This window comes from Bufo gargarizans, chromosome 2 (genome assembly GCF_014858855.1).
Source record: "Bufo gargarizans isolate SCDJY-AF-19 chromosome 2, ASM1485885v1, whole genome shotgun sequence".
NCBI classification, from domain to species: Eukaryota; Metazoa; Chordata; class Amphibia; order Anura; family Bufonidae; genus Bufo; species Bufo gargarizans.
In genome coordinates, this window is record NC_058081.1 from 130,315,265 (window position 1) to 130,459,443 (window position 144,179).

A 144,179-nucleotide genomic window follows, 5' to 3' on the forward strand; every position below is an offset into this window, starting at 1 on the left:
CTGTGATAACCCCCCTCCAGTCGCGCTAAACACACGTTCAGACAATACACTGGCTACAGGGCAGGCCAGCACCTCCAAGGCGTAAAGGGCAAGATCAGGCCATGTGCCCAATTTGGAGACCCAGAAGTTGAAGGGGGCAGACCCATCAGTCAGTACATGTAGGCGTGTGCACACATACTGCCCCACGTGTCGCACGTCCCCGTGATGTTCACAATCCAATTGGATATCTTCTCTATCAACTCTCAATGTTCTTTTCTGCGCCTGCCATGTTAATCACGGTTAGTGGCGAATCAGGGTTCCACGCCAGAGAGAGAGCGTGAGAAAGGAATACCACATCCAAGGGAGGTCAATGGATGAAATTAAATGTGATCGAGCGGAAATGAGGGAGAAGTTATTAAAACTGAAGAATCGAAGGAAGGAGGGGGCGAGCGGCAATTACCCACTCTCGACTCGGGGAGGTAGTGACGATAAATAACAATACAGGACTCTTAAGATGCCCTGTTATTGGAATGATTAATAAAAAAATTATAGGAAATGTCACTGGGGTATTTTGAATTTTGAAACGTTAGCCAGGAGAGGCCCTGCTGCCGCTTTGCTGACTCTAGATAACTTCTGCCTGATCACACGTCCCCATGATGTCCACGATCCATTTGGATATCTTCTCTATCAACTTTCAATGTTCTTTTCTGAGCCTACCACGGTTATCGGCGGGTTCCACGCCGGAGAAGGAGCGTGAGAAAGCGATACCACATCCGAGGGAGGTAAGTGGATGAAATTAAAAGTTGATTGAGTGGAAAAGTGGGACAAATTATTGAAGCCAAAGCTTACAAGGAGGTGGCACACGTCAATTAAAGAAGAATTTTTGCTATTTAATTCCCTGTCACCTATGCAGAGCAGGGGTTTGTATACAGCAAAATTGGTAAAATATCACTTGACAATGTAACATATGATTTTTAGAAATTTATGTCCCTGTCACCTATGCAGAGCAGGGGTTTAATCACGGCAAAAACGGTCAAATGTCACCCAAGAATGTAACTAACAAATTAGTGAAATGTTTTTACCTGTCTACTAGGTATAGCAGGGGTATATCACATCCAAAAATTGGTGAATTTCACCCGAAAATGTAACAGACACATTAGTGAATTTTTTTTACCTGTCTAGTAGGTATAACAGTGGTATTGTTACGGGGCGCCAAAGGTGCACTTGGTCTCCCATCAGCCGCAGACCTGCTGCTTAGCTTCGGGAGCGAGGATCTGTGTTTGGCCTCGTTCCCAGGGTGGCTTTGCTAGCTGGGAGACTCCCTGCTCCTAGGTCTGCCTTGAGCGCCGATCTGATCACTCGGTGCTCGACTTGTCTGTCTGCCGGTCCTGTGCTGCTGGCCACGTCACATGACCCTCACTCCCCACTATAAATACAGGCAGCCTGCTGGCCACAAGTTGTCTGTTAATTTTTAGGTTCCTGGTGTTTGTTGGATACCTGTATACTTACCTGATCCTGTTCCCTGACGATCCTTTGCCTGCTCCTCCTGTACTGCGCATTCCTCCTGGTATTTTGACCTCGGCTTCCACCTGACTATTCTTTGCGGACTCCTTTGGTACTTCTTAACTCTCCTGGTATTTATGACCCCAGCTTCTCCTGACCATTCTTTGCTTATCCCTCTGTACTGCGTTGTCCTCTTGGTTTTGACCCGGTCCGTTCACTATTCATTATTTGTCTTGTCTGTCCTTCCCGTACGTATCCTAAGTTGTCCCCTGTCATCAGGACTCGTGAGGCAAGTAGGAAGGGCCAGGGGTGAGGGTGGAGTGCAGTGGTCACTATCCTCCCTCCTGTGTGTGTATGTGACCGTTACAGATTAACAGGCCCAATAACCACTGTATAATGAATCCTCTGGTGACCCTGACTGACCATGTCTCTAATCTGACGCAGATGGTACAGGAGCTAGGGGAGAAACTCAGTTATTTTGAGGTAGGACAAGGTTCTTCCAATCCTCAGGCCTCCAGTCTGTATTTTGAGCCCCAGATTAAGCTCCCAGAACCCTTTTCTGGAGACCGGAAGAAGTTTCTCTCTTTTAAGGAGAGTTGCAGACTTTACTATCGTTTGCGCCCCGTATCCTCTGGCCCTGAGAGTCAACGTGTCGGCATGATCATTTCCCGACTACAGGGTGATCCCCAGGACTGGGCGTTCTCTTTACCTGCTGGCGCCAGTTGTTTAACTTCTGTGGAGGGGTTCTTTCAGGCCCTGAGTATCCTCTATTATGAACCAGACAGGGCTTGGTAGCCGAGACGGCTCTAAAGGCACTGGTTCAGGGCAATCTACCTGTGGAGGATTATTGCACCCAATTGAGAAGCTGGTGTGTCCCCTCAGGATGGAACAAACCAGCCCTGAAAAGTCAGTTCAGGTCCGGTCTGTCTGATGATTTTAAAGGATCTTCTGGTCAGTTATCAACTTCCAGAGACCTTAGAGGAGATGATGATCCTTGTTGTCCGACTTGACCGACGGGTTAGAGAGAGACGACAGGAATGACTGTTCTCTTCCCAGATAGTGGTCCAACCAGAGGCCTATCCCAGAGACAATGCTGAGGTCTCCACTGAGGAACCCATGCAGGTTGGCATGACCCGAGGGACTCTTCGCCGCAGACGTGGAGAGTGCTTTTACTGTGGAGATCCTGACCATTGGATCAACCAGTGTCCTAAGAAGGTCCTCTCTGTCAAGTGTCCTAAGGCAAGGCAACCTAAAGACCAGGTACACCCTGATTTTTCTAAATGTAAGCTTTTGGTACCTATTACGATTTCTCTGGGAGTAGATAAATGGCCGGGTAAGGCCTTTATTGATTCTGGCTCAGCGGCCAGCTTTATTAACTGAGTATGCTGTAAGATTGGGTATTCCTATGTTTGCTTTACCAACTCCTATCCATGTCATGGCTATTGATGCTACTCATCTTATTGGTGGTACGGTGAGCTCATGTACCTCAGAGATTTCTCTAACCATGGGTGTGTGCCACTCAGAGAGATGTTCCCTTTTAGTCCTGGAGAACCTACCGTATGAGGTGGTACTAGGGTTGCCTTCGCTCCGACTACATAACCCCACTATAGATTAGTCCAAGGGGGAGTTGGTGAGATGGGGGCCTAAGTGTGATTTGTGCTTGTCCGTGGTACAGGCTGGGGTCTAAGTAAAGTCTTATACTTTACCCACTGTTGTTAGGGAATATTCTGATGTATTCTCATCACCAACCCCGGAGGTTCTACTCCCCCATAGACCTTATGATTGTACTATAGAACTAGTAGAGGGGGCCGAGTTTCCTAAGGGGCGAATTTATAATCTTTCTCAGCCCGAACGTAAGGCCATGGAAGATTATATTAAGGAGAGCCTTGGTAAAGGGCATATTAGACTTTCTGTCTCTCCTATGGGAGCGGGGTTTTTCTTTGATAAGAAAAAAGATGGTGGTCTTAGGCCAATTATCGATTACCGGAGATTAAATAAAATCACTGTCCAGAATAGATACTCAATCCCATTGATTCCGGATTTATTTAACCAGGTTCTAGGGGCAACCTGGTTTTCCAAGATTGACCTGAAAGGGGCATACATTCTAATCCGAATCAAGGAGGGAGACGAATGGAAGACGGCATTCAATACCCCGGCATGACACTTTGAATATCAGGTGATGCCTTTTGGACTCAGCAATGCCCCAGCTGTGTTCCAAAACTTTATGAATGACATTCTTAGGGAGTTCTTAGGTAAATTTGTTATTGTCTATCTTGACGACATTTTGATCTTCTCTCCTGACTTCGAATCCCATGTGTCTCATGTTAAACAAGTATTAGAGGTGTTGAGGGAAAATCAGCTATTCGCTAAGCAAGAGAAATGTGTCTTTGGTGTACAGGAGATTCTGTTTCTAGGGTATGTTCTGACTACTCACGCCTTCAAGATGGATACTGGTAAGGTACTAGCAATTAAGGAATGGGTAAGACCTTCAACCTTAAAGGCCTGACAACGGTTCTTAGGTTTGGCCAATTACTATCGTAAATTTATTTCTTCATTTGAAAAATTAAGAGGCATTAGGTAGCGCTCCCATTCTGATCCAGCCTGATCAGGAGAGACCTTTTATTGTGGAGGTGGATGCGTCCGAGGATGGCGCAGGATCAGTCCTTTCACAATGTCCGGCTAGCCTCATTAACCTGAGACCGTGTGCCTTCTTCTCCAGGAAATTCTCTCCCACGGAGAGAAACTGCGACATAGGGAATAGGGAGCTGCTGGCCATTAAATGGGAATTTGAGGAGTGGAGGCATTTTCTGGAGGGGGGCAAGGCATTGTGTAAGGCACTGCTTTCACTGACCATAAAAGCCTTATGTTTCTCAAGTCTGCTAAGAGGTTGAATCCCCGTCAAGCCAGATGGGCTCTGTTTTTTACTTGTTTTGGATTTTCCATTACGTTCAGGCCGGAAGCAAAAATATGAAGGCGGACGCATTATTGCGGAGCTTCCATGCTTTTCAACCTAATGAGGTGCCGCCTGAATCCATCCTACCAGCTCAAATCTTCATAGCAGCTCTAACCCAGGATATATCGCCTCGCATTAGGTCTTAACAACATCTGGCATGGTATCCACCCCAACAGATAAGTTGTTTGTTCCCGTACAATTTAGTCTCCAGCTGTTGGGTGAGTGTCACGATTCTGCCTTTTGTGGACATCCGGGTGTTGAGGGCACTAAGGATCTGGTTTATAGATCTTATTGGTGGCCCACTCTAACTAGGGATGTCAAGTCCTGCATGTCAGTCTGTGAGGTTTGTGCCAGGTCCAAGACACCTAGGACTCGCCCTGCTGGTAACCTACAACCCCTACCCATTCCAAGTAGACCCTGGTCCCATATCTCGATGGACTTTATAACTGACCTACCGCCTGTGGAGGGTAAGACTGTGGTTTGGGTAGTGGTCGATAGGTTTAGCAAGATGGTCCATTTCATTCCCCTGTCTAAACTCCTGAATGCCAAAACCCTGGCGTCTATTTTTGTGAAAGAAATTGTTCGATTGCATGGTATCCCAGAAAATATTGTTTCTGACAGGGGTGTGCAGTTTGTGTCCAATTTCTGGAGGGCCTTCTGTCAAAAATGTCTTTTTGGGCAATTATGGGTTAAATTTCTTCCATTGGCTGAATTTGCTTTGAATAACCGTGTCAATTCTTCTGCTGGGTTTCACCTTTCTTTTGTAACCATGGTTTTCATCCCCGTTTTCACTCTGGGTCACTCTGGGTCACTCCTGGTATTTATGACCCCAGCTTCTCCTGACCATTCTTTGCTTATCCCTCTGTACTGCGTTGTCCTCTTGGTTTTGACCCGGTCCGTTCACTATTCATTATTTGTCTTGTCTGTCCTTACCGCATGTATCCTAAGTTAGGGATTGCCGTCCAGTTGTCCCGTGTCACCAGGACTCGTGAGGAAAGTAAGGCAGGGCCAGGGGGGGAAGGTGGAGCGCAGTGGTTACTATCCTCCCCCTGTGTGTGTACGTGACCGTTGCAGGTATATTACAGCTAAAAATTGGTGAATTTCACCTGAGAATGTAACAGACAAATTATTGAAATGTTTTTGTCTATTGGGTAGAGCAGTGGTATATCACACCCAAAAATTGGTTCATTTCACCCAAAATATTTAACAGAAAAATTAATGTTTTTTTTTTTTTTTACCTGTCTACTAGGTATAGCAGTGGTATATCACAGCCAAAAACTGGTGAATTTCACCCGAAAATGTAACAGACAAATGAGTGAAATGACATACAGCCAGGTACATAAATATTGGGACATCGACACAATTTTAATATTTTTGGTTCTATACACCACCACAATGGATTTGAAATGAAACGAACAAGATGTGCTTTAACTGCAGACTGTCAGCTTTAATTTGAGGGTATTTACATCCAAATCAGGTGAACGGTGTAGGAATTACAACAGTTTGCATATGTGCCTCCCACTTGTTAAGGGACCAAAAGTAATGGGACAGAATAATAATCATAAATCAAACTTAAACTTTTTAATACTTGGTTGCAAATCCTTTGCAGTCAATTACAGCCTGAAGTCTGGAATGCATAGACATCACCAGACGCTGGGTTTCATCCCTGGTGATGCTCTGCCAGGCCTATACTGCAACTGTCTTCAGTTCCTGCTTGTTCTTGGGGCATTTTCCCTTCAGTTTTGTCTTCAGAAAGTCAAATACATGTTAAATGGGATTCAGGTCAGGTGATTGACTTGGCCTTTGCATAACATTCCACTTCTTTCCCTTAAAAACTCTTTGTTTGCTTTTGCAGTATGTTTTGGGTTATTGTCCATCTGCACTGTGAAGCACCGTCCAATGAGTTCTGAAGCATTTGGCTGAATATGAGCAGATAATATTGCCCGAAACACTTCACTAGACCACAGAGCTTCCTGGACAGTTTCTGCTACTTTTTTGAACCACCTCCTTGACCTGAATGTTCCTGCTTTTGGTTTGACCAATCAGATCTGTGTACGCCCTATTTAAGGAAGACCATGTCACTTCCTCCCTTGCCAGATTATTGAGCCATCTCAGCCGTAGTCTTGCTTCAGCCTATCAGTATTTGTCTGCTAACCTGCTCGTGTACCAAACTCTGCCTCCATCGACTACTCTGCTGCCTCATCCTGAATCCTTGTACCTTCCATCCCGTGTACCGGCCCAGGACTGCCTAACTACTCTGTTCCTGCATATCGGGTTCATTCATCCATTCCGTTTCCGTGCTCCTCTGTTCCTGTGTTGCTGCCATTGAACTCCTTCCCCTCTTCGAGTAACCTCTACAAGCAATTGTGCAGGTAACCTTAACAGAATAATCTGGCCTCAAAAATGGAGTCCACGGTGACGCTCCTGAAACAACAAGTTATAGAGCTACAAGAATTCGGAACCACTTATCAGGAAATGTTTTCCCAGTTGCAAAGTGTGGTACAAGATCAACAAGGGGAAATAATTGCCCTACAGAGACAACTCCTGGAGGGGCAGACGCCAGCTGGAGATACTCACATGCTGCTCCCAGCAAGGTTTAATGGAGATCGACGCCAATTCCGAGGTTTTTTGAACCAATGTCGAATCTATTTTGAAATGAATCCAGCTCGGTTCACTACTGGAAAGATGAAGGTATTGTTCATCATCAATCTTTTGTCTGATGAGGCTCTCGGATGGGCATCTCCTTACGTGGAGACCGACAGCAGCCTTCTGCGGGATCTGGAGACCTTCATCTCTGCCATAAGTCAGGTGTTTGATGATCCTAATCGTTGTGCTACGGCGGAACTAAAACTACATAATCTACGCCAAGGAAACCGTTCAGTGGCCGTTTACACAGCCGAATTCCGCCGCTGGGTGACCGACACCACCTGGAATCATGCTGCCCAAAAGAGTCAGTTCCGGCGGGGGTTGCCTGAACAAATGAAAGATGAACTTGCTAGGACAGATATTCCAGAAGACTTTGAAGCTTTCATTCAACTTTGTATCAGAGTCGATCAGAGACTTACTGAAAGGAGAAGGGAGAAAGCATGGGCGCAGGAAAACCGACCCACCTATTTTTTCAGACCATCGGCTCCCTGTAATCCTGAACCTGCACCGGAACCTATGTAAATCGATGCATTGCGGAGATCCATAACTGTAGCGGAAAAGGAAAGACGCATCTCAGAAGATCTTTGTCTCTACTGCGGAAAACCGGGACATTATGCTATCGACTGCCCTAGAAGGGTCCGTAGAATAAACGTGGTCAGAGAGATAGATGAACAATTGGAATCAGAAATTCCATACTCCATACACTCTGAAATAAACTCTATTTCCCCTATTGCTTGGAAGAAAGACCAAACTACTATCCCCGAGTCTAATTTCATGGTACCCATTAAGATCTTCACCTCTGAACTCGAAATCTCCTGCTCTGCTATGCTGGACTCTGGGGCCAGGGGCAATTTTATGGACTTAACATTTGCACAAAAAATCCATATCCCACTATTAAAGAGAACAACACCATTGGATATGGAGACTGTGGACGGCTCACCTCTTTCCTCAGGTCCAGTTACGCAAGAAACGGTAAAGCTTCAAATTCGCGTCAACAAGGATCACCTTGAGGACATCCATTTTTCTTTGATCTCTTCACCCAAATTTCCCATAATCTTGGGGATCCCATGGTTGGCGATTCATAATCCATCCATTGACTGGGAAAATCATGTACTACACTTTCCGTCGGAATTCTGTCAGTGTAATTGCCTGCAAGACCCTCAGTCTTCGGCTCCAGCGATCCCTCTGGTTCCGGAACAGTCTACAAGTGAGTTATTACCTCTGCCGTACAAGAATTTTCAGGATGTTGGCGACAAGAAAAATGCAGATAAGCTTCCTCCTCACCGTTCTTACGACTGTCCGATTGAACTATTACCGGGAGCGGAAATACAGTTTGGCTGCATTTATCCGCTTTCTGATCCTGAATTGAAGGCTTTGAAAAAATATCTAGATGAAGATCTAAAAAAGGGGTTTATACGACCTTCTACCTCTCCAGCTGGTGCTCCTTTTTTCTTTGTAGAAAAGAAAGATTCCTCTTTACGCCCCTGTATAGACTACCGGAAACTGAATAGTATCACTGAAAAAAATCGGTATCCCCTTCTTTTAATATCTGAACTTCTCGAAAGACTGCGCACTGCCAGAATATTTACGAAACTTGATCTCAGAGGAGCATATAACCTGGTCCGTATTCGTCCAGGTGACGAATGGAAGACTACTTTCCGAACTAGGTATGGACATTTCGAATACCTCGTTATGCCTTTTGGACTGTGTAATGCGCCAGCTACATTTCAACACTTTGTTAACGATGTGTTCCGGGACATGTTGGATCAGTTTGTAATAATATACTTGGACGACATTCTAATTTTTTTCTGAAAGTCTGGAGCAACATGGTATGGAAGTCTGCAAGGTTCTCCAGAGACTTTGAGAATACCAACTCTACATTAAACTCGAGAAATGCGAATTTGAAAAAACAACTGTTCAGTTTTTGGGATACATCATTTCTCCAAAGGGTCTAGAGATGAACCCCAGCAAAATTAGAAATGTAATGGAGTGGCCTACTCCCAGAAATGTAAAAGACATACAAAGATTCATCGGTTTTGCCAATTTCTACAGGATATTCATCCGTAATTTCTCCAGGGTCATCAAACCAATCGCACAACTCACAAAGAAAACCGTACGCTTTACCTGGACTCCCGAGGCACAAGACGCATTTAGTCAACTAAAGACTCTGTTCACAGGCGCACCAATACTAATCCATCCAGATCCAGAACTACCATTCACGGTAGAAGTGGATGCATCTGATTCAGCAATAGGGGCGGTTTTGTCACAACGTGCAGGAGATAAAGAGTTGCTACATCCTTGTGCCTATTTTTCTCGCCAAATGTCCCCAGCCGAAAAAAATTACGACATTGGGAATAAGGAACTACTTGCAATAAAGGAAGCTTTCTCGGAGTGGAGACACCTTTTGGAGGGGGCCACCATTCCCGTAACCATCTTGACTGATCACAAGAACCTTGAGTTTCTGCATAACTCCAAAAGATTATCCTCCAGACAGGCCAGATGGAGCCTGTTCTTTTCTCATTTAAACTTTATCATTACCTACCGTCCAGGTTCTAAGAACGGCAAAGCAGACGCGCTGTCCAGAATGTTCTCTGACTCCTCCCAAGAAAATAAGAATCAAATCACGATCCTGCCTGAAAGAAACTTCTTGGGGGCCACCCATTTGGGGGATTTATGGAAACTAATTAAAGACGGATATTAGAGTGACTCTTTTCTTAGCCACCCCACTAGTGAGGTTAACCTTCACTTCAAGGATGGTTATTGGATAAAACTGAATCATCAACTATATGTTCCCGAAATAGCTCGACTTGAAGTCCTTAAACTGGCTCATGATTCCAAGTTGGTCGGTCACTTGGGCATAAAAAAAACCTCAAGAACTGTTATCTCATTCCTTCTGGTGGCCCAATTGTAAAGGGGATGTGAGGAGGTATGTTTCTTCATGTTTGACCTGTGCGCACTACAAGAAGCCACGTTCTTCGCCGCTGGGATTATTACAACCACTTCTGGTTCCATCTCGCCCTTGGGGCTCAGTCTCTATGGACTTCGTGGTCGATTTACCTCCTTCTCAAGGAATGACTACTATCCTTGTCGTCATAGACAGTCTTACCAAGATGGCACACTTCATCCCTTTCAAAGGAATACCATCTGCAAAACAGACAGCAGAACTCATGATCCGTGAAGTGTTCCGGCTACACGGGATTCCAGACAACGTGGTCTCTGATCGTGGGGTACAGTTCACGTCCAAATTCTGGAAAAACTTCTGTTCTGCCCTTGGAATCAAAGTAAATTTGTCATCAGCTTTTCATCCACAACTAATGGTTAGACTGAAAGAACTAATCAAACCCTCGAACAGTATCTACGCTGTTTTTATTACCCATTTACAAGATGACTGGATGGAACATCTCTCCACTGCAGAATTTGCGTACAATAACTCGGAACACAGTTCGACTTCTTTCAGCCCGTTCTACGCAAACACAGGCATCCATCCAGTCTTCATTCCCCATCTGCCAATCACCACGGCCCTCCCAGCAGTAACCGAACGGTTAACTAATCTGCAAGAGGTACGGGGGAAAATCATGGAGAATTTACATGAGGCCCAAAGACGCTCCAAACAAGCTGCGGACAAACACCGTAGACCAGCACCAGTTTTTCATATTGGGGACAAAGTGTGGCTGTCTACAAAAAATATTAAGCTGAGAGTCCCTTCTCAAAAACTGGGTCAAAGATACATTGGACCATATCAGATTTCGGCTCAAATTAATGATGTCACATTTAAACTCAAACTCCTGGATTCACTCAAGATACATCCGGTGTTCCATTGTTCACTCTTCAAACCATTTGTCGAGAATACTTTCCCTGATCGCTTTTTGCTGCCACCCCTGCCAGTCAGGGTGCATGGAGAAGAGGAGTTTGTTGTAGAAAAGATCCTGGACTCTAGAATTTAATCGAAGAAAACTGCAGTATTTGATCCGTTGGAAGGGTTATGGTCCTAATGAGGACTCGTGGGAACCCAAGAAAAATGTACACGCTCCTAGACTGGTCAGTGAGTTTCATCGGCAATACCCTGACAGGCCTATCTTGGAGATGTCTGGAGGTCATCGTGGAGGAAGGGGAGCACTGTCAGGGATCGAACCAGGAGACTCCGGCATCCTAGGCTGTAACCTCTACAAGCAATTGTGCAGGTAACCTTAACCCCTTAGGGACCCATGACGTACCTGTACGGCATGGATCCCGAGTCCTTAAGGACCCATGACGGTCCCTGACCGCTGCGATCAGAAACTTCAGTGTGGCTAAAATATATAATTATCACCCCCCCCCCCCCTGCACCTCTGAATGATTTTAGCCCGGTGGGAGGTGCGGGGGGGGGGGGGTGTTGCGGGAGGTGTCGGCGATCCCGCCTGCCGCACCGCCCGCCTCCCGCCGAATAATCGTTGGTGTACAGTGGTATACCAGGGTGTCAGCACATTGCTGACACCCTGGTATAAACGGCTGACATCTGTGAATGGATGTCAGCCGTTTAACCCTTTCCATACAGCGGTCCATACGGACCGCTGTATGGAAAGAGTTAACAGAAAGATGCGGCTCCCTCCCTCTCCCATCGGGGGGGGCTGCTGTGCCTTTGCAGCCCCCCATCAGGATGGGGTGACAGAGGGAGGGAGCCCCAGTCCTTACCACAACTTCGCAGACGGGGAAGGTTCCCATGGCAACAAGACGCCTTCTTAGGCGTCCTGCTGTCCATGGTGCTGAACAGATCTGTGCTAAAGGCATAGATCTGTTCAGTGTAAGTAAAATACAGTACAGTATAATATATATTGTACTGTACTGTATTATACAGACATCAGACCCACTGGATCTTCAAGAACCAGGTGGGTCTGGTTAAAAAAAAAAGTGAATAAAAAGTAAAAATCTAAAATCACATTTATCACTGATTAAAAATGAAAAAAATAAAATTCCCTACACATGTTTGGTATTGCCGCATCCATAATGACCTGATCTATAAAACGGTCATGTTACTTTCCCCGCACGGTGAACGCCTTAAAAATAAAAAACTATGAGAAAATTTAAATTTTGCCCACCTTACTTCCCAAAAAGGTAATAAAAGTGATCAAAAAAGTTGCATGTACGCCAAAATAGTGCCAATCAAACCGTCATCTCATCCCACAAAAAATGAGACCCTACCCAAAATAATCGCTTAAAAACTGAAAAAACTATGGAAACACTAAAACATGATTTTTTTTTGTTTAAAAAATGAAATCATTGTGTAAAACTTACATAACTAAAAACAATATATACATATTAGGTATCGCCGTGTCCGTATCGACCAGCTCTATAAAAATATCACATGACCTAACCCCTCAGGTGACGACCGTAAAAAAATAAAAATAAAAACGGTTTAAAAAAAAAGCAATTTTTTGTCATCTTACGTCATAAAAAGTGCAATAGCAAGCGATCAAAAAGTCATATGCACCCCAAAATAGTGCCAATAAAACAGCCATCTCATCCCGCAAAAAATGAGACCCTACTTAAGATAATCGCCCAAAAACTGAAAAAACTATGGCTCTTAGGCTATGGAGATACTAAAACTTTTTTAGTTTTAAAAATGAAATCATTGTGTAAAACTTACATAAATAAAAATTGCCGCGTCCATGACAACCTGCTCTATAAAATTACCACATGATCTAACCATTCAGATGAATGTTGTAAATAACAAAAAAAAAACGGTGCCAAAAAAGCTATTTCTTGAAACCTTGCCGCACAAAAAGTGTAATGTAGAGCAACCAAAAATCATATGTACCCTAAACTAGTACCAACAAAACTGCCACCCTATCCCGTAGTTTCTAAAATGCAGTCACTTTTTTGGAGTTTCTACTCTAGGGGTGCATCAGGTGGGCTTCAAATGGGACATGGTGTCAAAAAAACCAGTCCAGCAAAATCTGCCTTCCAAAAACCGTATGACATTCCTTTCCTTCTGCGCCCTGCCGTGTGCCCGTACAGCGGTTTACAACCACATATGAGGTGTTTATGTAAACTACAGAATCAGGGCCATAAATATTGAGTTTTGTTTGGCTGTTAACCCTTGCTTTGTTACTTGAAAAAAAATATTAAAATGGAAAATCTGCCCAAAAAGTGAAATTTTGAAATTGTATCTCTATTTTCCATTAAATCTTGTGCAATACCTAAAGGGTTAACAAAGTTTGTAAAAATCAGTTTTGAATACCTTGAGGGGTGTAGTTTCTTAGATGGGGTCACTTTTAGGGAGTTTCTACTCTAGGGGTGCATCAGGGGGGCTTCAAATGGGATATGGTGTAAATAAACCAGTCCAGCAAAATCTGCCTTCAAAAAACCAAACGGCGCACCTTTCACTCTACGCCCCGCTGTGTGGCCGTTTAGTAGTTTACGACCACATATGGGGTGTTTCTGTAAACGGCAGAGTCAGGGCAATAAAGATACAGTCTTGTTTGGCTGTTAACCCTTGCTTTGTTAGTGGAAAAAATAGGTTAAAATGGAAATTCGCAAATTTCATCCCCATTTGCCAATAACTCTTGTGCAACACCTAAAGGGTTAACGAAGTTTGTAAAATCAGTTTTGAATACCTTGAGGGGTGTAGTTTATAGAATGGGGTCATTTTTGGGTGGTTTCTATTTTGTAAGACTCTCAAAGTGACTTCAGAGCTGTAGTGGTCCCTAAAAATTGTTTTTTTGTAAATTTCTGAAAAATTTCAATATTTGCTTCTACAGTTCTAAGCCTTGTAACATCCTCAAAAAATAAAATATCATTCCCAAAATAATTCAAACATGAAGTAGACATATGGGGAATGTAAAGTCATCACAATTTTTGGGGGTATTACTATGTATTACAGAAGTAGAGAAACTGAAACTTTGAAATTTGCAAATTTTTAAATTTTTTGGGTAAATTTGGTATTTTTTTATGCAAAAAAAATGATTTTTTTTACCTCATTTTACCAGTGTCATGAAGTACAATATGTGACGAAAAAACAATCTCAGAATGGCCTGGATAAGTCAAAGCGTTTTAAAGTTATCACCACTTAAAGTGACACTGGTCAGTATTGCAAAAAATGGCCAAGTCCTTAAGGTGAAATAGGGCTGAGTCCTTAAGCGGTTAACAACCATGCTTCACTGATGACGAGGTGATATGCTTAAGATCATGAGCAGTTCCTTTCCTTCTCCATACTCTTCTCTTCCCATCACTCTGGTACAAGTTGATCTCGGTCTCATCTGTCCATAGGATGTTGTTCCAGAACTGTGAAGGCTTTTTTAGATGTTGTTTGGCAAACTCTAATCTGGCCTTCCTGTTTTTAGAGCTCACCAATGGTTTACATCTTGTGGTTAATACGCTGTATTCACTGTGGTGAAGTCTTCTCTTGATTGTTCACTTTGACACACATACACCTATCTCCTGGAGAGTGTTCTTGATCTGGCCAACTGTTCTGAAGGGTGTTTTTCTTCACCAGGGAAATAATTATTCGGTCATCCACCACAGTTGTTTTCCGTGGTCCTCCGGGTCTTTTGATGTTTCTGAGCTCACTGGTGCGTTCTTTCTTTTTAAGAATGTTCCAAACAGTTGTTTTGGCCACGCCTAATGTTTTTGTTATCTCTCTGATGGGTTTAGTTTTTTTTGTTTTTTTTTCCAGCCTAATGATGGCTTGCTTCACTAATAGTGACAGCCCTTTGGATCTCATCTTGAGAGTTGACAGCAACAGATTCCAAATAGCACACTTGAAATTAACTCTGGACCTTTTATCTGTTCATTGTAATTGGGATAATGAGAGAAAAACACACACCTGGCCATGGAACAGCTGCGAAGCCAGTTGTCCCATTACTTTTGGCCCCTTAACAAGTGGAAGGCACATATGCAAACTGTTGTAATACCTACACTGTTCACCTGATTTGGATGTAAATACCATTAAATTAAAGCTGACAGTCTGCAGTTAAAGCACATCTTGTTAGTTTAATTTCAAATCCATTGTGGTGGTGTATAGAGCCCAAAAATTTAGAATTGTGTCGATGTCCCAATATTTATAGACCTGACTGTAAAATAAAATACGTATAAATAAAAAATAAAAAATCTTGATTTATGAGGTGGAGGTCCATATGGAGTAGGAGTTTTAGGAGGCTGTGGATGTAGCAGTGTAGGTGGAAGCAGCAGTGGAGGAGGACGAGGTAGCCAATAGTTAGTGAGCAGTAAAGTGTTCGGGTGTTCGGTCCGAACACATTGCGATATTTGTTTGCTCGGCCGAGCACCCGAGTATAATGGAGGTCAATGGGAGGCGACCAGGCACCCGATGCTTGGATGAGGGGATGGTGCCTGGTTCATATGAAAAGGTCTGAAATTAATGGAAACACCTCTGAAATCTATCAGGAGCAGCAGGGGGACCATGTCTGCAAGCACCAATGTCGCTGTTGGGAACCATGTTGTCCAAGTTGTAAGCCACTTTTACAGACTGACAAAAAAACGCCCAAAACCCCCACAAAATAATCCTTTTTAGAGGAAAAAGAGATACAGCCTCTATATCACATAAAGGAGGGCCTCATTCACATGGTGCTACAATTTTTCAGTTAGTGGGACTCCTACACTCATACAGCCTATGCACTAAGTAAAAGGCCTGCCAAAATCTACCAGGAACAAGCACACCAATGCACCTTTTATTACACATAAAGGAGGGCATCATACACAGCCTTTAAAAAATATTAATAATAGCCTGCTGCTGATTCTCAAAAAAACATTAGTAGCAAGGGCCTGCTGGTTACCATCTAAAACATTACGGGTGAGGGCCTGCTGCTCAGCTGACTCTCTTAAACATTATGGTTGAGGGCCTACTGGTGAGCTGACCCTGGAAAACATTGGAGGTGAGAGCCTGAAGGTGAGCGAACCCCATAAAACATTGTAGTGAGGGCCTACAGGTGAGCAAACCCCATGAAACTTTGTAGTGAGGGCCTTATGTGAGCAAACCCCATAAAACATTGCAGTGAGGGCCTACAGTTGAGCAGACCGTATGAAACATTGGAGGTGAGGGCCTACAGGTGAACAGACCGTATGAAAAATTGTACTGAGGGCATATATACTGTATGGAACAGGAGGAGGAGGAGGAGTAAACAAGATTCAAACATATACCCTTTTTTGGAGGTGAAAAGGGTGCATCTGAATCTTGTGGATTGAGTACATTGTAAAGCATACATTTGTATTGTGTGTTTGTTCCTCATTAGATCAGCGTTCCTCTGGTGGAGTGGAATAGTCAGGGGCAATCCAGGCCTTATTCATTTTTATCTGAGTCAACCTGTCAGCATTGCCAGTGGACAAGCGGATACGCTTATCTGTTATGATGCCACCAGCAGCACTAAATACACGCTCATACAAAACGTTGGCAGCAGGACAGGCTAACACCTCCAAGGCGTAGAGCGCAAGTTCCTGCTATGTGTCCAGCTTGGACACCCAGTAGTTGTAATCCACTGAGGGATCATTTAGGATGTTGACATGGTCTGCTATGTATTCCTTCACCATTTTCCAAAACTTTTCCCTCCTTATACCACTAGGCCGTGCTTCAGGGTGAGGTTGCTGGAGGGGTGTCATGAAATTGTCCTATGCCTTGGAGGGTGTTGCCCTGCCTTTGTTGGAACTGCTGTGTGTTCCCATTGTCTCCCTTCCCCCTGTTGCCTAAGGAAGTGCGGACTGTCGCCAGCGTTGTGATATGAAAATTCTGGAGCAATCTCTCAACAAGTACCTTCTGGTATTGTACAATTTTACTCGTCCTCTTCACCACAGAAATGAGAGATGAGAAGTTTTCTTTGTAGTGGGGGTCGAGAAAGGTGAACACTCAGTAATCCGTGTTATCTAAAATGCGTATAACACGAGGGTCGTGGGTAAGGAAGCCTTAAATGAATTCAGCCATGTGTGCCAGCGTTCCAACAGGCAAGATGTCGACATCAGGATGACTCTCCATCTCCTCTTCCTCCTACTTCTCTTTGGCCCATCCATGCTGAACAGATGGAATTAAAGTTCCATGGGTACTAGCCTCAGTAGCAGAGGCAACAGTCTCCTTCTCCTCTTCCTCCTCCTCCTCTTCATGGTCCAATTCGTGCTGAGAAGACGAACTGTGCGTGGTCTGAGCATCACCCTCTGAGATATCCTCCCCCAGTTCCTCGTCTGCCACATTCAGAGCATCGTCCTTAATTGTGAGCAGCCATCGTTTGAGTAGACACAGCAGTGGGATGGTTACACTGATAAAAGTGTTATCATCACTAACCATCTATGTGTATTCTACAAAGTTTTTTAAAACCTCACATAGGTCTGACATTAATGCCCACTCCTCACTTGTGAATAGTGGCAGTTGACTTGAAAGGTGACGACCATGTTGCAGCTGGTATTCCACAACTGCCCTCTGCTGCTCACAAAGCCTAGCCAACATATAGAACATAGAGATCCAGCGCGTGCGCACGTCTTACAACAGTCGGTGAGCTGGAAGCCGCATGCGCTGCTGCAGCGTTGACAGGCCGGCTGAAGCTGTGGATGACTTGCGGAAATGGACACACATGCGGCGTGCCTTCACTAGTAGCTCTGGCAAATTGGGGTATGTTTTGATAAACCTCTGAACCACTAAGTTTAAGACTTGGGCTAGGCATGGGATGTGTGTCAGGTTGCTGAGCTCCAAAGCCGCCACCAAGTTACGGCCATTGTCAGACACAACCATGCCTGGTTGTAGGTTGAGTGGAGAGAGCCACAACTCGGTCTGGTCTTATACCCTGCCAAAGCTCTGCGGCAGTGTGCTTTTTCCCCTAGGAAGATCAGCTTCAGCATGGCCTGTTGACATTTCCACACAGCAATGCTGCACTGCTTCCAGCTAGCGACTGATGGCTGACTGCTGCTGGAGGTGGAAGTGAAGGAGGATGAGGCAGAAGAGGAGGAGAAGTGGGTGTTGGAGCCAGTAACATAGCTGCTTGCAGACACCATGATGGATATAGGACCCGCAATCCTGGGCGTGGGTAGCACCTCTGCCATCCCAGGGTACGACTCACTACCGGCCTCCACCACATTCACCCAGTGTGCAGTCAGGGAAATATAGCATCCCTGGCCACCAGCACTTGTTCATGTGTCCGTGGTTAAGTGGACCTTCCCAGTAACTGTGTTGGCCAGGGCACGGGTGATGTTCTGGGACATATGCTGGTGTAAGGCGGGCACGGCACACCGTGAAAAATCGCGGCCGCTTGGGAATGCGTACCGAGGGACCATGACCGACATCAGGCTGCGGAAGGCCTCAGTGTCCACAAACCTATATGGCAACATTTCAAAGGCCAGTTATTTTGAAAGTTGGCAATTAAGTGCTATGGCCTGTGGGTGGGTGGGTATTTGCGCTTGCGTTCAAATGACTGTGGTATGGACATTTAGACCCTGCACTGGGACAGGGAAGTGGATATTGTAGCTGCTGGTTCATTCGAAGGTCCAGGTGCAGGGCGAGAAGCACCTGGGCCTGCGTCTTGGACAGGGGATTGGACAGCACGTAATACAGGGGAAGAGGAGGCAGTGGTGTTACCCGCAGACCCAGATTGTGGACCCAGGCATTTGATCGACTTAGTAGGGTTCTTTGATGCCATGTGGCGGATCATGCTGGTGGTGGTGAGGTTGCTAGTGTTCATGCCTGGTACCGCACAGGTAGAAAACTACCACTTTTTTGTCCTCTGCACTTTCCTCAAAAAAGCGCCAAACTTCGGAACACCTACCCCTTGCTAAGGTTGATTTAAGCATAGGGGTGATCAGTGTAACGGTTGCAGGCCTGTTTGGTGTGGGCGGACTTCTCCTTTTGCAACCCCACTGCCTCTTCTAGCCTGTTGCAGTGCTGTGTATCCCTCCCCCTCTGTACTGCTGTCCTTGCTCGGCTTTTTACCTTCCCATGTTGGGTCAATGACCTCATCATCCAACACCTCCTCTTCCACTTCCTCACTCTGATCATCCTCCTGTCTTGACCTAACCACAACCTCAGTGATTGACAACTGTGTCTTATCGTCATCCACCTTGTGAACTAATGATTGACATTCACCGACTGGAAGCATTATCGCCAGCAAGCCAACCGAACAACTGTTCGCACTGGTCTGACTTGGACAGTGTTGTCGTGCGCCACATAGCTAAGTTGGACATGAAGCTGGGTACAGTTTTATAGCTTTTTTTTTTTTTTTTGCTGCACTGGCAGCAGGCACAGTTTCATTGCGCCCAGTGCCATGACCTCTGCCTGAACCATCAGCATAACGCCCACTTCCCCGTCCCTTAGTGCTGGCTTTCTTCATATTTATGGATTTTTTGCTGATTGTGACGTTTTTTTTGTTTTTTTTACTGTTCACAAAAGACAGTTTTAAGATACAGGGCAGTATATGACACAACAGCACAGATTTTGGACAGAAATGCAATGCACTGCGATTAACGTTTTAAACCGCAGACAAGAAAACTGGGTGCTGATCTATTGAAATATATATGTATATATGCTGATTTTCAATTTCTCCAAATATATGGGCCTGAAGCAATCACAGGGTATAGAAATGCAATGCGCTGTGATAAACGGTTTCTGCCGCAGACAAAAAAAACTGTGTGCAGATTCAGTGAAATTTGTTTATATATTGATTTTCACTTTTTCCAAATATATGGGATTGAAGCACTCAGACAGTATAGAAATGCAATGAGCTGCAATAAACAGTTTCTACCACAGACAAAAAAACTGTGTGCAGATTCATTGAAATTTGTATATATATTGATTTTCTATTTTTCCCAATATATGGGACACCTTCTATTAAGATAGTAGCCAATGAAGTTATTTTTTTTTTTGTAAATTGAAAAAAGAAAAGTGCAGATCTGCACTTTCAATTTAAATTGCTGACAACACACACAGTAGTCCTTTAAAAGGATTTTGGGTATTTGAAACGTCTTTAAAATAAGTAATTTGCGATGAAATTCTCTCTACACTCTCCTTTCCTGACAGCAGCTCTCCCTGACTCGCAATGAGCCAAACCTGCATGACCGGGTGCTATATACACACCCGATGACGTGTTCATGCCAGCAAACCACTGTAAAGCCAGTAGAAAACATGGCTAATGGCATGACAGTGATGGCAATACTTAACAGCATGTTTATTGGTTGCTTAGAAGGCGCCAAACATGTGGGGAGGAGACTCGAGCATGGCGATAGAGCACATGTGGTACTCGGCAAGCGCTCGGATCTGCCGACCATAGCTATGCTTGACCCGAACCGGTACTCAGCTCTCTCATCACTAGTAGCCAACAATGGTTTTTGGTTTGAATTTTTTTTTTATTAATTTCTTTTTTATTAGGGTACACTCCAAAAGAGTGGTAAATATCCAAAAATACAACAATGAGCAATTGCACTGTAGCATAATAATGGCTGGGTAAGGCCGGTATACATGTCTATTCTGCACAAGGTATGGACAAGTCCTGTGGGATCCATGCCTGGTTCATTTTAATGAACATGAGCTTGTCCACAATGGCTGTGGACAGGCGGCTGCGCTTGTCTGTGATAATGCCCCCTGCCGTACTAAACACACTTTCAGACAATACACTGGATGCAGGGCAGGCTGGCACCTCCAAGATGTAAAGGGCAAGCTCAGGCCATGTGCCCAATTTGGAGACCCAGAAGTTGAAGGGAGCAGACCCGTCATTTAGTACATGTAGGCGTGTGCACACATACTGCTCCACCATATTGCTGAAATGCTGCCTCCTGCTAAGACGTTCCATATCAGATGGTGGTGCTGGTTGTTGTGGCGTGCTGACAAAGCTTTTCCACATTTTGGCCCTGCTGATCCTGCCTTTTAAGTTGCTGGAGGTGCCCCAGCTGCATTGGCGACCTCTTCCTCCTCCTCTGCCTTCGACTTGCGCTTCTACTGTGCCCCTTGCTGTCAGGTGGGAATGCCACCAGCAGCGCTTCTACCAGTGTGCACTTGCACTCGCGCATCTTACGATCATGCTCCAGTGACGGAAGTAAGGATGGTACATTGTCCTTGTAACGGGGATCCAGCAGCATGGCCACCCAGTAATCAGCACAAGTTATAATGTGGGAAGCTCAATGGTTGCTGCGGAGACGCTGCAGCTTGTAAATCACTCATGTCTGCCAGGCTGCCCAGAGGCAATGACAAGCTGTCCTCTGTGGGAGGTGTATCGTCTGTGTCCTCTGTATCCCCCCAGTCACGCACCAGTGATGGCCATGAGCTGGTTTGGGTGCAAACCTGTAGTGAGCACTGTTCCTCCTCCTCATTCTCCACCTCATCATCCTCCATAACTGTGCCCTGCCTGGACAATTGTGTACCTGGTGTTTGTGGGTGCAGGAACCCACCCTCGGAGCCACTTGTGAATGACTGGCCGGAAACCCTATGAAATGATTCCTCTTCCTCCTCCTCCTGTGCCACATCCTCTTCCATCATCGCTAGAAGCATTTTTTTTTTTCAAGGAGGCATAGAAGTGGGATAGTAATGCTGAAAACTGTCATCGGCACTGGCCATGTTGGTGGAGTAATCGAAACAGCGCAACAAGGAACACAGGTCTCGTATGGAGGCCCAGTCATTGGTGGTGAAGTGGTGCCGTTCCGCAGAGTGACTCACCCTTGCGTGCTGCAGCTGAAACTCCACTATCGCCTGCTGCTGCTCGCACATTCTGGCCAGCATGTGCAAGTTGGAGTTCCACCTTGTGGGCATATCGCCTATGAGGCGTGAGAAGGAAGGCCGAAGTTACGCTGCAGCTCTGACAGGCGGAGCAATATTCAGGATAGACTTCATCTGTCTCCCCTGATTGACCAATTTATCTGCACGTTTTGACTCTATAGGGGTATGGTAGGATTTTTGACCACGGGTCTAGACAGTAACATTTGGATGACCAAGGCCAATGTTGTTTTCTCGGAGCAGTCATTTGTCCAGAAAAAATATGCCCCTACTCTTAACGGGGCTTTTTCTGAGCTCACCAGAATATATAAAGATCATATCCGCTCCTGGTCGGAGGTGCAGGGGCTCGAACACTATTTTAGACAAGGCATAGTGCCTCGATGCCTCCGCATCACCCTTACTCCAGCTAACCGGATTAGAAATCCCGATCTCCTTAAAAGGTGGGAAAGAGAGGCTACATCCAGCTCGCTGCGATTTATGCAGTTACTCTTAGATTAAGAAAGGGTTGTTCTAGAGCGGGCAGAACACAGCTTAGCAGAACAAATTGAGACCACTAAAACATTCCACTTAGAACCTGAATTCTCTAATAAAGAGACGCAACTACAAAATACTATTGAACTCTACTAATATCATTTAAAAGACTGCAAGCATAAGCAATTTAATCTGGGTTTTTAAGATAAGGCATATTTGTTCCTAACAAACCCTATCACGACCCAGAATACTGATCTTTTATCTACAGACACTGAGGCCTCAGACACGGAGAGGGACAGACACCATAAAACAAGAGGTCGCGGACGCGGAGCCTTTAGATCAAGGGGACATGGAGGTCGCCTTAGAAGTAACCCTCAAAATCCCCCTCAACCACTTTTCCCTCAACTTCCCCTTTTTTAGATCATGGAACACATTACCCACTGAGGAGCTGGAATACTCAGCAGTCAACAACACATCTATAACTACCTCTGATAAACTGGTCATTAGCTTATCCTCTTGCCCTTTGACATAATCTGAAATTAAGTTACTCAAACAAGTACTTTCCTTTGTCCCAACCAATAGGTTTGACCTGATTCGCTGGACGCGCAATCTCCATCTCTTTGCCCGTAAGCTTAGGTGGCACACGTTTTATAAACTAAGGGATAAGAAAGAAAGCCGAGTATTAGGCATTCCGGTAGAGATCTTAAGCGACGTCCATTTGCTGTATAACCTGGACAGTATACCTACCAATACGGAAAGGGTGGATCGATTCACCTCTTTGAAAAACAAGAGCTCTAAAATGCCCCTTGTAGGAGACGTCTCATGCGTCAATGTTTTTTTGCAAAACACCATTTCCGAACTCTCCACCCTCTGTCCCGTTCCTTCTAGGTATAACTGCAGCAAGGAAGAAAGGTTTGTCATTAAAACACTTGAGACAGACAAAAATATCACAATTAAACCCTCAGACAAGGGAGGTAATATAGTCATTATGGACACACCAGTGTACAAGGAAATGTGTCTGACTATTAAGTATAAAATGGGCTATGAAATTCCTGTGCGCCGTCATATGCAAATTTGCTCCTGGGCTGGTGGTAAGAATCCGTTGTATTTGGGGACCTCCACGGTGGTATACCAATTACATCGCTCTCTGGTCCCACTACATCAATGATATTTTTCTACTGTGGAGCGGGCCAGAGAGTGGATTCAATAGATTTGTCTCTGAGCTGAATAAGAACCATTTTAATCTTAGGTTCATTTCAGTTATTGTTAGGGATTGCCTCCCCTTTCTGGATGTCCTTATTTCCAGAGATGGCAAGGGTGGCCTACGAACATCCATTTACCGCAAGCCAACAGCGAAAAATTCCCTCCTCGGATGGGACAGTTGTGTTGCCACCCTGTCCCTCTTAAGAGGGAATTGCTCAGAAAAGGCTGATTTTTAAACGCCAGGCAAGGGTCCTAAGAAATGGGTTCCAGGAAAGGGGGTGCCCTGACAAGACTTTAAGGCCAGCTTACCAACGGACACGGGGACTTCCACGCACTGAACTGCTCCATCCTATGACACGCGTAGCACAAAGATCACAAGATACTATACGAGTTATAGGGATATATGATGTAGCTGCATCTCAGGTTAAAAGTATCCTAGAAAGCACCTTGGATACCCTACTAATTGACCCGGATTTGGTGAAGGGCCTCGGGTATCGGTGACCTTTAGGAGAGGCAGCAATCTGAGGGACAAACTGGTACACAGTCACTTTAGTCCCCCAGAGAGATCCCGCCCATGGCTGGACACACCACTGACGGGTTGCTACAGATGCATCCATTGCAGTTTTTGTGACTTCCTTACACAAGGCAAATCTTTTAGAAGTGAACCTAATGACACGGTTTATTATATATGAGACTTCATCAACTGCCGTACAACTGGCGTAATCTATCTCCTCACTTGTGTATGTGGTTTGCGCTATGTTGGCAAGACATATAAGGAACTGCACAAGCATATGTGTGAACACATCAGCGACATACGCAGCAATAGGGACACTCCCATAGAGTGACATGTACAGGCTTTCCATAATTGCCAAACCTCATTGGTTCGATTCATGGCCATTGAGCATATCAGAAAACCACAATGGGGTGGAGATTGGGACAAATATAGCCTCCAAATAGAATGCTGGTGGATATTCACACTCAATACTCCCACCCCCCATGGCCTAAATGAGCAACTAAACTTTGGCAGTTTTTTTATGATTGCCCTTCAAGCACCGTGGCTCTGCGTGTATGCCTCTGGCCATATCTTAGTTCTGGTGGGGCTCCCCTAAGTATTCCTGTTTATTCCTTGGTTCCTTATCCTGTCATTTAATACCTCTTTCTATGGTCTGCTTGGAGGGTCAGTGTATTTTCCCTCAGCACATTTGAATCCGAAGGCCTTGAGTTGTAGCCTGCCTCTTAACCAATTGTTTGAGGCGCTCCTCCTCCCCTTCTATTTTTTACCATAAGGTTAAAGTCCTCCTTTTTGGCCACATACACCGTTGGTGACCACCAGGGGGTGCCCTTCACATCATGTGCCATATTGTACATCTATTAGTTTCAATAATGGCATGTCTGTTTGGCGATTACCATAGCCTCCCTACACATCACTATCTGTGATGTTTTTGAGGCTATGTCTAAGTCTGGTTTAGATATCAGCCTTATGGAACTGCGGTCTCTGAATCATGTGACCGCTAGACGCTTGATCATGTGACTATGGATGCGCCGGCGCATCTTCTGATGTCAACGGCCGGCGTCTGGTCACGTGACGACGGCAACCGCTGGACACATGCGTTCCACTAGGTCCCCCCTTACATATTGTGGCTGTGTGGCCTCAGACGCTGCCGGACTATTTACTAAAAGGGGACACCATCACCTTGGTGACCACCTCACCTGGTTTTCAGCCATATGCTGGCCGCGGTCATCAAACAGTAAGTGCCACCTCCTCTATCATCCTCTTTGTAGATGACAGAGGGTTCTTTGGTCAATATCCTCATGTGGCTCTTCTCTGTTATGTATTTTATTTGAGGTTACACCCCATTGTCAAGCCATACGCCTGCTTCGAGTATTATCCACATGCCCGTGTCCCCTGAAGAATCTAGGGCAGGGATCTCAAACTGCGGCCCTCCAGCTGTTGTAAAACTACAACTCCCACAATGCCCTGCTGTAGGCTGATACCTGTAGGCTGTCCGGGCACGCTGGGAGTTGTAGTTTTGCAACAGCTGGAGGGCCGCAGTTTGAGATGCCTGATCTAGGGGCTTGTATTGAGGAAACGCGCCGAGACACTTTCTTATTCATATGCATAGCTATACAAGTCCTTTTTTTGCATAGCTTTACTAGCCTTTTTGCCCACGGATTTGGCATATTGTTCGGATTGTTTCTGTACAGGGCCTCAATAGGGCCTCCAGCCGGGGCCACTATTTGCAGGGTTTTTTGGACCCCGCTCCTAGAATCACTTTGCAGTGGGAACCAGGCCAAGTAGGGATTTACAGGGTTAGTTTACAACTAAACCCCCCTTCCCTCTCGGCCTTAATCACCCGTTAGTCCTTCTTAGGTGCCTGCGTGATATCTGCTTCCATTTAAGGCGGACAATAGTTTCTTGTCTTCCCTGGTCCAGTAAATGGTGTGGGAACCCACTCAGTCATCTTGATGGCCATATCTGGCGCTCCTGACAGTCTTATATCCAGGACCAGTTGAGCTCCTAGACCAGTGGTGGGCAAACTTTTTAGTCAACTGAGCCAAATATAAACCAAAATGCGATTGAAATTTATTTTAAGAGCCAAATTTTTAAAACATAAAATATATAGGAAGGTACATTGTTTTTAGTTTCAATAAGTTTTTATTGGGAATATTCTGCATGTAAATATACATCGGAGGATTCAAATAACACAACTAATAAAACAAAGACTTTATAACAATATTATTTATCGATAAAGTTAAATACCTTTAAAATTTGCCTTGCAATGTACAGAAAATTAAATCTTGACAATGACTTACTAATGTGAACAATGGCCTTGCATTTCTTTGGAAAGTTTGAGTAAGTCAGGTTTGTATGTTGTTGTTTTTAATTTTAGGCACAATTCCAGGTTCTCATCGATAAGACGATTTCTCAATTTACTCTTGATAAGGTACATGCTTGAAAATGATTGTTCACATAAATATGTAGACCCGAATAAGGAAAGAACAGCAAATGCTAGTTTTTTCAGTTGATTATATGAGTCAGGAATTCTATTCCAGGTGTTAAAAATCAACATATCTTCCTTCTCCAGGTCTTTTCAGACCACTTGTGCTGTGAACTAAGTTCACATTAGTTTTTCTCCAATATTTCTAAATCAGCACAAAGACGTTCAAATTTCGAGCGCCACAGTTCTTTTTTCTTTTTTTTTTTTTTTAATCCAGCAATTGCATTTCAAAGTTGCCAATGTTAATATTAAAGGGAGAACATTTCAAATCTGTTACAGTAGCATTCAGAGGTTTTTTAACAAAGGCTAACGTCGCTTTGCTGTTTCTGAATTCCTGAAACCTGTTGAGAAAAGCTTCCCTCATGGTTAAAAGTGCTGTTTTAAAATAGCAAATGTCAATATCAGAATTATTTTCTCGCCGATCCTTCAACAGGCTTGAAAAGTGAATCAAAGTTTCTCTTTCAAAATCTTAAGCAAAAACAGATAATTTGTTTTCAAATGAAATAACTTTTTCTAACATAGAAAAAATTGTGTTTCCTTACGATTAAGCTGATTTAGATGGGACGTAACATTTACCATGAAATGCAGTTTTTTGGATCCACTGATCGTTTGTTAATTCTGGATAGTGAACACCCTTCTCAAAGAAAAATGCTTTAATTTCTGTTAATAGGGAAGCAAAACGTTTCAAAACGGTTCCTCTTGATAACCAACGTACCTTGTTATGCAGCAGAAGATCTGCATACTCACTCTTCATTTCAACAAAAAATTCTTTAAATTGCCAATGATTAAGAGCTTTAGCTATAATGGACTTGATCTTCTTAATCACCAATTCCATAACTTTGCACATTTCTTCTGGTAATGTCTGCGCACAAAGTGCTTCTTGATGTATGATGCAATGGTATGTAAGTATCTTGTGACTAATTTTTTTCTTTCATAATAGCAACAAAACCTTTTCTTATGCCGGTCATACTTTTTGCCCGGTCTGTTACAATTGAGACAATTTTATCAAGTGGAATATGATGTTTTTCAATGCAATTAATTACAGCATTTGCTATATCCTCTCCACATTTGTTGACTTTTCAGTGGCAATAATCCAATAAGTTATTTAGGACCTGTAGTTGACATAAATCTTACAAAAAGTGAAACTTGTGCTGTATCATTTATGTCACAAGACTCGTCAACTGCTATTGATAAAGCTGAAAACACTTTAAGATCTTCAATTTGTTGGTTGGTAATTTTGGAAGACATTTTAACTGTTCTATCTTTCACTGTTTTAGCAGACAATGGCAACTCTTTATTTTTTATTTTTTAGATTATCTTCTTTGTTCTGAAAAATCCCTAAATAACTCTTCCGATGCATTTATAAAACAAGGTTTTATGTATTCACCATCTGTATATGGTTTTCCTCTCTTAGCAATCTCTTGACTAACCACAAAACTCGCAAAATTAACATAGTTGGAAGATTGCACCCAGTGATTAAACACAGAACTTGATTTTTCATGACTCTTCTGAAGTTCCTCAACTGCTTTCTTCCTTGCATCACCGACAGGATATTTATTACTAAATGACACATGTTTAGTTGTAAAGTGTTTCTCCAAATTTGATTTCTTGTAGTGCGCCAATTTTTCCTTGCAAATTAGACAGGTCGAAAGGCCATTTGAGTTTTGAATAAACGCGAAAGTCTTGGTCCATTTAACTTTAAACTCACGGTTTTCATCTTCCGTTTATCTTTGTTTTTTCTTTGTAACCATGTCAAACAGGGCACCTATAAAAATGTTTCATTTTAAAATAAAGCCACCAACACCAAATCATGAAAACTCCTCTATCTACAATTGATTGTACAAAAGTACCTGTAGATCCTACAGTGTAGGTCAGGATTTTCAGCTTCACAGCACATTCATAAGATTCACCCGTGCAGGATTTGCAGAAGTGACTGTTGCTCATGAGACTGCAGACTGTCAGGAGGCAGCATTATCGCACACCACCAGGCCGGGCTTGAGGATCACTGGCACCAACCACTCATCAAGGCCCGTCCACAGCTCCTGCACGGTGTGGGGTTTGTCCCCGAAACAGATAAGTTTTAAAACTTCCTGCTGTCGTTTACCCCTGGCTGTGCTGAATTTGATGGTAAAGGTGTTACGCTGACCGGATGAGGAGACGGTAGAGGATGAGGAAGCAGAGTAGGAGGAGGAAGCAACAGGAGGCAAACTGAAACGCCCTTCAATCCTTGGTGGTGGAAGGACATGCGCTAAATTGCTATCCGCCTCAGGCCCAGCCACCACTGCATTTACCCAGTGTGCTGTTAGGGAAATATAACGTCCCTGACCGTGCTTACTGGTCCATGGCTTGACAAAGGCTCCATGGAGTGAGCTAAAACGTTGCTGCTATCACATGGGTTAATAAATTACCCACTTTTTTAAACGAATACCTGTGTGCTGCCTTGGTTTTTCTTTTTTGTATATGCAATAAGACCTTTGTCCTTGGTTTTTTTCAAGGTATTGCACCACCTGTTTGTTTATGTGCTGCTCTTCAACTCTTTTTTAGTATACTGGTCCACGTATCCGTAGTTTGGTAGACCTTGCCACAGATGGCGTTGCGCAGTGAACACCTGATTTTTTCCCCCACTTGGTTGTGCAGGAAAGGGATGGCTCGCCTGGAAAAGTAGTGGCGCCATAAGGCTTATAAGGCTTCTAAAGCTCTCAGTCTCCACCAGACAGAATTATAGCATTTCAAAGGCCAGGAATTTTGAAATGCTGGCATTCAGGGCCAGGGATAGCGGGTGGGTAGGGGGGTACTTCCTCTTCTGCTCCAGTGTTTGAGAGATGGAGAACTGAACGCTTCCTTGGGACATTGTGGAGATGCTTGGTGACCCAGGTGGTAGTGTTGCTGGCAGATTCTCTGTTTGCGGGGTGGCAGGTGCCACTGTCACTCCAGAGGTGGATGAAGAAGCAGAGACTGCAGCGGAAGAGGAAGCAGGAGGAGTCAGAGACCTTTCTAGGTTTTGAGGTGTCTACACTGCAGCTCGTGCTTTGCAGTTAGATGCCTGGTCATGCAGGTTGTGCTCAGGTTTAGAACGTTTATGCCTTGCTTCAGGCACTGATTGCACAGCGTGCAAACCACTCGTGTCTTGTCAGCACATTGTCTGAAGAACTGCCAAGCCAGGGAGCTTCTTGTATCTGGCTTTGGTGTGCTCAGTCCCTTGCTGCGGTGGGCAGTAGCAGGCGTACTGTCTAGGGGACGGCTGCTCTGTTTTTGCACCCTGCTCCCTCTTCTGCTGTGCTGGTGGCTCTATGCGACCACTGCCTCTTCCTCCGAACTACACAGGTCACTCACATGACCTTGATTCCATGTGGGGTTGATGACCTCATCGTCCTCCACATCATCTTCCACCCAGTCTTCACCCCTGCCCTCCTTGTCGGTCTGCACACTTTTGAAAGCCACAGCAGTTGGCACCTGTGTTTCGTCATCATCCGAGACGTGCTGCGGTGGTCCTTCCATGTACTCATCTTGAAACATAAGTGGTTGGCCCTCTTCCACTTCTGGGGCAGGGCTAGGTGGATGGCCTTGGGAAACCCTGCTAGCAGATTTATCAAAAAGCAGAAGAGACTGCGGCATGACTGGGGCTCAGACTGCTTGGCTGATTTGCAAGGGGTGAGGTGAAAGACTGATTGACATCGGCTGCAAGTGCCAACTCTGATCTTTCAACAGGAAACTTGGTGGGAGACAATGTAAATGAACTGGAGGCACTTTCACCAACCCAATCTACTATTGCCTGTAGTTTTTTTAAATAACAGAATATAACAGCAGTATCTAACGCGTGTATCTCACACTGACAGATGCAGCAAAGGCTGCAAATTTCATTTTTTGACCAAAATTAGTGTTTTTTTAAACCCAGAATATTATTGTAGTATTTCAAGCTTGTATCTCACACTAAATAAATGCAGCATAGACCCCAGATGTAATGTATTGCCCAAAATGTTTTTTTATTTTTATTTTTTTATTATAACAGAATAGAACATTAGTATCTAACGCGTGTATGTCACACTAACAAATGCAGCATAGGCCCCATATTTAGGGTATTGCCAAAAATTGGTGTTTTTTTTAAACCCAGAATATTATTGTAGTATTTCAAGCTTGTATCTCACACTGACAGATGCAGCAAGGGCTGCAAATTTCATTTTTTGACCAAAATGGGTATTTTCTTTAAACCCAGAATATTATTGCAGTATTTCTAGCTTGTATTTCACACTGACAGATGCAACAAAGGCTGCAAATTTATTTTCTTGCCCAAAATGGGTGTTTTTTTAAACCTCGAATATTATTGCAGCATTTCTAGCTTGTACAGTACAGACCAAAAGTTTGGACACACCTCATTCAAAGAGTTTTCTTTATTTTTATGACTATGAAAATTGTAGATTCACACTGAAGGCATCACAACTATGAATTAACACATGTGGTATTATATACATAACAAAAAAGTGTGAAACAACTGAAAATATGTCATATTCTAGGTTCTTCAAAGTAGCCACCTTTTGCTTTGATTACCGCTTTGCACATTCTTGGCATTCTATTGATGAGCTTCAAGAGGTAGTCACCTGAAATGGTCTTCCAACAGTCTTGAAGGAGTTCCAGAGATGCTTAGCACTTGTTGGCCCTTTTGCCTTCACTCTGCGGTCCAGCTCACCGCAAACCATCTCGATTGGGTTCAGGTCCAGTGACTGTGGAGGCCAGGTCATCTGGCGCAGCACCCCATCACTCTCCTTCATGGTCAAATAGCCCTTACACAGCCTGGAGGTGTGATTGGGGTCATTGTCCTGTTGAAAAATAAATTATGGTCCAACTAAACGCAAACCGGATGGAATAGCATGCCGCTGCAAGATGCTGTGGTAGCCATGCTGGTTCAGTAGGCCTTCAATTTTGAATAAATCCCCAACAGTGTCACCAGCAAAGCACCCCCACACCATCACACCTCCTCCTCCATGCTTCACGGTGGGAACCAGGCATGTAGAGTCCATCCGTTCACCTTTTCTGCGTCGCACAAAGACACGATGGTTGGAACCACAGATGTCAAATTTGGACTCATCAGACCAAAGCACATATTTCCACTGGTCTAATGTCCATTCCTTGCGTTCTTTAGCCCAAACAAGTCTCTTCTGCTTGTTGCCTGTCCTTAGCAGTGGTTTCCTAGCAGATATTCTACCATGAAGGCCTGATTCACACAGTCTCCTCTTAACAGTTGTTCTAGAGATGTGTCTGCTGCTAGAACTCTGTGTGGCATTGACCTGGTCTCTAATCTGAGCTGCTGTTAACCTGCGATTTCTGAGGCTGGTGACTCCGATCAACTTATCCTCCGCAGCAGAAGTGACTCTTGGTCTTCCTTTCCTGGGGCGGTCCGCACGTGAGCCAGTTTCTTTGTAGCGCTTGATGGTTTTTGTGACTGCACTTGGGGACACTTTCAAAGTTGTCCCAATTTTTCGGACTGACTGACCTTCATTTCTTAAATTAATGATGGCCACTCGTTTTTCTTTACTTAGCTGCTTTTTTCTTGCCATAATACAAATTCTAACAGTCTTCTCCACAACGCAACTGATGGTCCCAACCCTATTTATAAGGCAAGAAATCCCACTTATTAAACCTGACAGGGCACACCTGTGAAGTGAAAACCATTTCAGGTGACTACCTCTTGAAGCTCATAAAGAGAATGCCAAGAGTGTGCAAAGCAGTAATCAAAGCAAAAGGTGGCTACTTTGAAGAACCTAGAATATGACATATTTTCAGTTGTTTCATACTTTTTTGCTATGTATATAATTCCATATGTGTTAATTCATAGTTTTGATGCCTTCAGTGTGAATCTACAATTTTCATAGTCATGAAAATAAAGAAAACTCTTTGAATGAGAAGGTGTGTCCAAACTTTTGGTCTGTACTGTATGTCACACTAACAAATGCAGCATAGGCCCCATATTTAAGGTATTGCCAAAAATTGGTGTTTTTTTAAACCCTGAAAATTATTGAAGTATTGCAAGCTTGTATTTTACACTGACAAATGCTGCAAGGGCACTAGATGTAGGATATTGCCAAAAATTAGTGTTTTTTTTTTAAACCCAGATTATTATTGCAGTATTTCAATCTTGGATTTGAATGTCACAAATGCACATATGCTGTGCTGGTGCACTGAGCTTGCCTAAAATGGCCGCCGCCGCCCACCTAACAGGCAGATAAAAGTTATTTTTCTGTGTCACTGGGCTCAGGGCAGGGTAAAAAGATTGTGCACTGCACCCACAAAGCTAAATCTATGTAGATCGCTGACTTAACAAGCACTTCTGATTAACCGCTACAGGACTGCCGTACGCAGGATTGCGTCCTGCCGGTGGCCCTGCTCTTCTGGGTGGACGCATATACGCGTCCTCCCGTGATAGCCGAGATTTCCTGTGAACGCGCGCACACAGGCGCGCGCGCTCCCAGGAACGGAAGGTGAGCGAGTGGATCTCCAGACTGCCAGCGATCGCTCGCTGGCAGGCTGGAGATGTGATTTTTTTAACCCCTAACAGGTATATTAGATGCTGTTTTGATAACAGCGTCTAATATACCTGCTACCTGGTCCTCTGGTGGTCCCTTTTTTTTGGATCGACCACCAGAGGACACAGGTAGCTGTGCAAAGTAGCACCAAACACAACTACACTACACCACACCCCCCCCTGTCACTTATTAACCCCTTTTGAACCACTGATCACCCCTGATCACCCCATACAGACTCCCTGATCACCCCCCTGTCATTGATCACCCCCCTGTCATTGATCACCCCCCTGTAAGGCTCCATTCAGACGTCCGTATGTGTTTTGCGGATCCGATCCATGTATCCATGGGTCCGTAAAAATCATACGGACGTCTGAATGGAGCCTTATAGGGGGGTGATCAATGACAGGGGGGTGATCAATGACAGGGGGTGATCAGCGAGTGTATATGAGGTGATCACCCCCCTGTCATTGATCACCCCCCTGGAAGGCTCCATTCAGACGTCCGTATGTGTTTTGCGGATCTGATCCATGTATCCATGGATCCGCAAAAAAACACATACGGCCGTCTGAATGGAGCCTTACAGGGGGGTGATCAATGACAGGGGGGTGATCAGGGAGTCTATATGGGTGATCACCCCCCTGTCATTGATCACCCCCTGTAAGGCTCCATTCAGTCATTTTTTTGGCCCAAGTTAGCGGAAATATATATATATTTTTGTTAGTTTTTTCTTACAAAGTCTCATATTCCACTAACTTGTGTCAAAAAAAAAATCTCACATGAACTCACCATACCCCTCACGGAATCCAAATGCGTAAAATTTTTTAGACATTTAGATTCCAGACTTCTTCTCACGCTTTAGGGCCCCTAAAATGCCAGGGCAGTATAAATACCCCACATGTGACCCCATTCCGGAAAGAAGACACCCCAAGGTATTCGCTGAGGGGCATATTGAGTCCATGAAAGATTGAAATTTTTGTCCCAAGTTAGCGGAAAGTGAGACTTTGTGACAAAAAAAAATAAAAAAATAAATTTCCGCTAACTTATGCAAAAAAATAAAAAATTATATGAACTCGCCATGCCCCTCATTGAATACCTTGGGGTGTCTTCTTTCCAAAGTGGGGTCACATGTGGGGTATTTATACTGCCCTGGCTTTTTAGGGGCCCTAAAGCGTGAGAAGAAGTCTGGGATCCAAATGTCTAAAAATGCCCTCCTAAAAGGAATTTGGGCTGCTTTGTGTATCTAGTCTTCAAAAAAGTGTCACACATGTGGTATCGCCGTACTCAGGAGAAGTTGGGGAATGTGTTTTGGGGTGTCATTTTACATATACCCATGCTGGGTGAGATAAATATCTTGGTCAAATGCCAACTTTGTATAAAAAAATGGGAAAAGTTGTCTTTTGCCAAGATATTTATCTCACCCAGCATGGGTATATGTAAAATGACACCCCAAAACACATTCCCCAACTTCTCCCGAGTACGGCGATACCAGATGTGTGACACTTTTTTGCAGCCTAGGTGGGCAAAGGGGCACACATTCCAAAGTGCACCTTTCGGATTTCACTAGAATGCCAGGGCAGTATAACTACCCCACAAGTGACCCCATTTTGGAAAGAATACACCCCAAGGTATTTTGTGATGGGCATAGTGAGTTCATGGAAGTTTTAATTTTTTGTCACAATTTAGTGGAATATGAGACTTTGTAAGAAAAAAAAAAACATAATTTTCCGCTAACTTGTGACAAAAAATAAAAAGTTCTATGAACTCACTATGCCCATCAGTGAATACCTTAGGGTGTCTACTTTCCGAAATGGGGTCATTTGTGGGGTGTTTGTACTGTCTGGGCATTGTAGAACCTCAGGAAACATGACAGGTGCTCAGAAAGTCAGAGCTGCTTCAAAAAGCGGAAATTCACATTTTTGTACCATAGTTTGTAAATGCTATAACTTTTACCCAAACCATTTTTTTTGACCGAAACATTTTTTTTTATCAAAGACATGTAGAACAATACATTTAGCAAAAAATTTATTTTTGGATGTTGTTTTTTTGCAAAATTTTACAACTGAAAGTAAAAAATGTCATTTTTTTGCAAAAAAATCATTAAATTTCGATTAATAACTAAAAAAGTAAAAATGTCAGCAGCAATGAAATACTACCAAATGAAAGCTCTATTAGTGAGAAGAAAAGGAGGTAAAATTCATTTGGGTGGTAAGTTGCATGACCGAGCGATAAACGGTGAAAATAGTGTAGTGCCGAAGTGTAAAAAGTGGCCTTGTCATTAAGGGGGTTTCAGCTAGCGGGGTTGAAGTGGTTAAAGATGATTTCCTATTCTCTCCCTCACAGCAGCTGCATCCTATCCTTACAATAATCAGAGCAGAGTGACGTGCAGCACTACGTGACTCCAGCTTATAGAGAGGCTGGGTCACATGCTGCAGTTGCCAATCACAGCCATGCCCTTAATAGGCATAGCTGTGTTGGCTTTTAAGGGCACACGAGTTAAACGCTTGTTTGGCTGCTCTGCAGCCTTTCAAAAAGCGTCATTAACTCACCGAACCCGAACATTTACTGAAAAGTTTGGGTCCGGGGTCCCAAAATCCTAAAGTTCAGTACGAACTCAAACTTTACAGTTTGGGTTCGCTCAACCGTACTCTGAATTATCTTTTTATGAAATTACCTTATTGTGTGCAATGTTAAAGGCTATGTACGCTACACCTTTGGGGGACAATTTTTTTTTTATTACTGCATTATCTTACTGATAAAAATGTGGCTTGAATAAGTGTTTATGACCTTTTAGTAGTTTAGAGAAGATGGTTATTAGATGATGGCATAAAATGAAAGTGAAAATACCAGTCACACAGTTAGAAAAACTATTAACCCTTTGTGACAGAATGGCTCGATATTTTTTTTAATAACCGCCAATTGAAAATATTTTTTTAGCCAAATTTTTTTAAAATTAAATCATAAACATAAATTGTCGCCAAAGGTGTACATAGAATTTAAGTCTTTGTAGCTACTGAGCAGGGTAGTTAGAGACCAGGGCCATAACTGAGGTGAGTGGAGCAGGTATCCCCTAATATTTTCTATGTGTTGAGCCAGGATCTGGAATTGGAAAGCCACAGTGGCAGTGAATGAGGGATTGGAGAGCTTGAGTAATGTGCTAGTATAACTTTTTATTACTCAATTATTTGTCTTTATTAGCATAATATCATTAATTTAATTTTTATGGAATCTGATCACTACTTTTTAGACTTGAAAAAGGAGTGGTTTTCAACTCTGAAACATGTTGCCATCCATATTTAAATAAAAAAGAATTGTCTCCAACCACTCAAGGTCATGTTATTGAGCCAGGAAGTATCAACAACGGTGGACCCCATTTACTCCACACTCCCTTATTGTCTCTCATCACTCCTCTAGAGGACAGGCAACTCCACAAGTGAGGAGCGAACAATACCGGCAGCACCGACCACTATCTAAATACACGCCTACACTAGTGTTGTGTCTATGCTTGCACAACACTAAAAGGTGAGCACAATTTATTATTTTTTCTTTAACCAATTGACCAAAAAACAATTGCCCTATGAGCACCTCTCCCTTTTTTGCCACATAAGTCAATCTGAGCAACATATTAGAACATTATAATTATTATAAAGAATATTCCTAAGGGTCTAGTGGAGTGAAGGGGTTTATGTAATAGTAAAAGTCCTTGGTAGTCTAGTGAAATAAAAATACAAAATGTAAGATTCCTCGGGTAGGTCAGTGTAAGGGTTTGCTGTATAACTTACCTTACCTCCAGTGTTGTCCGGGTTATAAGGGTACTATAGATGAACACTAATCATTCAGCTTCCTGTCTTCTCCCTGCACTGATCACAGCGATGAGTGTAGGATGGAGATAGAGAGGACTGTGCAGCAAATCACCAAACTGCCAAATCAACTCTGCCAATGTATGTCAATGCCATGCTAATCTTAATTTGCAGATTGATATCAAAATCAAAGGATTGATTTGTTCATTTCTTCACATATTGCCTTGAAGTGGAACCTCTCAACTACATTCACATCACTGCTTCAGAATCAAACTGTACAAGTGAAACTAATTTAAAAAGTGTAAAATCACTTTTTTACAAACTTCGGGAAGTGTAAAGCTTTTTTATCCTTACACGATTCAGTAACAAGCACTCTGTCTAGGGTAACTGTGCAAATCATAATATATTATTTAGCCTTTCAAGGACATAAATACATTTTTCCTCGGTGTTGCTTGTTCTAGCACTTGAACTGACAAAATAGTTTAGCTGTTCTGTATTATTTTCATTCTGTGGCTGTGTGCATGCAACAAAGTCCAGAAACAAGCCTCAGGCCAAATGACACAGAGACATGTCTTGATTTCTGTTTATTTAGAAACCTGAGTGTAATAATTCTCCTACTTTTCATCTTGAGAATATCTACTATTGAGTATTGAGTATTCTCCTACTTTTCATCTTGAGAATATCTACTATTGAGTAATGTGAGAGCAACAATAGAATTAATTTCTTAAAAATAATTGCAAACATAGCTTTGCACAGCTGTGCCTTTGGGGTTCACTATTGCACCAGATCTACACAAATGATATTTCCTATAAACTCATGAATAGCTTAGTTTGGTCAGGGCTTTTGACTATAAAATGGAACATGTTATAATTTTATTGTAATAGCGTGATGAAATTCAAGAGAAAAATTCCTAGCTTGCGTGTATAAAATACCGGAGGCACACAGTGGTCCAGTATACACTCAAATTAGACTATCAACATTATATTATTTATCCGTGGCCCTGACATGAGATTTAAAGGGGTTTTCCAGAATGTTGATTGGCCACAGCGGTCACGTAGATGTATGGCACAACAAAGAGTGGTAGGGGCCCCCAGATTGTCAGCACTGTAATGTTGTCGATTTGACAGCTATGTAAAGGTTATTTTCTATCTTATGATTAGAGATGAGCAAATCGAAGTTGACGAACTGGAATTCAATCCGAATTTCAGGAAAAAAGTTAATTTGCACCGAAACCGAATTTCCTCACGCTTCATGGTAACAAATTGCATTTTTTCCTAAAATGGTTGCTGCACGTGTTAGGGCATGGAGCAAAGACCTATGGGAATGAGGGATCACCCACAATGCCATGCATGCAGCTTGTCAGCAGCCAGACAGCCCCTGTGATGTCACAGCCCTATAAATAGCTTCAGCCATCTTGGATTCAACCATTTTCCCATGCAGGGAGAGACGTCAGCAGGTGCTAGGGACAGTGCTAGGAAAGACTATATTGTGCTGAAAAATGTATTTAGGAGTTCAGAGAAAGATTATTCAAGGTGTAGGAAAAGTATAGGGAGGCATTATCTACATTATAAAAGGAGAACAGGAGAGTGTACAGCTTGGGTAATTGGAGAGATTCTATTACACCTTGCTGCACTAATTGGGGATCCAAATTGCAGTTATACTGCTGCTTTTTGGTTACTTGCACTATATGACACATAAGTAATTCCAGCAAACCTTGCTTATTATTGGGGTGCAAGTTCTGTGTGATACAGCCATTTATGGGGTGTATTAATAGGAAATATACATACGTCCTATTAGCCGTTCTGCGTTGATTTTTCATTGTTTTACTTTTTTGGGGGGTATATTAATAGGAAGAAAAAAAAGGAAAAAAATATATGTAATTGGCATTCAGTGGAGAAGTTACATTGTACTACAGCCATTTATGGGGTGTATTAGGAAAGATACCTACATCCTTTTAACCGTTCTGCTGTGAATTTTGCTAGTTGTACTTTTTTGGGGTTGTTTATTAATAGTAAAAAAGGTGTTAATTGCAGTTCTGCGGTGAAGGTACATTGTACTAAAGTTATTTATGGGGTGTATTAATAGGAAAGATACATACATACATCCTATTAGCCATTCTGCTGTGAATTGCTATTGTTATATTTTTTTAGGGAGAGGTTTATTAATCGGAAAAAAATATGTCTTGCTGTTTTGCTGTGAAGTTGCATTGTACTACAGCCATTTACATTAAAAGGAAATACGTACGTCCTATTAGCCGTTCTGTGGTGAATTGTGATTATATATATTTTTTTTTTAGGTGTATTAATAGGAAAAAGAATACATCTTAATTGCCGTTCTGCAAGTTGCATTCTACTACAGCCTTTTTTTAGGTGTATTATTTTAATTTAATTATTTTATCATACATTATGTCAGACAGACAGGTGACAGGCCCTTCAAAGGGAAATTTTAGTGGCCAAAATGTTTCTGTCACAGCCAGAGAGTTGCTGTCACAGGGGGAGTTGCTAGCAGGAGTCAAAGCAAGATGCCTGAGCTCCCAGTGTCATCTAGTGGTTGTGTCTTGACCAGCAACCCAGCGGTGCTTGAACTGTTGACTCGGTCTTCGACTTTGTCGGAAGTGACATCAGACACCCCCAGCCAAGAGTCAGTGTGTTCCTCTGACACGGCGCTTAGTTGGCATGGCCCGGGAGCAGGCTCTGTGCCCTTAAGTGTCCTCAACATGTCTGTCATTTTATGTTCCCTCAGCACAAGAAGCATTATATGCCATAGGCTTGGCTTCACTTTTCAGCAAGGACGAGCTACTAGAGGACAGTCAGCAGCTACTGCCCAGCCAAGTTCTGGAGGAGACCTGGCAAGTAGTGATGATGAGAGTCACGTGGGTGCATTTGTTGTGAGCAGTCAGACTCCTGGCCCTGAGACCATTGAGGGGGACATCAGTGATATGCAGACAATAACAGATGATGATGATGTAGCCAATTGCACTTGGGTGCCAGGTGAAAAATGGGCTTCATCATCATCGGGAGAAGTGGGTCGCAGCTTGTGTGTGTGAGGCAGTGGCTGAGCCAGCAGCTAGCGTGGCTGTGAGTCAGCATGGTGACAGCAGTGGGAGGTCGGAGGCCAAACGTGCCCGGGGTAGACCCCCTGCTAAGCAGTAGCCTACCTGCCCGGAAAGTGGCGGTGCAGGGGTTCACAGAGGCAGCGGCAGCAGGCCGTCAGTATGGAGTGTTGGGGGGAAATATTCCATACTCAGTGGTGTGGCAAATTTTTGTTAGGCCACCTTGGGAGGTGAACATGGCCATTTGCCAAATTTGTGTGCAGAAGGAGAAGCGTGGCCAGTGTGCCAATGTTGGCACCATGGCCATGCATCAACACATGCAGCGTCACCATAATGTGGCCCGGGAGAACCGTGGCTCCGATGTGGTGGTCCAGCCTGAAACAGCCGCTGCATCACCCAGTGGCACGCATCCAATTTCATGTAGTCAAGGCTCCACCACCTCAGCTGAAGGGAGCTGTCTGTCCTTTCCATCATCTGATGGTCCTGTTGCTCCTGCTCCTCATCAGTCATTCCATCATCAATCGATCACCAAAGCGATTGCCAAGTGACAACAGTATGCATTGACTAATCCAACAGCGCAGAAGCTGAAGTTGCTGGTGCTGCCGTCCCTCCCTTTCCAAGTGGTGGACTCTGCACCTTTCAGAGAACTGATGGCTTGTGCCGAGCCAAGGTGGTGAGTCCCAAGCCATCATTTATTTGCCAAAAAGGCAGTACCAGTCCTGCATACATTTGTAGAACAGAAGTTGGGCCACTCTTTGAGCCTGTCGGTGTCTGCCAAAGTGCACAGCAGCACCGACGTGTGGAGCTGTAACTACGGTCAAGGACAATATATGTCCTTTACGGCCCACTGGGTAAATGTGGTTCCTGCCCAGCCACAATAGCAACTTGGCCAGGTGATGCTGCTTCTGCCTCCACGTTCTCATGCCGTTAGTCCTGTGATAATGTCTGCATCTGTCTCTTCATCCTCCACTGTGTCCTCAGCCTCCACTGTAGGGACAATTCACAGTGCTCCTCCAGCATACCACTTGTGCAGGGCACGGCGGTATCCCGCTGTTCTGCAAATAGTTTGCCTGGCCGAACAGAGTCACACAGGGGAGGAACTGCTCAAAGTCCTTTATCAAGAAATAAAGTCTTGGCTTTTTCCTCAAAAACTCAAAATCAGAACCATTGTGACCGACAACAGGAAGAACATGGTTTCGGAGCTGCATCAAAGAGAGCTGAGCCCTGCGCCCTGCATGGCGCATGTGTTCAATCTGGTTCTAAAGCAGTTCCTGAAGTCTTCACCCCATCTGCAAGACATCCTGCATGCACTTCAGCCACTTGTACACCACAAAGCACACCCTTCTTGAGCTGCAGCGGCAGAATGGCGTACCCCAGCATAGGCTGATATTCAACGTTTCCACCCATTGGAATTCCACCCTCCATATGTTGGACCGATTATATGAACAGAGAAAGGCCAGAAACGATTTCATGATGATACGGACATAGGTACTCCCCTATGTAACTTTGATGTTAGCCAGGTGCAGCTCATACGTGACACCTGCCGTTTGCTCTGGCTCTTTGAGGAGGCCACTTTATTTGTCAGTTGCCAGGACTATGGGATAAGCAATGCCATTCCACTGATTCATGTCATGGACCAGATGCTGATAAATCTGGCTGGCCAGGAGAAAGGAGATGTGGTGACTACATCTCATAGCCACATTAGCCCTGTGGGGGATGAACTAGAGGAGGAGGACATTCAAGCACAAGCAATGCATAGGGAAATTGCTGGTTATTTAACACAATTGGCAGGAGAGGAGAAGCAGGAGCAGCTGGAGGAGCTACAGGGCGATGAGGAAGATGAGGCAGATGACCCAGACAAACCTTGACAGTATGCAGTGGAGATGGAAAAAGGGAGTCACTTGCGCAAATAGCCCAATGCATGCTCGCTTGCGTAGTGAAAGCCGAATCATTTGACAGAGGGATGACTACTGCTCTCCACTATGTTAGACCATTGCTATCGGTTCAAAATGGGTGCTTTTTTTACACCCGCTGAGAGGGAGGTCAAGCTGAACTACTATTGAGTAGAGTTGAGCGAACCCGAACTGTAAACAAAAAAATTTAAAAAAAGAGTGCAATACAATACATCAGGGTTTATATTGGTGGTTAATTATTTTTAACATACTTAACCACTTTTTACTTTGCTTTGTGAACGCTAACTATGAGGCAAACATCTAATAAGGGACGCGGTCATGGTGGTGGTGTTGGTGGAGCCTCTGGTGCAGGGAGAGGACTTGGCCGTTCTGCCACAGCTACACGTCCTACTGAACCTACAACCTCAGGTCCCAGTAGCCGCCAGAATCTACAGCGATATTTGGTCGGGCCTAATGCCATTCTAAGGATGGTAAGGCCTGAGCAAGTACAGGCGCTAGTCAAGTGTATCCAGCACGTTCACATTATCTCCCACACAGTCTTCTGCAGAAAGTACACAGGTGGCGCCTGAAACCCATGCCCATCAGTCTGTCACATCACCCCCGTGCATATCGGGGAACCTGTCTGAGCCTCAAGTCATGCAGCAGTCTATTATGCTGTTTGAAGACTCTGCTGGCAGGGTTTCCCAAGGGCATCCACCTAGCCCTTCCCCAGGGGTGGAAGACATAGAATGCACTGACGCACAACCACTTATGTTTCCTGATGAGGACATAGGAATACCACCTCAGCACATTTCTGATGATGACGAAACACAGGTGCCAACTGCTGTGTCTTTCTGCAGTGTGCAGACCGAAAAGGAGGTCAGGGAGGAAGACTGGGTGGAAGATGATGCAGGGGACGATGAGGTCCTAGACCCCACATGGAATGAAGGTCGTGCCACTGACTTTCAGAGTTTGGAGGAAGAGGCAGTGGTCAGACCGAGCCAACAGCGTAGCAAAAGCGGGAGCAGGGTGCAAAAGCAGAGCAGCCATCGCCAAAACAGTTTGCCTGCTACTGGAAACCGCCAACAGGGACCGAGCACACCAAAGGCAGCTTCAAGGAGTTCCCTGGCATGGCACTACTTAACACAATGTGCTGACGACAAGACCCGAGTGGTTTGCAAGCTGTGCCATCAGAGCCTGAAGCGAGGCATTAATGTTCTGAACCTTAGCACAACCTGCATGACCAGGCATCTACATGCGAGACACTGACTGCAGTGGAGTAAGCACCTTCAAAACCAAGAAAGGGTTCAGGTCCCTCCTGCTCCCTCTTCTGCTGCTGCCTCGGCCTCTTCCTTCGCCTCTGGAGGAACGTTGGCACCTGCTGGCCAGCAAACAGAGGATGTGGCACCAACAACACCACCTCTGTCACCAAGCATCTCCACCATGTCACACGGAAGCTTTCAGCTCTCCATCTCACAAACCTTTGAGAGAAAGCGTAAATTCCCACCTAGCCACCCTCGATCACTGGCCCTGAATGCCAGCATTTCTAAATCTCATCCGGTCAGCGACAGACCTTCACCACCAACTTCACCACAGCCAGGGGTAAACGTCAGCAGGCCATTCTGAGTCTGATGTGTTTGGGGGACAGGCCCCACACTGCGCAGGAGTTGTGGCAGGGTATAAAACAACAGACCAACGAGTGGTTGCTGCCAGTGGCCCTCAAGCCCAGCCTGGTGGTGTGCGATAATGGCCGAAATCTCGTTGCAGCTCTTGGACTAGCCGGTTTGACGCACATCCCTTGCCTGGCGCATGTGCTGAATTTGGTGGTGCAGAAATTCATTCACTACTATTCCGACATGTCTGAGCTGCTGCATAAAGTGTGGGCCGTCTGTGCGCGCTTTTGGCGTTCTCACCCTGCTGCTGCTCGCCGGTCAGCGCTGCAGCGCAACTTCGGCCTTCCCGCCCACCAAATCATATGCGACGTGCCCACCAGGTGGAACTCCACCTTGCACATCCTCGAGAGACTGTGCGAGCAGCAGCAGGCCATAGTAGAGGTTCAGCTGCAGCACGCACGGTTGAGTCACACTGCGGAACTGCACCACTTCACCACCAATGACTGGGCCTCCATGCGAGCCCTGTGTGCCCTGTTGCGCTGTTTCGAGTACTTCACCAACATGACCAGTGGCGATGAAGCCGTTATCAGCGTTACAATACCACTTCTATGTCTCCTTGAGAAAACACTTAGGGCGTTGACGGAAGAGGATGTGTCCCAGGACGAGGAGGAGGAAGATGGGTCATCTCTAACACTTTTAGGCCAGTCTTTTAGAAGTGGCTCAGAAAGGGGATTTTTTGCAACAGCAGAGGCCAGGTACAAATTTGTCCAGCCAGAGCCCACTACTGGAGGAGGATGAGGAGGATGAGGAGGAGGAGAAGGAGGAAGATGGGGATGAAGCATGTTCACAGCAAGGTGGCATCCAACGCAGCTCGGGCCCATCACTGGTGCGTGGCTGGGGGATTACGGAGGACGCAGACGAGATGATACGCCTCCCACAGAGGACAGCTTGTCCTTACCTCTGGGCAGCCTGGCACACATGAGCGACTACATGCTGCAGTGCCTGCGCAACGACTGCAGAGTTGCCCACATTTTAACGTGTGCTGACTACTGGGTGGCCACCCTGCTGGATCCCCGTTACAAAGACAATGTGCTGTCCTTAATTCCCCCACTGTAACGTTATCGGAAGATGAGCGACTACAGGCGCACACTGGTAGATGAGCTCCTGAGAGCATTCCCGACTGTCGCCGGGGGACAAGTGGAAGCACAAGGTGAAGGCAGGGGAGGAGGAAAAGGTCACCAACGCAGTTGTGTCAGCGTCAGCACCTCAGAAGGCAGGGTTAGCATGGCTGACACGTGGAAAAGCTTTGCACCTCTTGTCATGCTGCTGTCACCTCACTCCTATGTCACTGTGCCACTCTGTGGTCTGCTCATGCTGCTGCCACCCCACCACTATGTCTCTGGGCCACTCTTTGTCTCCTTATGCTGCTGCCACCTCACCATTATGTCCCTGGGTCACTCTGTGGTCCCCTCATGCTGCTGCCACCTCAACACTCTGTCATTGGCCACTCTGTGGGCTTTTCCTGCTGTTCCCACCCTCCTAACTCCATGACTGGGCCACTATTTTTCCTTTTTAGGCTAATTGACATCATCATTTATTTGAACCTTATTCTAATCTGTCGGAAGAAAGGAAAAATGAGATGCACAACGGATCTTGTATATGTAGCAACTATAAGGCCTGTATGACTTGATCCCTATTTTGCATCAGAATTGGCTCATGATTTGGTAGCCAAAAGCAGGGGTGGGTACAAAACACAGAAGACATGCAAATATTCCATTCACGTGTCATCTCTGTTTTGGATCGACTCCTGTTTATTTTTGGCTTCAGCAATACTGATGGATTACTGACCAAATGCTGGCCAAGTAAAGGCGTATGCTCAACAGACAGGATCTGTTTTTTGGGGGTTATTGTTCTGACGGATCAGAGGAAGGGAAAAATAATCAGTGACGTCAACAAAAACTTACTGCTGACAACTTCTCCACTCTGTCAGGGGGGCTCTACTTGTATAAGTGTTTAATAGAACACGTTCTGTAGAAATCTATGTGGAATCAGCTGATGATGGTATAAAATAAGTGTGCTCACTCTCGCTATAGTAGGATCTTGGCCTCTATATGGTTCTTTATACCTGGCGCTAACATTGACCTGTAAGGCTGAATACACACACTAGTTATTTGGTCAGTTTTGGCTCCATAACTGCCAAATAAATGAAGTGTGCAGTGATTCTAAGAGCGATGCCTGTCATCTGTGTGTCATACTGACTCACAGTATTGTTTCATTACCACAGCAGGCTCCCTATGTGTGTTTCTGCAAGGCACAGTGTTCTACACCACTATACAGCCAGGAAATAGCTATTTTTAACTCAATTCGCCGCAAATAAATTAGGATTGAATCAAATCCGTTTGGAAAATTTGCCGAACCAACCGAATCAAATTTTTGAGAAATTCGCTCATCTCTACTTATGATATTTCCTTCTGTTATGCTCATTTTTATATATCCCATAGCACCCAAGTTTTTTTACATTTTGAAAGAGTGCTTTGACCAATCACTTGTACAGTGTCTCATCAGAGAGAAAGTTATCAATCAGTGTGAGGGGAGTAGGCAGAGCTAGCAGCCCATGAATATTAACAGGAACTCAATAGCACATGCATTACATCTAAATAACACAACTGCTCAACTGTAATTTTATGAAAATGACTTCACAGTAAGTGACCCAGTGTTGGAATCAAGGTCTTTGTCACTGGTTTACGCTGACCTAGAAAGTTGCTGTCCACTATAAAAGAAACAAATATAATCATGATCTCTTCTCTCTGGTTCATAGAGTATGAGCCTGAGTAAATGGTTTGGGAATTGAATGCAGTTTTTACTCTTAGCTTTTTTGTTTTTTAATTTTCCCAGCAATCAGAAAAAGGTCCAAAATGAAGTAATGCACAAAGCTGACAGTACACATTAGATAGCTGTAGATCAAAAAAATTTTGGTCACCAGTCATCTCTAGTGACTCCATCCTGACTCCTCAATACACATACATGCTTGATTTGGCCGAATGTGTATGTGATCTCAATGGGGAGAGAGAAGAAAGATAGACACTTCTGGCAGTGACATCTCCCAGGAGAAGAAAAAGATCTGGAGAAAATATTCAGTTCACAAGATCTTTCTCTAGCCCGACATCATCTGTCATTAGAGTTCCCCTTACACATTACACTGTCAGCTGAACCCACTATTCTCAGCAGGTTTGACCAACAATACACTAATGTGTATAGGGACCCTAAAGCTTTTCCTCTTGTACTTAAACTTTGCTGTTGCCAGTTATTATTGGCCTTTGAGTTACAGGATCTGTGTATCCATACCTCCCACACACTTTAATGTATGTAAACCAGGGTCAGTGGGGGACCCAGAAGTTGTACCCCCACTGATCAAAAATATTTATGACATATCAAATTAAGGGTAGAATCTGGTTCCCATTGTTGGCCTTAAAGTGTACCTTAGTTTTCAAACAAAATGTATGCATAATGGCTGGGCTTCATTGTAGAATTATAACTATGAAGGAACATGTCTTTTATATGCTTCCCTAATATCTTCCTCAGCCATATTATTCCCTGCTTCACTCGCACAGCTAGATACATATCTCTCACAGCCACACAACATCTCCCTTCTTCAGAATCTGCCAGTTCTGTGTGCAGTGACCTCACTTGCATTGCTTCACACTATTTTTGTTTTATCTAGAAACCACAAAAAGCTGATAAGAAGAAGTGATAGCAGACTCACAGACACACAGGAGCTTCTCTGCTCTTCAGAAGCAGTGTTGAAGCAGTTCTATCAGACTTTGGAGCTCAACTAGCTCTGACACGCCCCCATTTCCTGTGAGCCATCTTCTGTGTATCTTCTAAGGATGGATCTTGTCTGACAACAGACAGTGATCTGCAAATAAGGCGGAAATTAGATTCCACCTTACTTTACAGCTTTTTTTCAGGTGGGTGTATGCAGACTTTTTAAATTAAGAGATTTAGAAATTTACATTATTCTCTATTAAATTAAGTTGTGTGAAAGTTCAGCGACTATTCAACTTCATATAGTGCAACCATTTTTGAGCTGCTTCTCCACTTGAACAGGTTGTTGCTATGTTCTCCACCTGTAATTCATGTGTTTTCTTTTTTTTTTTTTCAGATAAAAGGCTATTGGACAGCTCCAGATGCTTTCAGTAAGAGGGCTCTAGTGTTAGAGCGTAATAAAACTAACGCCATAAAGTGATCTAATTATTCTAATGTTTAAACACACTACTTGTAAATCGACAATTTCAGGCCAAAACCAAAAGGAGCTGAAATCTGTAGAAAACAATTGTGTATCAATACAATGGATGCTTACTTCATATCACCTCCACAACATTATAAATATTCCTTCGGAGCCTGTATCATCAGCATTGTTATAATTGAGTAAGTATCTAGCGATGTGCAGCTCTACCCAAGATGCTTTGTAATTGGCTTTTTAAAAGTCCCCAGGCCCAATCCTTTGCCACAAAGAGGAATGTTTTCTACCAGCTAAAAGAGATAACAGCTCCTCTCACATATCTCTGAAAAACCACAGGTCCATCCGCAGCATTTAAAACTAATAAAGGCTCAGACTTTGTTTTAACAGCAGCGAGGTTAATGCATTGCAAAAAAGCATTGTGGTAAATCCAAATAGGACAATTTATGGTGTCATTGTTTTAACTATTTGAAGACCAAGAAGAAGATCAACATATACATTAAAAAAGGCTTACAGAAAAATGACACATGGCTTGTAGAAAAAATGTATTTATGTAGTGTGTGTGTGTGTGTGTATACATATATATATATATATATATATATATATATATATATATAATACCCAAGTATCTCACAAAAGTGAGTACTCCCCTTACATTTTCACCAGAGCTTATTTGCCGTGAGGTGCCATGTTGAACTTCTAGTGGCCAGTGTGAGAGAGCATGAGAGTGAGATCACAAAATTTAACACACTTGCTCCCCATTCACACCTGAGACTTTGTAACACTTACGAGTCACATGACACCGGGGAGGGAAAATGGCTAATTGGGCACAATTTTGCCATTTTCACTTAGGGGTGTACTCACTTTTGTTGCCAGCGGTTTAGACGTTAATGGCTGCGTATTGAGTTATTTTGAGGTCACACCAAATTTACACTGTTATACAAGCTGTACACTGACTACTTTACATTGTATCAAAGTGCCCGATCTTCAATGTTGTCCCATGAAAAGATATTTGCAGAAATGTGAGGGGTGTACTCACTTTTATGAGATACTGTATAAATAAACACTGTGTATACTACATTTTATATACTTAGGGGGTCATTTATTACACTAAAATAAGCCTATATTAGGAGTATTTCAGGCACAGATAGTGGCGCAACGGTTAGTGATGTCAACGGTTGTTTGTACCTAATGGTATATTTTCGCTGACATGGGCAGTTTAGGATATTATAGGTGCTAGCTGCATATGATAGATTTATTCAGGCATCATTATTAATGCTGTGATGTCATTGTATTTTCTCACCTGTAACTACATCCTGTCTTGTTACTGTTTTTATGAATGGGACATGCTAACAATGACATTTACAAAAATGACTCGAGGGTTGGTCTACAATATGAATTATTACAGTGGACTCTCTTCTATCTCCTGAACACAACTAGGAATTACAAATGACCCTTACAGAACATTTTGTTTTCTCTTTGTTCAGTGCATTTCTAAAGCCTCGGCACAATGTATGCATAAAGCAACTTGAAGCAGACGGTATTTTAGCTTTTCATGTCACTGATGAATCTCCATAATGGGCTGTCAGGCTGAGTGACAGCCATCATTATGTGAACTAAACCATTAGCACATTACACCTTGCTCCATAAATTTAGCTATGTATCGTGCATTGTTAAACTGATTACAGCTAATTGCAAACTGGAAAATGGAAAGCAATAAGGATAAGTAAAATCTATATCTTCTCTTGTCTATATGGGCATTTTCTATGTAATTATGCATAAAACGGATTTCTGTCTATATAGATTTAGGCTACTTTCGCACTCGCGTTTTGTGCGGATCCATCATGGATGGATCTATTCAGATAATACAGCCATCTGCATCCGTTCAGAACGGATCAGTTTGTATTATCTTTAACATAGCCAAGACGGATCCATCTTGAACACTATTGAAAGTCAATGAAGGACGGATCCATTTTCTATTGTACCAGATTGTATCAGTGAAAACTGATCCGTCCCCATTGACTTACATTGTGTGCCAGGACATGGTTTGGTGACCGTCTCCAAAGAGGAATGGAGACTGAACTGATGCAAACTGATGCATTCTGAGCAGATCCTTTTCCATTCAGAATGCATTAGAATGAACGGATCTCACAAACGGAAAGCCAAAACGTGAGTGTTAAAGTAGACGTATCCATATATATATATATATATATATATATATATATATATAATTTATTTTATTTTTTTAGTAAAGTATATTAAAGAGATGTCTAAAAGTGGAGCTTATTAACTTCCAACTAAAAAAAAGACAGTATGACTACATTATCGTATGTAAATTATTAGAGATGAACAAATAACTTGTTATTTTTTATTTATTTGGCTGAACTGGTGAACCAATTCAGACCCATATTGAGTCTACCTGAATAAAAACTGCTCCGATTGGCTGGAAAATTTGTGTATGAAACTCTGAGATCTTCTTAGTAGTGATGAGCGGCAGGGGCAATATTTGAATTTCCAGTGAAAATCTATGAAACAGATCATAGTCAAATAATAATAAATACTTAAACAGGGTAACCAACCATTGATATGGTTATGGAGGTTGGTGTACACAGGGCAGTACTGGGGAGTATTGGAGTGTCTATCCTATCCCTGCACTCACCCTTTATAAAGCCTCAGCCCAGGGACGTCCCCTAATGGTGGAGACTCCCTGTCCTCGAACCTGGACTGGCTGCCCTACGTACACCCTCCTCTCAGTGACAAATACCCCGGTACCCTGTAAAGAAGACGGGTATAACCTGTGTCACAGGTAGATTCTCACCTGTATTGACAACAGCCCATGTAGATGAAAAGACAGAAAAAACATATGGTGGAAGGTGTAGGTCTCACCTATAGCACCATACACAAAGCCCCTCTAGGGGCGTCAAGATGTCAATACGCTCCCAGGCTTATTAGCACAGAACCCCAACGCGTTTCCCCTATTTTTAGGTTCATCAGGGGGTAAATAAACAGTCATGGGTAAACCGTCATAATAAAGTCAAGATAATCATAATAATCGCGTGTACAGATTTTTTCTGTGGCGTCCCACACCTCCACCACGCTCCAGCAGTGTCAGTTTCGATTTGCAGCGTCTCTCGGGATCTCGTCCCAATTTTCGTGAGACTTGGTCCGTCTGTTGATTTCGTAAGTGAAGCGATACTGTATTCCTTGACGGTATGATTTAATACATGGCCATGTATATTTTGCAATTAATTGACGCACAGGTATTCGGCCCAGACGCAAAATCTCTACACGGGAAAAGATTTTGACCAGCGCAACTTATCGTGAATACTATACACCAAATGTGAACACTGTATTCCCCACATACGGGTGAATTTGACTGACTTTGATAGTTGGAACTACGTAGAAACTGTGTCCTCTACACACAAGACTACAAGTCCTACATATATGGACTGACTACACTGTACCTGACATCGGGACTTCTGCTTATGCAAGCATACCTCTATTCACATAGGAGCGTTAAAGATCGAAACCAAAGTAGTATTTTACTCATACAGTGAGATCAATCGATGATGTGACCCATGTATGGACTGAACTAATATAAGAAATAACGCATTGCATGGGATTTGATGATTCACTATTGAATCATCAGCTACACCATACATTGGGGTATATGTCTATCCAGCTGGATACCCCGCTCCATTACATCCACTGAGACCTATTGGTGCCATCAGACACAACCATTGGATGTAGTGGATTATGGGCATGATATAAAATTGCAATTTTGCCATCCTCTATATTTCACTATTTTTACATATATTTTTTATTTTTATTTTTTTTATGTATTGTATCTAGGTATATGACGTTTTTAACAAAATAAATTTATACGTTTCTACAGTCGTGGCCAAAAGTTTTGAGAATGACACAAATATTAGTTTTCACAAGGTTTGCTGCTAAACTGCTTTTAGATCTTTGTTTCAGTTGTTTCTGCAATGTAGTGAAATATAATTACACGCTTTTCATACATTTCAAAGGCTTTTATCGACAATTACATGACATTTATGCAAAGAGTCAGTATTTGCAGTGTTGGCTCTTCTCTTTCAGGACCTCTGCAATTCGAATGGGCATGTGCCCAATCAACTTCTGGGCCAATTCCTGACTGATAGCAACCCATTCTTTCATAATCACTTCTTGGAGTTTGTCAGAATTATTGGGTTTTTGTTTGTCCACCCGCCTCTTGAGGATTGGCCACAAGTTCTCAATGGGATTAAGATCTGGGGAGTTTCTAGGCCATGGACCCAAAATGTCAACGTTTTGGTCCTCGAGCCACTTAGTTCTCACTTTTGCCTTATGGCACGGTGCTCCATTGTGCTGAGAAATGCATTGTTCTTCACCAAACTGTTGTTGGATATTTGGAAGAAGTTGCTGTTGGAGGGTGTTTTGGTACCATTCATTATTCATGGCTGTGTTTTAGGGCAAAATTGTGAGTGAGCCCACTCCCATGGATGAGAAGCAACCCCACACATGAATGGTCTCAGGATGCTTTACTGTTGGCATGACACAGGACTGATGGTAGCGCACACCTTTTCTTCTCCGGACAAGCCTTTTTCCTGATGCCCCAAACAATCGGAAAGAGGCTTCATCGGAGAATATGACTTTGGCCCAGCCCTCAGCAGTCCATTTACCATATTTTCTGCAGAAGATCAATCTGTCCCTGATGTTTTTTGGAGAGAAGTGGCTTCTTTGCTGCCCTTCTTGACACCAGGCCATCTTCCAAAAGTCTTCGCCTCACTGTGCGTGCAGATGTGCTCACACCTGCCTGCTGCCATTTCTGAGTAAGCTCTGCACTGGTGTCACTCCGATCCCGCAGCTAAATCCTCTTTAGGAGACGATCCTGGCACTTGCTGGACTTTGTCGGACGCCCTGAAGCCTTCTGAACAAGAATTGAACCTCTTTCCTTGAAGTTCTTGATGATCCTATAAATTGAGGTGCAGTCTTAGTAGCCACAATATCCTTGCCTGTGAAGCCATTTTTATGCAACGCAATGATGGCTGCACGCGTTTCTTTGCAGGTCACCATGGTTAACAATGGAAGAACAATGTTTTCAAACATCACCCTCCTTTTAACAGGTCAAGTCTGCCATTTTAACCCAATCAGCCTGACATAATGATCCAGCCTTGTGCTCGTCAACATTCTCACCTGAGTTAACAAGACGATTACTGAAATGATCTCAGCAGGTCCTTTAATGACAGCAATGAAATGCAGTGGAAAGGTTCTTTTGGGATTAAGTTAATTTTCATGGCAAAGAAGGACTATGCAATTCATCTGATTACTCTTCATAACATTCTGGAGTATATGCAAATTGCTATTATAAAAACTTAAGCAGCAACTTTTCCCATTTCCAATATTTATGTAATTCTCAAAACTTTTGGCCACGACTGTACATATTCTCGAAGTGTCCTGAGTGCCCTTTCTACCTTTTAACCATTTATAGACTCAAGAACCTGAGCACCAGTTGCGGTTATCCATAGTGGGCCATCTGTCTATTTTATATAGTATTTTTATATTTGTGTTATTGAACACCTAGATGAAAAACTGTTTGCCACAAACATTGTATGGTTCACTCTGGATGCATCAAGGACCAGAATGTGTTTGTCATAAGTATTTTACTGCAATAATTTCATTGTTGAACAAGTGACATTACGTGCCTAATTAAAAGACAATTCACCACAAACACTACATTGTTATATTTGTGTTAACAGATGCATTCGGCATCAGACTGTTGCCTGTTTTTATAGACAATTTAGTAAGAAAGTTTTATTGATGATTTTAGTAATATTAAACTCATTTATTAATTTGTAACTGATATAGTATAATATATTCAATACAATGAATATTTCATACAATATTGAATAGTAGATGGCATTATTTTTTTCTCTCACTGTGTGATAACAACTCCACATATTAACAATTGCAGTTCACTTAGCTTTAGTCCAACATTATAAATCTGTTAACAATTCACACACACAGATGGGCCAAAATCAATCCAATGCTGATGACAGAATCTGTCCACAGTAGATATCAGTGGATGTTAATAAATTAGAACTAATCGTACCCACCATTCATAATGTCATTCTACTCTCAATCTACTTATGCAAATATATTTCCAATTGACAAATGCAAATCAACTAATAACTTCCAAATAGCGTTATGTCCACAATAAATACTGATAATTCAGGCCTAATTATAGCCACAATATCTTACATCAATCCTATCAAGGGGTTAATATTTAATGGTTAGACACACTGTTGTGATTTCTTATTCTCTTGGACTCCTCCCAGTCTCTGCCGTTAAAAACTGTAGTGACTTTAACTTTTTTGCTCCCGGTCAAGGAGCATCTCTCACCCACTCCTGGCTGTTGGGATTCACAAGGTCTTTATTGCTGTTGGCTGGTTCTTGCATGCTGTGGAGTGGGTTATATTGAAGTGCTCTCAGGCTCCCATTGGTTTCTTGGACATGCGTAGCATCAAATGGCAGATGCCAGTACACGTGGATCGTTCACCAATGCGGAATTACGCTCTTTATTATAGAAATTTGACTTCAGTTATGAAAGTTGCTTAAAAGGGTCTTGTGAACATATACTAATGACCTATCTCCTGGATAGGTCATCAGTATCTGATTGGTGGGTGGGTCTAACATCAGGGATCCCTGTTGATCAGCTATTTTAAAAGGCCACAATCTTCACCCTGCCGCCAATCACAATTTTGTACATTGTATAGAGGCTGTGCTTGGTATCACACCTCAGCTCCATTCACTCCATTCAGCTGCACATAGTCCATGTGACCTATGAACATGATGTCAGTTGACCTTTACATTGTTAAATTCATGTTAGTGGACACATTACTGCATCAGACCATGTGTTTCATAGGCATAATAATGTAATTGTTTAACCAGTGTGATATTAAACGCATCGTTGAAATACTTTTCACTGCAAACACTGCACAAGTAAATTATCAATACCAGTGTGCAGTGTGTTTTAGAAAGAGAAGGTAATTTAATTGTGCTATTCTCTATGAATTGCAGAACACACACTTGCAATTTTGCTAGTACCAATATAATAATCTGTGTGTACCAAACCCGTGACTTTTCATTTGTAGGCTTCATATTATAATGTCGGAAAAATGAACAATGCAAAACAAAAGACCTATGCCTCATCCTTTTAAAATCATAATGTGGGCAGTAGCAGCACCAGCCATAAGGCCAGTAGTAGTATTAGTAATAGTAGCCCACAATTCTCCCTGGCTTCCAAAAGGCACAACGTTATTATTAAGGAGAAATAGGATAATATTGTGGATTGGATCGCTCACTCCTCCTCTCAGTCACACCAGGATGATGTGAAGGTCACTTCTGAGTCTAACACCATATAATGGAGCCAGGGTCATCGGATTCCTTCTGCTCCTCCTTGCAGCTGAAACCCATACCGTGTTCTCTGACCCCATGGACTTCTGGGCAGGAATTTTGAAACCATGACCGTACTGAACCACTATGCTCGCTCTGTTCTGTCTTGTCTAGTCTCTAATTTAATCTTAGAGAGGGTTCTCGGTGCAGAAGGCATCATGACATTCAAATGGACAAAGTCATCCTTTTTTGTATAAAATATCACATTTACATCATACATTTTTGTCACCTAACATCACAAAAAGTGTAATACCAAGTAATCAAAAATATATATGTACCCCAAAATAGTACCAATCAAACCATCGCCTCATCTCTCAAAAAATGAGCCCCTAAATAAGACAGTCCCCCAAAAAATACAAAATGATGGCTTTCAGAAAATGGAGACACTAAAACATGATTTTTTTTCAAAAATGCTTTTGTGTTAAACTGATATAAATGTAAAAAGTAGACATATTAGGTATCGACATATCCATAACCACCTGATCTTTAAAAATATCTCTTGATATACCCCCGAAAGTGAATGTTATACAAAAAAATCTAAAACCTGTGCCAAAACATCCAATTTTTGTTGTCACTTTGCACCATAAAGTGTGATATTAAATGATCAAAAATTCATTATGTACCCAAAAATGGTACCAATAAAAACTTCAACTGTTCCCGCAAAAAAATGAGCCCCCACACAAGACGATAGACAGAAAATAAATAAATATATGGGTTTCAGAAAATGAAGACATAAAAACATAATTTTAGTTTTCAAAAATGCTATAATATGTAAAACTGAAACAAAACAAAAATATACACATATTTGGTATTGTTTTGTCTGTATCAACCTGGTCTGTAAAAACAACATATTATCTATCCTGTCAGAATAACACCATAAAAAACTAAAAATAAAAAGGGTGCCTCACAATAAGTGTAATATCGAGAGATCAAAAATCATATGTACCCCAAAATAGTACCAATACCTTATCCCATAGTTTATAAAATAGGGTCAGTTTTTGGGAGTCTCTACTATAGGGGTGCATCAGGAGGGCGTCAAATGTGACATGGTGTCATGGAACCATGAACCAGACGTACAACAAGAGATAAGTGGAAAATAAGAAGGTTTTATTGAAGAGCAAGCCGTAAGCAAAGTCCGAACGGATGGCTAAACCGAAGCAGGGTCTTGCGGAGACAGAGGTCAGGAACCAGAAGGGTAGTCAGACGAAGCCAGGAACAGGAACCAACGGGGTAGTCAGACGAAGCCGGAATCAGGAACCAACGGGGTAGTCAGACGAAGCCGGAATCAGGAACCAACGGGGTAGTCAGACGAAGCCGGAATCAGGAACCAACGGGGTAGTCAGACGAGGCCAGGATCAGGAACCAGAAGCAGCAGCAGTCTTGGAGGCATGTGAACACAGGAGGACCAAGCAAGGAACTGAAGCCACAGACCTCCTATATATATGAGCTGGGCATCCAGCTCCTCCCAGTGGGAAGGAGGAGCCGCAGGGTGGGAGGCTACAAGAAAACCCAGAAACCAAGATGGCCGCCAGCACATGTCAAACGAAGGGAACAGCAAGGAGGTAAGACCATGACAGTACCTCCCCCTCAAGGGCCCCTCCTCCGCGGAGTAAGGAACGGTTTCTGAGGGAAGCGTGCGTGGAAGGCTCGGAGCAAAGCAGGAGCATGGACATCTGCGGAGGGAACCCAGGAACGCTCCTCTGGACCATAACCACGCCAATGGACCAAAAACTGCACCCGGCCGCGGACCAGGCGTGAGTCCAGGATATTGCTCACCTCATACTCCTCACGATTGCCCACTTGGACCGGACGAGGCCGAGGAATCGAGGAAGTGAAACGATTACACACCAGTGGCTTCAACAGGGAGACATGAAACACGTTGGAGATCCGCATGCCAGGAGGAAGCGCAAGGGCATAGGCTACCGGGTTTACCCTGCGAAGCACTCGGAAGGGACCAACAAAGCGAGGCGCCAGCTTGGGAGTGGGCACTCGAAGGTTGAGGTTGCGGGTGGACAACCATACGCGGTCTCCGACCTGGTAGGAAGGAGCGGGCGCTCGTCTGCGATCAGCCTGGAGTTTCTGGCGCTGCGCAGAGACCTCAAGGGACCTCTGGATCTGTACCCAAGAAGCACGTAGGACGGAAAGGTGATCCTCCACAGCCGGAATATCCTGGGGAGAGAATACCTCCGGTAACACGGCAGGTTGGAACCCATAATTGGCCATGAAGGGAGACGTCCCAGAGGAAGAGTTCACCGCCGTGTTCCTGGCAAACTCAGCCCAAGGCAGGAGGTCAACCCAATTGTCTTGGTGATCGGAGACATAGCAACGAAGGAATTGCTCCAAGGCCTGATTGGATCGTTCTGCGGCCCCATTGGACTGAGGGTGGTAGGCCGAGGAGAAAGAGAGATGAATCCCCAACTGGGAGCAAAAGGCGCGCCAGAACCTGGACACAAACTGACTCCCCCGATCCGACACAATCTCCTTGGGCAAACCGTGCAACCGGAAGACCTCCCTGGCAAAAATCGAGGCCAACTCTTGTGCAGAGGGTAACTTCTTGAGAGGAACACAGTGGCACATTTTGGAAAACCGATCCACAATCATGAGAATGACCGTATGGCCTCGGGATGCAGGGAGGTCCACAATGAAATCCATCCCCAGGTGTGACCATGGACGCTCCCCGGTGGCTATGGGTTGCAAAAGGCCCAACGGAAGGTGCCGAGGGGACTTACTCTGGGCACAAACGGAGCATGCCGCTACATATGCGGCGATGTCGGAACGTAGAGAAGGCCACCAGAACAGACGTGAAACCGCCCAGGACAGCTGATTCTTTCCAGGGTGCCCCGCGGCCTTGGAGTTATGGTAGGTTCGCAACAACCGAGTGCGCAACTCCTCAGGCACAAAACATCTGCCGTTGGGTCTCCCAGAGGGAGCACCAGATTGAGCCGCCAAAATCTGCTCACCCAGAGGAGAAGTCAGGCTGGTGCGAATAGCGGCCAGGATCTGATTCGGGGGTATGACCGTAGTCGGAATCGACTCCTCCCCGGACAGCTCGGAGTACTGCCGTGATAAGGCATCCGCTCTGATGTTCTTGGAGCCGGGTAGGTAGGAGACCACGTAATTAAAACGTGACAAGAACAGAGCCCATCTGGCCTGACGTGGTGTCAATCTCTTGGCCTCAGAGAGGTAGGTCAGATTCTTGTGGTCCGTCAGGATGAGAACCGGAACCACCGAGCCCTCGAGCAAGTGCCTCCATTCTTTAAGGGCCTGCACGATGGCCAATAACTCCCTGTCACCAATCTGATAGTTGCACTCCGCGGAAGACAGTTTCCGGGAGTAAAACCCACAAGGAAGCAGAGGACCCTCTGGTGTTCTACGCTGAGACAGGAGGGCGCCTACTCCCGTCTCAGACGCGTCCACCTCGAGGACAAAAGGCAACCCAGGGTTGGGATGCGACAGAATCGGAGCCGACACAAAGGCGGACTTTAGAGCCTCAAAAGCTCGGATGGCCTCGAGCGGCCAGACCTGAGGATTACTGCCCTTCCTGGTCAGATCCGTGAGAGGCTTGGCTAGCATGGAAAAGTCCCTGATGAACTTCCGATAATAATTGGCGAAGCCCAAAAAGCGCTGCAGGGCACGAAGCCCACTGGGCTGGGGCCACTGTAAGACAGCCGAAACCTTCTCAGGATCCATGGAGAACCCCTCAGCGGAAATGATGTAACCTAAGAAGGTTACCTGGGATCGGTGAAATTCGCATTTCTCAAGCTTACCGAACAGCTTGTTCTCTCGTAAGCGTTGCAACACTCGTCTGACATCCAGAATGTGGGCCTCCATGGATGCAGAATATACCAAGATGTCATCCAAATAGACCACCACACACTGCTGCAACAGGTCACGGAAAACATCGTTGATGAATTCCTGGAAGACTGCGGGCGCATTGCACAACCCAAAGGGCATAACCAAGGATTCATAATGACCGGTCCTGGTGTTAAACGCGGTCTTCCACTCATCGCCCGCCTTGATCCTTACCAGGTTATATGCCGCCCTCAGGTCGAGTTTGGTAAAGACCGTGGCCCCTTTGAGGCGATCGAACAGCTCGGAAATCAAGGGTATCGGGTAAGCGTTCTTGATCGTGATGCGATTGAGACCCCTGTAATCGATGCAAGGCCTCAACTCGCCGCCCTTCTTTTTCACAAAGAAAAATCCAGCCCCTGCCGGGGACGAGGATTTGCGAATGTGTCCGCGTGAAAGCGCCTCCCTCACGTACTCCTCCATGGCCTCATTCTCCGCTACCGACAGTGGATAGACTTTGCCACGAGGAGGAACGGCACCGGATTGTAACTCTATGGCACAATCGTATGGGCGGTGCGGAGGTAGGGCAACCGCGCGCACCTTATCGAATACATCCCGGTACTCTTCGTATTCAGGAGGCAACAGAGAGTCCGAGGAAGTACACAGCAACTTGACAGGCCCATGGATGCAACTAGCCCCACACTGCGGTGACCATGAGAGGATCTCGACCGATCTCCAATCGAAAGTCGGATTATGCTTCTGGAGCCAGGGGTACCCCAAGACCACCGAGTAGTGTGGAGACGAAATAACCTGGAGACAGACCGACTCTCTGTGAACGGCACCAATGGCTATCCCCACTGGAAGGGTCTCATGAGTCACGTGTGGCGGCAGAAGGGGTCTGCCGTCTATCGCCTCAAGAGCCAGTGGGGAACCTCGAGGCTGCAGAGGAATGGAATTGGCGGCAACGAACACTCTATCAATGAACAAACCACCAGCACCAGAGTCCACCAACGCCTGGGTCGTCACCGAGCCCCCGACCCAGGAGAGGACAACCGTGATCAGTGGTTTGTCAACACGGGAAACCGGGGACGAGGAGACTCCACCCAAGATCTGCCCCCGACAGGACCTCAGGTGCGAGCGTTCTCCCGGACGGTTCGGACATGCCAACCGAAAATGCCCACCGAGACCACAGTACATGCATCGGCCCTCGCGTCTCCGGAGTACCCTCTCCCCCTCAGACAGGCGAGCAAACCCCCGCTGCATGGGTTCACCCCCAGACAAGTCATCCCCAGGAGGCGTGGGAGGAGAGGGAGGCACGGGTGGGACAGCAAACGTAGGCGCCAATCTGTTATGAGACCTCCGCAGGCTCTCCTTAAAGGAAGGTCTCTCCCTGAGTCTGGTGTCAATCAAAATCAGGAAAGAAATAAGAGACTCGAGCTCCACTGGTAGGTCCTTAGCTGCAACCTCATCCTTCAAGGCATCCGAGAGACCATGAGAGAAAGCAGCGACCAGAGCCTCATTATTCCAGCCCACCTCTGCTGCCAGGGTACGAAACTCAATGGCGTATTCAGCTACGGATCGTGAACCCTGTCTGATGGACATAAGGAGCTTCGCAGCAGAGGCAGCACGAGCCGGCACATCGAATACCTTCCGAAGAGAAGCAACAAAACCGGAAAACTCGGCAACCACCGGATTGTTGTTCTCCCATAAAGGGCTGGCCCAGGCCAAGGCCTTGTCCGAGAGCAGCGAGATCAAGAAGCCCACCCTTGATCTCTCAGTAGGAAAGGCATGTGGCAGCAACTCGAAGTAAATGCCCACCTGGTTAAGGAAACCTCGGCACTGAGTTGGCTCTCCCCCAAAGCGCTGTGGAAGGGGGGCAGAACCGGTCATACCCTGAAACACCACAGGCGCAGCAACAGGTGTCAGGGTAGACTCTGGCGCAACAACCGGAGCGGCAGTAGGAGCGGGCCCAGGAGCGACAACCGACCCATCGGCAACGGAAGCTAAATGAGCCGTGCGTTCAAGCAGGGTTTGCAACGCCACAGCGAACCGACCCAACAGGTGATCCTGCTGATCAAGTCTGGCAACCAGCGTAGGTAGCGAGGGTGGCCCTGTACCGTCAGAATTCATGGCTTGGTCCTAATGTCATGGAACCATGAACCAGACGTACAACAAGAGATAAGTGGAAAATAAGAAGGTTTTATTGAAGAGCAAGCCGTAAGCAAAGTCCGAACGGATGGCTAAACCGAAGCAGGGTCTTGCGGAGACAGAGGTCAGGAACCAGAAGGGTAGTCAGACGAAGCCAGGAACAGGAACCAACGGGGTAGTCAGACGAAGCCGGAATCAGGAACCAACGGGGTAGTCAGACGAAGCCGGAATCAGGAACCAACGGGGTAGTCAGACGAAGCCGGAATCAGGAACCAACGGGGTAGTCAGACGAGGCCAGGATCAGGAACCAGAAGCAGCAGCAGTCTTGGAGGCATGTGAACACAGGAGGACCAAGCAAGGAACTGAAGCCACAGACCTCCTATATATATGAGCTGGGCATCCAGCTCCTCCCAGTGGGAAGGAGGAGCCGCAGGGTGGGAGGCTACAAGAAAACCCAGAAACCAAGATGGCCGCCAGCACATGTCAAACGAAGGGAACAGCAAGGAGGTAAGACCATGACACATGGCAACTTAAAGGGCTTCTGTCACCCCACTAAACCGTTTTTTTTTTGTTTACTAATAATCCCTATACTGCGAGCTCCCTATACATAAGTTAAAAAATCATTTTGGTTCAGTAGAATTTGATAAAAAGCTATTTTTAAAATATGTAAATTACCTTGCTACCAGCAAGTAGGGCGGCTACTTGCTGGTAGCAGCCGCATCCTCCGATCCTAATGACGCCCCCTCCGCATTGTGATTGACAGGGCCAGGGAGCGGAATAGTTCTCTGCTGGCCCTGCCTGTTTGCATTCAAAATCCGGCGCCTGCTCCATGGCCGTACCTATCTTCAATGTGCGCAGGCGCAGTGAGAGCTCGGCCGCTCCATCCTCAATGCGCCTGCACCGATGACGTCACATCTACACCCAGCGCAGGCGCATTGAGGATGGGGCGGCCGAGTGAGCGGCCGCCTCTTAGTGCGCCTGCGCACATTGAAGATAGGTACGGCCGCGGCGCCGGATTTTGATTGCAAACAGGCAGGGCCAGCAGAGAACGATTCCGTTCCCTGGCCCTGTCAATCACAATGCGGAGGGGGCTTCATTAAGATCGGAGGATGCGGCTGCTACCAGCAAGTAGCCGCCCTACTTGCTGGTAGCAAGGTAATTTACATATTTTAAAAATAGCTTTTTATCAAATTCTACTAAACCAAAATTATTATTTAACTTATGTATAGGGAGCTCGCAGTATAGGGATTATTAGTAAACAAAAAAAAAAACGGTTTAGTGGGCTGACAGAAGCCCTAATTATCCAAGCAAAAACTGCCAACCAAAATCCATATGTTGCCTCTTTCCTTCTGCACCCTACCATGTGCCCATACAGCAGTTTATGACCCCATATGGGGTGTTTCTGTAAACTTCAGAATCAGGGTAATAAATATTGAGTTTTGTTTGGCTGTTAATCCTTCCAGTGTTACATGGAAAAAAATTATAAAAATGGAAAAGTCTGCAAACAAAAGTGAAATTCCACCTTCATTTTCCTTTCATTCTTATGGAACACCTAAAGGGTTAACAAAGTTTAAAATCAGTATTGAATAATTTTAGGGAAGTAGGTTCTAAAAAGGAGTCATTTAAGGGTGGTTTCTACTATGTAAGCCACACAAAATAACTTCTTAACTGAATTAGTACTTAAGAAAGTGGGTTTGAAAATAAATTTTCTTAAAACATTTCAAAATTGCTTCTAAAATTCCAAGTCTTTTAACATCCTAAAAATAAAGTGACATTTACAAAATGATGCCAACATACAGTAGAAATATGGGGAATGTTAAGTAATAAATATGAGGCATCACTATCTGTCTTAAAAGCAGAGAAATTTTTTATTTTTTTTTAAATAAATTTGAGATTTTCTTTATCAATAAATTTATTACTAACATGAAATACAATATGTCACTAGAGATGTCCCGAACTATTCGCCGGCGAACAGTTCCCGACTAACATCGCCTGTTCGCGTTCGCCGCAGCAGGCGAACATATGCGATGTTCGGTCCGCCCCCTATTTGTCATCATTGAGAAAACTTTGACCCTGTACCTCACCGTCAGCAGACACATTCCAGCCAATCAGCAGCATACCCTCCCTCCCAGACCCTCCAACCTCCTAGCAAAAAGAAAGGACAGCATCCATCTTAGATTTATTCGGAAGCTGCAGTGTTAGTGAGAGCAGGAAGAGTGCAGCTGCTACTGATTTAATAAGGAAATCGATAGCTAGGCCAGTGTATTCAGTGTCCACTCCAGTCTTGACAGACTCTTCTGATCTGCTGTAAGGATAGCATCCTGACAGCACCCCAAAAAGCCCTTTTTAGGGCTAGTACAACAGTATGCTCCCCCCCCCCTCTGTAATCTAATTGCAATTGCCTGACAGTGTGTGTGTCAGGCCCACAGTGTATACTGTGCCCACTTGCCCAGTGCCACCACTCATATCTGGTGTCACAGTAGCGTGCATAAAAAAAACAAAAACTTTTTGGACTGTAATATAATTGCAGTTAGTTGCCTGCGTGTGTGTCAGGCCTTTAGCGTCAGCGTGTACTGTGCCAACTACTGCCAGTGAACAGTGCCACTCATATCTGGTGTCACAGACAGTAGATTACATTAAAAAAAATATAATTTTTGACTGTAATATAATTGCAGTTATATGGCTGCAAGCGTGTGTGTCAGGCCTTCAGCGTCAGCGTGTACTGTGCCAACTACTGCCAGTGAACAGTGACACCACTCATATCTGGTGTCAAAGTAGATTACATAAAAAAAAAAAAACATCAATTTTGACTGTAATATAATTGCAGTTACTTGGCTGCAAGTGTGTGTGTCAGGCCTACAGCGTCAGTGTGTACTTTGCCAACTACTGCCAGTGCACAGTGACACCCCTCATATCTGGTGTCACAGTAAAAAAAAAAAAATGTAAAACAGCAATTTTGACTGTAATATAATTGCAGTTACTTGGCTGCAAGTGTGTGTGTCAGGCCTACAGCGTCAGTGTGTACTGTGCCAACTATTGCCAGTGAACAGTGACACCACTCATATCTGGTGTCAAAGTAGATTACATTTTAAAAAAAACTGCAATTTTGACTGTAATATAATTGCAGTTACTTAGCTGTAAGTGTGTGTGTGTCAGGCCTACAGCGTCAGAGTGTACTGTGCCAACTATTGCCAGTGAACAGTGACGCAACTCATATTTGGTGTCACAGTAGCTTGCACGCATAAATCAAAAAAAAATTACAGTCAGAGGCAGGCCACCCCGCAGGGGCTGTCGTGGTTGTGGTGCTGTGTTTTCCTTTGGCCCTAGAATAATGCCCAGTGTTCAGAGGCCACGTACCCTGAACTCGAAAAGTTCTGAGGACATGGCTAACACAGGACACCCAATCTTCTACAGCTTCTGCTCGGAACCTTGACGCACCATCCTCCTCCAGCTCAGCTTCGGGCACCTCTCAAGTTACCACTCGCCCGCCTGCCTCCACCACCAACACTAGCACCACAGCTGCTTCACTTGATCTGTGGCGTTATTTACACATCAGTTGGAAGAAATGAGTGATGCACAACCATTATTGCCAGAGGATGTAGATAACAGGAATACGTCTCAGTCAGGCAGCATTAGACACATGGACGTACGGTGTGATGATGATGATGTTGTACCCGCTGCTTCTTTCTTTGCTGAGTTGTCAGATACAAGTGAAGCGGTTGATAATGACGATGTGTCCGTGGATGCCACGTGGGTGCCTGCTCGAAGAGAAGAAGAACAGGGGGAAAGTTCAGATGGGGAGACAGAGAGGAGGAGGAGACACGTTGGAAGCAGGGGGAGGTCATCGCAAAGAGCTAGTGGCACAGTCAGACAGCATGTATCGGCACCCGGGGTCAGCCAGACAGCACGCCAATCAACACATTCTGTTGCCATCCCCAGAATGCCGTCATTGCAAAGCTTAGCAGTGTGGCATTTTTTTGTAGGAAGTCCAACACCCACCTAGGTACAACTACTTTGTGAAGGCACATGATCTCACATCACAAATGCCTATGGGATCAACACATGATGATGAGTACAAGCAGAACACAAACTCAAAGCCACCATCCTCCTCCTAGTCCAGCATCTTCAGCCATGTCATCCACTACTGTCCTCATTGCCCCCTCTCAACCACCCGCCACTCTGCCTCTCGCCTTGAGCAGTTCCTGCTCATCTGCTCACAGTCAGGTGTCTGTCAAGGACATATTTGAGCGTAAGAAGCCAATGTCAGAGTCACCCCCTTGCCCGGCGTCTGACAGCTGGCTTGTTCGAACTCAACCCGCCAGCTTTTACCATACAAGCTGGTGGAGTCTGAGACCTTCAAAAAATGTGTAGCTATTGGGACACCTCAGTGGAAGGTACCCGGTCGAAATTTCTTTTCACAAAAGGCAATCCTCAACCTGTACTCTATTGTGGAAAAGGAAGTCATGGCATGTCTGGCACACAGTGTTGGGGCAAGGGTCCATCTGACCACTAAAACCTGGTCTGCAAAGCATGGTCAGGGCAGGTATATCACATGCACTGCGCATTGGGTAAACCTGCTGATGGCTGCCAACCATGGAATGAATGGCTCTGCAGAGGAGTTGGTGACACCGCCACGACTTGCAGGCAGGCCTGCTGCCACCTCCTCTACTCCTCCTACTCCATCCTCTTTGCTAACCTCCTCGGCTGAGTACTCTTCTTCTGCTGCGTCTTGCTCCACATCAACTGCGCTCCCCCAGCTCCCCAGGGGCTATTCCACATCCCGGATACAACAGTGTCACGCCGTCTTGGGGTTGACTTGCCTGAAAACAGAGTCACACCGGACCAGCACTCCTGTTTGCCCTGAACGCACAGGTGGATCAGTGGCTGACTGTGCACCAACTGGAGATCGGCAAAGTGGTGTGTGACAACGGAAGCAATTTGTTGGCGGCATTGAATTTGGGCAAGTTGACACATGTGCCGTGCATGGCACATGTGTGGAATCTGATCGTACAATGTTTTGTGCATAAGTACCCAAGCTTACAGGACGTCCTCAAGCAGGCCAGGAAGGTGTGTGGCCATTTCAGGCGTTCCTACACAGCCATGGCACACTTTTCAGATATTCAGCGGAGAAACAACATGCCAGTGAGGCACTTGATTTGCAACAGCCCGACACGTTGGAATTCAACACTCCTAATGTTCGACCGCCTGCTCCAACAAGAAAAAGCCGTCAATGAGTATTTGTATGACCGGGGTGCTAGGACAGCCTCTGCGGAGCTGGGTATTTTTTTGCCACGTTACTGGACGCACATGCGCAATGCCTGTAGGCTCATGCGTTCTTTTGAGGAGGCGACAAACCTAGTCAGTCGCTCCGAAGGCACCATCAGCGACATCATCCCATTTGTTTTCTTCCTGGAGCATGCCCTGCGAAGAGTGCTGGATCAGGCCGTAGATGAGCATGAAGAGGAAGAGTTGTGGTCACCATCACCACCAGAAATAGCCTTATCAGAATCGCTTGCTGGACCTGCGGCAACGCTAAAAGAGGAGTCTGAGGAAGAGGAGTCAGAGGAGGAATGTGGCTTTGAGGAGGATGAAAAACAACCACAGCAGGCATCCCAGGGTGCTCGTTGTCACCTATCTGGTACCCGTGGTGTTGTACACGGCTGGGGGAAGAACAGACCTTCAGTGAGATCAGTGAGGACGAGGAACGGGACATGAGTAGCTCGGCATCCAACCATGTGCAAATGGGGTCTTTCATGCTGTCGTGCCTGTTGAGGGACCCTCGTATAAAAAGGCTGAAGGAGAACGACCTGTACTGGGTGGCCACGCTACTAGACCCCCGGTATAAGCAGAAATTGGCTGAATTGTTACCGAATTCCCGGAAGTCGGAAAGGATGCAGCAGTTCCAAAACAAGTTAAAAAGTATGCTTTACACAGTGTATAAGGGTGATGTCACAGCACAACGGGAATCTAACATGGGAAGAGGTGAAAGTAATCCTTCTCCTACCACGACCACGCCGGCAAGGACAGAACGCTTTACAGATGTGTTGTTGATGGAGGACATGCAGAGCTTTTTAAGTCCTATGCATCGCCACAGCCCTTCGGGGTCCACCCTCAGAGAACGACTCGACCGACAGGTAGCAGACTACCTTGCCTTAACTGCAGATATCGACACTCTGAGGGGCGATGAAGCCCCACTGTGCCGGCTTGACCTGTGGCCTGAGCTATCCCAATTTGCGATAGAACTTCTGGCCTGCCCCGCTTCAAGTGTCCTGTCAGAAAGGACCTTCAGTGCAGCAGGAGGTATTGTCACTGGGAAGAGAAGTCGCCTAGGTCAAAAAAGTCTAGATTACCTCACCTTTAATAAGATGAATGAGGCATGGATCCCGAAGGGACTGACAGTGGGCGATACATTTGACTAAAAAAGGCCTGATGAGATGAGATGCTTTGGGCTGAAAATGGTCCACACGCTGCTGTATTTTATCTCTGCATGCCGGATGACTTGCGTGACTTCTCCGCCACCAACTAGGGTTCAAGCCTTAATTTTTTTGTGCACTTTCTGCCTGGAAAACATCAATTTTTCCGGCTACTGCAGCGGCTGCAACAATACCTAATTTTTCAGGCATGTGTACATGCCTAATTTTTCTGGCCTCTGGTGCTGCACTGTGGCAGCAAAAACAAAACAAAAAAAGGCACATACATGTGTCAATTCCCCTTCGTGATCGTTTCCTTGTTGTGGTGAAGGGGCTTGCGTATCACAATGAAGCGATGACCTCTATGAATGTGTTGGCAAATGCAATGTTGGCACACCCCAGATGATAAAGTCGTTGCTTCATTGTGAACCGATCAAAAGCGATCGGCTGGATAGAAAAAAAACATTAATTTTCTTTGTGATTATCTAAGGTGATTATTAAAGCCTACTAGGCCAACAATGGGCCCACACTGCAGAATCATTGTTTTCTGGGTCACTTAACTGTCAATGAACTACCTCAGCACGACCATAGGCTTTGAAAAACCACCATTGCCTGCAATCTCCCAAAGGAGCGCACGAGCACAGTCATCACTAAACCAAGATTGACACATAGAGGAATCAAACTTATGTCATGAGTGTGTCAACTATTGACAACTCTTTGTGGTTGTATAAAATCTATTCGATACATGTCCCCTGATAGGGGACATAACAGGGATTAAACTGATATGAATAGTACTACTTAACACACCACTCATATCTGGTGACACAGTACATTGCACGGCGGACGCGCAGTGCCCCAAATTAGAAGTAGGAGGACCAACCAAGAATCTTTTTCCATCTCCCGGTTCCTAAAATCTATTCCATAGACCGGCCCCTGATAGGGGACGTAACAGGGATTAAACTGATAAGAATAGTAATACTTAACACACCTTATAATAACGCAGAGAGAGGCAACGCAGAGAGAGGAGTCCGAAGAAGATGAGTCAGGGGAGGAATTTGGCTTTGAGGAGATGGAAGACCAACCACAGCAGGCATCCCAGGGGGTTTGTTGTCACCTTTCGGGGACCATTGGTGTTGTACGTGGCTGGGTGGAGGAAGAGACCTTCAATGACGTCAGTGAGGACAAGGAACGGGACATCGCTAGCTTGGTATCCAACCTTGTGCAAATGAGGAGTTTTAGGTTGTGCAAATCGACTGTTTGCGGTTGTTTGCGGTGCGTTAAATGGGAAGTTTGGTCTGTCAGACTTTGGTCTGTCATTGTGATGCAGGCGTAACCCTTACACTACCTGATCGATACAAAATCATACCTGATGTTTTAAAGCACGTTATTCCAAACAATTTTGGAATGTTAGGTGATTTATGCCCTTTATGGATTAAAACCCGACTCTGCGTCAACTCCGTAATTTTCCATGGGAGTTTTGCCATGGATTCCCCTCTGGCATGCCACAGTCCAGGTGTTAGTCCCCTTGAAACAACTTTTCCATCACTATTGTGGCCAGAAAGAGTCCCTGTGGTTTTAAAGGGCTTCTGTCACTCCACTAAACAATTTATTTTATTTTTTTGGGGTACTTATAATCCCTATCCTGCAATATAGCTATACATTATGTTATTAATCATTTTCATTCTGTAGATATGCAAAAAAACGTAGTTTTATAATATGTTAATTACCTGTCCCCCTCCTCCTGTTGATTGACAGGGCCAGCCGCAATCTCCTCCTTCGGCTGGCCCTGTCAGCATTTCAAAAATTGCGCGCCTGTGTTGATAAGGAGATAAGGAGGCTCGCCTCCTCAGTGCGCCCTCGCCGATGACGTCTTCTCTTTCGGTGACGTCAACGGCGCAGGCGCACTGAGGGAGTGCTGAGGAGGCGAGCCTCCTTATCTCAGAGCGCCTGTGCTGAATCAACACAGGCGCACGATTTTTGAAATGCTGACAGGGCCAGCCGGAGGAGGAGATCGCGGCTGGCCCTGTCAATCAACAGGAGGAGGGGGCGTTTTTTTTGGCGGCTGCTACCACTAAGTAGACGGCCTACTTGCTGGTAGACAGGTAATTAGCATATTATAAAAGTACGTTTTTTTACATATCTACAGAACGAAAATTATTAATAACATAATGTATAGCTATATCGCAGGATAGGGATTATAAGTACCCCCAAAAAAAATTGTTTAGTGGGGTGACAGAAGGCCTTTAAAATTTGCCTGCCTATTGAAGTCTATGGCGTTTCGCCTGGTTCGCCCATTCGCGAACATTTGCGGAAATTCGCGTTCGCCGTTTGCGAACTGAAAATTTTATGTTTGCGACATCTCTGCATGTTACTATGAAACAATCTCAGAATCGCTTTGATAAGTAAAAGCATTCCAGAGTTATTACCACATACAGTGAAACATGTTAGATTTGCAAAATGTGGCTTGGTCCATATAGTTAAAACTGGGTTGGTCTTGAAGGGGTTAAGAAAGTGGGAGAGAAATAGCAAAAAATAAACAAAAAGATAACATCTTATAAAAATTTAGAATCGATTTGGGTACAAACTTTTGAAAAATTTGTAGAATCTAACACAAAACAAATTTCAAGAAGTTTGTTTTAGCTCTAGAACATTTAGTATATTACATAAACAACCTGCATTTTATAAATGCCATCCTATTTCTATGCTGTTCACATATAATGCCGTATTGTGTTGTAACTTTTACACTCAAGTTACTATCATGGAACATTTCCATCTCCTTTGGCTTTTGCACTGAGCAAGACTATTACAACCAGGAAGCCCCACTTATCATTATTCCGCACAAAGGAAAAGAACAGAATTCAAGCTGTTCAATTTGTCTTACAAGGACATAAAACCCACAACATAGTGATTTTGTCCTTGATTTCCATTTGTGTGAAATTCTAACTAAAACATAAGGCAGAGATGGATTTGACCTCCTCCTACGTATGTGCATTTTATGCATTGTTTTCAAAAAGAGCTTTCCTTAAGTGATCCTCTGTACAGAGTGTATAATCAAAGTACATGTATGTATTGTTAAGAACTATGCAATAAACAGATCACTTAACAAGTCAGAAGCTCTGACATTGATATACAATTAGTGGAATAGAAATCATTGAATTAACACTGAAATGTATCATATATGTTAATTTGTATAATTCTTTTATCATGTGCATTGTTTTATTCTAACATGGTAACATAGTTTAGGCTGAAAAAAATGCACCTGTCCATCCAGTTCAGCCTGTTATCCTGCAAGTTGATCCAGAGGAAGGAAAAAAAAAATCCTGTGAGGTAGAAGCCACTTTTCCCCACTTTAGGGGAAAAATTCCTTCCCGACTCCAATCAGAATAACTCCCTGGATTAACGACCCCTCTCTAGTAGCTATAGCCTGTAATATTATTACACTCCAGAAATACATCCAGGCCCCTCTTGAATTCATTTATTGTACTCACCATCACCACCTCCTCAGGTAGAGAGTTCCATAGTCTCACTGCTCTTACTGTAAAGAACCCTATGTTTGTGTACAAACCTTCCTTCCTCCAGATGCAGGGGGTGTCCCCTCTTAACAATCACAGTACTGGGTATACGTAGATTATGGGAGAGATCTATGTACTGACCCCTGATATATTTAAACATGGTTATTAGATGCCCACCCATTCCAATTATTACTTTAGTTGCCCTCCTCTGAACCCTCTCCAGCTCTGCTATGTCTGCCCTGTTCACAGGAGCCCAGAACTGTACACAGTACTCCATGTGTGGTCTGACTAGTGATTTGTAAAGTGGTAGGACTATGTTCTCATCACGGGCATCTACGCCCCTTTTGATGCAACCCATTATCTTATTGGCCGTGACAGCAGCTGCCTGACACTGGTTTCTACAGCTTAGTTTGCTGTTCACTAAAATTCTTAGGTCCTTTTCCATGTCAGTGTTACCCAGTGTTTTACCATTTAGTATGTACTGGTGACTTGCATTTTTCTTTCCCATGTGCATAACCTGCCACTTATCTGTCCAAGCCTCCAATCTATCCATATCCATCTGTAGCAGCATATTGTCCTTTTCTGTGTTAATTACTTTACACAGTTTAGTGTCATCTGCAAAAATTAACATTTTACTGTGCAAGCCTTCTACAAGATCATTAATAAATATATTGAAGAGAATCAGTACCCAAAAATAACCCCTGTGGTACCCCACTAGTGACAGTGACCCAATCTGAGTATGTACCATTAATAACCACCCTCTGTTTCCTATCACTGATCCAGTTACTTACCCACATAAAGACATTTTCTCCAGTCCAAGCATTCTCATTTTATATACTAACCTTTTATGTGCTTTGGAGAAGTCCAGATACACGACATCTATTGATTCGCTCTGTCAAGTCTTGAACTTACCTCCTCATAGAAACTGATTACATCAGTTTGACATGACCAATCCCTCATAAAGCCATCCTGATATGGCTTTATTTGATTATTTTTAGAGATGAGCGAATAGAGATGATGGAATTCGGTATGAATTTCAGGATAAATTTGATTTGCAAAAAATGTGAATTTACTCGCTCTTTGTGGTAACGAATCACAATTTTATTAAAATGGCGGCTGCACATGTGAGGACTGAGGACATGGGGCAAGGAACTCTGGGAAGGCAGGATCACCCAGATTGACATGCAGCCAATCAGCAGCCAGCCAACCCTGCAATGTCACAGCCCTTTAAATATGACAGCCATTTTAGAATCTGCCATTTTCCAGCGTTCAGAGTGCAGGGACAGACGTGTGCAGGTGCTAGGTATAGCAATTAGAAAAACCTATATGTTTAAAAAAAAATAATGAAAAAAGGATTTATAAGTGCAGGAAAAGGATAGGGAGGAATCATTTCACAGCATCAGAAGACATCAGAAGGTACTAGTAACATTGATAGGAAAGTGATTTACAAGTGCAGGGAATGATTATTTGGGGATCCAAATACTGACAGCTCACTCATTCCAGCATTTTGTTATTGGGCTGTAAGTGTTATGTTGAAAAGCCATTAGTTCCTTATATCTTAGTATCTTATTCAGTACTACAAGAAAAAAATATATACGCATTTCACTTCTGCAGTTATTTCTGGTGAAAGCTTATTGGGGCACACTTCAGTACAACAAGAAAAATATATCCTCAGTTCACTTCTGCAGTTATTCCTGTTGAAAGCATATAGGGGTGTAATTCAGTACAACAAGTAAAATATATACGCACTGCACTGTTGCAGTTATTTCTGGTGAAAGCATATAGGGGTGTATTTCAGTACTACAAGAAAAATACAGGTTGGGCCATTTATATGGATACACCTTAATAAAATGGGAATGGTTGGTGATATTAACTTCCTGTTTGTTGCACATTAGTATATGTGAGGGGGTAAACTTTTCAAGATGGGTGGTGACCATGGCGGCCATTTTGAAGTTGGCCATTTTGAATCCAACTCTTGTTTTTTCAATAGGAATAGGGTCATGTGACACATCAAACTTATTGGGAATTTCGCAAGAAAAACAATGGTGTGCTTGGTTTTAACGTAACTTTATTCTTTCATGAGTTATTTACAAGTTTCTGACCACTTATAAAATGTGTTCAATGTGCTGCCCATTGTGTTGGATTGTCAATGCAACCCTCTTCTCCCACTCTTCACAAACTGATAGCAACACCGCAGGAGAAATGCTAGCACAGGCTTCCAGTATCCGTAGTTTCAGGTGCTGCACATCTCGTATCTTCACAGCATATGCATATGTCCAGCACCTGAAACTACAGATACTAGAAGCCTGTGCTAGCATTTCTCCTGCAGTGTTGCTATCAGTGTATGAAGAGTGGGAGAAGAGGGTTGCATTGACAATCCAACACAATGGGCAGCACATTGAACACATTTTATAAGTGGTCAGAAACTTGTAAATAACTCCTGAAAGAATAAAGTTACGTTAAAACCAAGCACACCATTGTTTTTCTTGCGAAATTCCCAATAAGTTTGATGTGTCACATGACCCTCTTCCTATTGAAAAAACAAGAGTTGGAGTCAAAATGGCCAACTTCAAAATGGCCGCCATGGTCACCACCCATCTTGAAAAGTTCCCCCCTCACATATACTAATGTGCCACAAACAGGAAGTTAATATCACCAACCATTCCCATTTTATTAAGGTGTATCCATATAAATGGCCCACCCTGTATATACGCTCTTCACCCTTTAATTGTTTTCTGGTTAAAGCATATAGTGGCCTATTTCAGTCCAACAAGAAAAATATATTCTTAGATCACTTCTGTAGTTATTTCTGGTGAAAGCGTATAGGGGCGTATTTCAGTGCTACAAGAAAAATATATTCTCAGGTTACTTTTGCAGTTATTTCTGGTGAAAGCGTATAGGGGCGTATTTCAGTACAACAAGAAAAATATGTACACCCTGCACTGTTGCAGTTATTTCTGGTGAAAGCATATAGGGGGGATTTCAATACTACAAGGAAAATATATTCTCAGGTCAGTTCTGATTTTTTTTTCTGGTGAAAGCGTATAGGGGTGTATTTAAGTACTACAAGAAAAATATATTCACCGTTCACTGTTGCAGTTGTATCTGGTAAAACCTTTACTGGCATATTGCAGTAAAAAAAGAATTATACATTCGGCATTCGCTGGTGCACTTATATGTAGAAAAACCTTTATTGACGTATATCAGTAGAAAAAGAAATATACATTTTGCCATTCACTGCTGCACTTATACATTGAAAAACCTTTAGTGATGTATATCAGCAGAAAAAGAAATATACATTCACCATTCGCTGCTGTACTTATATCTTGAAAAACCTGTTGACGTATATCAGTAGAAAAATAAAAATAAATTCAGCGTTCAGCACTGTAGTTATATGTGGGAAAGTCCTTTTTGCGGTATGGCCTGAATTACGTCATGGTGAAATTATGTATTTACATTTCACACACTGCGCGCTTACTTGACGACGTCCATAAGAGCGGCGCACCAATACAGATAAATACACTATGCACTAACCCTGCACAAAAATGCTAACTAATTCACATCAGCCTGCATCTATCGGCGGTATTGCTTACTGGACACTACAGGGACTTCTCTGCAGCACTGAAACCACACGATGACATTGTCTCGCTCTTTCAGCGTGAACCTACTTCCCGTTCACATCAGATCACTCCACCTCAGGCGCCGGTGTTTTTTTTTTAAACTAACAGCCTCTGTTGAAAAGCCTTTAGTGGCGTATATACGTGGAAAAAGATAAATATACTCGTGTTCACTGTTCCAGTTATATGTGGTAAAGCCTTTAGTGGCGTATATCAGTAGAAAAAGATATTCGGTGTTCTGCGATGCAGTTATATGCGGTAAAATCTTTAGTGAGTTATTTCGGTGGAAAAAAATTATATTCAGCATTCAGTGCTGCATTTATATGTGGTAAAATCTTTTTTGACTTATTTGGTGGGAAAAAAAATATGTATTCAGCGTTCAGTCCTGAAGTTATATGCAGTCAAATCTTTTGGGACTTACAGTATTTCGGTGGAAAAAGAAATTGTATTAGGCAAACAGTGCAGCAGTTGTATGTGGTAAAATCTTTTTGTGACTTATTTTGGTGGAAAAACTGATTTTATTCGGTGTATAGCGCTGTAGTTATATGCGATAAAATCTTTAGTGACATTTCGTTGTAAATTTTTTTTTTATTGAATATTCATAAAATACACATACACTGTACTTTAGCCAATATAGTGCTATAATCTTAATTTTTTTTTGGGTCAAATTTTTTTTTGCCTCTTCTGAACTACAGTTTTGGAAAAAATGTACACTATAAAAAAATATATACTATAGCACTATATTAGCTAAATTACAGTCTATATGTGTATTTTACGAATATTCACTATATTGCTATAACTTTGTCTTTTAGAATATTACGAATATTCTAAAAAACAAAGTTATAGCAATATAATGAATATTCGTAAAATACACATATAAACTGTAATTTAGCTAATATAGTGCTATAATCTTTTTTTTGTCAATTTTTTTTTTCCTTTTCTGAACTTCAGTTTTGGAAAAAATGTACACTATAAAAAAAATACTATAGCACTATATTAGCTAAATTGCAGTTTATATGTGTATTTTACAAATATACGCTATATTGCAATAACTTTGTTTTTTAGAATATTTGTAATATTCTAAAAGACGAAGTTATAGCAATATAGCAAATATATTCGTTATTTAGAATATTTGTCTTTTCTTTTTCCAATGTGTACTGTTATTCCACCTTGGCATACTGCTCCCCGACAAGCATCCCTGTCACCATGGAAACCCCTGTGGGTTAGAATATACAATCGGATCTGAGTTTTCACGATCTCAGGGAAAACTCCGATCCGATGGTATTTTCTAACCCACATGCGTTTCCATGGTGACGGGGACGCTTGTCGGGGAGGAGTATGCGAACAACTGTACAGATAGGAACAAATAATGCAAAAATTCAAAAATAACAAATATATTCACTATATTGCTATATTTTTGTTTTTTAGAATATTGATCATTTTATTTTCCATATGAAAACATGATTCCTCCCTGCTTAAGTTGCTTGTGGGCCAATGACTTATTGACCCACAAGAAAGAAGCAGGGAGGAATCATGTTTTCAGATGTAAAAAATGATGAATATTCGATATAACGAATATATAGCTCTATATTCGTAAAATTCCGACTCCCGTTTCCGGAGGTATCAAACACTGCCCATATAAAGCTAATCACAAAACCAGGTAAAGACCCCTTTCAGGCTGCCTCATACAGGCCAATATCATTAATCAATACGGATATCAAGATCCTTTCAAAGATATTAGCAGAGAGACTGGCAAACATACGCCCCAAGATCATCTCAGATTCCCAAGTGGGCTTTGTAAAAGGCCGCTCTGCGGTTACGAACATCCAAAGGGCCTTGAGGTGTTAGATGGGATCAAGAAGAAACCGGCTCTACATCAATCCCCAGCCCTGTTGACGATAGACGCCGAGAAAGTGTTTGATAATGTAAGCTGGGGATGGATGGAAAAAGTTCTGGATAAGATAGGATTGACAGGAAACATAGGGATCTACTCCCTTTGATACATAAACTAACAGAATTTGGAAATGCGTCCGGATTCAAAGTTAATGCAACTAAAAGTGAACTCCTGCTTCTCTCTCAGACACATCAAGCTATGGAGAGAGGTTTTCATAATCTCCCAGTGAAGATAGCTATGCAGACCATTCATAATCTGGGCATTAATATAGGGCAACTTCCAGAATCTATATACTCTCTGAATTATCCCCCTTTGATTCGGAAAATTCAGGGAGATATTGAAAGATGTATACAGCGTCCCCTTTCCCTGTAAGGCAGGTGCCATCTACTAAAAATGATTAGCTTCGCCTGTCTCCTGTACCCTATGCAGACAATACCATTGTTAATTAGGCATGCAGATATTCAAACGCTAGAAACAGCGTTCCGCTATTTTCTGTGGAGAGGCAAACGCCTGAGAATCGCACTGCGGAAACTATAGATCCCCAGGGAGAAAGGAGGGGTGAATTTCCCAGACATAAGGAGATATAACCTTGCCAGTAATCTCCGACATGGTTTGGACTGACTGGCTGACTGGTAGGAGCAGCTACTCAAATTTTAAGCTGGAGTAACATCTGGCCTCTCCTTGGTCTCTAACCGCACTGCTTCACACTAAATATGCAAACCTGCCACAACTTTTGAGGAAAAGTCTCATAATAAAAGACACAGTAGCGACGTGGAAAGCAGTCTGCAAAGAATTTGCATTACTGTATTCTTTGTCCAAACATATGACTATTTGGGGACATCCCGAGTTTTTAGAAGGCAGGCTGAATAAACAATTTAAAGAATAGAGACTTAAAGGAGTGCGAATGGTAAATGACTTATAACATAGTACAGACCGCCGTTACCTGAGGTTTGATGAACTATGCTCCAAATATGGCATAATGTCTAGCCATTATATGGCATATCTCCAAGTCTATAACTTTTTAAAGCCCCACATAATAGACCTTGGGAAAGAGTTCCCCACAAATAAATTCGAACTCTTGCGACGTACAGACTCAGATTAGAGACCTTTCGATCTCAACCATTCAAAGCGTGGGAAAAGGAGCTTACTAAGCAGGGTGTTCAGGACAGTATATTAAAGAGATGGTTGACGTTCAGGAGGGTAACCCCCAATGAAGGATGGCGAGAAACACAATTTAAAATAGGCCATAGGGCAATCTATGGGTTTTATAATACACGACTCAGCTCACAGGCAGGCAGGATAACGCATTGCCCAAAATGTCAGCTGGAGAACACCAACTTATACCATGGGTTATGGGAATGCCCACAAACGACAAACTTCTGGAAGTCTTTCGCACAGTGGCTAAAAGAGGTATTGCATATTACGATCCCGCTAGTTCCAGAGTTAATTCTGTTTCATTACTCTCCTGAAAATGCACAAATAACGCAGATAACACATGTGTGTATTCTGGCAGCGAAACGTTGTTTGCTGAAGAATTGGTTATACCTTTCAATCCCCTTGATCAGTGATGTAGTTGCCCAGGTGAAAATGTGTTTAAGGAGATAATTTTTCACAGCAGAGCAGGGGTCAAAAAAGCTAGTCAAGAAGCTTATGACTAGATGAAGAGGGTTTATTACTAATGTGTTAAGGATCACTGAAATTAAAGAGCTCATGGACCCATTGAAACACACATCCTGGTACCTGATGGAGCAGTTAAAAGGTACTCTAGGAAAGTTAAAGCAATAAGGGATATCAAGTCTTATGATTGAGGCATCTACCTGGGGGTCTCTGGGGGTTTATGGGGTCTCAGCACATGATTTTCTTATGTACCTTCCAGGTTGGAAGGCCAAATACAGTTGTGGTTATGTTAAAATACTGATGTTACCCTTATGATACTGATATGACTAAATAGATGTCCTTTGTAACACATGATAATGCAATCGAGAAAATATGTTATTGTGATCTTGGACAAACATGTTTTGTATCTTTCTTTGCTATAAGACAAAATTTGAATAAAACATGGTTTAAAAAAATAAATAAAAACCTTTTGTGAAATATTTCGATGGAAAAACAAATTTCATTCAGCGTTTAGTGCTGTAGTTATGTGTGGTCAAATCTTTTGTGAATTATTTCAGGGGAAAAAAAAATTGCATTCAGCATTCAGAGCTGCAGGTATATGCGGTAAAATCTTTTGGAACTTATTTCGGTGGAAAAAAAATTGTATTCAGCGTTAAGCACTGCACTTATATGTGGTAAAATCTTTTGTGACCTATTTCGGTGGAAATTTTTTTTTTATTCAGCATTAAGCACTGTACTTATATGCGGTAAAAGCTATTGTGAATTATTTCAGTGGAAAAATAAATTTCCACCTCCTCCATTAACTTCCTCCTCTCTTCATTCTCATCCTCAACATACACAGTAACTTGACCCCCCCAGCTATATATATATATATATATATATATATATATAAGTGGTGCCAGCACCACCTAGAGGCGAATAAAGGAAAATTACACTGCTAGCCTGTTAAAGGGAATTACAGTATAATACCACAATACATTTGATATGACATTTAGCAAGAGTTTAAATGATAACTGTCACATTTAGACCCTAATTTCAATTTTCATATATGAAGTTACTAATATCATGATATTCCAGAATCAGTTAATATTAGACTGACCCCATATGTAATAACATTCAGCCCTTAGCAACCATTCTGCATAAAACTGCAATTTCACTATTCAGTTAAGATGGCCGCCATTGCCCTCACCCTGATGCTAATCCCACGTGCCCTAACTAGCCAGTAACAATAGCCCCCCAAAAGTGTCAGTAACCATAGCCCTCCCCCCTAAAGGGTTAATCTCCTGCAGCACAAAGGCGTCCTCTTACCACATGTTGCTTTCATTTATACACTGAGCAGATGGCAGATCTCCCTTCCCTGTTGTGCGCTGCTTCAACTCTGCATTCTCCAGCTCTGCTGAGTGAGGGAGCGTCTGCCAAGCGCAGGGACAGAGAGAAGTGCACACAGCCCAGACACTGTTATCAGCTACTGGGGAGGAACAGGTTTTAATTATTTACTTACAGTCCCTGGCTGTCAGTAATGTGACCCTGCACACTGCGTGCTCCGTCTATCAACAGATAGATGACCATGCCTAGCAACCCTATTTTAAGCACAGGTAAAAATAGGAAGTACGGGTAACAAAAATGTGGAATTACGGGGTAATTTAATACACAGTTAAAAGTTGAAATAGGGCCACCATGGTGATATCAATCACCACAATCCAATGCTCAAAAAAAAAAAAAAAAAAAAAAAATATATATATATATATATATATATATATATATCAGCTTGACAAAGGCCTCAGTGAGAAGGTCGAAACGTTGCTGGGAATAAAGTTTGGGGTCGTCACCCTATCACCAATAACTGGAAGTGCTGCCTCTTTCGGTGAATATATACGTTGGAGGAGAAGCCAGCCTCTCTGAGGAATCTTGCACCCAGTGCACAACATCTGACTGTGGTGCTGCACTATTTGCGGTATTATATATATATATATATATATATATATATACACGACAGTTATCCTTTAAAGTGCCCACATATAGCACATAGTGGGACACTGCATCAAGATGAATCAGGCGTGGATCAGCCAGGATTTCCAGCCACCAATGCCTGATGCATCAGAATAGATCATCCATGGTGACACACCAACAATTTGACAAAAGAGACTGGTTTCTTCTGGCTACCTGCCTCATCTATTATTCTGATGCTGTTATCCACCTGATGCCACACATCTGATGCCAAGTGCTCCTTCTTTCACCCACCATCTTCAGCGGGTACTGGTATTGCCACCCACCTCCACAATATGTCATCTTGCCACTCTGTGGCCTCCTGATGCTGCCGCCACCTCCAGACTCTGTCATTGTGCCTCTCTGTGGTCTCCTCATGCTGGTGCCAACTCCAGACTCTGTCATTGTACCACTCGATGGCCTTCTCCGATGCTGCTGCTGCCGACAACCTCCAGACTTGGTCATTGTGCCACTCTGTGGCCTATTCATGCTGCTGCCACCTCCACACTCTGTCATTGTGCTGCTCTGTAGTCTCCTCATGCTGCTGCCACCTCCAGACTCTGTCATTGTGCCGCTCTGTGGTCTCCTCATGCTGCCACCACCTGCATACTCGGTCATTGTTCCACTCGGTGGCCTCCTCATACTGCCGCCACCTCCAGACTCTGTCATTGCGCCACTCGGTGGCCTTCTCCTAATGCTGCCGCCAACTACAGGCTTTGTCATTGTGCCACTCGATGGCCTCCTCATACTGCTTACACCTCATAAGTGAAGTATGCAATGATTCTAAGAGCGATGCCTGACATCTACATGTCCTACGGACTCACAATATTATTTCACTACCAAAGCAGACTTGCTATGCATGTTACTGCAAGGTACTGTGTTCTATACCACTATAAAGTCTCTCAGCAGCCAGGAAATAGAAGTTTTTTTAACACGATTCGCCGCAAATAAATTTGTATCGAAGCTAATTTTTCCCCAAAATTTGGCGAACTGGCTGAATCTAATTTTTTTAAATGTGCTCATCTCTATTTAATTCAAATGAGGTACTCCAAGATCGCATCCCTAAGGGCTCTTTCACATCTGCGTTCTTTTCTTCCGGCATAGAGTTCCGTCGTCGGGGCTCTATGCCGGAAGAATACTGATCAGGATTATCCTAATTCATTCTGAATGGACAGTCCGTCCTTCAGGATGCATCAGGATGTCTTCCATTCCGGAACAGAACGTTTTTTGGCCGCAGCAAATAGCGCAGCATGCTACGCTTTTTGCTCCGGCCAAAAATCCGGAACACTTGCCGCAAGGCCGGATCCGGAATGAATGCCCATTGAAAGGCATTGATCCGGATCCGGCCTTAAGCTAAACGTCGTTTTGGCGCATTGCCGGATGCGACGTTTAGCTTTTTCTCAATGGTTACCATGGCTGCCGGGACGCTAAAGTCCTGGCAGCCATGGTAAAGTGTAGTGGGGAGCGGGGGAGCAGCATACTTAACATCCGTGCGGCTCCCGGGGCACTCCAGAGTGATGTCAGGGCGCCCCAGGCGCATGGATGACGTGATCCATGCGCATGGGGCGCTCTGACGTCATTCTGGAGCGCCCCGGGAGCCGCACGGACTGTAAGTATACTGCTCCCCCGCTCCCCACTACTACTATGGCAACCAGGACTTTAATAGCGTCCTGGGTGCCATAGTAACACTGAAAGCATTTTGAAGACGGATCCGTCTTCAAATGCTTTCAGTACACTTGCGTTTTTCCGGATCCGGCGTGTAATTCCGGCAAGTGGAGTACACGCTGGATCCGGACAACGCAAGTGTGAAAGAGGCCTAAGAAAACCTTCAAACAGTTTACCCATGACAGATGGTAAACTTAATGGCCTACAGTTTTCGGGCTCTGTTTTTTGACCCTTTTGAATATTGGTACCACATTTGCTATGCAGCGATGCCTGACATCTACATGTCCTACGGACTCACAATATTATTTCACTACCAAAGCAGACTTGCTATGCATGTTACTGCAAGGTACTGTGTTCTATACCACTATAAAGTCTCTCAGCAGCCAGGAAATAGAAGTTTTTTTAACACGATTCGCCGCAAATAAATTTGTATCGAAGCTAATTTTTCCCCAAAATTTGGCGAACTGGCTGAATCTAATTTTTTTTTATGTGCTCATCTCTATTTAATTCAAATGAGGTACTCCAAGATCGCATCCCTAAGGGCTCTTTCACATCTGCGTTCTTTTCTTCCGGCATAGAGTTCCGTCGTCGGGGCTCTATGCCGGAAGAATACTGATCAGGATTATCCTAATTCATTCTGAATGGACAGTCCGTCCTTCAGGATGCATCAGGATGTCTTCCATTCCGGAACAGAACGTTTTTGGCCGCAGCAAATAGCGCAGCATGCTGCGCTTTTTGCTCCGGCCAAAAATCCGGAACACTTGCCGCAAGGCCGGATCCGGAATGAATGCCCATTGAAAGGCATTGATCCGGATCCGGCCTTAAGCTAAACGTCGTTTTGGCGCATTGCCGGATGCAACGTTTAGCTTTTTCTCAATGGTTACCATGGCTGCCGGGACGCTAAAGTCCTGGCAGCCATGGTAAAGTGTAGTGGGGAGCGGGGGAGCAGCATACTTAACATCCGTGCGGCTCCCGGGGCACTCCAGAGTGATGTCAGGGCGCCCCAGGCGCATGGATGACGTGATCCATGCGCATGGGGCGCTCTGACGTCATTCTGGAGCGCCCCGGGAGCCGCACGGACTGTAAGTATACTGCTCCCCCGCTCCCCGCTACTACTATGGCAACCAGGACTTTAATAGCGTCCTGGGTGCCATAGTAACACTGAAAGCATTTTGAAGACGGATCCGTCTTCAAATGCTTTCAGTACACTTGCGTTTTTCCGGATCCGGCGTGTAATTCCGGCAAGTGGAGTACACGCTGGATCCGGACAACGCAAGTGTGAAAGAGGCCTAAGAAAACCTTCAAACAGTTTACCCATGACAGATGGTAAACTTAATGGCCTACAGTTTTCGGGCTCTGTTTTTTGACCCTTTTGAATATTGGTACCACATTTGCTATGCACCAATCCTGTGGAACACTCCCTGTCAGTATAGAGTCCTTAAATATCAAAAATAAGGGTCTGGCTATGACATTATTTAATTATTCTAGGAAACAGGGGTGTATGCCATCTGGTCCCAGCGATTTATCTATTTTAATCTTTTTAAGATGCTGCTGTACTTCTGAGTCAGACAGGGCACTTTTAATAGTGAATTTAGTTTAACATTCTGCATTTCATCTGACAGTTTATTTTCTTCAGTGAATACAGTGAAGAAAAAAATATTGAATAGCTTTGCTTTCTCATCGTCGCTTTCTGCAACTCCCCCCTCATCACTCTGTAAAGGTCCAAGACCTTCACATTTATACTTTTTACCATTTATGTAATTGAAGAACATTTTAGGGTTAGTTTTACTCTTTTTGGCAGTTAATCTCTCGGTCTCTAGTTGTATTTTTTCCCTTATAGTTTTTCAATGCTTCCGCACCACCCTCCTGTTTTAGTGATTTAAATGCCTTCTATTTCTCATTTATTGCTTTCTGTACAACTCTATTTATCCACATTAGTTTTTTCTTGTTTATTAACATTTTATTCCAATAAGGTATGTACCTCTCACAAATAAATGCTTTTAAAAATATCCCATTTTGTGGCTGTAGTTTTTATCTTTGAGGACTTTGTCCCAGTTATTTAAAGGGAACCTGTCACCGGGATTTTGTGTATAGAGCTGAGGACATGGGCTGCTAGATGGCCGCTAGCACATCTGTAATACCCAGTCCCAGTCCCAGTCCCTGTGTGCTTTTATTGTGTAAAAAACAACAACTATTTGATACATATGCAAATTAGCCTGAGATGAGTCCTGTACGTGAGATGAGTCAGGGACAGGACTCATCTCAGGTTAATTTGCATATGTATCAAATCGTTTTTTGTTTTTTGTTTTTCACAATAAAAGCACACAGAGCTACGGGAACTGGATATTGCGGATGTGCTAGCAGCCATCTAGCAGCCCATGTCCTCAGCTATATACACAAAAACCTGGTGACAGGTTCCCTTTAAGCCTATGGCCTTTCTTGGTTGGCTAAATGTAGCTTTTTTGAAGTTTGGTATTTTTGCTCCTCCCTAAAGAAACACTCTTTTGAATGACAATTTAAAGGTTATTATTTTATGGTCATTATTTCCCAGGTGTCCCCTAACCTGCACATTTGTTGTTCTGTCAGGTCTATTGGATAATACTATGTCCAGTGTGGCTGTCCCTCTTGTCGGGTCCTAAATGAGTTGGGAAAGGTAATTGTCTTTGGTTATTGCCAAGTACCTGTTTCCTTTATGAGATGTAAAGGCTTCAGTTTCCCAGTCTATATCTAGGGAGTTGAATTCCCCCATAACAATGACCTCATTATGATTTGCCACCTTGTCTATTTAATTTAGGAGTAGAATTTCTGAGGACTCTGGTATATTAGGTGGCTTATAATAAACTCTTATTAGTATTTTATTATTGTTTTTTCATCCATGTATTTCTACCTACAGTGACTCCAAATGTTCATGTCCCTCACTTATATCTTCCCGGAGTGTGGGCTTCAGACAGGACTTTACATAAAGGCAAAACCCTCAACCTCTCCGGTTTTGACGTTCCTTTCTAAACAGACTGTAACCCTGTACGTTAACCGCACAGTCATAGCTATCATCCACCCATGTCTCAGTTATTCCCAGTATGTCATAGTCCTCCTCACACATCACTAATAATTATGGATGAACATCGGCTGGGACATTTTGCAAACACGCGTTCACAATCAAATATTCATTGGCAAAAATTCCCACAAGAAATATGTATTTTATTCAGGGGCCATTTTTATGCGTCTTAAAGGGAAACTCTCAAAAATGTGTCCTGCTAGAGCCTAGACATTTTTTATTTTATGCTACGGGAGTACAGGCCCCAAAAATTAGGCATTCACCTGACAGAAAATAAACTTGTGTTGATGTGGTTGGAGGTACATTAGGCGGTCACTGGCTAAAAATATTACTGTAGGCCAGTACAAGCCCCCCAAAATTAGGCATTCACCTGACAGAAAAGAACTTGTGATGATGTGGCTGTAGGTACTTTAGGTGGTCACTAGAGATGGCCTTGCGGTTTGCCATCTCCACACTTTGTAACCTGGCCAAATGCTGACCGGGTGAAGGCATATGCTCCAAAGACCACCAGAGTCAATTTTTTGTGGGTTATTGTTCTGATGTAAGAGAGGAAGGGCAAATTAATCAGTGACGTCAACACAAATATACTGCTGACATCCTCTCCACTCTGTCAGGGCGACTCTACTAGTATAAGCGTATAATAGAACAGGTTCTGTAGACATCTATGTGGAATCAATGGACAAGGGTGTAAAAGGAGTGCGCTTCTTCTTTACACTAACATCGACCTATAAGGCAGAGTTCATACTTGAGTTATTAGGCCAGTTTGGGCAAATTTAACTATACTTTCTTATAATTTTAATCAAGTTTTGGTTTAATAAAGTCAATGTTAAAATATTTAATAACTGTAATAATAATTAATTAAATGTTGTGTAAAACAGGAGAAAACCGGACAATCTTTTTTTTATTCAACGACATGGTGTTGCGATGGAGAAAGCATTGCAAAAAAAAATAAAAATTACTCTCCACCTGGAGCCGAATCCTGTCAAGATTGATGCAAGTGCGGTATTGGCTGCTTATCCAGCAAGATACTTCTGGGGAAACCTGCCTGGCATGCTTAGGCCTCTACTAGTGACAGAAATGAGAAGAAGACAAAGCTTCAAGATTGCGTGGAGCCCGGAAGAGTTCAAATTCAAACCAACCAGGGCCCAGTCTCTTCGTCAGGAGTTCCCAGTCATCATGGAATGGAAAGGAGGGCATCCTTATTATATTTAATACATTTAATAATAAAATGTTTAATACATTTTATAATAAAAATTACATTTTTCCTAACACAGGAGGAGGAGGACATCCTGTGGTGCATGGAGATGGAAATGGTCTTCGGATTTCCAAACAGACGTCTCAGAAATGAACAGCGGCTCCCAAAAGCAGCTCCTCGGAAGATCATGGAGCGTCCCGATCATCTGTCATCTGTTCACCCCACTTTATTTTTGAAGTGTGTAGAACCCGGGTGGGACCCCCACCCTGCAGATTGATCATGGAGACACCGAATGTTATAATATATATGGAATAAATTTCATAATAACTTCGGCCAGTCTTCAGTTTATTCAACGACGTGGAGGCTGTGGCGATGGAGAAAGCATTCCGAAAAAAACTATTGCTTTACACCTGGACCGAATCCTGTCAAGACTGATGCAAGTGTGATATTGACTGCTCATCCAGCAAGATACTTCTGGGGGAACCTGCCTGCCATGCTTAGACCTCTACTAGCGACAGACAATGAGAAGAAGACAAAGCTTGTTCTTTTCTGTACATTGAATGAATAATTTTTGGGGCCTGTACTCCACTGGCCTGCAGTAAAATTGATATCTAATGACCATCTAATATACTTCCAGCCACATATTCACTTGATGTTTTCTGTCCAGTGAATGCCTAATGTTTGGGGCCTGTACTCCCGTGGCCTAAAATAAAAATGTTCTAGGCTCCATTTTTGAGAGTTTCAATTTATAACGCGCAAAAATGTCCCCTAATTAAAATACATATTTTTTGTGGGGATTTTTGCCGATGATCCCCCTCTGGTATGTCACTGTCCATGTTGTGGGACGATTTGTGCACTTCTTGCAGGTATTTGGTGGCTGCAAATATGAGCTGAAGGTTTTTCAGGTTCGACTGCCATTAAAGTGAATTTGCGAACCATCCCGGCCGATGTTCGTCCATCACTAGCGGTCACTGGCTAAAAAATTACCAGAGGCCAGTACAGGTCCCAAAAATTAGGCATTCACCTGACAGAAAATAACTTGTGAGGATGTGGCTGGAGGTACATTAGGAGGTCACTGGATAAAGATTTTACTGTAAGCCTATGGAGTATAGGCACCAAAAATTAGGTATTCACCTGACAGAAAAGAACTTGTGATGATGTGGCTGGAGGTACATTAGGCAGTCACTGGATACAAATTTTACTGTAGGCCAGTACAGGCCCCAAAAAATAGGCAATAGGAATTCACCTGACAGCAAAGAACTATGGAATCTGCGGCTGGAGGTATATTAGGCGGTCACAGGATAAAAATGTAACTGTCATCCAGTATAGGCCCCAAAAATTAGGCAATAGGAATTCACCTGACAGCAAAGAACTTTGGATTCTGTGGTTGGAGGTATATTAGGCGGTCACAAAATAAATATGCAACTGTCGGCCAGTATAGGCCCCAAAAATTAGGCAATAGGCATTCACCTGACAGCAACGAACCTTGGATTCTGTGGCTGGAGGTACATTAGGCGATCACAGGATAAATGTATAACTGTCGACCAGTACAGGCCCAAAAAAATAGGCAATAGGAATTCATCTGACAGCAAAGAACTTTGGAATCTGTAGCTGGAGGTACATTAGGCGGTCAAAGGATAAATATGTAATTATCGGCCAGTACAGGCCCCAAAAATTAGGCAATAGGCATTCACCTGACAGCAAAGAACTTTGGATTCTGTGGCTGGAGGTACATTAGGCTTTCACAGGATAAATATGTAACTGTCGGCCAGTGCATTCACCTCACATAAAAGGCCTTTTATGATGCTGTATATACATAAGGCAAGGACCTTTCTTTGTTCTGGGTGGTGGCGGATATGTTTTGGATGGCATAAGGAAATTCAATTACACGTGTTCATCACAGGTGTTGAATTCCTCCGAGATCATTCATTTAAAAAAATGTTAGGTAGTCCACACTGTCGTGAGCTAGGCGAGTGTTCTTATCCCCGCCTGCTGGCTGAACGTCCTTTCAGACAGGACACTTAACGAGGGGTAATCCAAGAGTTTCATGGCAAATTGTACCAGCTCTGGCCACAGGTCAAGCCTGCACACCCAGTAGTCAAGGGGTTCCTCGCTTCTCAGAGCTTCCACATCTGCCGTTAACCCGATGTAGTCAGACACCTGTCGGTCTAGGCGTTCCCTGAGGCTGGATCCAGAGGGCGGCTGTCGATGGGTTGGCTGCAAGAATGATCTCATATCCGAAGTGACCAACACATCTTTAACCACCTCAGCCCCCTAGCTTAAACCCCCCTAATGACCAGACCACTTTTTACAATTCTGCACTACTTTCACGGTTTATTACTTGGTCATACAACTTACCACCCAAATTAATTTTACCTCCTTTTCTTCTCACTAATAGAGATTTCATTTGGTGGTATTTCATTGCTGCTGACATTTTAACATTTTTTGATTTTAATAAAAAATGACTGAAATTTTAGCAAAAAAATGAAATTTTTCACTTTCTGTTGTAAAATTTTTCAAATAAAACTACATTTCTATATAACTTTTTCTCTAAATTTATTGTTCTACATGTCTTTGATTAAAAAAATGCAATAAGTGTATATCTATTGGTTTGGGTAAAAGTTATAGGGCCAGATTTATCATTAGCTCAAGTCAGAATAATGGAATGAAAAAGTCGCAAATTTTTGCGCAATCGCTTAAACTGCGCAAAAATTTGCGACTTTTTTCTGCTCTGCACTATGCTCGCCAGTTTTCTGAAAGTGGGTGTGTTTTCTTATGTAAATGAATCTCTAGACAGAGTTATTATTGGGACTATTTAAAAAGTTGCAAAAAAGTTGCAAAAAAGTTGCAAAAAAGTCGCAATTTCACTCCAGTGAGGACCATGCTTATCTTATGAGACTTTTTAATAGAACATGCGACTTTTTCATAAAAACATGTGACTTTTTCGTAAAGATGTGCGACTTTTGTAAAGCTGCTTGCTGACGGATAAACTGCTACCGTCAAACCACATTTATTACAGTCTTAAAGGGCCGATCATAAATCTGACTTGGCTAAAACTGACTTTAGCCATATGTTAAAGTGGAGTGAGCTGTCAGTCGTGATAAATCTGGCCCATACAAACTATGGTGCAAAAAAATGAATTTACGCACTTTGACTTTCTGAGCATGTTTCCTGAGGTTCTACAATGCCCAGACAATAGAAACACCCCACAAATGACCCCATTTCGGAAAGTAGACACCCTAAGGTATTCGCTAATGGGCATAGTGAGTTAATGGAAGTTTTTATTTTTTGCCACAAGTTAGCGGAAATTGTTTTTTTTTTCTTACAAAGTCTCATATTCCACTAACTTGTGACAAAAAATTAAATTTTACATGAACTCACCATACCCCTCACGGAATACCTTGGGGTGTCTTATTTCTAATATGGGGTCACTTGTGGGGTATTTATACTGCCCTTGCATTTTAGGGGCCCTAAAGCGTATGAAGTAGTTTGGAATCCAAATGCGTAAAAATGCCCTGTGAAATCTTAAAAGTACTCATTGGAATTTGGGCCCCTTTGCACACCTAGGCTGCAAAAAAGTATCACACATGTGGTATTGCCATACTCAGAAGATGTAGGGCAATGTGTTTTGGCATGTATTTTTACATATATCCATACTGTGTGTGAAAAATATCTCCAAAATGCGGTCATTTGTGGGGTGTTTATACTGCCTGGCGTTTGAGGGTCTCCGGAAACATTACATGTATGGCCAGCATTAGGAGTTTCTGCTATTCTACTTATATTGAGCATACGGGTAATGAGATTTTTTTTTTTTCGGTCAGCCTCTGGGCTGAAAGAAAAAATGAATGGCACAGATTTCTTCATTCACATCGATCAATGTGGATGAAAAAATCTTTGCCAAAAAATGTGCAAAAAAAAATAATAGAGGGGAAAGGCGTCTGCCAGGACATAGGAGCTCCGCCCAACATCCAAACCCACTCAGCCTGTATGCCCTGGCAAACCCGATTTCTCCATTCACATCAATCGATGTGGATGATTAAATCATTGCCGGAATTTTTTTATTTTTATTTTTTATATACAAAGTTTTTGCCAAAGCATATGAACACCGCCCCTCAGCTCACAAGCCTTGGCAAACGTATCTTTTTTTACTGCAGAGGAGAAATCTCGTCTTGCAGCGCCGCATACACCGCCTTTTGTGTAATCTGACAGCAGCGCAATGCTTCTGTCAGAATGCACATCAGTGCTGCAGCTGGTTGATCGCTTGGTCCACCTACAAGGTAAAAAAATAAATTAAAAAAAAGAAGTACAGGAAGCTGCTGCAATTGATAAAAAATATCAAAACTGATTTTTTTTTATCGCTGCAGCGCTTGTGTAGTGATGGTGCAGTGATAAAAAGAAAATAATATTTTTGTCACTGCGGCGGGGCGGGCGTGGGTGAACGCACGTGTGGGCGACCAATCAGGCCTGATCGGGCAAACACTGTGTTTTGGGTGGAGGGCGAGCTAAGGTAACACTAATACTATTATAGATCTGACTGTCACTTACAGATACTATAAAGTACCAATGCTGATTAGCGATACGCTAATCAGCGAATCAGTGACTGCGGTGCGGTGGGCAGGGCGCTAACTGAAGCTAACTACCTACCAAAGGGGCCTAAAGTAACCTAAACCTTACAGTCAATACTGGTGAAAAAAAAATGTGACAGTGTACGCTGATCACTTTTTTCCCTTTCACTAGTGATTGACAGGGGTGACCAAGGAGTTAATTGGGGTAATGGGGGGGTGATCTGGGGCTAATATGTAGTGCTTGGTGTACTCACTGTGATCTGTGCTCTCTGTTGGGACCAACTGACGAAAAGGACCCAGCAGAGAGCACAGAAGCCATTTAACACATTATATTTATAAATATAATGTGTTATATGGCTGGTGGTTCGTTATTTTAAAAGTCACCAACCTGCCAGCACTGGTCATTGGCTGGCAGGCTGGTGACCAACTCCTTGTGCGCCTTTTGCCGACACACACTGTGCGTCTTGCGAGATGACGCGTAGATGCGTCAAGGAGGAATAACCCGGCCGCCTGCAGGACGCATCCCTGCGTTAGGCGGTCGGGAGGTGGTTAAACCGCCCTCTTCTTGCATGCACCATTGGATTGGTGCTCACAACTGTTTCTCTGTGGGTGGAAATTCCTCTGCCAGCGCCTGCAAAAGTAGAATGCAGCATCTCTCGCAGCAAGGCCAGGAAATGGTGCATTCTCACAGCCCTCTGTGATGCTGGTAACATGCCCGCCATTTTGTGTTTGTATCGGGGGTCTAAGTACATTGCCACCCAGTACTGGTCCTTGCCATCAATGCTTTCTATACGGGGGTCCCTCTTCAAACACTGGAGCATGAAGGCCCCTATTTGCACTAAATTAGAAGTGGTGCTCATTGCCCAGGAGAATATCATCCTCGGTCTCATCTCAGGCCTGCAATCCATGCACAAGACCAGGGATCCCCGAAAAGTTTAAAGACTGCTCTTCCTGCTCCTCCCCTTTCTCCTCCCCCCCCGGCACCATCCTCCTCTGACTCCTCTTCAGACTCCTGCTGACTTGTCTCAGATTGAGTAGCCCCCCCGGGAATTCATTCAGCATTGCGACTTACTCATCTTCCTGCTCCTCGACAGCTTGATCAATGACACAACCCAATGCACGCTCCAGAAAGAAGGTGTAAGGTACGATTTCACTGATGGCGCCCTGGATGCGAATGACCAGTCTGGTGAAATCATCAAATGGCCGCAGAAGTCTGCATGCATCGCACATGAGCAGCCACTGGTGCGGTGAAAAGAAACCAAGCTCCCCAGAACCTGTCCTGCCGCAGAGTTCGTACAGGTAGTCATTAACGGCACGTTTCTGCTGGAGAAACCTATGAAGCATATACAATGTGGAGTTCCAGCACGTCGGACAGTCACAAATCAGACATCTGATAGGCAAGTGGTATAGCTGCTGAACATCAGCAAGACGAGACATGGCCGTGTAAGATCTTCTAAAACAGGCAGAAATTTTCCTGGCCTTCTGCAAGACATTCTGGAGGGTTTTTGGCAACAAATCGCTGCACGACTAAGTTCAGGACTTGTACCATGCACATGTGTCATTTTGCCCGGTTTCAGCGAGCTCATCAGATTGACATCGCTGTCACACACCACTTTACCAATTGTCAAATTGGGTGGGGTTAGCCACTGATCGGCCTGTGGCCGCAGAGCTGAAAGGAGTGCAGGACTGTTGTGGCTCTTGGCTTTCAGGCACAACAGCCGCAGCACAACATGGCAACGTCTCACCTGGAACTTCGAATAGGTTCTGGGGAGCTTGGGGGATGCAACGAAAGAGGCAGTAGTAGCGGAAAAGGAGGAGTCAGCCGAGGAGGAAATGGAGGATGGAGTAGGAAGAGGAGAAGAAGAGGCAGGCCTGCATGCAATCCGTGGCTGTAACACCAAATCCACATATGTGCGACAGGTTAAATGCTTGACCGCCATCAGAAGGTTCACCCAGTGGGCAGTAAAAGTTATGTACTTTCCCTGCCCGTGTTTGCTAGACCACGTGTCTGTGGTCAGATGTCAGATGTATCTTGGCACAGGCACTGTGTGCCAGAGATACATTCACTTGCTGCTGAACGTGGCTATATAGCTCTTGAATGCCCTTCTGGGAGAAATATTTCCTTTAGGGGGACCTTCCATTGCGATGTGCCAATGTCCACAAATTTTCTAAAGGCCTTTGAGTCCACCAATTTATATGGCAGTAGTTGGTGGGCTAGCAGTTCCAACAAGCTAGCGGTCAGCCGTTGGGCAAGAGGATTATCCGGCGTTATAATTTTTTTTTTTTACGCTCAAACATTTGGGCCACGGAAGCCTGCCTTGTGCCAAATTAACGCGACGACAGCACGGTGGAAGGTGGGCTGGAGGACAAATGGGAGGAGAGAGGAGAAAGAGAAGAGGCATGACGTGGAGCACCAGGAGCTTTGTGGGTTCTGATAGCGTTGCTCCCACTGGGTTCAGGTGGGAGGGATGCCAGGTGCCTTTTTAATGCGGTCGTCCCTAGATGAGTGTTGGGCTTACCGCAACTTTAATTTACAAATTACTACATGGAAATTACAAATGTACTCTATGGAAATTATATTATAGGTATATCACACCCCTGCCTCAATCAGGTAATTTGGGGGGCAACTGGTATATCACTCCAGTTGAAATTATTTGTTCTAATCGTGTTTGTCATTCTGTATAGCTGGGGTATCTCAGCAGAACTGCACAGAACTACAAATTACAAATGTACTATATGGAAATTATATTATAGGTATATCACACCCCTGCCTCAATCAGTTTTTTTGGGGGGCAACTGGTATATCACACCAGTTGAAATTATTTGTTCCAGCAGCGTTTGTCACTCTGTATAGCTGGGGTATCTCAGCAGAATCGCACACAACTCCTTCAAATTACAAATGTACTATATGGAAATTATATTATAGGTATGTCACACCCCTGCCTCAATCAGGTAATTTGGGGGGCAACTGGTATATCACTCCAGTTGAAATTATTTGTTCTAATCGTGTTTGTCATTCTGTATAGCTGGGGTATCTCAGCAGAACTGCACAGAACTGCAAATTACAAATGTACTATATGGAAATTATATTATAGGTATATCACACCCCTGCCTCAATCAGTTTTTTTGGGGGGCGACTGGCATATAACACTAGTTGAAATTATTTGTTCAAATAGCGTTTCTCCCTCTGTATAGCTGGGGTATCTCGGCAGAACCGCACACAACTCCTGCAAATTACAAATGCACTATGCGGAAAGTATATTCTAGGTTTATCACACCACAGCCTCAATCCGTTTTTTTGGGGGGCAAATATTATATCACACCAGTTGAAATTATTTGTTCCAATAGTGTTTGTCCCTCTTTATAGCTGCGGTATCTCAGCAGAACCGCACACAACTGCTGCACAATACAAATGCACTATTTGGACAGTATATTATAGGTATATCACACCCCTGCCTCAATCAGTTTTTTTGGGGGGCAACGGGTATATCGCACCAGTTGCAATTAGTTATTCCAATAGCGTTTGTCCCTATGTAAAGCTGCAGTATTGCAGCAGAACCGCACACAACTACTGGACAATACAAATGCACTATAATATACTTTCTATGTTAGAAAGTATATTCTAAGGTTATCACACCCCTCAGTATGTCACACCTATCGATAGCACACATATTCCAGTCCTTAAAAGGACTTTTGTGGCCCTATTAGCTAGCGTTTGGTGTCTCTAACAGTACCTGTCCCTGCTCCACAGAGCAACCTCTTCCTACACTGGCGAAAGACTGAATGTAAAATGTCAGCCAGATCAGGTTTATTTATAGGGTAAGGGGTTTGTCCATGTGCTGAAACATCTCATTTGGCTGTCCTGTCCCACCTGATGGATGTGTCATTTGTCAAAGTTTGGCACTATGCAAAAAATATGGCGGCTGCGAATATCACCATATGTTCGCAGTGAAACAACTGCCGGGTGAACCGCAAGGCCATATCTAGTTACAAGGACAGGTTAGCCCAGGAACGTGGACAAAGTGCACCTACCATCAAGGTGCATCTCTGGGCTGAGCAGTTTCTTTAGGGCAAGAATAGGAACAGATGTAGTTTAATTCTCTGTCCCCGTCACAGAATAGTGTCCACATTTTCGCTAAATCGCCCACTGTATCCATGTTTGACATTATATGTTGTGTCAGAAAGTGATAAGGCTACATAATGACAGGCTAGCCCAGGAATGCTGACAGAGTGCACCTACCTTTAAGGCTACTTTCACACTAGCGTTCGAGCGGATCCGTTCATATTAATGCAGACGGTGGCTCCGTTCAGAACGGATCCGTCTGCATTATAACTTAGAAAAATTTCTAAGTGTGAAAGTAGCCTGAGCGGATCCGTTCAGACTTTACATTGAAAGTCAATGGGGGACGGATCCGCTTGAAGATTGAGCCATATGGTGTCATCTTCAAGCGGATCCGTCCCCATTGACTTCCATTATAAGTCGGAACGGATCCGCTCGCCTCCGCACGGCCAGGCGGACACCCGAACGCTGCTTGAGCGGAGCGGAGGCTGAGCGCTGGCAGACGGATGCATTCTCAGTGGATCCGCCTCCACTGAAAATGCATTAGGGCCAGACGGCTGCGTTCAGGGCCGCTTGTGAGCCCCTTCAAACGGAGCTCACGAGCGGACACCTGAACGCAGGTGTGAAAGGAGCATAAGGTGTATCTCTGGGCTGAACAGTTTCTGTAAGTGCAGTGTCCCAGGGGGTCAGTAGTGTATGCTGGGCTTTGTAGTGCAGATTTACCCACTAACCTGGGATCCACTGTCGTCTTCAATTCTGGTCAGATACCGGAACAGGCGGGTATTTAATGTTCGTGACGCCAGTGTCAATTAAACGGTGACACGCCGTGTATAGTAATGTAGAAGAATGAAGCAACCACAGGATAGCCAACCAAAACGGGAACTTTACTGAATGTCAGTGATAGTTACACATGGACGCCGTTGGAAGCGCAGTTCCATGGATAACAGTTGGTTTCTATTTGAATACAGCTGGTTCTTAGAAATACAGAATGGCCGGTTATAGCGATGTTCTTTACAGAGTGTTAATTACAGGAGATGCAGTACAGGCGGCTTGCACACTATTCCTGACTGGTCCTGAAACATGTGACTTTTTCTCCAAGGTCTAATGCCCTATAGCTGGCGTACCCTTGAAGCTGTCCTTATCTAGTACCTCCTCTGTTATCTTGAGTACCTCTCGCTTTATCAGATTGGCCTCTGTAGTATTCTGTGTCCCGGCTGGTTGCTTGCTTCTGATGTTTCAGCTAAACGGATGATGACTCAGGAGGGGAACCTTTTCCTTGGATCCGGAACCCGGTTACAGGGCTTACTACCCTCTCCTAGTCGGCAGGCTTCAGGCCTGCTTTACTCTCACAGGCCCATAGCCTGGCCTTGCCTCAGACACAGGATCATCTCTGACTCCTTTTCCCACAGTCTGACCTACTACTACTTCCTGACTGGGCCTTATATAGACTAGGGTTCCCTAGCTCCCTCTAGTGACTCAGAGCTGGAATGACACCCTAGCCGGCCTGCACATGCACATTTCACAGTAACAGGATGTACATAGCATGACATTAACAAGATATTTTATACCAACCTCCCCATAAACACAGGGGGAACGACAGTACCCAAGTGACCCTTCTGTAGTGACGGGGTATTACTCTCCCGTACACTACATAAGGGCAAGAATAAGGCCAAATATACCCCAATCCTTTGTCCGTACCTTTATGGTTTCTAAAAGTCCATTGTTTTGACAGCTTTTTTGTACTATGGTTATCAGGGTCCTATATGGACCAAGTGAAATATATTTTATATATGTAGAATAAAGGTTAAGTTTTAGAAGTTGCCCTCAGAGATATATGTTCTAAAATAGTGTCTGCTATAATATCTTAGTACTCAGTGATTATGTTGCTTTAGAACATATAATTGCACCGCTGAACGGCAAATAAATTTAACTTTTGCCAATAATACACGCCACGAAAGGCTTTAGAACATATAACAGCAACACTAAACAGCAAATATATTTTCTTTTTTCCACTAATACAAGACAAAAAGGGTTTTAAAACATATAACTGCACTGCTGAACAGCAAATGGGTTTTTATTTTTTCCACTAATACGACAAAAAGGGATTTAGAACATATAACTGCACTGCTAAATGGCAAATATATTTTACTTTTGCCACTAATACACGCCACAAACGGCTTTAGAAAATATAACTGCACTGCTGAACAGCAAATACGATTTACTTTTGCCACTAATACACGCCACAAAAAGCTTTAAAGCATATAACTAATGATGAGCGAGCATGCTCGCCCGAACTGCTGTTCGGCTTGAGCATTGCTATGCTCAGCAGATCCGAGTGCTCGGCCGAAAAATTTGAGTGCTTGAATACAATTTAATACAATGGAAGTCAATGAGAGAACCCCAGGCACCCCCTGCTCGGAATAAAACAGGGTGTCTGGTTCATAACAAAGTTAGAAATAGATGGGAACCCCATCAAAATGGTTTGGCAACAGCATTAAGAGGATAGCTGGATGCATCTTAGACTCCTATTATGTATGACATACAATAGACAACCACACAAAAACTGTATGCCAAAAGCCAGGTATGTACAAGCCATTCATCTATCCATAAGACAGATAACAGCCAGCATACCTTACAATGGCATCATTGTGCACTATGTGATATTCCAAACCAGCTCTCATCTAACTGAGAACCAGTAAACCTCAAATTTATTTTGCATCTGTTGGATGGCTTGGGTGGACCTGTACACCTAGATCAATATCATTAGGGGGATAATAATATTCAATAACCTTTCTATACAGTTTTGTCATGTAAAAACTAATTTGCATAAACATGAGCATATGGGAAAGACAAGCAAATGAGCAGAATCTCTCATGAACAGTGCCCTCTATTAGTTGAATAGTGTTATGACAAGACTATTCACTCACAACAGTAAATAGTCTTGTCATAACACTATGCAACTAATAGAGGGTGCTGTTCATGAGTCACGAATCATGACCCATGAACAGCACCCTCTATTGGGGCCCTGGGCAGAGATGCAAACTTATTTTATGATATAAATATAAAATAATGTCGCACTCGAATGAGGTGGGGATCCAGCATAGGTGCTCCCACTAACAGACAACACCCAGTCTGAGAAAGTAGAAATAAATATAAAAGTGGAAGTGGGGCACTCTCTTAAGTAAAGGGATCTTTATTACACAATGATATATACACTACGTGCAGAATTATTAGGCAAATGAGTATTTTGACCACATCATCCTCTTTATGCATGTTGTCTTACTCCAAGCTGTATAGGCTCGAAAGCCTACTACCAATTAAGCATATTAGGTGATGTGCATCTCTGTAATGAGAAGGGTGTGGTCTAATGACATCAACACCCTATATCAGGTGTGCATAATTATTAGGCAACTTCCTTTCCTTTGGCAAAATGGGTCAAAAGAAGGACTTGACAGGCTCAGAAAAGTCAAAAATAGTGAGATATCTTGCAGAGGGATGCAGCACTCTTAAAATTGCAAAGCTTCTGAAGCGTGATCATCGAACAATCAAGCGTTTCATTCAAAATAGTCAACAGGGTCGCAAGAAGCGTGTGGAAAAACCAAGGCGCAAAATAACTGCCCATGAACTGAGAAAAGTCAAGCGTGCAGCTGCCAAGATGCCACTTGCCACCAGTTTGGCCATATTTCAGAGCTGCAACATCACTGGAGTGCCCAAAAGCACAAGGTGTGCAATACTCAGAGACATGGCCAAGGTAAGAAAGGCTGAAAGACGACCACCACTGAACAAGACACACAAGCTGAAACGTCAAGACTGGGCCAAGAAATATCTCAAGACTGATTTTTCTAAGGTTTTATGGACTGATGAAATGAGAGTGAGTCTTGATGGGCCAGATGGCTGGATTGGTAAAGGGCAGAGAGCTCCAGTCCGACTCAGACGCCAGCAAGGTGGAGGTGGAGTACTGGTTTGGGCTGGTATCATCAAAGATGAGCTTGTGGGGCCTTTTTGGGTTGAGGATGGAGTCAAGCTCAACTCCCAGTCCTACTGCCAGTTTCTGGAAGACACCTTCTTCAAGCAGTGGTACAGGAAGAAGTCTGCAAGGTAAGAAAAACATGATTTTCATGCAGGACAATGCTCCATCACACGCGTCCAAGTACTCCACAGCGTGGCTGGCAAGAAAGGGTATAAAAGAAGAAAATCTAATGACATGGCCTCCTTGTTCACCTGATCTGAACCCCATTGAGAACCTGTGGTCCATCATCAAATGTGAGATTTACAAGGAGGGAAAACAGTACACCTCTCTGAACAGTGTCTGGGAGGCTATGGTTGCTGCTGCACGCAATGTTGATAGTGAACAGATCAAAACACTGACAGAATCCATGGATGACAGGCTTTTGACTGTCCTTGCAAAGAAAGGTGGCTATATTGGTCACTGATTTGTTTTTGTTTTGTTTTTGAATGTCAGAAATGTATATTTGTGAATGTTGAGATGTTATATTGGTTTCACTGGTAAAAATAAATAATTGAAATGGGTATATATTTGTTTTTTGTTAAGTTGCCTAATAATTATGCACAGTAAGAGTCACCTGCACACACAGATATCCCCCTAAAATAGCTAAAACTAAAAACAATCTAAAAACTACTTCCAAAAATATTCAGCTTTGATATTAATGAGTTTTTTGGGTTCATTGAGAACATGGTTGTTGTTCAATAATAAAATTAATCCTCAAAAATACAACTTGCCTAATAATTCTGCACTCCCTGTATATATATATAAAATACAATAAAATTTGATACAGCCGCAGATAAAGCAAAGTATCAGTCCTACAATGATGTTAAAATTTATATTAAACAAAGTATCAATCCTACAATAATGTTAAAATTTATATTAAATAGTGACCAACATAAATATGGATCCCAAAGATGTATAAATTATTCCATTATTTTTCCACTCAAGTAACTATTCGAATAAATATTCATATAAACACTTTCATTAATAGTATTAATTTGTTTATGTGCCTGCAGGCAGGTGAAAGATAGTTCCTTAGTATAACCAGTCTCTTGTAAACTTCAGTCTATGACTGAGCAGAAAGTTCTCCTGTTAGGAATAATGACAAGCTGCAATTCAATGTGTCTGCAACATTGTATCAACACATAAGCGTATGGTGTCCAAAGTTCAAAGCAATGTAGCTATTCAATGGTTGTGATAAGTATTAGAAAAGCTACTAATGCATACAGCGGCGTCCCGCTGTGTTTGATAGGAAAGCGATTGCTACAGGATCAGTGTAATCTTACCCGGCGGTCTTCTGGCTGGACAACAAGCCCTCGACTCGGCACACTTGACTTGTAAAATCCCGGTCTCAAGGGCTGCTGCTTTGGATTTGAATTATGGCGCCACTTGGGTTTGTTTGTTCCACGTGTTCTTGGCGTCTCTAGTATCGCAGTTAGTGAATATAATGAATCCTTTTCGTATAGCAATGTCCAGGTCACCGGAGTTACACAGTCCTTTCTTTCTTTAAGGGGGGATTCGCACCAGACGCGTTTCGGGGATTTGAGATATTGACCCCTTCCTCAGTGGTTAGTATCCCCCTTCTGTTATCCCGTTTTTATAATGGTTAGAGCATATGTGAAAGACTGGTCTGGAATGTCAATTTTTCAAAGATTGGGATCCAAATGTGTTACTTTTCAACTTAAAACTAAACATGTTATTAAATGTTATACTTACAATAAAATAATATAAAATACTTATATATAGTTGATCACCAACTTCCTTGGATAATAGAAAAAACGCACCGGTATCGCATGCGGTTTCAGTGCGTCTCCGGTGCGTTTTCTCCAAAAATTCAATATTCCCAAGGATTTTATCTAAAGAGTTCATTTGGTAATCTTCTATGGTAGATCTAAAGCTTAAAATCCTTAAAAACATTTAAGATTCATCAAAAACTTCAAATGGGCATTATTTCAAACATCTAGATAGTCGTGTATGGAGATCTTCATATATCAAATCTCTATGTCTTCTTAGTTATAAAATTTCAAAAAACGCACTGATATCGCATGCGTTTTTTTCTAAAATTGAATTTTTAAGGCCCTTCAACAGGTTTCCTCAAGACAGTTCATATCTAATTCTTTTAAACATAAAATCAGCAAAGACACTAACTTAAAGAACATTAAAAACGTTAAAAGCACATTGAAGGCTGATTTTTTTCTCTCTCAGCCATAGTAGAGTAATAGGGTGGAGGCCAAATGAAGAGGAAAAACTGGACCAATTTAAAATATAGTCCAGTTAATCATCGGCAGATGGCGTCCACCCTATAGGAAACCAAATAGTTTGAAGTCTGCATTCAATCCCAACGGTTGTAAGGTGTTAAGTTCATAGATTCGTTTTGTTTCTAACCGTGACATTTTTTCTATATGGTTTCCACCTCTCCAATCCTTCTGTACCCTATCAATGGCTGTGAATCTCAGCCCCGAAGGGTCTTGATTGTGTACTGTTTTAAAATGGGATGATAACGAATGGGTTTCAAATCCCTTCTTTATATTGCTGATATGTTCTGCAATGCGCTTTTTAAGTGTTCTTTTAGTTCTCCCTACATATTGAAGCCCACATGGGCATTCAATCACATATATCACATTTACCGTGCTACAAGTAAGGAATTCATCAATTTTATGGCTATAACTATTTGTAATTGATATAACCTCAGTTGTTTTTTTGGGGAGCGAAGTAAGTTTACAGTTGTTGCATCTCCCGCAACGGAAAAAACCTTGAATATTTGCCCAAGATTGGACCGTGGTGGAACAAGTAGTCTTTTTCTGAATAGTAGGGGCTAAGAAGACATAGAGATTCGATATATGAAGATCTCCATACACGACTATCTAGATGTTTGAAATAATGCCCATTTGAAGTTTTTGATGAATCTTAAATGTTTTTAAGGATTTTAAGCTTTAGATCTACCATAGAAGATTACCAAATGAACTCTTTAGATAAAATCCTTGGGAATATTGAATTTTTGGAGAAAACGCACCGGAGACGCACTGAAACCGCATGCGATACCGATGCGTTTTTTCTATTATCCAAGGAAGTTGGTGATCAACTATATATAAGTATTTTATATTATTTTATTGTAAGTATAACATTTAATAACATGTTTAGTTTTAAGTTGAAAAGTAACACATTTGGATCCCAATCTTTGAAAAATTGACATTCCAGACCAGTCTTTCACATATGCTCTAACCATTATAAAAACGGGATAACAGAAGGGGGATACTAACCACTGAGGAAGGGGTCAATATCTCAAATCCCCGAAACGCGTCTGGTGCGAATCCCCCCTTAAAGAAAGAAAGGACTGTGTAACTCCGGTGACCTGGACATTGCTATACGAAAAGGATTCATTATATTCACTAACTGCGATACTAGAGACGCCAAGAACACGTGGAACAAACAAACCCAAGTGGCGCCATAATTCAAATCCAAAGCAGCAGCCCTTGAGACCGGGATTTTACAAGTCAAGTGTGCCGAGTCGAGGGCTTGTTGTCCAGCCAGAAGACCGCCGGGTAAGATTACACTGATCCTGTAGCAATCGCTTTCCTATCAAACACAGCGGGACGCCGCTGTATGCATTAGTAGCTTCTCTAATACTTATCGCAACCATTGAATAGCTACATTGCTTTGAACTTTGGACACCATACGCTTATGTGTTGATACAATGTTGCAGACACATTGAATTGCAGCTTGTCATTATTCCTAACAGGAGAACTTTCTGCTCAGTCATAGACTGAAGTTTACAAGAGACTGGTTATACTAAGGAACTATCTTTCACCTGCCTGCAGGCACATAAACAAATTAATACTATTAATGAAAGTGTTTATATGAATATTTATTCAAATAGTTATTGAGTGGAAAAATAATGGAATAATTTATACATCTTTGGGATCCATATTTATGTTGGTCACTATTTAATATAAATTTTAACATTATTGTAGGATTGATACTTTGTTTAATATAAATTTTAACATCATTGTAGGACTGATACTTTGCTTTATCTGCTGCTGTATCAAATTTTATTGTATTATATATATATTTATATCATTGTGTAATAAAGATCCCTTTACTTAAGAGAGTGCCCCACTTCCACTTTTATATTTATTTTATGATATGCTGGCAATTTGAAAATGTTTGTGAGTATAATAAATCCTTGTTATTTAAATGCATCTGAGGTATTACACTATTTTGTGATCCTTGATACCCTATAGAGAACCCTTTGGAGGTTCGTGGAACAAACAACGAGAGTATCGTTGTCCTGTGTCTTATTATTTGGTTGTATGCACCAAAGAAAGAGGACGGTTTAAAAAGAAAAGCAGAATGGTTCCAACACAACTTTATTGTCTTCTGTGTCTTCTGTGTGAATACGACCCACTTCACGTCTGGAATCAGCAGCACAAGTACTCTATAGCCACGTGATAGAAACTTTTTTTGAATCCTCTTAATGCTGTTTCCAAACCACTTTTATGGGGTTTCTATCAATTTCTAACCTTTTTTTTATTTACCGGACACCCTCTTCTCTTCCGAGCAGGGGTGCCTGGTTGTCTCCCATTGACTTCCATTATACTCGGGTGCTCGGCCGAGCACATGAATATAGCAATGTGTTCGGGCCAAACACCTGTCATGGCGGGCGTGCACTCAGAATCACAGATAACCCACCAACCAGGCTCTGGGCGAGAGACAGGGGAAGGGTCACCTCCTAGCTAATCCCTGACCTCTTTCCCTGCACTGCTCAGCACACATGCAGACCTTAAAGGTAGGTATGATGTGTCCCTGTGCCTGGGCTGACAAATCCCTAAATTCCCTGAGATGGTGAAGAGGGGAAATAGGAGCAGTTTGCTCGCACAGAACCTGGATGGGAGAGATGACACAAAACAACCAAACTAGAAATCACACTTATCTTTCTGAGCTGGAACAGACAACCTTCCTTCCTAGCTTCCAAGACCACAATGATTCCTATAATCCACTCAGAGCACTGGGATGGTGTGCTATTTAAACTAATGACCCCACCCAGCACCTGATGAGAGGCGGATCCAGCATGGCTCCAAAACAAACACTAAACTCGTGCTGCTATCCTTGCCGACCTCCGCACATCGTCAGAGTGGGGCATGACAGTACCCCCCCTTCTACGGGTGACCTCGGGACACCCCGGACCAACCTTATCCGGATGTGACCTATGAAAAGCCCTCACCAGTCGGCTGGCGTTGACATCCAACGCCGGAACCCACATCCTCTCCTCAGGGCCGTATCCCCTACAGTACACCAGGTACTGAAGGGACCCCCAAAGAACTCTAGAGCCGAGAATTCTGGAGATCTCAAACTCCAAGTTTCCCTCGACTAGAACACGAGGAGGAGGAATGACGATGGTTCCACCAGTCTCACGTATTTTTTTAGTAAAGACCTGTGGAACACATTATGGATCCTCCAAGTCTGTGGAAGATCCAGCCGAAATGCCACAGGATTGATCACTGCAGAAATTTTATACGGACCAATAAATCTTGGACCAGATTCCAAGATGGCACTCTCAATTAGATATTCTTAGTGGAAAACCACACCAGATCACCCACACACAGGTCCGGACCAGTCACACGTCTCTTGTCAGCCATTCGTTTATGCCTTTCACCCATCTTCTCCAGATTCCCTTGAATCCTCCGGCATATGGAGGATAAGGCAGACGAGAATCTCTCCTCCTCTGTCATCCCAGATGAACCAGTCCCAGAAAAGGTACCAAACTGAGGATGGAAACCGTATGCGCCAAAAAATGGCGACTTACCCGTGGACTCCTGCCTACGGTTATTCAACGTAAATTATGCTAAGGACAAAAATGAGTACCAGTCCTCCTGATTCTCAGCCACAAAGCACCTCAAGTAGGTCTCCAGGTTTTGATTAGTACGCTCCGTCTGACAATTCGACTGCGGATGAAAAGCCGAAGAGAATGAAAGTTGAATGCCAAGCCGAGAGCAGAACGCCCTCCAAAACATGGAGACAAACTGCGTGCCCCTATCAGAGACCACATCCAAAGGAATACCATGCAATTTTGCAATATTATCCACAAAAATCTGCGTTAGGCAGACTAGTTAGTGGTATAAAGTGAGCCATTTTACTAAAACGGTCAACTACCACCAAAATCACTGTTCTCCCGGAGGAACTCGGCAGATCCGTAATAAAGTCCATAGACAAATGCGTCCAAGGACGAGACGGAATAGACAATGGAAGAAGTGAACCAGGCGGTCGAGTATGAGCAACCTTTGACCGAGCGCAGGTTTCACAAGCTGTCACGTAATTCTCAATGCTCTTACATAACCCTGGCCACCAGAACCTCCGGGATACTAGATCACAGGTGGACTTATTACCAGGATGTCCAGCGAGGACAGTATTGTGATGTTCCTTGAACACCTTGTGTCGCAGGCCCTCAGGAACAAACAACCTCCCTGGGGGACAAGAACCAGGAGCCCCCTCCTGGGCTCTCAACACCTCCATCTCCAATTCAGGGTACAGAGCTGAGACCACCACCCCAACCGCCAAAATCGGCGCAGGATCCTCTGAATCACCTTCCCTAGGAAAGCTGCGAGACAAGGCATCTGCCTTGACGTTCTTGACCCCTGGGCGAAAGGTAACCACAAAATTGAACCTGGTAAAAAACAGTGATCATCTGGCCTGCCTAGGGTTCAGACGCTTGGCAGATTGCAGGTAACCCAAATTCTTATGGTCAGTTTACACCGTAACGGGGTGAGACGCCCCCTATAACCACTGACGCCATTCCTCAAAGGCCAACTTGATAGCCAACAACTCTCTGTCTCCAACATCATAATTCCTCTCGGCGACCGAGAGCTTCTTGGAGAAAAATGCACATGGGACCCACTTGCCAGGAGATGAACCCTGTGACAGCACCGCTCCAACCCCCATCTCTGATGCATCAACCGCCACTACAAATGGCTGAGACACATCCGGCTGCACCAGAATGGGAGCAGATGCAAAACGCTCCTTAATATCCGAAAAAGCCTGCAATGCCTCATCCGACCAGACAGACATCGGCGCCCTTCTTGGTCATATCAGTAAGAGGTTTTACTATGGTAGAATAATTATAAATACATTTTCTATAATAATTTGTAAACCCCAAGAACCGCATCAAAGCTTTCTGATTCTCTGGTCTGTCCCACTCCAGAACCGCCCAGACCTTTTCGGGGTCCATACGAAAACCAGAATCAGAAAGCATGTATCCCAAGAACGGAAGCTCTTGCAACGCAAACAAACATTTCTCCAATTTGGCATATAATTTATTCTCCCGAAGGATCGTCAAAACCTGTCTCACATGATCCTGATGGGTCTTCAGATCAGGAGAATAAATTAAAATGTCATCCAGGTAAACTACTACGAACCTCTCCACCAAGTGATGAAAAATTTCAAAGGCAGGGGATATGGATCCCGGACTGTAATACGGTTCAATTCCCGGAAATCCAAACACGGTCTCAGTGATCCATCCTTTTTCTTCACAAAGAACAAACCTACTGCCACTGGAGACTTAGATGGTCTAATATGACCCTTTGCCAAACTCTCGGCGACATACTTTCGCATGACCTCTCTTTCGGGTTGAGGTTGTAAAGCCGAGACTTTGGCAACTTAGCCCCCGGAATGAGATTAACTGGGCATTCATAGTCTCGATGAGGGGGCAATTCCTGAGCCCCACCCTCCGAAAAGACATCCGCAAAATCCGAGAGATACTGAGGTAAAGCCGTAATAGACACACCAGAGATAGATGTGCCAAGACAATTATCCGAACAAAACTCACTCCAACCAATGATTTGTCTCGCTTGCCAGTCTATAATTGGGTTATGTCTAGTCAACCATGGCAACCCCAAAACTATAGGAGCTGGCAAATCCTTCATGACAAAACAAGAAATAATTTCAACATGTGAATCACCCACCCTTAAGTGAATACCATGAACAATGTGAGTAAGGCTCCTTTGAGAAAGAGGGGAAGAATCAATTGCAAAAACACAAATCTCGTTCTCTAACGTGCAAGTACTTAGTCCTAGGTTTTGAAGGAAAAGAAAGTCAATTAGGTTTACCCCAGCACCACAATCAAGGAATACATCAACAAAAACATTTTTTGACTCTAGCGCCACCATAGCTGGAAGGAGAAAACGGGAACTGCAGGGAGCTTGCATACCTGCCTGCTCCACCACACCATTCATACTACCAAGTGTGAGGGAATTTTTTTTTTCTTTTTTCTTTTTCTCTTCCACCTGTGGTTGAACATAAGGACAAGCAAAAATAAAATGACCCCTCTTTCCAATAGTAACATAGTTTGTGCACTTTCCTAAAGTCTCTACTATCAGAATGGCAAGAAACCTGACCCAACTGCATGAGTTCCTCCGCTACCCCAGAGTTACCTGTAACATCACCCGGGATGGCAGTAGAGACGAAACCACTCATAGAAGGGATACCTTGCGCGGAGGAAGTCCTATACCTTTCTGATACGTCTATCTAGCCGTACTGCTAAAGACATAGCGTTCTCCAAAGAGTCTGGGTATTCGTGAAAAGCAAGGGCATCCTTCAATCTTTCAGATAACCCCTGACAAAACTGACTACGTTACGCGGGAACATTCCACTCTGATTCATTAGCCCCCCTCCTAAACTCAACACAGTAAGCTTCTGCAGTATGTTCCCCCTGAAACAAATTACGTAATCTCGACTCTGCCATCGAGACCCGATCTGGATCATTGTAGATTAATCCCAGAGCCTTAAAAAATTCCTCCACCGACCGGAGGGCCCGAGAACCAGGTGGCAGAGAAAAGGCCCAGGATTGCGCGTCCCCTTTAAGCAGAGAAATAACTATACCTATCCTCTGACTCTCATCACCTGACGACGATGGACACAGCCGAAAGTACAATTTGCAGGATTCTCTAAAATGGATAAAGTCATCCGTACCTCCTGAAAATCGATCAGGAAGAGACACTTTAGGCTCTACACAAATTTGACCTGCACCAGCTGCCAGAGCATTCTGACACCGTGTGACCGAACCACGTGGCTCCACAACCTCTAGCAATAGCCCCTGCAAGCGGTCAAGCAGTGTTTCAATTGACGCCATCAAAAAAACGTTAAGTAATGGCAGTCACAGTAAGGTGGATTATAATGTCACGGCGGGCGTGCACTCAGACTCACAGATAACCCACCAACCAGGCTCTGGGCGAGAGACAGGGGAAGGGTCACCTCCTAGCTAATCCCTGACCTCTTTCCCTGCACTGCTCAGCCCACATGCAGACCTTAAAGATAGGTATAATGTGTCCCCGTGCCTGGGCTAAAAACACTAAATTCCCTGAGATGGTGAAGAGGGGAAATAGGAGCAGCCTGCTCGCACAGAACCTGGATGGGAGAGATGACACAAAATAACCAAACTAGAAATCACACTTATCTTTCTGAGCTGGAACAGACAACCTTCCTTCCTAGCTTCCAAGTCCACAATGATTCCTATAATCCGCTCAGAGCACTGGGATGGTGTGCTATTTAAACTAAAATATATAGTAAACTCTATAGGTTCTGGGATGGTGCAGGAATAAGCCTCCGTACTGAATGACACAGCGATAGTCTTAGGCCTCTTTCACACTTGCGTTGTCCGGATCCGGCGTGTACTCCACTTGCCGGAATTACACGCCGGATCCGGAAAAACGCAAGTGTACTGAAGGCATTTGAAGACGGATCCGTCTTCAAAATGCTTTCAGTGTTACTATGGCACCCAAAGTCCTGGTTGCCATAGTAGGAGCGGGGAGCGGGGGAGCGGTATACTTACCATCCGTGCGGCTCCCGGGGCGCTCCAGAGTGATGTCAGAGCGCCCCATGCGCATAGATGACGTGCCATGCGATCACGTCATCCATGCGCCTGGGGCGCCCTGACATCACTCTGGAGCGCCCCGGGAGCCGCACGGATGGTAAGTATGCTGCTCCCCCGCTCCCCGCTACACTTTACCATGGCTGCCAGGACTTTAGCGTCCCGGCAGCCATGGTAACCACTCTAGAAAAAGGCCGGGTCCGGATCAATGCCTTTCAATGGGCATTCATTCCGGATCCGGCCTTGCGGCAAGTCTTCAGTTTTTTGGGCCGGAGCAAAAAGTGCAGCATGCTGCGGTATTTTCTCCGGCCAAAAAACGTTCCGTTCTGGAACTGAAGACATCCTGATGCATCCTGAACGGATTTCACTCCATTCAGAATGCATTAGGATAATCCTGATCAGGATTCTTCCGGCATAGAGCCCCGACGACGGAACTCTATGCCGGAAGACAATAACGCAGGTGTGAAAGAGCCCTAAGATCTAAAATCTGTGTTTCTACTGGTGTCCTATACGGATCCTCTAAACAACAAAGTTCACGTCTCCTCCAATTGCAATGGTAATACAATAGTTGTGTATTAAGTCTCAGTGGTTGTTTAGCGGCGTCCTGCTGTACTCACTGTTCAGCAGGGTCCCACTGAGTTCTTTCGGTAGTCGACTTTCCACTGCTGGTATTCCGGTTACTTGTGCTGCTGAAACAAAACATTGTAGGTGCGTCTGCAGTATCCCTCAATAGCTCTGGATGCCGCTCCGATGTAGCTGGGAGCCGGTGTCTTACGAGCTTGAACCCACCTTCTTCCCCGCTGATGTTTGTTTGCACATGTTGAATCGCTTGTATAGCCGTGCAGTGATTCTGTTAATAGCGCATCGGGTCTTTAGTTTTCATGGTTGGTTTGGCACCAGGTTCGTTCAGCAGGTATTGTTGTGATCCATCAGGATCAAGACCCTGCCTGATTAGGGATGAGCGAACTCGAACTGTATAGTTCGGGTTCGTACCGAATTTTGGGGTGTCCGTGACACGGACCCGAACCCGGACATTTTCGTAAAAGTCCGGGTTCGGGTTCGGTGTTCGTCGCTTTCTTGGCGCTTTTGTGACGCTTTCTTGGCGCTTTTTGAAAGGCTGCAAAGCAGCCAATCAACAAGCGTCATACTACTTGCCCCAAGAGGCCGTCACAGCCATGCCTACTATTGGCATGGCTGTGATTGGCCAGAGCACCATGTGACCCAGCCTCTATTTAAGCTGGAGTCACATAGCGCCGCCCGTCACTCTGCTCTGATTAGCGTAGGGAGAGGTTGCGGATGAGACAGTAGGGCGAGATTAGGCAGATTAACTCCTCCAAAGGACTTCACTTGATTAATCAATCGATCTGCAGATGTGCATCATTGAGCTGCTGAAATTCAAATGCTCACTCACTGTTTTTAGGCTGCCCAGACCGTTTGTCAGTCACTTTTTTCTGGGGTGATCGGCGGCCATTTTGTGTCTTGTGCGGTGCTGCGACCAAGTGCATCCAAGCTGCGACCAAGTGCATTCAACCCTCAATGGTGTGGTTGTTTTTTGGCTAAAGCCTACATCAGGGTGAAGCTGTCACACCAAGTGCATTTAACCAGCAATAGTCTGTTCATTTTTTGGCCATATACTAAATCAGGGGCAAGCTGCGCCTGTCACCAAGTGCATTTAACCCTCAATGGTGTGGTTGTTTTTTGGCTAAAGCCTACATCAGGGTGAAGCTGTCACACCAAGTGCATTTAACCAGCAATAGTCTGTTCATTTTTTGGCCATATACTAAATCAGGGGCAAGCTGCGCCTGTCACCAAGTGCATTTAACCCTCAATGGTGTGGTTGTTTTTTGGCTAAAGCCTACATCAGGGTGAAGCTGTCACACCAAGTGCATTTAACCAGCAATAGTCTGTTCATTTTTTGGCCATATACTAAATCAGGGGCAAGCTGCACCTGTCACCAAGTGCATTTAACCCTCAATGGTGTGGTTGTTTTTTGGCTAAAGCCTACATCAGGGTGAAGCTGTCACACCAAGTGCATTTAACCAGCAATAGTCTGTTTATTTTTTGGCCATATACTACATCAGGGGCAAGCTGCGCCCGTCACCAAGTGCATTTAACCCTCAGTAGTGTGGTTGGTCAAGCTGTGACACCAAGTGCATTTAACCAGCAATAGTCTGTTCATTTTTTGGCCATATACTACATCAGGGGCAAGCTGCGCCCGTCACCAAGTGCATTTAACCAGCAATAGTGTGGTTATTTTTTGGCCATATCCCAGTCTAATTCTGTCACTAAATCCATACCGGTCACCCAGCGCCTAAATACTAGGCCTCAAATTTATATCCCGCTAAATCTCTCGTTACCGCTGTCCTGTTGTGGCTGGGAAAGTTATTTAGTGTCCGTCAAAGCACATTTTTTGTTCTGGGTTGAAGTACAATTCCCAATTTAGCAATTTCATAATTTAGTGGTTCCTGCTATATCAGAGCTATTTGAAATCTATCCCTAAAAGGGTATATAATATTCAAGGTGCACATTGGGTCATTCAGAATAACTTCACACACACCCGCTACTGTGTATTTCCAAGTCTAATTCTGTCACTAAACCCATACCTGTCACCCAGCGCCTAAATACTAGGCCTCAAATTTATATCCTGCTAAATCTCTCGTTACCGCTGTCCTGTTGTGGCTGGGAAAGTTATTTAGTGTCCGTCAAAGCACATTTTTTGTTCTGGGTTGAAATACAATTCCCAATTTAGCAATTTCATAATTTAGTGGTTTCTGCTATATCAGAGCTATTTGAAATCTATCCCTAAAAGGGTATATAATATTCAAGGTGCACATTGGGTCATTCAGAATAACTTCACACACACCCGCTACTGTGTATTTCCAAGTCTAATTCTGTCACTAAACCCATACCTGTCACCCAGCGCCTAAATACTAGGCCTCAAATTTATATCCTGCTAAATCTCTCGTTACCGCTGTCCTGTTGTGGCTGGGAAAGTTATTTAGTGTCCGTCAAAGCACATTTTTTGTTCTGGGTTGAAATACAATTCCCAATTTAGCAATTTCATAATTTAGTGGTTTCTGCTATATCAGAGCTATTTGAAATCTATCCCTAAAAGGGTATATAATATTCAAGGTGCACATTGGGTCATTCAGAATAACTTCACACACACCCGCTACTGTGTATTTCCAAGTCTAATTCTGTCACTAAACCCATACCTGTCACCCAGCGCCTAAATACTAGGCCTCAAATTTATATCCTGCTAAATCTCTCGTTACCGCTGTCCTGTTGTGGCTGGGAAAGTTATTTAGTGTCCGTCAAAGCACATTTTTTGTTCTGGGTTGAAATACAATTCCCAATTTAGCAATTTCATAATTTAGTGGTTTCTGCTATATCAGAGCTATTTGAAATCTATCCCTAAAAGGGTATATAATATTCAAGGTGCACATAGGGTCATTCAGAATAACTTCACACACACACGCTACTGTGCATATCCCAGTCTAATTCTGTCACTAAATCCATACCTGTCACCCAGCGCCTAAATACTAGGCCTCAAATTTATATTGCGCTGAATCTCTCGTTACCGCTGTCCTGTTGTTGCTGGGCAAGTTATTTAGTGTCCGTCAAAGCACATTTTTTGTTCTGGGTTGAAATACAATTCCCAATTTAGCAATTTCATAATTTAGTGGTTTCTGCTATATCAGAGCTATTTGAAATCTATCCCTAAAAGGGTATATAATATTCAAGGTGCACATTGGGTCATTCAGAATAACTTCACACACACCCGCTACTGTGTATTTCCAAGTCTAATTCTGTCACTAAACCCATACCTGTCACCCAGCGCCTAAATACTAGGCCTCAAATTTATATCCTGCTAAATCTCTCGTTACCGCTGTCCTGTTGTGGCTGGGAAAGTTATTTAGTGTCCGTCAAAGCACATTTTTTGTTCTGGGTTGAAATACAATTCCCAATTTAGCAATTTCATAATTTAGTGGTTTCTGCTATATCAGAGCTATTTGAAATCTATCCCTAAAAGGGTATATAATATTCAAGGTGCACATTGGGTCATTCAGAATAACTTCACACACACCCGCTACTGTGTATTTCCAAGTCTAATTCTGTCACTAAACCCATACCTGTCACCCAGCGCCTAAATACTAGGCCTCAAATTTATATCCTGCTAAATCTCTCGTTACCGCTGTCCTGTTGTGGCTGGGAAAGTTATTTAGTGTCTGTCAAAGCACATTTTTTGTTCTGGGTTGAAATACAATTCCCAATTTAGCAATTTCATAATTTAGTGGTTTCTGCTATATCAGAGCTATTTGAAATCTATCCCTAAAAGGGTATATAATATTCAAGGTGCACATTGGGTCATTCAGAATAACTTCACACACACCCGCTACTGTGTATTTCCAAGTCTAATTCTGTCACTAAACCCATACCTGTCACCCAGCGCCTAAATACTAGGCCTCAAATTTATATCCTGCTAAATCTCTCGTTACCGCTGTCCTGTTGTGGCTGGGAAAGTTATTTAGTGTCCGTCAAAGCACATTTTTTGTTCTGGGTTGAAATACAATTCCCAATTTAGCAATTTCATAATTTAGTGGTTTCTGCTATATCAGAGCTATTTGAAATCTATCCCTAAAAGGGTATATAATATTCAAGGTGCACATAGGGTCATTCAGAATAACTTCACACACACACGCTACTGTGCATATCCCAGTCTAATTCTGTCACTAAATCCATACCTGTCACCCAGCGCCTAAATACTAGGCCTCAAATTTATATCCCGCTAAATCTCTCGTTACCGCTGTACTGTTGTTGCTGGGCAAGTTATTTAGTGTCCGTCAAAGCACATTTTTTGTTCTGGGTTGAAATACAATTCCCAATTTAGCAATTTCATAATTTAGTGGTTCCTGCTATATCAGAGCTATTTGAAATCTATCCCTAAAAGGGTATATAATATTCAAGGTGCACATTGGGTCATTCAGAATAACTTCACACACACCCGCTACTGTGTATTTCCAAGTCTAATTCTGTCACTAAACCCATACCTGTCACCCAGCACCTAAATACTAGGCCTCAAATTTATATACTGCTAAATCTCTCGTTACCGCTGTCCTGTTGTGGCTGGGAAAGTTATTTAGTGTCCGTCAAAGCACATTTTTTGTTCTGGGTTGAAGTACAATTCCCAATTTAGCAATTTCATAATTTAGTGGTTTCTGCTATATCAGAGCTATTTGAAATCTATCCCTAAAAGGGTATATAATATTCAAGGTGCACATTGGGTCATTCAGAATAACTTCACACACACCCGCTACTGTGTATTTCCAAGTCTAATTCTGTCACTAAACCCATACCTGTCACCCAGCGCCTAAATACTAGGCCTCAAATTTATATCCTGCTAAATCTCTCGTTACCGCTGTCCTGTTGTGGCTGGGAAAGTTATTTAGTGTCCGTCAAAGCACATTTTTTGTTCTGGGTTGAAATACAATTCCCAATTTAGCAATTTCATAATTTTGTGGTTTCTGCTATATCAGAGCTATTTGAAATCTATCCCTAAAAGGGTATATAATATTCAAGGTGCACATTGGGTCATTCAGAATAACTTCACACACCCGCTACTGTGTATTTCCAAGTCTAATTCTGTCACTAAACCCATACCTGTCACCCAGCGCCTAAATACTAGGCCTCAAATTTATATCCTGCTAAATCTCTCGTTACCGCTGTCCTGTTGTGGCTGGGAAAGTTATTTAGTGTCCGTCAAAGCACATTTTTTGTTCTGGGTTGAAATACAATTCCCAATTTAGCAATTTCATAATTTAGTGGTTTCTGCTATATCAGAGCTATTTGAAATCTATCCCTAAAAGGGTATATAATATTCAAGGTGCACATAGGGTCATTCAGAATAACTTCACACACACACGCTACTGTGCATATCCCAGTCTAATTCTGTCACTAAATCCATACCTGTCACCCAGCGCCTAAATACTAGGCCTCAAATTTATATCCCGCTAAATCTCTCGTTACCGCTGTACTGTTGTTGCTGGGCAAGTTATTTAGTGTCCGTCAAAGCACATTTTTTGTTCTGGGTTGAAATACAATTCCCAATTTAGCAATTTCATAATTTAGTGGTTCCTGCTATATCAGAGCTATTTGAAATCTATCCCTAAAAGGGTATATAATATTCAAGGTGCACATTGGGTCATTCAGAATAACTTCACACACACCCGCTACTGTGTATTTCCAAGTCTAATTCTGTCACTAAACCCATACCTGTCACCCAGCGCCTAAATACTAGGCCTCAAATTTATATCCTGCTAAATCTCTCGTTACCGCTGTCCTGTTGTGGCTGGGAAAGTTATTTAGTGTCCGTCAAAGCACATTTTTTGTTCTGGGTTGAAATACAATTCCCAATTTAGCAATTTCATAATTTAGTGGTTTCTGCTGTATCAGAGCTATTTGAAATCTATCCCTAAAAGGGTATATAATATTCAAGGTACACATAGGGTCATTCAGAATAACTTCACACACACGCTACTGTGCATTTCCAAGTCTAATTCTGTTAGTAAATCCATACCGGTCACCCAGCGCCTAAATACTAGGCCTCAAATTTATATCCCGCTGAATTTGAATACAATACATTGGGCCAAATAATATTTTTGTTGTTGTGGTGAACCATAACAATGAGAAAAACATCTAGTAAGGGACGCGGACGTGGACATGGTCGTGGTGGTGTTAGTGGACCCTCTGGTGCTGGGAGAGGACGTGGCCGTTCTGCCACATCCACACGTCCTAGTGTACCAACTACCTCAGGTCCCAGTAGCCGCCAGAATTTACAGCGATATATGGTGGGGCCCAATGCCGTTCTAAGGATGGTAAGGCCTGAGCAGGTACAGGCATTAGTCAATTGGGTGGCCGACAGTGGATCCAGCACGTTCACATTATCTCCCACCCAGTCTTCTGCAGAAAGCGCACAGATGGCGCCTGAAAACCAACCCAATCAGTCTGTCACATCACCCCCATGCATACCAGGGAAACTGCCTCAGCCTCAAGTTATGCAGCAGTCTCTTATGCTGTTTGAAGACTCCGCTGGCAGGGTTTCCCAAGGGCATCCACCTAGCCCTTCCCCAGCGGTGAAAGATATAGAATGCACTGACGCACAACCACTTATGTTTCCTGATGATGAGGACATGGGAATACCACCTCAGCATGTCTCTGATGATGACGAAACACAGGTGCCAACTGCTGCGTCTTTCTGCAGTGTGCAGACTGAACAGGAGGTCAGGGATCAAGACTGGGTGGAAGACGATGCAGGGGATGATGAGGTCCTAGACCCCACATGGAATGAAGGTCGTGCCACTGACTTTCACAGTTCGGAGGAAGAGGCAGTGGTGAGACCGAGCCAACAGCGTAGCAAAAGAGGGAGCAGTGGGCAAAAGCAGAACACCCGCCGCCAAGAGACTCCGCCTGCTACTGACCGCCGCCATCTGGGACCGAGCACCCCAAAGGCAGCTTCAAGGAGTTCCCTGGCATGGCACTTCTTCAAACAATATGCTGACGACAAGACCCGAGTGGTTTGCACGCTGTGCCATCAGAGCCTTAAGCGAGGCATTAACGTTCTGAACCTGAGCACAACCTGCATGACCAGGCACCTGCATGCAAAGCATGAACTGCAGTGGAGTAAACACCTTAAAACCAAGGAAGTCACTCAGGCTCCCCCTGCTACCTCTTCTGCTGCTGCCGCCTCGGCCTCTTCTGCTGCTGCCGCCTCGGCCTCTTCCTCCGCCTCTGGAGGAACGTTGGCACCTGCCGCCCAGCAAACAGGGGATGTACCACCAACACCACCACCACCTCCGTCACCAAGCGTCTCAACCATGTCACACGGCAGCGTTCAGCTCTCCATCTCACAAACATTTGAGAGAAAGCGTAAATTCCCACCTAGCCACCCTCGATCCCTGGCCCTGAATGCCAGCATTTCTAAACTACTGGCCTATGAAATGCTGTCATTTAGGCTGGTGGACACAGACAGCTTCAAACAGCTCATGTCGCTTGCTGTCCCACAGTATGTTGTTCCCAGCCGCCACTACTTCTCCAAGAGAGCCGTGCCTTCCCTGCACAACCAAGTATCCGATAAAATCAAGTGTGCACTGCGCAACGCCATCTGTGGCAAGGTCCACCTAACCACAGATACGTGGACCAGTAAGCACGGCCAGGGACGCTATATCTCCCTAACTGCACACTGGGTAAATGTAGTGGCAGCTGGGCCCCAGGCGGAGAGCTGTTTGGCGCACGTCCTTCCGCCGCCAAGGATCGCAGGGCAACATTCTTTGCCTCCTGTTGCCACCTCCTCCTTCTCGGCTTCCTCCTCCTCTTCTTCCACCTGCTCATCCAGTCAGCCGCACACCTTCACCACCAACTTCAGCACAGCCCGGGGTAAACGTCAGCAGGCCATTCTGAAACTCATATGTTTGGGGGACAGGCCCCACACCGCACAGGAGTTGTGGCGGGGTATAGAACAACAGACCGACGAGTGGTTGCTGCCGGTGAGCCTCAAGCCCGGCCTGGTGGTGTGCGATAATGGGCGAAATCTCGTTGCAGCTCTGGGACTAGCCAATTTGACGCACATCCCTTGCTTGGCGCATGTGCTGAATTTGGTGGTGCAGAAGTTCATTCACAACTACCCCGACATGTCAGAGCTGCTGCATAAAGTGCGGGCCGTCTGTTCGCGCTTCCGGCGTTCACATCCTGCTGCTGCTCGCCTGTCTGCGCTACAGCGTAACTTCGGCCTTCCCGCTCACCGCCTCATATGCGCCGTGCCCACCAGGTGGAACTCCACCTTGCACATGCTGGACAGACTGTGCGAGCAGCAGCAGGCCATAGTGGAGTTTCAGCTGCAGCACGCACGGGTCAGTCGCACTACAGAACAGCACCACTTCACCACCAATGACTGGGCCTCCATGCGAGACCTGTGTGCCCTGTTGCGCTGTTTCGAGTACTCCACCAACATGGCCAGTGGCGATGACGCCGTTATCAGCGTTACAATACCACTTCTATGTCTCCTTGAGAAAACACTTAGGACGATGATGCAAGAGGAGGTGGCCCAGGAGGAGGAGGAGGAGGAGGAGGAGGAAGAGGGGTCATTTTTAGCACTTTCAGGCCAGTCTCTTCGAAGTGACTCAGAGGGAGGTTTTTGGCAATAGCAGAGGCCAGGTACAAATGTGGCCAGACAGGGCCCACTACTGGAGGACGAGGAGGACGAGGATGAGGAGGAGGTGGAGGAGGATGAGGATGAAGCATGGTCACAGCGGGGTGGCACCCAACGCAGCTCGGGTCCATCACTGGTGCGTGGCTGGGGGGAAAGGCAGGACGATGACGATACGCCTCCCACAGAGGACAGCTTGTCCTTACCCCTGGGCAGCCTGGCACACATGAGCGACTACATGCTGCAGTGCCTGCGCAACGACAGCAGAGTTGCCCACATTTTAACCTGTGCGGACTACTGGGTTGCCACCCTGCTGGATCCACGCTACAAAGACAATGTGCCCACCTTACTTCCTGCACTGGAGCGTGATAGGAAGATGCGCGAGTACAAGCGCACGTTGGTAGACGCGCTACTGAGAGCATTCCCAAATGTCACAGGGGAACAAGTGGAAGCCCAAGGCCAAGGCAGAGGAGGAGCAAGAGGTCGCCAAGGCAGCTGTGTCAATGCCAGCTCCTTTAAAGGCAGGGTTAGCATGGCAGAGATGTGGAAAACTTTTGTCAACACGCCACAGCTAACTGCACCACCACCTGATACGCAACGTGTTAGCAGGAGGCAACATTTCACTAACATGGTGGAACAGTACGTGTGCACACCCCTCCACGTACTGACTGATGGTTCGGCCCCATTCAACTTCTGGGTCTCTAAATTGTCCACGTGGCCAGAGCTAGCCTTTTATGCCTTGGAGGTGCTGGCCTGCCCGGCGGCCAGCGTTTTGTCTGAACGTGTATTCAGCACGGCAGGGGGCGTCATTACAGACAAACGCAGCCGCCTGTCTACAGCCAATGTGGACAAGCTGACGTTCATAAAAATGAACCAGGCATGGATCCCACAGGATCTGTCCGTCCCTTGTCCAGATTAGACATTAACTACCTCCCCTTAACCATATATTATTGGACTCCAGGGCACTTCCTCATTCAATCCTATTTTTATTTTCATTTTACCATTATATTGCGAGGCTACCCAAAGTTGAATGAACCTCTCCTGTGTCTGGGTGCCGGGGCCTAAATATATGCCAATGGACTGTTCCAATGTTGGGTGACGTGAAGCCTGATTCTCTGCTATGACATGCAGAATGATTCTCTGCTGACATGAAGCCAGATTGTCTGTTACGGGACCTCTCTCCTCTGCCTGTGTGCTGGGCCTAAATATATGCCAATGGACTGTTGCAGTGGTGGCTGACGTGAAGCCTCATTCTCTGCTATGACATGCAGACTAATTCTCTGCTGACATGAAGACAGATTCTCTGTTACGAGACCTCCCTCCTCTGCCTGGGTGCTGGGCCTAAATATATGCCAATGGACTGTTGCAGTGGTGGCTGACGTGAAGCCTCATTCTCTGCTATGACATGCAGACTGATTCTCTGCTGACATGAAGCTAGATTCTCTGTTACGAGACCTCCCTCCTCTGCCTGGGTGCTGGGCCTAAATATATGGCAATGGACTGTTGCAGTGGTGGCTGACGTGAAGCCTCATTCTCTGCTATGACATGCAGACTAATTCTCTGCTGACATGAAGACAGATTCTCTGTTACGGGACCTCTCTCCTCTGCCTGTGTGTGTGCTGGGCCTAAATATATGCCAAAGGACTGTTGCAGTGGTGGCTGACGTGAAGCCTCATTCTCTGCTATGACATGCAGACTAATTCTCTGCTGACATGAAGACAGATTCTCTGTTACGGGACCTCTCTCCTCTGCCTGTGTGTGTGCTGGGCCTAAATATATGCCAATGGACTGTTGCAGTGGTGGCTGACGTGAAGCCTCATTCTCTGCTATGACATGCAGACTAATTCTCTGCTGACATGAAGACAGATTCTCTGTTACGGGACCTCCCTCCTCTGCCTGGGTGCTGGGCCTAAATATATGCCAATGGACTGTTGCAGTGGTGGCTGACGTGAAGCCTCATTCTCTGCTATGACATGCAGACTGATTCTCTGCTGACATGAAGACAGATTCTCTGTTACGGGACCTCTCTCCTCTGCCTGTGTGTGTGCTGGGCCTAAATATATGCCAATGGACTGTTGCAGTGGTGGCTGACGTGAAGCCTCATTCTCTGCTATGACATGCAGACTAATTCTCTGCTGACATGAAGACAGATTCTCTGTTACGGGACCTCTCTCCTCTGCCTGTGTGTGTGCTGGGCCTAAATATATGCCAATGGACTGTTGCAGTGGTGGCTGACGTGAAGCCTCATTCTCTGCTATGACATGCAGACTAATTCTCTGCTGACATGAAGACAGATTCTCTGTTACGGGACCTCTCTCCTCTGCCTGTGTGTGTGCTGGGCCTAAATATATGCCAATGGACTGTTGCAGTGGTGGCTGACGTGAAGCCTCATTCTCTGCTATGACATGCAGACTGATTCTCTGCTGACATGAAGCCAGATTCTCTGTTACGGGACCTCTCTCCTCTGCCTGTGTGTGTGCTGGGCCTAAATATATGCCAATGGACTGTTGCAGTGGTGGCTGACGTGAAGCCTCATTCTCTGCTATGACATGCAGACTGATTCTCTGCTGACATGAAGACAGATTCTCTGTTACGGGACCTCCCTCCTCTGCCTGTGTGTGTGCTGGGCCTAAATATATGCCAATGGACTGTTGCAGTGGTGGCTGACGTGAAGCCTCATTCTCTGCTATGACATGCAGACTGATTCTCTGCTGACATGAAGACAGATTCTCTGTTACGGGACCTCCCTCCTCTGCCTGGGTGCTGGGCCTAAATATATGCCAATGGACTGTTGCAGTGGTGGCTGACGTGAAGCCTCATTCTCTGCTATGACATGCAGACTGATTCTCTGCTGACATGAAGCCAGATTCTCTGTTACGGGACCTACCTCCTCTGCCTGGGTGCTGGGCCTAAATATATGCCAATGGACTGTTGCAGTGGTGGCTGACGTGAAGCCTCATTCTCTGCTATGACATGCAGACTAATTCTCTGCTGACATGAAGCCAGATTCTCTGTTACGGGACCTCTCTCTTCTCTGCCTGGGTGCTGGGCCTAAATTTATGAAAATGGACTCTTACAGTGGTGGGTGACGTGAAGCCAGATTCTCTGCTATGGGACCTCTCTCCAATTGATTTTGGTTAATTTTTATTTATTTAATTTTTATTTTAATTCATTTCCCTATCCACATTTGTTTGCAGGGGATTTACCTACATGTTGCTGCCTTTTGCAGCCCTCTAGCTCTTTCCTGGGCTGTTTTACAGCCTTTTTAGTGCCGAAAAGTTCGGGTCCCCATTGACTTCAATGGGGTTCGGGTTCGGGACGAAGTTCGGATCGGGTTCGGATCCCGAACCCGAACATTTCCGGGATGTTCGGCCGAACTTCTCGAACCCAAACATCCAGGTGTTCGCTCAACTCTACTCCTGATGGATTGCAACAATACTAAAGAACCTGGTGCAAAACCAACCCTGAAAACCAAAGACCCAACTCGCTATATATAGTTCCGGGTCAAGAAGTCTAATAAGTCCTAACTGGCGTGGATGGGATAGAAGCTTGTAAGAGAGTCATGCTTTCTTACCATTCCAGATGAAGGTTCTAAATTTTTGTTTGAGAGGTGTACCAGGTATGGGGATTGGTAAAACCTGTTGAAGGTATGTGAGGCGAGGAAGGATTAGCAAGGTAAGAAGAGCGTGGGGCAGAAGTTTGTAATTTATTGATGGCTTTAAATAATGATGTCTTAAGAGGGGTATAGTTGAGAGAAAAGAGGCCTGGGATATGGGGACTGATTTTTACTCCTAGATATGTAATGGTCGGGGAGGACCGGTCGAAAGGAGATTCTTTCATTAATAGGCATTTTGTTTGGGTGGCTATCCCAGTACTAAGAATCAGGGATTTACTTGCATTAATCTTGAAGTTAGAGATGATACTATACTGGTGTAGATGTTTGTGTATGTTATGTAGAGAGACTTTTGGGTTGGTAGTCAATATCATCACATCGTCGGCAAATGCCGCTATTTTATGTTCCTTGCCTCCCAGGCTGATGCCCTTAATATCATGGCCTGCGCGTAGGGTAGCTAGAAGGGGTTCCATTGCTAAAATAAAAAGGAGGGGGGATAGGGGGCAACCTTGGCGGGTACCGTTGTGTATGCGGAAGGGCAAAGACAGACCGCCATTGACTGTGACTAAAGCTGTGGCCTGTGCATACATAGCAAAGACTGCTTGAAAATAGGGTCCAGGTAGGCCAAAGCCAGCTAATACTTGTTTCAGGTAGGTCCAATTAATTCTGTCGAATGCTTTCTCAGCATCAGTGCTAAGAAGTAAAAGTGGAAAGAAAGTGTGCTTTACTCTAGTTGTGTTATCTCTGCCCTCTCTATTGCGGACGAAGTCCACCTGGTCCCCATATACCAAGAGGGGCAGGAAGTTCGCAAGGCAGTTAGCTAGAATTTTGGCTAAAAGTTTGAGGTCTATGTTTAGGAGAGAGATAGGTCTGTAGTTTGAGCATAGTTTAGAATCTTTTCCCTCTTTGGGTATCAGTGCTATGTGTGCTGTTGTCATGTCTCTTGAGAGTGGACTGCCTTGGAGTGATAGGTTGCAGACCGTGAGAAGATGAGGTAGAAGTTGTTTCTTGAATGTTTTGTAATAAGATGCTGAGAGGCCATCAGGACCATGGCTTTTGCCTACAGACATCTGGGAAAGGGCTGTAGATAGTAAAGGGGGCTGCTAATGAGCTATTTGGGGGTTCGGTGAGTGAAGGAAGAGTGGTCGCCTCAAGTAAAGAGGAGATTAGGGAAAGATGAGAGTCAGGGGATAGGGGATAGGGGATGGGGGAAGGGGAGATTATATAGTTCCTCGTAAAAGTCTTTGAATTGATTGGCTATTTGATTAGTAGAGAAAAGGGGATCTCCATTAGGTGAAGATATTTGATGTATGTAATTATCTGCTCTTCTGGCCCTGATTCTACTCATCAGGAACTTAGTGGTTTTGTCACCGTGAGCAAAAAATTTATGCTGCGAGTTGAGGTAATATTTGGCAGATTTAGCTTGAAGTAAAGCTTTTAATTCCGCTCTTAGATTAGAAAGGTCCTTAAGTTGTGAATCGGCCAGAGAGTGTTTGTGCGTAGTTTCAAGATTTTTTTATTTTAGAGAGGAGGGTTTCAATTATTTTTTTTTTCTCTAAGTTTTTTTAGGTGAGATCCTATGCTGATAAATTGTCCCCTTAAAAAGGGTTTATGAGCATCCCATAGGGTCTGGGGGGAAAGAGGAGGGTGGTTGTTTAACTTAAAGTATTTGTCTAATAAGGAGGAGACTTTGTTGATGGTATTGGGATCTCCTAAAATAGATTTGTTAAGGCGCCAATTAAAACATGTAGGGTTGCGTGAGGGGGGTAGGATTGAGAGGAATACAGGTGCATGGTCGGAGATATGGATAGAGCCAATCTTGGCTTCAGGACAATGCTGGAGGTGCTCTTTGGAAACAAATATATAGTCAATGTGATGGTAACTGTTATGGACATGGGAGAAGAAGGTACAGTCTACATCATTTGTGTGTAGTGTACGCCAGGCGTCCACTAAGTGCAGGCTCCAGAATGTGTCTCGTATTAGTCTTAGAGAGCGTAATGAGTGGACCGATTTGTGGGAGGATGAGTCTATTTGAGGGTTAAGTGCAACATTAAAATCTCCTCCTACTATCACAATACCTTCTTTGAAGGACGCAATAGTCTGGGAGATGTTGGACATATAGATTTATGAAGGTGTATATTTGAGGACCTATATTCCCCTTGACCAACAGGAATCTCCCTTCTGGATCTTGGGTATGGTTGATATATTTAAAGGGAACTTTTCTCTTAAAACCTATGCTCACACCCCCGGATGCAGATGAGCTCCCCCCACAGTGGAACCACAAAGGATTGGGGTAATGATCAAACCTGAAATGCGTCTCCTGGAGAAGCAACACATCTGAGCCTTCTTTGCGTAGCATTGCAAAAATGTGGCTTCTCTTGGATGGGGAGTTGAAACCCTTTACATTGTACGTGGCGATATGAAGATCAGCCATGGTCATGGGTCAGGTTGAATACGAAACGCAGCAGTGTGTTGGTCCACCATAAGAAAGCACTCGCAGGTTGGGTGGTACTCATCTGATCTGGTGGAAAGACCTGGGTCCAAAATCCAAAGTGCCGTCCTCTACAGAGATGAGGTAGAAGTATCATGTACCTTAAATTTAAACAAGGGAAAAGGGGAAAACATAAGAACATAAGGTAAAACCAAATAATAACAATTCAAACGTAGGGTCTCCCCTACACCAATCATGAGAGGGCTGTGGTCAGAAGACCTGATTGTGTGCCGTCAAGCACATTGTAGAACAGCTAGTATGGTAAAATAATCATGCTACAATGGAGGAGAACATTTGTGTGACAGTATTTGGTTGTGGGTGGGCTGCCAAACTAACTCTGGTATCGACCGGCGTGAGGTCAGGTGCCTGGTTAGTCTTCTCTGGAAGGGGGAGATGTGTGGCGGAAATAACCCCATTACATGGTTTTGAAGGGGCCTGTTTGCCAGCCTTTTGCCTCAGGATTATGGCCCATATACTAAAACTTTGACGGAGAAGGTAGACCAGCCGCACAGCCTAAATCTGTGGAACTGTTTTGGGCAGGAAAGTCATGCTTGTGGTCAGTCAGATGTGATTTCCATTGAACTTGTGAACCCTTGATCGGATCTCTGTGATTTCTGGATATGTTTTTCACCCAGATCAGAGCTATCCAGCTATCCATGTATAATTTATGGGGATATGTGCGGCTTTGGGGTGTTTTATGTATTTTGGGGAAAAATGTGTGTCTTCTGATTGTGAGTGATTAAGTTAGCCCATTGTGTTTGGTAATTGTATCACAGGCAGAGACCATTCTGTTTAGTAATTGTATCACAGGAATACACCATTGTGTTTGTTTATTGCATCATATGCAGAGCCCATTGTGTTTGTTAATTGTATCACAGGCAGGGGTGGGGTGTTTAAATTGCTGGGAGTGTTTCCATACTGTAAATGCAGTATAAAAACTAATACAAAAACTGTCTCAGTCTTACACAAGGTCCCCAGGGGAGTTTCCCTTGCTGGAAGACCTGCATAAAAGGCTGTCATGTAGCCCCATTAAAGAGTTCCTGTTTTACACTCAACATAGAGCCTCATCTCGTGTGTGTGGGTAAAAGGCTGCATCTACACTGGGGAATGCTATACACTGTATATTCCCCTGGCTATAATCCCTGAGCTCCTTTAAGAGCTTGTTAATGCATCACTCTCTGAAGAAAGAGAGGTTCACCCACTGGAACCTGGAAGCCTTGTCGTAGGTCCAGGGTGGGTACAAGACGATGAGACCCCAACCAAGCTGCAGCAGTTTGTGGGGTAGGCAGTGCTTAGGGTGTCAAGTGGAGTGATTAGAGCCTTTGTGAAACACTAGGAGCATTCATCAATGGAGGTACCCAGTCAGCGTGCCAGGAGATCTGTTAGAGTCAATAAGGTCTGACCATTTGTTCATGTCCTCACCAAAAACAATCTCTCTTTCCCACCAGCCCAGGCACAGGTTGGCAAGCGTGGGGGCACATGGGCTCCCCATGGACACACCCCTGAGCTGGTGGAAGAGACGGCGATCAAACATGAACACATTATGCTCCAATATGAATTTGAGCAGGGATAAGACAAATGGAATTGTCTACATCTTTCATTGAGGAAATCACATACGTGTCTATGTACACACCATCAAGTTTTTTAGGATATCCATGGAATTGCATACATATGATGGTAATGAAACTACAAATGGGTGCAAAATAACATCAACATAGGTGCCCACATTGTGTGTGAGATTGTGTGTGAGACTATCAGTGCCTTCCACGATGGGTCTCCCCTTTAGGGGACTTATCCCTTTGTGCACCTTGGGTAAGCTGTAAAAGCAAGATGTTTTGGGATGTGATGGTAATAGAAATGCATATTCAGTCTGGCTAATGAGGTCTTCACTTAGGGCCTTGCTGAGTATGTCCTGCAGTAGTTTGTGGGGTTCATGCAGTGGGTTGGAAGAGATCACCTGATAACATGCCTATCATTCAAGATGGTATGGCACATGTTGACTTAATCTTTTTCATCCATAATTACAATGTTTTCCCCTTTAGCAGAGGACTTGATAATAATAGAGGGGTAATATTTCAAAACTCTAAGCGCTTCCGTTTCCGCGGGGGTCAGATTGTTATAACCTCCCATCTTTCTCTCCAGTTTAGTCAACTAGTCAGTGACCACTTTAAAAAATGTGTCAATGGGGGTATTGTCATTAATGTTGGCCATTTTCGAAGAGACTGGCCTAAGCATGATAAATGGCCCCTGGCCTCTATCTCTTTCATCTTGCTCCAACAAATCCGCTAATGACCTCACATCCTGTAAATCCCCCAGATCAGTTCCTAATTCCTCACATTGACGGCAGTCATAAGAGGCAAAAAATCTGTTTCATTTTAACTTTCTCCCAAATAGTTGCAGATCTTTTACCCATTCAAACAAGTTGAACCCATGAATGGGCACAAATGAAAGTCCCTTGCTCAGTAACATATTTTCAATGGGAGCTGTAGGTCTCTGAGATAAATTGATGATCTGTAGATCAGTAGTCGTGGAGCTAGTGGGATACATAGGGGTTAGTTGTCTCGCTTTTTGCGTAGCAGGTAATCGGAAACTGGGGGACCTTTCCCTAAAAAATTCCCCCTATTATTACCTCTTGACCTTCTTTGAAGTCCCTTCTGTTACCCCTGACTGCACCCCTATTTGATGAGGTGCCCAGACTGAGATTGTTTTCTATTTCACTCTCAGAGGAGGACTGTTTAGTGTCAATTTCTAGTGCATGGGTGCTTCTGCCTGCAAACTCAAGGATACGACCCTCCTTAAAATCGGTAGTGTCTCTGATGAATTGAGAATGTTTACGCTCCTTGAATTGTTCTGTAAATTTTCTTATAGCCTGATGTAGTGTGGACTCTTTCCGACTATAGTCTGGATTATCCCTGAATTTGCGTGTTGCCTCAAGGATATCCTGCAGCTCCTTTTTACTGTTTTCAAACACTACTTTCTCTTCCTCAAGCAGCAGAGTTATAAAACACAGGGAGGCCTCTACTGATTCATGTTTCCCACTTTTTCATTAATTCCGTTGATCTTACTCTAGCTGCTGGAAGTAGAGAAATATGCAGCCCCCAGGGTACAATTTTGTTTTTCAGATAAGTCTCTAGGGTTTGGAGTTCCCACCAGCTCCTTACATGGTTCTTATAAGATTTGGTCAAGGATCTAAAGGAATTAGTGATACTGAGAAATTGAGTGTAAGTGGAAAGTTGCTGTTCCCAAAAAACTTCCCTAGCCTCACTATCCTACTTAGTCGCATCCACATTCCCTGACAAAAAGCCTGCCATTCCCAATCAATTAGAAGCAAATTCACGGAATTGAAATATACGGGTGTGCGTCTATTATGAAAACTAATCATTGCCTGTGTAAGATGCTAAAACATAAACATAATAACTCTCTATTTGTTTTACAGGTTAAAAAGGGGTGGCACCCGGTTGCAGGCCTATACAAAAATACTCCCAACACTCAAAGCCTTGTCAGATAAAGCAGGTTCTCTTTATGTTTCCTGGGTGCATAAACCGAGAGAAATAAGGTGCCAACCTATGGCACCAAGCGTCACGGAGAAGAATTTCCGTACAGCATTCAAAGTTTTCAACAAATCAGCTTTGGATCTTGGATTTGAAGCTCGATTCGGTCAACACTAATTAGAAGGTTGGCCAGTCCTGCTAAAATTGGTCGGTTCAAGCAATCTAAATTTAATGTGTATGGTTACCTTTCTTTAGCCGATTCATTGAGTGATAATAGCAGATAACAGAGAAGCAGAAAAGCACTTGAATTGTGATCCAGAGTAATGTTACCAAGACTATGTCTAGCTATATATATTTATATACATTACTCTCATAAGAAAGTAGTACACACACTATATGGACAACTATATGAAACACAGGTGTATAAAATCCAGCACCTAACCATGCAGTCTGTCTTTATAAACATTTGTTAAAGAATGGATCGTTATGAAAATCTCACAGAATTTAAATGTGGTGTGGTAACAAGTCCGTTTGTGAAATTTCTTCCTTCCTAGATATTCCACGTTCAATGGTATTATTGTAAAGTGGAATAATTTAGGAACCAGTGCAAGTCAGCCATGAAGTGGCACACCATGTGAAATCACAGTAGAGTCATCGAGTGCTAAGGCACAAGGGGGAGATTTATCTAACTTGTGTAAAGAAAAAGTGGTCTAGTTGCTCATACCAACCAATCAGATTCCACCTTTCATTTTCCAAAGGAACTCTGAAAAATAAACGGTGGAATCTGATTGGTTGCTATGGGAAACTGAGTCAGTTTTCTTTTACACAAGTTTAGATGAATCCCCCCATACTGTAAAAAGGGACCAACATTCTGCCAAATCAGCTGCAGAGTACAACACTTACTGGCTTTAACATCAACAGAATAATTATGTGTCAGGAGCATCATGGTACGGGTTTGCCATAGGCAAGCAGCTGAATACAAGCCTTACATCACAAGCACAATGCCAAGCATCAGATGGAGTGGTGTAAAGCATGTTGCCACCAGACTCTATCGGCCAGTCTGACGGACGAGTCTAGGTTTGGTGACTGCCAGGAGAATATTACCTGCCTGCCTGAATTGTGCCAACTGTAACGTTTGGTTAGCAAAGAAGACTAATGAATCTTATGATGCATGTGTCTTTACAGAGAAAGAGGTTCTAAGTCAGCTGTCTAAAATTAATACAAATAAGTCACAGGGGCCTGTTGGGATACACCCAAAGCTATTAAAAGAGCTTAGCGGTGAACTAGCAAAACCATTAACAGATTTATTTAATCAATCACTGGCAACAGGAGTCGTCCCAGAAGATTGGAAATTAGCAAATGTTGTGCGCATTCACAAGAAAGGTAGTAGGGAGGAATCGGGCAACTATAGGCCAGTAAACCTGACATCAATAGGGGGAAATGAATGGAAACCATACTTAAGGAGAGGATTGTGGAACATCTAAAATCCCATGGATTCAAAGATGTAAAACAGCATGGGTTTACTTCAGGGAGATTGTGTCAAACTAATCTTATTGATTTTTTTGATTGGGTGACTAAAATAATAGATGGCGGAGGTGCAGTAGACATTGCTTATCTAGACTTTAGTAAGGCTTTTGATACGGTCCCACATAGAAGGCTTATCAATAAATTTCAGTCTTTGGGCTTGGACTCGTATATTGTTGAATGGATTAGGCAGTGACTGAGGGACAGACAGAGGGTTGTAGTCACTGGAGTATATTCAGACCATGGTATTGTTACCAGTGGGGTACCTCAGGGATCTGTTCTGGGACCCATATTGTTTAATATCTTTATCAGCGAAATTGCAGAAGGCCTCGATGTTAAGATGTGTCTTTTTGCTGATGACACAAAGATTTGTAACAGGGTTGATGTTCCTGGAGGGATACACCAAATGGAAAATAATTTAGGAAAACTAGAGGAATGGTAAAAAATCTGGCAACTAAAATTTTATGTTGATAAGTGCAAGATAATGCACCTGGGATGTAAAAACCCAAGAGCAGAATATAAAATCAGTGATACAGTCCTAACCTCAGTATCTGAGGAAAGGGATTTAGGGGTCATTATTTCAGGAGACTTAAAGGTAGGCAGACAATGTCATGGAGTAGCAGAATATGCTAGCAGAATGCTTGGGTGTATAGGGAGAGGCATTACCAGTAGAAAGAGGGAGGTGCTCATGCCTCTCTACAGAGCACTAGTAAGACCTCATTTGGAGTATTGTGCTCAGTACTGGAGACCATATCTCCAGAAGGATATTGATACTTTGGAGAGAGTTCAGAGAAGAGCTACTAAACTGGTACATGTATTGCAGGATAAAACTTACCAGGAAATATTAAAGGACCTTAACATGTATAGCTTGGAAGAAAGACGAGACAGAGGGGATATGATAGAAACTTTTAAATACATAAAGGGAATCAACAAGGTAAAAGAGGAGAGAATATTTAAAAGAAGAAAAACTGCTACAAGAGGACATAGTTTTAAATTAGAGGGGCAAAGTATTACTTTACTGAGAGAGTAGTGGATGCATGGAATAGCCTTCCTGCAGTGGGAGCTGCAATTACAGTGAAGGAGTTTAAGCATGCATGGGATAGGCATAAGGCCATCCTTCATATAAGATAGAGCCAGGGGCTATTCATAGTATTCATTATATTGGGAAGACTAGATGGGCCAAATAGTTCTTATCTGCCAACACATTCTATGTTTCTATCTAAATCTTAACAGCATGACAAGACATCATGGACCATTGTATGCTTCCAGCTTTATGGGGGCAGTTTGGGTAAGTACCTATTCTGTTCCAACATTACTGTGCCTGATTGTACAATGCAAGTTTTCTAAAGTTATGGCTGGGGGAGTATGGTGACGAAACCCTGACCTCCACCCATTTGGTATGAGCTAGAACAGAGATTGTGAGCCAGGCCATCTCGTCCACATCAGTGTCTAACCTCACAAATGCTCTTCTGGATGAATGGACAAAGTTTCCCACAGACAAATTCCAGAATATTGAAGGAAGCTTTCCCAGAACAATTAAGGCTGTTTTATCTGCAGAAAGGGGACCAACTCCATATTATAATCATTCAGATGAAGTACATTACACCTTGTCTAGTGATGAATTGAGAAGAACATTTATGGGCTACTAATTTGTGTAGATTAGTGTTTGGTATACTGTTCCTAAATTAGGTTGAGAAGTTTACAGTAGCTTGAAAAATCTAATTATTATAATGACTGGTGACTGAAAAATAGATGATCATTATTTGCTGTAATATGGTTATATCATCCTACAATTACATTTGCTCCACAACCTTTTTAGCCAGACAAGTTAGAAAGCTCTGGCATTTTACATCTGTCCTCATTCCTCTTTTTACAATACCTTCTGAGCCTTTTCTCCGGTATTAACAAAGCATGAGAAATCATAGATCTTCCGTACGGAGGATTTCCAGGCAAGACAGCTTATATTAACATCAAATGACTATACTTCTTTGCTACTGTAGACACTTAAATCTCCATGTCTGCTCTAGTGTTGCTATAGAAGTGTGCAATTTTACTGTTGCCATAGCAATGTACAATGCACTCTGTTGGATATCCCCTAAATTGACACAGCTGTAGGGGGTTCCACTTTCTCAAAGCACATTAGCACCTGCCAAATCTGAAATCACTCAAGACCGGACTGAAAGGAACCAACTGCTGCTTCCCCAACCAATATATTATTCACTGAGGGAGAGATTTGTGTAGACTTATAGATGTAGCTTCCGATGATAGGCATGTGCATATGTATTAGCAGTTGTTTTGTTATGTGCTTTTCAATTTGACAAAATGTGTGATATTTATGTGAAATTTTTCAATAGCAGATCTAACTGTAATATAAAATAGATAAAACACACATGTTAATTGTTATAAAACACAGATGCATAGCAATAAATCAGATGACACAGTGAACGATGCATCAGTTCACCTGCTTATATGTGTAAACTGACTACACCAGAATGCACACAAGTAGAAATGAAGGAATCTCCTAAAAATGTTTCTGGTGTGATTCAGTTAATTCACTTGCCATAAAAAAAAGTGTGTGCTGTATAATGCTCTAAGGTCTCTTAGAACTGTATACAACCCCTTTCAAGCTTTTGAGTAGAGATGAGCAAATTTTTTTACAAATTTGATTTGCCGGTTAAATTAATATTTTTTTTTTTTAAATGTGGTTGAATCCAAATATATTAGTGACAAATTTCATTTAATAAAAAATGCTATTTCTTGGCTGCAGAGAGCTTTATAGTGATGTAGAACACTGTCCCTTGCAGACACATGCATAGGGAGTCTGCTTTGGTAGAAAAATAATACTGTGTGTCCGTATGACATGCAGATGACAGGCATCGCTCTTAGAATCACTGCAGTCACAGGGCCAAAACTAATAATAACTTAAGTATAAACTCAGCCTTACAGGTCAATGTTGGCGCAGAGAAGAAGCACACTCCTTTTACACCGTTGTAAGCTGATTCCACATAGATGTCTACAGAACCTGTACAAGTACAGCCCCCCGACAGAGTTGAGAGGGTGTCAGCAGTAAGTTTGTATTGATGTCACTGAATAATATAACAAAAAAAAAACGGATCCTGTCTGTGGATCATCTGCCTTCACTTGGTCAGCATTTGGTCAGTAATCGATTGCTAATGCCAAAAAAACAGGAGTGGATCCAAAGCAGATGACACGTGTTATGGTCCCTCCCATGACAGAAGTGAGAAGATTGGAGAGATTGGCGGCATTTGAAGGTATCTGACAGTCTCTCTTTTTTTTTTCCTTTCTGTGTTGTGTTTGGTAATGACCACACCTCTTGTCAGGTGCAGCTTGTAGTCTGTAATCTTACCATGCAGATATTTCCTGCTGGAGTTGGTTGATCTGGTGTGTTGTTCCTTTGGATCTCCTGCTCCTCCATTCTTCTTTAAGCTAAGTGCATTTTGTCTTGCATTTTGTTTTACGTGTGTGTGTGTGTTGTTGTCTAGGCCTCAGGGAGACGCTGGTTCCTTCACCTGGGAAGGAACCAGTAGTCTCACTCCCTGCCACCATTTCTAGGTTTCGGTGTATGAGTATTTCCACCTTCAGGGTCTACTCATACTGGCAGGAGTCAGGGAGAGATCTAGGGAATCCTAGGAGGTCACCATCCCTCTCCCTTAGCTTTGAGGCCTAGACTCCGGTCTATTCCATCTGTGTGTTATTTGGTGTTATCCCCTCCCCAATACTCGTGACATTCTCAACCGCCCAAAACAAATTAATTTTGTTTGTGTCAGTGCAGCGATGGATAGTATTTCTGCATAGTCGATTGTATGCAGGGATTGTCTTTGGAGGTGGCATACCTCCGCACGGCTGTCTTGCAGTTTCAGAGAACACAGGCGGCAAAGAGTGGGGATTATTATTTTGTTACTGAAAGGTGACTCTCAGTCTTGGGCTTTTTCGTTGCCAACCGGATCACAATCCCTACGGTCGGTAGATAAATTTTTCAGAGCTCTGGGGCTTATCTACGATGACCCAGATCGGGTCTCCCTGGCCGAGACTAAGTAGCATGGCTTACGGAAGGGAGAGCTATTGCTCTGAATTTAGATGGGCAACTGATACTGAGTGGAATAAGCCTGCCCTCCGTAGTCAATTCTGACAAGGGTTATCCGAGAACCTGAAGGACACATTGGCATTTCACTAATATCCAGAGTCATTAGAGGCGGCCATGCCTCTGGCTGTACGGAGTGATAGATACCTGAGGACGAGATCTAAGGTTCCTCTCGCTCGGGACACACTATCATATGGGGAAGCGCTCTCTTCCAACACTTTGGGTAGGGAGGCACTTGAGCTCATGTCTGATGATGAGCCAATGCAGTTGGGGGAAGTCACTCCTGGACCTGGTGATAAAAAGTTTAGAATTAAGAAAAGACCCTGCTTTTTCTGTGGTAAAGGGGGACATTTTGTTAAAATATGTCCTTATGTTAAACGTCAAGGTGAAAAAGAGAGAAATAAAACTAATGTGTTTAGTCCTCTTCTCACTGTTGGTAGTCTGGGTGGGAAATCTGAGAATGTAATTTTGTCATTTAACAGTTGTACCCAATTTCTCCTGCCTGCCAAGGTGGCGCTAGACTCAAATACTGTGGGATTTGAAGTATTTATTGACAGTAGGGCAGGGGTTAACCTAGTGGATGGCCAATTCATCTGTATGCATGGTTTGACAACAAGCAAATTAGACAAAAATATTTTGGTGTTTGTGATTCATTCCGCTCCACTCTCACAAAAATATTTGTCACAAATTGTGCAGGACATTCGCCTAAAGGTGGAAGATTCTCATCAAGAATCCATTTCATGTTTTGTGTTGGAGGGTCTGCCTGCTCCTGTGGTGCTAGGTTTACCGTGGTTATCCAAACATAACCCTACCATCGATTGGCAAGCAAGACAGATTCTTGATTGGAGTGATTTTTGCATAGACAACTGTCTTAGCACGTCACTTTCTGTTGTAACCACCAAAATTGTACATTCTTTTATTTCAGATTTTTCTGGTGTATTTCTGAAAGTGGAGACCAGGAGTTACCTCCACATCGGGAATATGATTGCCCCATCAACCTTATTCCCGGAGCTAGAAGTCTTGGTTGCATAATCTTTCTGAACCCGAAAGAGTAGCCATGCGAGAATATATCACCGAGAGCTTGGCTAAAGGTCATATTAGACCATCCAAATCACCAGTGGCTGCAGGGTTCTTCTTTGTAAAAAAGGACGGAACTCTTAGGCCATGTTTGGACTTCCATAAGCTTAATCGCATTACTGTCCGTGATCATTATCCCCTTCCTTTGATCCCAGTTTTGTTCAATCAGATTGTCGGTGCCAAGGTGTTCTCTTAGGCTACTTTCACACTTGCGATCAGAGCGGATCCGTCTGGGGTCTGCACAGACGGATCCGCTCATATAATGCAGACGATGGGATCCGTTCAGAACGGATCCGTCTGCATTATATTTTAGAAAAAATTCTAAGTGTGAAAGTAGCTCAGACGGATCCGTCCAGACTTTACATTGAAAGTCAATGGGGGACGGATTCGTTAGAAAATTTAGCCATATTGTGTCAACTTCAAACGGATCCGTCCCCATTGACTTACATTGTAAGTCTGGACGGATCCGTTTGCCTCTGCATGGCCAGGCGGACACCCGAACGCTGCAAGCAGCGTTCAGGTGTCCGCCTGCTGAGCGGAGCGGAGGCCAAACGCTGCCAGACTGATGCATTCTGAGCGGATCCGCATCCACTCAGAATGCATTGGGGCTGGACAGATGCGTTCGGGCCGCTTGTGAGAGCCTTCAAATGGAACTCACAAGCGGAGCCCCGAATGCTAATGTGAAAGTAGCCTAAGTTGGATTTGAGGGGGGCATATAATCTGGTAAGGATCAAGGAGGGGGACGAATGGAAGACGGCCTTTAATACCCCTGAAGGTCATTTTGAGAATTTGGTCATACCTTTTGGGTTGACCAATGTTCCTGCTGTTTTTCAACATTTCATCAATGACATCTTTCATCATCTGGTAGGCAGGTTTGTGGTGATGTATCTGAATGATATTTTAATTTACTTCCCCGACATTGAGAAGCATCCGGATCACTTGAGACAGATCTTATAGATCCTAAGGGAGAATAAATTGTATGCCAAGATGGAGAAGTGTGTATTTTTGGTTCCGAAACTGCAATTCCTGGTTTACCTACTCTCATCTTTGGGTTTTTGTATGAATCCGGAAAAAGTCTGTACTGTGTTGGACTGGGATCGACCCAAAAATCTGAAAGCGCTAATGCGATTTTTGGGGTTCACCAACTACTACCGTAAATTTATCTTGAATTACTCGACTGTTGTTAAACCATTAAAAGATATGACTAAGAAAGGTGCGGATTTCTCAGTCTGGTCTGATGAAGCATTACAAGCCTTTTCAGCTGTGATAGAATATTTTGCTTCTGCTCCTATACTGGCACAACCTGATGTGTCACAGCCATTCATTGTGGAAGTTGATGCATCCGAGGTAGGGGTTGGAGCAGTCTTGTCACAGGGTCCTTCTCCTAGCAAATGGTGCCCATGTGCTTTTTTTCTCTAAAAATCTCTCTACTGCTGAAAGAAATTATGATGTAGGTAAAAGAGAGTTGCTGGCCATTAAGTTGACTTTTGAGGAATTACGTCATTAGTTGGAAGGAGTGATTCATCCCATTACAGTAAATACTGATCACAAAAATCTGGCCTATCTAGAGTCGACTAAACGTCTGAACCCAACCCAAGGCAGGCCAGATGGTTGTTGTCTTTTTAGCAGATTTGATTTCGTTGTCACTGTTAGTGGTTTTTCTCAGGCAGGTTTATGATGGTTATATGATGAGGCATCAGACCTCCAACCCGTGAATATTTTCCTGTGCCACAAATATCTGGTTTGCTTCTGATCAGGAGATATGACAACCCAGACTCAACTCAGGTTGTCAAATATCTGAAATCTTTATTTCCCAGCACATACTTATAGGGCTTTTTGGGGGTGGGCGCATATTGTCTCTCAATATATTCAATTGGAACAATCCTGGTATTTCTTAGGAGGCCTTGAGAAACATGTTTGTCCAGATACAGCTGAAACTTTGTTAAACAATACTGGTATCTGCTATATACAATACATAAAAAGGGTTATTCTACATATTGAACATATTTACTCTACATGCTAATACGTTAAAAGACTTGTCATAGGTTTCTGTCATTGTATGTGAGGTGAGATGTTAAATAGCCTTTTGTTAAGGGAAGCTGCTATTGTGTCCAGCAACTGGCCAAGGGTGTGAGATGTGCTAATTCAGGGTACTGTATTCCACAAGAGATGAGGTTTGTATAATCTATGTCTAATCTGTGATGTATCAAAAGTAAGATTATGAAAAATCCCTTTCAGTCACCTATCACCTGGGATTAAAAACGTCAAAGCGGATGCTTTGTCTCATAGTTTTCCCTGTGAAGCAGATCCACAGTTAATCTCATTTCCCAGAGATTCTGGTGGCCAGGATTGTATAAATGTGTTGAGGGCTATGTGTCAGCTTATGAGACTTGTGCATGTGCCAAGGTGACGCATACTCAGCCTTCAGGATCTCTACTTCCCTTATCTATCCCATCCTGACTGTGGACTCATTTGTCCATGGACTTTATCACAGATTCTGGTGGTTGTTGATCGCTTTAGCTAGATGTCACACTTTATAGCATTATCAGGTCTTGTAAAATATAAGAGTAAAACTGGATGGCACATCCTCAATACTATGCTTTTATCTAATAACTGCTTCTCAGCATAATTGACATTGCTTCTCAGTGCAATTTATAGTATACCTACCCCTATGTTGCATACTGTACATGAGGCATTGGTATACAATTTGATCAAAAAGCATAGGCCCACTCACCATGACAAGGTTGCCTCCTAGACCACCTGCCCCACAGCACTGCACCAATAGGCAGAGGGACCCAGCAGCCAAACAACGCCCCTACTGTCTGGCAGAGCACTTAGAAGCAATGTCAATTATGCTGAGAAGCAGTTATTAGATAAAATCCTAATATTGAGGATGTGCAATTCAGTTTCATTCTTATATTTTACATGTTGTGTGTATAAATTCCTACCACCTTTCAATTGGAGTTCCTGAGAGCATGTGATAAGGTGAGCTCTTAGAACTGTTCACATGGTGCGCTGCTGTGCAGCGGCCATTGTTGCTTTGTTGCTGTGCTGGTGGGTTGGTGGGGCCCAGTGCCAGGGTGGATTTGCCAGACAGTGGGGGCGTTTTTTGTCTGCTGGGTCCCACTGCCTATTGCTGCTGTACTGAGGCACCGGTGGTTGCAGCTCTGCGCCGTGCCTGCAGTTGAGCTGACCCTGTAAAACATTATATACGAGGGCCTGCTGCTGAGCTGACCCACTAAAACATTAGGGGCGAGGGCCTGGTGGTGAGCTGAAGCTGTAAAACATTATAGGTGAGTGCCTGCAGGTGAGCTGACTTTCTAAAACATTATATGTGAGTGCATGCTGTTCAAATGATGCTATAAAACACTATATGCAAGTGCATGCTGTACAGCTGACACTCTAAAACATTATTTTCAAGTGCATGTTGTTCAGCTTACACTCTAAAACATTATTTGCAAGTGCCTTTAGGTGAGCTGACGCTCTAAAACAGGCATCTCAAACTGCGTCCCTCCAGCTGTTGCAAAACTACAACTCCCACAATGCCCTGCTGTAGGCTGATACCTGTAGGCTATCCGGGCATGCTGGGAGTTGTAGTTTTGCAACAGCTGGAGGGCCGCAGTTTGAGATCCCTGCTCTAAAACATTATTTTCAAGTGCATGTTGTTCAGCTTACACTCTAAAACATTATTTGCGAGTGCCTTTAGGTGAGCTGAGCTCTAAAACAGGCATCTCAAACTGCGGCCCTCCAGCTGTTGCAAAACTACAACTCCCACAATTCCCTGCTGTAGGCTGATACCTGTAGGCTATCCGGGCATGCTGGGAGTTGTAGTTTTGCAACAGCTGGAGCGCCGCAGTTTGAGATCCCTGCTCTAAAACATTATTTTCAAGTGCATATTGCTCAGCTGACCCCCTAAAACATTATTTGCAAGTGCCTTCAGGTGAGCTGACGCTCTAAAACATTATATGCAAGTGCATGCTGTTCAGCTGACCCTATAAAAAAGTGTAAATTGAGGGACTGCTGTTGAGCTGAGCCTATAAAAAAATTTGAGTTGAGGGCCTGCAGTTGAGATGACCCTATAAAAAAAAAAAAATTTAGAGTGGAGGGAATAAATACAATCTGGATGAGGAGGAGGAGTAGGAGGAGGAAGAGAAAACAATATTCAACCACTCTTTTTTTGTGGTGGAAAAAGTGCATGGGAATACACTACAGTAGATTGAGTACATTATAAATGATAGATTTAAATTGCCTTTTTATGTTCATCATCGGCTCAGCTCTCCTTTGGTGGAGTTAAGAAGTCAGGGGCAGGCCAGGCCTTGTTCATTTTTTATCTCAGTCAACCTGCCAGCATTGCCAGTGGACAAGCAGATACACTTATCTGTTATAATGCCACCAGCAGCACTAAATACACGATCAGACAAAACGCTGGCGGCAGGGCAGGCCAGCAACTCCAAGGAGTAGTGCACCAGTTCGTGCCACGTGTCCAGCTTGGACACCCAGTAGTTTTAAGGCACTGAGGGACATTTAGGACGCTGACAATGTCTGCTATCTATTCCCTTACCATCTTTCAAAACCTTTCCCTCCTTGTACCACTGGCCGCACTTCAGGGTGTGGTTGTTGGCGGGTTGTCATGAAAGTGTCCCATGCCTTGGAGAGTGTTGCCCTGCCTTTTTTGGAACTGCTGTGTGTTCCCCTTGTCTCCCTTCCTCGGTTGCCTAAGGAAGTACGGACTCTGCCGGCCGAGTTGTCAGATGGAAAATGTTGGAGCAATCTCTCAACAAGTACCTTCCAGAGGAATGAGAGATGAGAAGTTCTCTTTGTAGCGGGGGTCGAGAAAGGTGAACACCCAGTAATCCGTGTTATCTAAAATGCGCATAACGCTGGAAAGGCAGCCTAACATGAAGTCAGCCATATGTGCCAGAGTACCAACAGGCAAGACGTCAATGTTGACATCAGGGTGACTCTCCATCTCCTCATCCTCCTCCTCCTCTTCTGCCCATCCACGCTAAACAGAAGGAATTAAAGTTCCATGGGTACTACCCTCTGTAGCAGAGGCAACTGTCTCCAGCTCCTCCTCCTCCTCCTCTTCTATCACCCTGTGTAATGTCCCCATTTCTTTGTCTGCCACATTCAGATCGCCGTCCTTAATTGTGAACAGCGATCGAATGAGTAGACATAGCAGTAGGATGGTTACGCTGATAATAGCTTATTGCCACTAACCATCTGTGTGGATTTATCAAAGTTTTTTAAAACCTCACAGAGGTCTGACATCAATGCCCACTCCTATCCAAGTGTGGGATCACTCGCTTGGCAAGCCTCTCCATGGTGGGAGGAAGGATGATTAGAGTGAGGATTCAGTTGACCAGACTCTTGGCTACAGAGACTGGACTTGGTAGAAGAGAGAGTGGTGCTTAAACTACTGGAAGTATTATCTTCAGCAATCTAACCGACCAACTGTTAGCACTGGTCGGAATTGGACAGCTGCCCAGCTAAGTTGGACATGAAGCTGGGTACAGTGGATTTTTTTTATGTATTTTTTTTTTCTGGTGCACTGGCAGCAGGCACAGTTTCATTGCGCCCAGGGCCACGGCCTCTGCGTGCACCATCAACACCACGCCCACTTCCTTGTCCCTTAGTGATAGCCTTCTTCATATTAATGGTTTTGTCACTAGATGTGGCGCAGATTTTTTTACTGTCAGCTAAAGACACAGTTACCAGACCCCACTTTAAAGTACAGCCATGACACGTTCCCGTTTTGAGGCCATTCGGAAATGCCTGCATTATGCAGATAATGCAGCATGTCCCACCCAAGGTGATCCTGCCTATAACCGCCTGTACAAAATCAGGCCAGTCATCGATCACTTTGGGGCCCAATTTTTGGAGACCTCTGTACCTGGAAGGGAGGTCGCCGTTAATGAGTCTCTCATTGCTTTCAAGGGGAGACTCATTTTTCACCATTATGTTCCCTCTAAGCGGGCGAGGTATGGCATGAAGCTGTACAAACTTTGTGACAGTACCGCAGGGTACACTTACAAGTTTTGTGTGTACGAAGGGGCGAGATTCCCGTATTGAACCCCGCTAACACGGGAAATACTGTGAATTGTGGATTTCCCGTGTTAGCGGGAAATCCACAATTCACAGTAACGGCATTACCCCTGTCCCTGTGCGAGGTACCGCGGCAACAGTTCTCAAGCCCAATTGTATCGTCGACTATATGGGAGGAGTTGATCTCTCTGATCAAGTCCTCAAGCCATATAACGCCATGCGCAAAACCCGGGTACTTGGTACAGGTTGCCTTGTAAAACTTTTTTGAGCTGTCACGGAGTGCTGTCAACACAGAAAAATTCCTGCAGTTCAATGAGGCAGTCCTCAAGGTCCTGATCTTTTCTGACCGGGAAAGAGCATGCCGGAGTACCTCGGGAACTGGAGCCGCCCAGATCATCCCTGGCCAACATTTTCCAGGTGTGGTCCCCCATACTGGAAAGAAGGGGATACGGAAGGACACCACCACTCAGTGTGACATGTGCCCCGATCATCCGGGCCTCTGCATTATTGGTTGCTTCAGGGAGTACCACACTTCCATGGAGTACTAAATTTATCATCCCCTTTCCCAATTTTAATTCCATATAGCTACTGACAATCGAAAACAAAATCTATGGTTCTCAGACTTGAGACACTAAAACAAAACAAAAAATTTCTAAAATATTGTTTTGTAAAACTAAAATAGATAAAAAAGTAGACATATTAGGTATTGCCGCGTCAGTAACAATCGTATTTATAAAAATACCCCATGACTAGAGTTGAGCGAACACCTGGATGTTCGGGTTCGAGAAGTTCGGCCGAACATCCCGGAAATGTTCGGGTTCGGGATCCGAACCCGATCCGAACTTCGTCCCGAACCCGAACCCCATTGAAGTCAATGGGGACCCGAACTTTTCGGCACTAAAAAGGCTGTAAAACAGCCCAGGAAAGAGCTAGAGGGCTGCAAAAGGCAGCAACATGTAGGTAAATCCCCTGCAAACAAATGTGGATAGGGAAATGAATTAAAATAAAAATTAAATAAATAAAAATTAACCAAAATCAATTGGAGAGAGGTTCCATAGCAGAGAATCTGGCTTCCCGTCACCCACCACTGGAACAATTCTAGTAAGAAGCAGGGCGGCAATACCAGAGGGTTAGACGGATCGTTAGTGATAGGGATATGTGTCAAACAAGATTAGACGATATGACCAATAAATTTAGAGAGCGAGGCTACCCCCCTGATCTATTGAAAATACAGCGTAATAAAGCTGAGATTACACCACCAGATAGAACTAAGAAAGAAACAAGGATCCCCTTAGTGATTAAATACCATCCCTGGTCCCAGCGCCTTAGGACTATTGTTAATCAACATTGGCACATATTATCTAAGTCCTATCCACGGATAGGAGAGTTCCAGAGGCCACCCATGATATGCTATAAACGGGCAGAAAATATTAGGGATAAAATAGTCCGGGCGGATGTGGGAAGTAATAAAATAGAAAGAGGACAGAGTACTTTATCTACACCTAGACGGGGCACTTTTCCTTGTTTAAACTGTGTCAATTGTTCCAGCGTTATAAAGGGTTCATGTTTCTCCCACCCTCACTCAGGTGAAAATATTCCAATAAGGGGCACGTTCACTTGTGATTAGAGTTGAGCGAACACCTGGATGTTCGGGTTCGAGAAGTTCGGCCGAACATCCCGGAAATGTTCGGGTTCGGGATCCGAACCCGATCCGAACTTCGTCCCGAACCCGAACCCCATTGAAGTCAATGGGGACCCGAACTTTTCGGCACTAAAACGGCTGTAAAACAGCCCAGGAAAGGGCTAGAGGGCTGCAAAAGGCAGCAACATGTAGGTAAATCCCCTGCAAACAAATGTGGATAGGGAAATTAATTAAAATAAAAATTAAATAAATAAAAATTAACCAAAATCAATTGGAGAGAGGTTCCATAGCAGAGAATCTGGCTTCCCGTCACCCACCACTGGAACAGTCCATTCTCAGATATTTAGGCCCCGGCACCCAGGCAGAGGAGAGAGGTCCCGTAACAGAGAATCTGTCTTCATGTCAGCAGAGAATTAGTCTGCATGTCATAGCAGAGAATGAGGCTTCACGTCAGCCACCACTGCAACAGTCCATTGGCATATATTTAGGCCTAGCACACAGGCAGAGGAGAGAGGTCCCGTAACAGAGAATCTGGCTTCATGTCAGCAGAGAATCAGTCTGCATGTCATAGCAGAGAATGAGGCTTCACGTCAGCCACCACTGCAACAGTCCATTGGCATATATTTAGGCCCAGCACACACACAGGCAGAGGAGAGAGGTCCCGTAACAGAGAATCTGTCTTCATGTCAGCAGAGAATTAGTCTGCATGTCATAGCAGAGAATGAGGCTTCACGTCACCCACCACTGCAACAGTCCATTGGCATATATTTAGGCCTAGCACACAGGCAGAGCAGAGAGGTCCCGTAACAGACAATCTGGCTTCATGACAGCAGAGAATCAGTCTGCATGTCATAGCAGAGAATGAGGCTTCACGTCACCCACCACTGCAACAGTCCATTGGCATATATTTAGGCCTAGCACACAGGCAGAGGAGAGAGGTCCCGTAACAGAGAATCTGTCTTCATGTCAGCAGAGAATCAGTCTGCATGTCATAGCAGAGAATGAGGCTTCACGTCAGCCACCACTGCAACAGTCCATTGGCATATATTTAGGCCCAGCACCCAGGCAGAGGAGGGAGGTCCCGTAACAGAGAATCTGTCTTCATGTCAGCAGAGAATTAGTCTGCATGTCATAGCAGAGAATCAGGCTTCACGTCAGCCACCACTGCAACAGTCCATTGTCATAAATTTAGGCCCAGCACCCAGGCAGAGGAGAGAGGTCCCGTAACAGACAATCTGGCTTCATGTCAGCAGAGAATTAGTCTGCATGTCATAGCAGAGAATCAGGCTTCATGTCAGCCACCACTGCAACAGTCCATTGGCATATATTTAGGCCTAGCACACAGGCAGAGGAGAGGTTCATTCAACTTTGGGTAGCATCGCAATATAATGGTAAAATGAAAATAAAAATAGGATTGAATGAGGAAGTGCCCTGGAGTCCAATAATATATGGTTATGGGGAGGTAGTTAATGTCTAATCTGGACAAGGGACGGACAGGTCCTGTGGGATCCATGCCTGGTTCATTTTTATGAACGTCAGCTTGTCCACATTGGCTGTAGACAGGCGGCTGCGTTTGTCTGTAATGACGCCCCCTGCCGTGCTGAATACACGTTCAGACAAAACGCTGGCTGCCGGGCAGGCCAGCACCTCCAAGGCATAAAAGGCTAGCTCTGGCCACGTGGACAATTTAGAGACCCAGAAGTTGAATGGGGCCGAACCATCAGTCAGTACGTGGAGGGGTGTGCACACGTACTGTTCCACCATGTTAGTGAAATGTTGCCTCCTGCTAACACGTTGCGTATCAGGTGGTGGTGCAGTTAGCTGTGGCGTGTTGACAAAAGTTTTCCACATCTCTGCCATGCTAACCCTGCCCTCAGAGGAGCTGGCCGTGACACAGCTGCCTTGGCGACCTCTTGCTCCTCCTCTGCCTTGGCCTTGGGCTTCCACTTGTTCCCCTGTGACATTTGGGAATGCTCTCAGTAGCGCGTCTACCAACGTGCGCTTGTACTCGCGCATCTTCCTATCACGCTCCAGTGCAGGAAGTAAGGTGGGCACATTGTCTTTGTAGCGTGGATCCAGCAGGGTGGCAACCCAGTAGTCCGCACAGGTTAAAATGTGGGCAACTCTGCTGTCGTTGCGCAGGCACTGCAGCATGTAGTCGCTCATGTGTGCCAGGCTGCCCAGGGGTAAGGACAAGCTGTCCTCTGTGGGAGGCGTATCGTCATCGTCCTGCCTTTCCCCCCAGCCACGCACCAGTGATGGACCCGAGCTGCGTTGGGTGCCACCCCGCTGTGACCATGCTTCATCCTCATCCTCCTCCACCTCCTCCTCATCCTCGTCCTCCTCGTCCTCCAGTAGTGGGCCCTGGCTGGCCACATTTGTACCTGGCCTCTGCTGTTGCCAAAAACCTCCCTCTGAGTCACTTCGAAGAGACTGGCCTGAAAGTGCTAAAAATGACCCCTCTTCCTCCTCCTCCTCCTCCTCCTCCTGGGCCACCTCCTCTTCCATCATCGCCCTAAGTGTTTTCTCAAGGAGACATAGAAGTGGTATTGTAACGCTGATAACGGTGTCATCGCCACTGGCCATGTTGGTGGAGTACTCGAAACAGCGCAACAGGGCACACAGGTC